The sequence below is a fragment of the Mercenaria mercenaria genome, chromosome 8, assembly GCF_021730395.1.
Source record: "Mercenaria mercenaria strain notata chromosome 8, MADL_Memer_1, whole genome shotgun sequence".
NCBI classification, from domain to species: Eukaryota; Metazoa; Mollusca; class Bivalvia; order Venerida; family Veneridae; genus Mercenaria; species Mercenaria mercenaria.
Genome location: NC_069368.1, coordinates 4,561,287 through 4,676,624, shown reverse-complemented (window position 1 = coordinate 4,676,624; position 115,338 = coordinate 4,561,287). Strand labels below are relative to the sequence as shown.

The window sequence follows — 115,338 nt, the reverse complement described above, 5'->3', positions numbered from 1 at the left end:
TAGATTCGTCAAAAAAATTTATTGTGGACGATTTCAGCTGCCGTTTTTTTATATAAGTTTTTATAGAATTTAACTTCTTCGTTTAATATCTCTTTTTTATTATTTATTTCTTGTCCTTCGATTACCAATTATGTTATATTCTTTTTTTCTGCATTTCTTTTTTCTAGATTTGCGAAGTACTTAGTATTTTTTTTCATTGCCTTCAATATTTAGTGCTTTAGATCTAATTATAATGCCATTCCTTTTTTATCGTAAAGATTGTTTAATTGTTCTTGTTTATCTTGTAAGCTTTCTTTTATTTCTTTTATATCTATGTCCTGACTTTGTAGTTTAATTTCTAAATCTTTAATTTCTTTTATAAGTTTAAGCTCTTGTTCTTTATCTATTTTCTTCTTATTAGTCGAGTATCTTATCAAAGTATTCCTTATGTATTTCCCTTTATCAATTCCCATAGAACATCAGGCTGTGCTTCCGCATTGAATTCAGCAGTTTCAGTAATACTTTTCCTTATCAAAGTTTGAAAGTCCTCTTTTAATAAAAGACTGTTGTTAAATTTATAATAACCTGGTCCTCTTTCAATGTTACTGAAATTCACATTAAATATTACTATAGAATGATCTGTCTTGAAACCAGAAGATAAGAAAAAAGTCTAGCCTACAGAATATTGGTGGATTTGTATTTGAATGCCACGTAAAATGACATCTTGTTTTATTTAGGTATCTCCAAATATCAATTAAATTTAATTGTTGTTGTATTGAGTTCAGTTTACGTCTTGATTTCACGTGGGTGTCTTGTCGGCCATTTTTCTTATCATTATTTATATCTAGTACTGTGTTAAAATGTCCTCCTATTATAAAGTTTTTGTCATTATTTTCTAGTAAAAAAGTTTCTAGTTTCGAAAAAAAATGGTTATCATCATTGTTCGGACCATAAACATTTAAAATCATAAGATCATTTCTAATGCAGATAATCGGCTTTTAACTATTTCCGTAAATTAATTACCTCATATTTCTCTTTAATATTTAATAGCACGGCGATTCCTTTTTTATTGGAATGTATGCCGCAAAAAATGCTTCACCGTTCCAGTCATTTTGCCATATTTTACTGTTTGCGTTAATTAGATGTGTTTCCTGTAATAAGCAGATTGAGAAATTTTGATGCTTTAACCATTGAAATACTTGTTTTCGTTTTCTTGTATTAATAAGACCCCTAACGTTCATTGACATACACTTTTAAAAATGGAAACGATCATAGCTAAAAGGGTAAGGGAAGTAATCTTGAAAAGCATGTTTATGAGTAGGTCATGGGTAGTGCCCCTTTTCAATGCCTAGTTCATCTCGTATAATCATTATTATAGATATTGTAATAAGTTTAACAAGAAATGTACTTTTAGGTATAGGTAGATTAGGCTATTAATGTTTTTTACTTTTTCCCGCTTTAAAAAAAAAGAAGAAGAAGTATACAGGTGTTTATAGGCAGGTTACAAATTTCAACCACGAATGTATCAAGTGTAAATGGCAGATTGGAAGTTAAATCAAAAATATTCAAATTTAACTGCATATAATGTGAAAGGTGATGATCATCCTTATTACAGAAGTAAAAAATACATATAATACCTAAATTAATTATAATTACACATACATACATGTAATGTTATCAAAAGTATTTGTATATTGTGAACATTTTACAAAGCGTCATATTTTAACCTTGATTTATATCATTGTATTAAAACATATTATACAATATTGATGTCCAAATAAATTTCTTGTGACATAGAGTAAGGCTGAAATAGTTACATGAATTTACATGTACTTATCAAAACTGTTGTGCAATTTTAACATTCAAATTAGGTTTCGTGTGGCATCAATTTAAGTTCAAACAGTAAAAGAAAAAGAAATCGTTCTTTCTAATATTAAAAGACAGTTTGATTTAATAATATCTTGTGCGTAATGCGACCGGTATATAATAATATATGTATTCTTATTAAAAGTTACAGCAAGAAAACGTGTATAAATGTTCATAATGATATGTTGCGATGTATATTAACATATATACCAAATGCATTCGTTACGACGGATATGCAAATCGTTCATATAGAAAATATTCCGTGCATTAAAAAACCAATTCTACACATTCTGAGGATCCACTTAAATGGAGCAGTCGTAGTAAATACTGTTGAACCTATACGTATGTACTACAGATTTTTAATTTTTAGAAAGTCTGTGCATGTGTATATGTAAATACGTGTATGTAGATGTGTTATTACCTATACATATGATATTTTTATGTAGCTGAATTGTAATCTATATACCAGAAACGTCAAATACTCTCTATTCTTGAGAAGAAAAAAAACGGGATGAAAAAAAAAAACCTGGTCCTTTTTCGAAACGAAAACTAATAAGGAATCTAGGTCATTTAAGGAGGTAGGTTACCTTTATATTTGTATGTGCGCATGTCCAACCGGAAGCTAACGTGACGATTTACGACGACGTTTACGACAAACTAAATGTGTTTGTATATTCATTCTTCTGAAAACAAATCATAGACCTGTCTTCGATCTGACGCTTTATGGTTTAATAATGCAGAAATAATGAATAAATTGCCGCAGAAACGCTTCAAAACAATGTTGCCTTAAAATGACGTCATTGACGTCATGACGTTACGTGTCAGTTACCGCGCAAAATGAATAGCTTTTATCTTGAAAGTACGTAATTCTGTGCATTTTCTTTATTCAAATTATTTTCAAATAACCATTATTTGCTGAAATATTTTTTTTTAGTCTTTTGCTCTGAATAATAATCAATATTTTGCTTCTTTTGTGTAGTTATATTGAATGTTATGCGGAATGTAAGAAAATGGATGATGGTAACCAATGTTATTTGGAATATAGTTGGCTGAGAGGTTACTTGTTACGGTCATTTTCAAATAAAAAATCTAGCAGGTCGATTTGTAATACCTATTTTTCAGGTTCCGTTGATAATTTGTTACTTATATACTAAAACTAAGATCTAAAATTGTTCAAATTTCAGTAGAAAATTGTTGTTTCTTGAATTGAATTGATGTTACCATGGAAACGAAGCCCGTGACCTATGTATCTAAATGTAAATTTCAAAAGCGTTGACACTAGTCTATTTAAGAAACACAGCATCGGCTTTTTATTTTCATTTCACCAATATCCATGAGAATAATAGTAGCATGTTGAACGATTTTTCCATGAAAAATGCCAGACGAGGGGTACTGCTGTAAGTATTCTAAGCTTAGAAATTTGTTTGAATAAATACAGATAACACGAAAATATAACTTACGTTAGAAATAATATGTTTTAAAGCTACATCAACTAGAAAGATAACCTAATTCAATATTATTTGATAAGAAATTACGACAAAAGGCAAGACATAAGCCATTTTAAACATCTCTGTTGCCATGGTTACTTTAAACATTAAGAAAGATAGGGTACCATGTATAGTGCTTGGTATTTTGCTAATAATATTACCCAAATATTCCATGTTGGTCATTAACAAAATGGCACTGAAGCCGTCGAAAACCCCTATTTTTATACATAATTGTTTAAAAATGAAAGAAAATGCTTTACCATGGAAACACGAGTCCCGCGACATATATATTTTAAGCTTATATTAGAAAGCTAACGTGCATACTAGTAATATTATAGATTATGCTGACTTCTACGGATATTAATGAAACTAAAATACACTGAAAAGTGTTAAATATCCGTATTTTCCTTCTTCTTTCAATATGAAATGCATTTGGAGGGTCATGTTCTTCAAACCTGGATAAAAATTGAACTTGAAGGGACAGAGACAAACGAATCTGAGATTTTAACAGTTAAAACTTCATATTACACGAAATACAAAACGATGCTGCGGTTCAACTAATTTGATTTCACCCTTATAACAAGGTAACCTACCTCCTTAACAAACAGTTGCTCAAATTTATATAATCAAGCCTACACATTGACTAAAGAGAGTCTAATTCGTGTTGCTTGTAGTTGTAATTTTTAAAGGCGACTTTCATTTTTTTTTAGCATATAATTATAATTAATCATAATTATTTGTTTTATTTCTTAAACCTTTTGGCTCTCTTTCAAAACGAAATAAAGAGAGCCATTACATCTAAGTACTAAAACACATTCACATATATAGATTACAATTCATCTTCATAAAAATATCATATATATAGGTTATAACACATCTACATACACGTATTTACATATACACATACACACATATCTATACACACATATACATACATATAACATCATATACATGTATTGACACAACTATATGTATTCGTGCACATATTTATTTATGGTGCCTGCACAACCGAGCTCGCATAGAATGTCTCAAAAAGATTTCAATCAAAAAATATATATATATATATATGATCAAATTTTATAATTCTTAAAAGGTGAATGATAAAAGTATTTCTACGCAAATATTAAATTCTGTGACGTTTCGCCTACGCATACCCATTCACTGTACATTAGTCACTGATATTTCAGTAATACATATTTTTTACTTAATCGGATTCGGTGACACAAAATTATCTCGCCAAACTGTAATAATACATCTGCAAGGTAATAATTTTCATTCTTAACCTTGTATTTAAAGTACACTAAGAAGTAATTTGCATTGGCACACAGGTTTGCGTAAGAAGCAAAAGTGTCTCAAGATATCTGTAATTTGCTAACAATTTGATCATATATACCTGAGATAACAAAACTTTTGCAACTCGCTGACAGAGACAATTCTAAGATTGTTAAAATGAGTTTTTAGACAAGCCTCCGAATGATATCCTTCTATTGGTCAATATCAATAGTGTGCTTGAAAACAACCAGAGTCATAACTCAGTTTTATACCTTTCGGATCCAGTCGTAACGCATATAAAACTGAGTTTTGAAACCAGTCTAAGATTGAATCAAATTTTGCCAGACTGTGCTTTGAAACGACCAATCAGATATAAGAGTTTTGAGGCTAGTTTTCAAAATACATAAACCTGTGGACCAACTCGCAATCTCTATTATTATTATGCATTAGTGTTATTTAAGATAGGAAACAAACTAAGATTTGGGCACTTTGAACACATGTTGTGGTTGTGAGTTCTCCGGAATATCAGTATACACTTCCATCGTCCCTGCAGCTACGTCGAAAATTCCTGGAATATAAAAGAAAATAATGAATGTATGTTGTATCATTTAAAATCATTATCGACGTACATATTTCTTTAAAACTTTAATGATTCTTCATTTACCTGACTTATTGTTCGAACAAATAACTTCGTTATAGGGTTTTACATAAATTACGGCTTTATTTTCCAAGATCCGAATATGTAACATACGTCATTCTAACTGTTTCTCTAGATGGTATAAAGATATTACTGTAAATTGGGTAATGTTCGCAATGCTTTTTTTTCGCTAGTTTTCGCGAATAATGGCATTCGCGAATTTAAAATATTCGCGAATATTAATTTTCTTCACGTCTTAAAACACCAACGGTTTCCATATTCTTAGCACCGTGAATAAGGCTGATGAGCACGAAATCACTAAAATAAATCTACACGAAAATTATCAAATATACAGTATAGAAGTACGAACTTTTGCAGTAAGTACTATTTTCATTAAATTATAAATGTTGTATCTTGTCACTGAATATAGGCGACACCTTAACACAATAAATACTAAAGGTAAAATTGTCTTAAACGTATACCCGTTGACCCAGTCGCCAGGTAATCTGGGTATTGTCCGTTTCGGTGAACTGGAAAATTTGTATCTTGACGATTTGATATTGCACTCAACAATTGCCTCTTCGTTCGTGTTTGTCCTCTGTTGACATACTGTGAAATAACTGCAGCTCGGTGTACCGAGCTCTCCTCGGGGTGGCATTCGTGGTGCAAGTGTTGAAACCTGCAACAGTAGAATCTGAACTTTATCGTACAAAAAAAAAAACAGATGATCTTTTTCTTTAAACAGAAGCATTACCTCTTTCATGAACAGATTGATGAATGTTTTGACTATTTGTATTACGCAGACAGTGTTACCATTCAATTAACGGTATTCAAGCTATAAAATGTATTAAATATTTCAAAATGAAGCAGGCCTATTTTGCGATATTTTTTTATTACAAGAAGAGTATCCATCGTGAAAAGCAGTATGATATATCGAAATCTACGTCAAGTAAAATTAAATTCATGAAAATGTATTTGTTATTTGATTAAGACGGTAGTTATATTTCAAGAGTCTATAGGTTAAGCACACAACACGCTATTAACTGACTTTCTTTCAGTTTTGGGCATGTAAAAAAGGACATACATGTTACAATGATGATAATATCCTTTAGGTTTGAAAACGGTCACGTGACTACCATCAAATGTTCCTGCTACTTCGATTACAGTATTTTCTACTCCATTACATGTTCTCTGCAGGTACTGGAAACAGTAAGCTGTCGCAATACCTGAATCAGGAAAACATTGTCTTTTAAACGTAATTGCTATGGAAAAGTACATTAACAACATGACTCGATTTTTGCATTTTCCTAAAATTTTAGAATCGCTTTATATTTCATTTTTACCCGTCAATATACTGCTTACGCGTTCTTATTAAAAAAAGAACATTCACAATTGTTTGTAACGTATTTAGAACTAACTGTAATAAAGGATCTACCTAGAGACTTCTGGATATTGTCACATGCGTGAGATTCTTCCAGAAGTGAAAGTACCTACCTGGCTGCTTTTGGAGTAGTTTTATTGCGTGGGATGCATCTCGAATTCCCATCAACGACCGGCACATAAATTTACGTGCTGAAAGTAAAGTGTGTTGTTTTCTTTATTAAATGTATTTATTTATATTTGAAGAATGTTCACAGGATTATATAAGCACGCTATTTCACCCGTAATCACAACTGGTAATTTCGTATTCTCGTCCTTAAAGCCCTGCTCCGCGGCTATTCAAATTCTATTATGTGTATGCAACCCCTGATTACAATAGATAACAGTTAACGGACACGCGCCACACTTTAGCACGCAAAACCGCAGATATTTTAATAGAATTTTATATAAAATAGACTCTATTTTGACAGGCGTCACTGCTCATAATCAGGATTTTCATGCTTTTTCAGTGACAATTTCAGGTTAAAAAGTAGGGCTGGAGCAGGTCTTTAATTGTAGCTCAGACGAGTAATTGTTTCCGTAACTAAATCGCATAACGAAGGGAAATTATTGATTATCATAATACGTACTTACGGGTCCATACTTTTACCAATTAATCGCGACACATAATACTTGTACTAAAATATACGCGCTTGACTTAAACAAATAGATAAAACATGAACAATTACGAATTCCATTTCTGTTGACTCCTTTCTGATAAATGGTGTTGGCTCCTGCCATGATGCCATGACTATTGAAGAAGAACTTGGACCCGGATAATATTCCTGCAAACGAAATTAAAAATTACAATGTGTTATCATTTATTTATCCCAACTATTTTGGGAACATGAATGGCTTTGATCACACCCGTCTCTGTATTTTACCCCTTATTTTCAGGTAACTTTGCACCAAACAGCTGCTGATTATTATTTTTCAGACTGGTATTTGACATTTATACGCGCTTTACTCCCTTAAAATGAACTATTTACCAACCAGTTTCTAAGTGATCTGCTATGTCATTAATCTCGGCTTTTTTACATTGCTTTTCCCATGGTAAAGCAGTTTTTACCATGGGAAAATGCAAGAGAATATATCATTCTGTCATGGCAAAAATTTCATAAAATCGATTTATTTCAAGTCCTGCATTATGTCTAGGTGGAATTATAACCTTTGTATCAATATTAGATTATTTTGCTTTTTGCGGTCATGGTAAACCATTTTCACATCTTTCTGAATTTGGTTTTTACAGACTATGTTATTATGGAAGTATAACGTTTTGTATAGTAATTCATTTTATTTATTTTACCATGACAGTAATTAGACTTTGCAGGGTAAAGGCAAAAATTCTGTCATGACAAAACTATGGCCAAATACTGACGAGACAAACAAAAATGCATAGACATAATTTCTTAACATTTATAATCGTCATGTTGAATTAAAACAATTTACTATTAAAATAGTTGAGCTAAATGTTCCAAATATATGTATCTGTGTCACATAAAGTCGGCCTATTTTGTACTCAATCTAGGTCAAAATATTTTTATTCTGATAATTTGAAGAAACTGATCAAGTGCTGGTGTCTCATGAGAAGGAGTAACAGTGACACTGGCTCGTTCAAACGGACCTCATGAGTAGGAGTAACAGTGACACTGGCTCGTTCAAACGGACCTCATGAGTAGGAGTAACAGTGACACTGGCTCGTTCAAACGGACCTCCAATTTAGATTAAACCTAAAATGTATATACATGTATATTCATTGGCCTAGAAAACGATTTTTTGACAAATAAACTTCCCCTCATTGACAAAACATATCACACCAAGTCCTTATCACTACATCTTAATGCTGTCTCAAAGTTGCTTTTTCCCTCTATCTACTGTTATTTCTGACAAAAATCAGTGTTTTTGGTACCAAAAGCATATGCTGCCCAGTATCACTTTCAAAATTGATAGGGGTTTGGCCCCAATGCCCCACCCCCTGCTCCTAAGCCTATGATATTTAAGTCAACTATAGAGAATGTTCTCCCAATTTATGTACACTGCGATCAAAGACTGCTTTTTGATTTCTGACCAGTACTCCGTTTATCGTAAAGAAATTTTAGAAATCATAGTCGCAGTCCCTACGCTCTCATCAGAATTCGAACTCACGACCATCGTATCAAATGCTCCACACTTTACTCTTCAATGCTGTAATATGTAAATGTATCAAACATGGAAAGGTACCTGGAACATGATAATCTGTCCAGCATTCAGTAACCTTCCCGCCGACTGTGAACTTTGCCGTCAACATTACGCCCAAATCTCTGGCAAATGGACCGATATCTTCTGTATGAGCTAGATACACCTAAAACATGGCATAAAAATGGTCAACTTTCTCAACAACTGCATCAAACTTTATAGTTTGGTTTATTTATGTTCCTTACTTGCGGTACAATGATTGATATATAGCATCCGCACAGTCTGGTCAGGATCCATGCTGTTCGCTAACGGTTTCTCTAATAACAATAGGCTTTGAAAGCGAACAGCATGGATCCTGACCAGACTGTGCGGATGCGCAGGCTGTTCTGGATCAATATGCTGGTCGCAAACGCAGTTATATTGGTTTTCTCATGGCGCGGCTCAAATGTGCTTCATACCCTGGCAACCAGAAGCTTTAAAATTCGAATTATAATCGTGGACGGCCCAAGGCAAAACACAGCTGTATATTGTTATAACATCTCAGTTATATACGTAGACACAAAATATGTTTTATAGGGAACCAAAGACTTTTACCTCCCTTGCGTCTGTTTCCATGGAGATATTTGTACAACCGTCGTATAGAGATGAATATAGCACGTCATGACTGCTACCAGGGGTTTCTTCTAATATTGCAGCAAATTCCGAGTCACAGTTCAGTAGGAACAGCTTTACAAAAAAAGTTAAAACTATGATAAAAAAACAATTGATTATATATAACGTTTTTATCATGGCTTTACGGTAACAAGTACCCGTTGAGTACAGTTGTACATCAATTCACAATGCCTACTTTTACCTGGAACAACTGATACGGGGACTGGAATGCGGCATTTATCTTATTTCATGCTGTCGTCCAATCGAAGCGTAAGCCGTAGGTTATTGTAGGGATAATACACGTTTTTTTGTGTATTAACGTCTGCAGAAGCCCGCGGGATTGTTTGTGACCGAGACCTAAGGTCGAGGTCACAAACATATCCCAAGGGCTTCTGCAGATGTTAATATACAAAACAAAGGTGCATTGTCGCTATTCTTGCATAAAAATATATTTCACGGCGATTTATGTATTGTTTTCATACGTGATGACTTGACGATTCCGGTACATTTTTTATTTACCATTCCAGTTGTTCTTGGAAACGGTAAACATGTTTTAAATGTCCGTATCCAGGGCCCGGAAATAAACAACGCTATCAAAAGCACCTCCTGAAGGTTTTTAAGCGATTTTTATCTCTCATTATTACAAACATAAAATTACCAATAATTGTTCATATCATTTCACAATTTGGTGGACTCGATCACAATTTCAAGAATAATAACTTTCCATTCGAGTTATATTGAGTACGGACACGCAGTTGGAGTACGGACAAAAATGAAAATATTGCAGTCTTGGTTTGATTGAGCTTGTTTATGGACGGTAGTGGAAATGCATGCTATCGTTCACGCTCTCTAGCGCTGGGTTGAGCAGAACTCAACAATACACATGCTAAAAGTACAAAATAAATTTAGAGACATCCGCCGACGTGTTCATGCGGCGGTGCACAAGGAACCTTCAATGATACACTTGTGTGTTATTCTATGAAAAGCGGCGTTTGGTCCCCAGTTAAAATAATGGGTTTGCCCTATACGATCGGAATTAAAACAGCAGGTATACACTATACAATAACAAAAACTATGAAAGCGGGAATATTGGAACCTACTGAGCGTTATGGCCCTTCACAACAACTTGCTGTAAAATCTACACTATACTTAGAAACATCTGAGTGTATGGTATTCTTTGACTATCCCGGCATCATTTTTTTCCAAAAACAAAGAAAATGGGGGAAATAAGGTTGAAACATTTTTCTTACATCGTTGACATCCACTCCCGCACCATCAGCCAATCCATTAAATTCTTCGAGATAGTTACCACAATACTTCTTCACCGTATCTTTGAACGTTGATAACACGTGCGCTCCTTCTGACGTCTTTATATACTGGGAAGTTTTCTCATATATGTCAGAATTTTTGAACTCTTTGAGAATTTTCTTTAAACTTTCCTCTGTTCTTTTTCCCTAAAACAGAAATTCTAGCAATGAGTTTTGCAATTACTAATTCATCTAAACTCTAAACTCCATACAACATAAAGCAAAATGGTGGCGGTGTCTCGGAAATTACAAATTAGTGTCAAAATGGTTGAACTATTCCTGAAATTACTAATTCTTGTAGGTTAGTGTATCCCTAAAAACTTTTATGCATAAATAATGGTTAAAGTTATCCCTGAAATGACTTCTTTTGTAATAATGTCCGTGCTTATTAGTCTGTAATACCGTGCTTATTACTTATTCATTTAGTAATGGCTGCAGTATCCCTGAATTTACATATTTGTGCAATATGTCTGTAATTTTGCGGCAATTATGTTTTACATTTGGTAATGGACACAGTAACCATAAGATTTCTTATTCGTGTAAAAATGGATGTGATATCATAGGAATAACAAGTTAATTTGATACTGCCTAAAGTAACTACGAAATTATTTATTTATGTTTATGGTTGTAATATCCCGAAAATCATTTATTCATTTGACAGCAGCTGCAGTATTCCTCAAATTACTTATTCTTGTAAAAATGGTCATACAATCCGTAGAATTACTAATTCGTGTAATAATGCATGCAATTTCAAAGACATTACTTATTCGTGTGGTAGCAGCTGTCGTATCACTAAAATACTAATCAATATAAGCGTGAAATAACCTTGATATAATTCGCCATATGACTTAAATAAATAAATAAATTGATCGAACCATTCGACTTCATTGCACTGTGTATAACGACAATAGTGTTAACAAACGTCTTGGATACTTTGAAATGAAAATAAAATAACTCTTAGCTCTGTGCAAATTTCGCGGTAACTTCCAGTCAGACTTAAATGCTCCATCACAATTAATATATTCTACCTTTTTCAGTGTTAAAAACACAGTTTCTTAATTTGTCAGTGCAAAAATACATTAATTTTCAGTGTAAAACTACACAAACTTTCTGTTTTAAAAGAACAATTTTGAAATTTAATTCCAGCGCAATGGTACACCGCGACATAATTTATATATATAAGCACATTCATAGATAAAATCACCAGTAAGGGGGTGATTCAATAAATTAAGTCATCGATCTTTATATGTCTTTTCAGTAGACAAATCGATGAAAATGGAAGCCCTTTACATAGCGTATGTATAACGCCTGCCAAACATAGCAGGCTGACGTTGTGCGAACGCGTAAACGTGTTTAAATAGTATTAAAATACAGGAGGTAACACGCCCCGCGGAATAATTTTTACTTTTCCGCGTTATGTATGTAACCGTTTTGCGTAGGATTGTTGTTGTTGTATCGCCAAGGGTCAAGCAAGTGCTTTTATGACCGGTAGGGCACACCGGTCAAGGCCAAATAGATATATGACCTCGCACCAGCCGATCCCGTGAGCAGAATGACTCTATCTCTCGAGTTCAACCTGTGTTCGGTATGTGGACCTTATCCTACTGGGATTTGAACTTTTCCGACCCTGGCAATAAGATTTGCTGTGATATATCAGGGAGGTTACTGTCTCCTAGGTTCGACTCTGGGTATATCCATTGACTCTAAAATCCAGCCAACAAAGAAAGAACCAAGCTGTTAAAAAGTTTATGACTTTATTCAATTAAAGGAAAAACTCCAGCTATTAACGTATAAATTTAAACTAATTTCACTAGTAGTGAGTGTTGTCCGTAAAATTTGACAGATTAACCCTAATTAACCATATAGTGACCTTAATAACTCAAGAACAGAAGGCTTATCTCTTAATACACAAAATACATAATCAAACAGAATATTCCCTTAAAGACAAGTAACAAATGTGACCCGATAATAGTAACACCTATGTAGGAAATCAGAACCTACAAAAGCAATAATAAAACACCTTTAGATAAGCGATTGCATTATATTATCAATATTATCAGCCGAATTATAGAATGAAGTGAAAGTTTCACAAATGCAATGCGCTGGACAGAATAATGCTGCCAGAACTGTGAAACACCCTTAAATGCAGTGTGAGACTTTTAATGTAGGCTCCAGAACGGAATATGGCCGTCTGGGACCGTGAATTGATACCGTATATAGGACGTCTCCCAGATTAGAGCTGAACAAGAAATATCTTTAAAAATGATGGTCGGCGAATTGTAATAAGGAAAGAAGTTTATGAATTTTTCATCTAACATTCATCTTTCATCTAACATTTTTCAAATTGCAAAACTAAACACCGCACTTTAACAATTTAAATGGTTCTCTTTTAATTTTTTAAGGTTTCGTAGGGTTGCAATTTTGTTTCGTTTATCCTTAGACGAATAATTACAGCAGTAGTTTGATGAAGATTCATGAAGCGGTTCATGAGAAGAGGTCATTAAACGTGTTTATATTTTTAGCTAAATTGGTCCCTATCCCCATTTGTAACAAAATAGCAGGAGACCTTACGATATTGTTACACATCGAGTTTGATAAAAATCCATTACATTTTAGTGGTTAATGCGAAGAAAGGCATATCTACTTTTAGCTATAGTGGTCCCTAATAAGGGCCCAAGTTCCGACATAAATAAATTTGGAAGAGGACCTGATAATGATGCTCCAGACCAAGTATGACAAAGATCCACCAAGCTGTACATGAGACGCTGTATAAAGGCATTTCTAGTTTTAGCTCTAGCAGCCCCTAAAAGGCGTTAAATGTCCCAGCTGAACAAAGGTGGCTGCGGGCCTAATAAAGATGCTACAAATCAAGTTTGATTAGAATATATGAGAAAAAATCAATTAAAGGATTTTTTTATTTATTATTTTTATTTATTTCTAAAATAGGCCAACTGATCCCGCTTTAACAAATGCATATTCGCTATTCATGAATCTTTGGACAATGACGTCACACCGATAAAAAAGTGAAGGTCAAGCAAAACATACAATTGTAGTTATTTCAATATTTCTGTTTCATAAGCAAAGTTTCACCGTAGTCATATCACATAGATAAACTGTATGCAGCATACCTTCCTTTCAGTGCAATGAGATTCAGTCATTATATGGCATATATATAATAAAACAGATTTCAACTGAGTTCAATATTTGCATACCGTACTAAAGAAAAATATTCATATATATAATAAATCAATTAAATAATTTATAACAAATATATTCAAAGCAAATAAGTACTCATTTTAATATGCAATCTGAATAAGTCACAAAAGCAACAAACCATTTCATATACAGACGACAACTGTAACATGGAAAATCTTTTAAAAAGCACTTCTCTACATAAAAGACTCTTATCACACCCTTATTCATGTGATACGCAGACCGTATTCAGCTCTTTCTTTAATTTGATATATGTTGGTATTTGAACAGAATTTTATCATATTTATTAAACTTACTTATCATTTTGAGATATATCAATATTCTTGCTAAATATACTGAGCTAAAGTTAGCTTTAAAACTGTGAACAGCGTCGTTTAGGATAAACGCTTTGTCTACATTTTACTCAGCGTAGCACAATCAGCAGAGTGAAAGAAATTGACACTCTCGTCCAATCAGGCAGAGTGTTGCATAAATCTTCCACTTTGATAAATTATCTACAATGCGTTATCAAATAGTTTGATTTGCAAACTAAAGTCACGTGGCATAGGTAACGAACACGAATTTAGACGGCGTTGCCGAAAAAGAGATTATAAATAAGCCGAGAAACGACAATCTAAATGGTTCGGCAAATGTCTACACCAAGTTGACAGTTTGTATCTAATAAAACAACTTATAAAAAGACATGAAATTTTAAAGTGTGGAACATTTCATAGTCTAATACATAAAAATAAATGCATTATACAGTTCTTGAGAAAAACAAGGGAGGTAATTCACGTAGTATAACGAGTAAACCACTTCAGTAAAAGGTATCGAGGAAGTAAACAATGGTTCATTGTTCAGTTACAATTAGCCGAATCGGGTATTAGGTAAATTGATGTACAATGTGCACCTCGATAGTATCAGATGTTTCAAATTCTAAGATTAAAATTTCATGTAACTGCGATATATGTACATAAAGAAAGCTCTAGATGTTATTATCAGTGTTTGAAAACTGCATAACTTTTCTCAATACTATCATATTTATATTCGTTTATATTATATTTGTGTGAAGTCCAAGCACACCACTGTGGAAGGCACTTGTTTTTTATTTTTTTATTTTTTTTTTTTTTTTTTTTTTTTTGTTTGTTGTTTTTTTCTTGGAACAGGTTTTCAGAGCTAAATTCTCGTTTTTTTTCCCTGGACGTCGTGTTTTCCGATGAGGTGGAAAAATTGAGAGAGCCATAAAAAAATTGTCAAATCTGGTGCATATATTATTTGTATAATATATCGACATATCCGTATAATGTGTATTACAGTAAACGGTTTGCATCGCTACAAGGCAAAAGGTATATTTTTGTTGAGTTTATTTGTAGTAAAGAGAAGACTTTACGAGTGTGTGAATTAAGTTTAACTCCATCTTATTACATTATTTCGACTCTGAAACGTATTTCACATAAAACACTTTATAAAATGTGGCGCCACTCTTTCTCAGCGCCTTTATGGCGCCAAAAATTTGTCGACGTGACTACAATATTTTCGTTTGTTAATGAAGGCGTGCATGAATAATTTATACACTTAAATAATGGCTGAAATATAACTATTTCATGTTTAACGTTAGTAATATCTGTATCCCCTAAATATCTGAGCACGAATGATCTGAACTCACTTGTAACATTTTCAGATATTCGCAAGATAGACTCCCACAAATCATCTAAGAATTTAGATCATATGTTAGAAAGGATATTGTGCGCATTTTCCAACCCCGTAAATTTAATATTGTTCGGTGATATTGATGGCATATATTATTATTATTATCTTAACGATCAGTGACAAAACACACTATATTTCCCATGTGACTACGCGACCCATGAAATATTTTATTTTCATACCATCGTATTCAAGGTCATCGAAAAAGTAAATATCCTCTTTTCTCTTGAACGTGTTTTAATAGCAAAATATTTATTCTCCAGGGTCATGCATGATATACTCGATCAATAATCCAGTACTACTAATAAACTTTGATAATGTGGCAGTTGATCTCAATACAATCGACACTGTTTATTTTCCAGTACAGGTAAATCCAATAATTGCTTTACAATAGATCTATGACGGATTATCTTTGAACACCCCTGAACTTATTGGACTCAACTGTCACATTATCAATGTTTATTATATACCTATAAAAATTCTGTACAAAATCGACTTGTATTTCACAATTAAATCTGAACAGACAGACATAAATTCCGTATTGTACCTTTTAAATTCCGTATTGTACCTTCCGTATTGTATGCTGCCGGACTATTTTCATTAATATGCATGACCCAGGACATTTCTATAAATAGCGCACATAAAAACTTCACTAAGTTTCATTTAATATCGATAATCATTGAAGATTTCGTTCAAGAACAAAACAAGAATCAAAATGGTAAAGGTATATAATAAAAGGGTCATTATAACAGTAGCTAGATCTGGGACTTTGTATTCGGCTCTCGTGGATTTTGTAAGGTCGGATCACACTCGGCGCTTGTGCGCCTCGTGAGATCCGATCTGGCAACATCCACTCGAGCCGAATACTGCATCCCAGATCAAGCTACTGTTATAATAACCCTATTTTATTAGTAGATCTACAGTGATTTGACCGTTCTCTCTCTATATATATACATATTTAAAATAACATTCCTATTCATATACATAGCACAATAATAAACCATGTACTCAAATACATTTTAACAAAAATAGTCAACAAAAACAGTCCCAGATTCTGGACAAATTCCATAGTACCTGAACGGGCAAGTTTCTCATCTATGACATTAAACGAGGTGTAAACTTAATGCACATTATAATATCCTATAATATGTTTGCCATTTAAAAGAGGCTTTTTTATAAGTTACCATTCAATATTGTTAAAAAAACGTCTTGTTACTTTGAAACAAAGAATAACTCTTAACCCTTACCAGCTCTGTGCCAGTTTGGCGGTAACTTCCAGTCAGACTTACATGCTCCATCACAGTTAACAGTTTCTTAATTTCTCAGTGTTAAAAAACAGTTTCTTAATTCTTCAGTGTTAAAAAAAAAACACAATTTCTTAATTTTTCAGTGTAAAAATACACACACACAGCATTGATATATAATATGTACATGCATAAATAAAATCAACTGTACGGGGATGATTCAGTTGGATCAGGACCATTTTCACATATAAATGATAATCCCTTTAAAGTATTTTGTACGCTTAATATCCATGGCCGAAGTGTTTGAAAGTAGTCTCCCCTTTGTATACTGTTGGGACACTGACAATGCAGAAGCCAGGGCCCTTCTAGTAGCATAGCGGTTATCTGTGAGCATTTTCTTTAGCAAGAGAAATAGGACCAAGTTATTGGGGCTTAGGTCAGGAGAATAAAATAAATAAGTCGAAAACCACAGGTCGCCCAACATGACATAAACGAAAATGTTGCAGGCTCGATGCACATGGAACCAAACGGAATAACCTTTTTTTCCCAAAGGAATATTTACAGTTTGACTTGTGGGCAGATGCATTGTCAAGAAAAGACTACATACCTTTAAAACATTAACTTGGGCGTTTATTTTAATAGACTTTCTTGACAGCTGTATGCACTTCATTTTTGTAGCACCTGTCTTTGATGGTTTTACGCTTTATGTAAGACTTATGTTCAAGCGAGGCAACTAGAAGTAGTTTATAATCTATGTTACTTTACATATTTTCAATCGAAAATAAATGTTTCATATGAATTAAATCCTTTTTAATTTTGTTTAGATGTCGGTGCCCCATTATTCAGATACTAATTGGAAACATTTAATTCTTACAAACATCTTATTTCACGAAAATGAATTGTTGTAGATCATACTTCATATCAAGGTGTCGTAATTAAGATCAAATTACCACGAACATTATTGTAAATATTTCACGGTTATGGGTGTATTCAAGGTACATTCTATAGCCAAAATATCGACATTTTAGTGCTTTTCTTTACTACCATTTTGCCAGGTTTTACTGAAGAATAACACAATTTGATGAATGAAACGCCTTTTGAAATTCACACTGGCCATAGCTTTCGCAGAAGCGGTGGTTCCAACGCAGCAGCGGTGGAGGATTCGTCGCAGAAGCGGTGGAGAAATATGGCCGACTGACTACATTGATGCTGTCATCGGTACGTTTTCTAATGACCTTTTCACGTTTGACTGAAAACAACTAGTGAGACAGGAGCCCACATGTGTACTCTTCCAACCAGAAACACTTGTTCAGTGTAATTCTTTGTCATTAATGTAAACACTTCTGTACAGTCTGACGAGGGACTGCCGTTTTTGTTGAATTCCCATTAAAAATGGTAAAATCTTGTACAAAACGACCCCTGAGCACATTTGCAGCAAATCGTAAGTACGGCCCTGTCAAGCAAAAACTATTTCTCTGTAATAGGTGAATTTTCATTACAAGCATATGAAAAAATCGACCAAAAATGATTTCAACGCAGTGTGCGGTGGGTACAATTGCAACGCATTACGGTGGATCTTGTTTCTTTAATGTTTGTTATAGACTTTTAACTTAAGTAAACAGCATTTTCCTGGGATTTTGATATGGGTAGGTCCATGAAATCACTTTAACATCAGACAGCAACAGAAACTTAATGTTTAGTAATAATATGCTATTGATTTGCACTTCCGTTCTGTTGAATGCACACACGAAAAGCTTTATTTTAAACCATAAGTATTTTACTAAATCAACTGCCAGATAATAACGCCATGTTCTTTCGTACTAAATACTCCCCAATTATGATTATTGATATTAAAGCATCAAGGTTTTCTTCATTTCCCTTATTATATATAAAATATCAACTGACAATATCGATTGTTTGATTAAATGCTTACCACATGCGACTTTTACATCATAGAACAGACCAACTTACCTAATATACAAACTGACAGGGTTTCTGCTGTCCCTTTGTTTGTTTTGACCATATAATATTGAAGTCAGGTTCGCATTGGGGTGGGGGCGGGGGAGTATTTTCTAACACACTACACATGCTGCAACCATTTGTCATTTTTTTTTAGTTTTTTTTTAATCATGTTTTAGCATATTTAAGTATATTTCCAGCTGTAGTTTCTCTTCAGTTGTTATAATAAGAATAACTGAAATGAGTGATTCCTTGTCGTCCTCTTGGCACTAGAACAAGGAGTTAAAGGTCTCTTAATATGTTTGATTGGCGCTGTGACAGTTTTCAGAGGAAAATGAAATTTTTGTCTTTCATTTTTTGTAACATTTCTTTCTGCTTGTCTGTTGTTAGTGATTTGTACTCTGTTTCTCCGTTTATCTTTCAATCATCAAGATAAACATTACTAAAGATAAGGCCATGAATGTGGCGTATGGCGTTAACAGGCTTTTCTTTTGATTTGACCTGGTGACCTAGTTTTTGACCCCACATGACAAAGTTTCGAACTTGACCTAGAGATTATTAAGATAAAAATTCCATGCACAGTGTGTCTAATCACGTGATCGCGCTACGTCATTTTGAGCTCGAAAGTGAAAGAAGAAAAGTAAACAAAAATTGAAAATCAGGGCACATCTATATAAATATATAATGTTCATCTTGTAAACTTTAGGTTGCAAGGTCTGTTTTAAATATTGGTCATCAGTGTGTGGAACCCCAGGATTGGACGCAGGGACCAGACCAAATTTAATACCGAGTGGTTGGGACACAAAATGTAAAGTCTAGGATATGCAGGACACAAAGTATGAAAACATAAATTTATTGACTGCAATAGATATGTCTGTAAGGCAAAATAAGTTTTGCTCTGATATCAAGGTACTGTAGATAACATGTTAAGTAGAGGTATAATACAGCACTTCCACTCCCTTGCCTATCAGATAGCTTTTATGGCGACGTGGTAGAGTGTCCGCTTAGAGAATTCAAGGTCCCGGGTTCAGTCGGGCCAAAGAATCCTTTGGAATTTGTTTTCTTATCATGCAAAAAGAGTACAAGTGGTCCAAATTCCATTGCTGTACGTTCAAATACAGAAAGTATGTCAATAGTTCATGGTAAAGGTCAGTGAAAACAGACTTACCTGAAGAACCTTCCTACTAAGTTTGAGAGTGCTAGACCAAAGCTATGCAGAGTTATAAAGTTTCTGGTACTAAAGGTCACGATGACCTTGACCTTTTCCCGCAGGGTCATCTACTGGTCAGGACCAACCTCTTTATTAAGTTTGAAGGTCTAAGCCCCAATCATTGCCCAGTTATCAAGCATTTTAGTGACCTTGACAATGATCTTTGCCCTCAGAGTCATCTACTGGTCAGGACCAGCATCCCTACTAAGTTTGAGGGTCCTACTCATAAGCATTGCAAAGTTATACGTTTTTCTTTTGGTACTAAAGATTAGTGTGACTTTGACTATTGGATTCAAGGTCATCTATTCTTCAGGTCCAACCTCTCTATTGTTTGGAGTGTCCTAGGCCCAAGCATTGCCGAGTTATAAGGTCTTTTTGCTCTATGTAAAACAAGTGACACCCGGATGGGGCCTCTTTTCACCACATGCATATAATTTTAACAATCTTATTAGAGAATCACTAGGCACTGCTACACACGAAATATCAAAGGCCTAGGCCTTGCGGTTTCAGACAAGAAGATCTTTAAAGATTTTTCCTATATAAGTCTATTTAAAACTTGGGACCCCCGGGCTGGGCCTCTTTTCACCCCAGGGGCATAATTTGAATAAACTTGGTAGAGGACATCTAGATAATGCTACATACCAAATATCAACGGCCTAGGCCTTGTGGTTTCAGACAGGAAGCTTTTTCAATTTTTCAGTTAAAAATCTATTATTAGGTCCTGTGTGACCTAGTTGAAAAATTAAAATTTCGCACTCTAAACGGATACTCCACCACTGAGTTATTGGGGCGGTTGTCTAGATATCAGGTTACGGGAACAGTCTACGTCCTCGCACACAACAAAATTAGTGGTCATTGACCAAATAATTCATGGCTGTAATTTAGTAGTATCTGTCCTTAATCTCGCGAGTGTGACATCCAGGCATTCGATGCGTGAATTTGTTGCGCACAATGAGAGGGTCGCAACTGGGTAAACGACGTATGTTAACCTTTGTGACAAATAAGATGTTTGGCATGTTTCAACAACGCCACTTTTCATCCTCGGGTTTAGTAATATGTAATCCGCGGAGCGCGTTCAGCCAGAGAGTCGCTTTAATTGGAAAAGAATAATTCAAATGTCAGAGGTTATTTCTTAGGTCACTGAGTTTGATTGGCCAGTTTGTAAACACAACAGTTTTCGCGATCGCTTTAACTCCGCTCTATTATATAATTTCTACTCTAGATATAATGCGGCAGCACTCTTTCTCAGCGCCTTCGTGGCGCCAAAACAAATGTCGACGTGACATTGATCTGTTCATGTGTTAATGAGGACGTGCATGAATTTTATATATTTAAATAATGGCTGAAATAACCATTTCATGTTTAACGTTAGTAATATCAGTATCCCTAGATATCTGCGTACGAATGATCTGAACTCACTTGTAATATTTCCAGATATTCGCAGTTTTATATTCAGATCCACAGGTGGCAGTAACGTACCTAGGATACAGTATGAACCATATACACTTACATATATTACAATTATAATGTTTTCTTAGAACAAAATGCCAAAAAGAGCCATTAGAAAGTTCTTTATGAGCATTTTGACATGTGCATTGCTTCCAGTTCCGTAATTTTATTTATTTATTTTTTTTTTTTTCAAAAAATTATTTCTTTATAAATGGTTGGCCGTCTTTTGGGCAAGTGAATAATCTTTCAGAAAAATCTTCAAAGCCCAGTTGCAAATCGTTAACGCACAACGAGCGAGCAACGGCGTAAAAAAAAGCTAGTTTTTTTTCTCTATACTGTATCCTGGGTACGTTACTGCCACCTGTGTTTAGATCTATAAAAATTATGTTAAAAAGGATATTATGCACATTTTCTGACTCCGTAAAATTGATATTGCTCGGTGATATTGATGGCATATATTATTATTATATTAATAATCCTTGACAAAACACACCATATTTCACCGTGACTACGCCACCCATGAAATATTTTATTTTCATACCATTGCATTCAAGATCATCGAAAAAAAATGAATATCCTCTATTTTATTGAACGTGTTTTTAATAGAAAAATATTTATTTTCGCCAGGGTCTCGCATTCACTCGATCAATAATTCAGTACTAGATCTACAATCTTTTGATCATTCATCATCTCTCTCTCTCTCTCTCTCTCTCTCTCTCTCTCTCTCTCTCTACATATTCAAATTAATATACCTGAAAACGTGTCGCATTCATATACATAGCACGATAATAATCCATGTACTCAAATACTTTTCAACAAAATAATGAACAAACGAGTTTCTGGACAAATTCCACAATACCTACACATCTGTGACATTAAACATGAGATGTAAACTTAATGTACATGCTGTCATTATAATATTATATAATATGTTTGCCATTTAAAAGGCGTTTTTATAAGAGGTAGAAGTGAAATTACCATTCGACCTCATCGTACACTGCATAACGACAATATTGTTAACAAGCGTCTTGGATACTTTGAACCAAAAATAAAACTCTAACCCTTACCAGCTCTGTGCCAATTTCGTGGTAACTTCCAGACAGACTTAAATGCTCCATCACAGTTAACAGACTTTTAATTTTTTTTCAGTGTTTAAAAAACACAGTTTCCTAATTTTTCAAAATATAGATACATCAATTTTTCAGTGTAAAAATACACAAACTTTCTGTTTTAAAAGACAGTTTTGAAATTTAACTCCCGTGAAAAGGTACATCGCGACATATGCACATGCATTGATATATATGTGTGTACATGCATAAATAAAATCTACAGTACGGAGGTGATTCAATAGATTAAGTCATTAGTCTTTGTGTGCCTAAATTATCAATGGGACCAAGACCATTTTCATGTAATCCCTTTAAAGTACTATTTGCAAGAAATTTGTACAAGCGGGGCCACTAGACCACTTTTTATATGTTTAAATTTTGACTGCTGCGATACAGTTTATAATCTATGTTATGCCTGTTTACATACTTTCAATCTAAAATAAATGTTTTGCAAAGTACTTCTTCATATGACCTAAAATTATTTTTTAATTTCGTGTAGATGTCGGTGTCTCATGAATCAGATAATAATCGGAAACATCTAATGCTTACAAACACCTTATTTTAAGGAAGTGAATTGTTATAGATCGTTCTTCGTAAAAAGGTGTCGTACTTTGTAAGATCAAATTACCACGAACATTATTGTAAATGTGTCACGGTTATGGGTGTATTTAATGTTCTAAATTAATGTCTTGTGTGACAGAAGCAAACAAAAACAAAGAATTAGTTTTCAATGCATTTCATTTACAAAGTATACAATTTACATACACATAAAACATTATTATACCTCACTTTTGTCTACAATGATAAAATCCCATTACCCATAAAAGAGATATTATCACTATCAAACACATTTTCAAACTTTTTGCCACGTGACCGAGGGAAAGTGACTGTCAGGTCATGTGACCGCGCTGATATTTTGAATGTCATATAAGGGCAAATAACTACTTCAATGTTTTCAGCCAAATCATGAAATGATTGCCTCCCTTGTACACATATAGTAGTGACGTCACTGTTTAATGTGTAAACAGACGATTCAGACAAAAGTTAAAACAGTTGAATTAAATGAATTAAAAACTTTTTTTTTACTTTTTTATGTACTTAATTTTGTTCGGTATAATAAAATAAATATCATATGGCAGCGTGTGTGACATTGATATTGTCAACCCTCGAAACAGAATGTCACCACTCGGCTTTCGCCTCGGGTGACATTCTGCCCTCGGGTTGACAATATCAATGTCACACACGTTGCCATATGATATTTATATAATGTCACTGTGCGGATATTATTAATTGAATAACCATACAAATATTGCTGTGAAAGATTTAGTATATAACAGTACCCATAAGAATATGTGAGGTAATCTTTATCGATTACCCTTTTGTCGAATACTATTCTATAGTCTTCCTGTTTGGTGACAATAGTCGTGTTGGTGATGACCCGGCTTAGTACGATTCATGCGATGTTTGTCCTTTTCTTGTCGAGTAAATATCTTCTTGCAAACTGACTCTAGTTATTTTAAGTCTTTCGATGTTGCAGCAGTTGGCTGAGTTTTGATAAAACGGCAACACAAACATCACATGTACAATACATATTGGCAGCTATATGTCTGAAAGCAGAATAAAGGGAAAAACTATTTTAGAAAAAAGGAGAAACATGTAAATCAGCTGACAAATCACCTTCAAAAAAGGAAGACTATAAAAGGGAATGATACACATGGTACATATCATTCTTCTGTTGGGTTTCAAACTGTAGAAGACACAACGGCTAAGAGAGGACAAGCTTGAGACGATTGTGGACTTTTTTCACAACCACATGATATGCAAAGACACGTTAAAAGTTGTTGGTGCCCGGGAAATAGTGAACCGCCTACGAAAAAAAAGCAGGTCTGAAGACAGGAATGACAATGTGATAAAAGAAGAAGATGTTGAGGACATGGAAGGTTACCTACATCTCTGTGTGTGTGTGTGTGTGTGTGTGTGTGTGTGTGTGTGTGTGTGTGTTCGGGTTTAACGTCTCTTTCAACATTTTTTCAGTCATATAAACGACGGTGTCTACTTGTAGCAGTGAGCACAATGCCCAACTTTATAGTGCTGCCTCACTGGAATATCATGCCGTAGACACGTGACATGATACCCACCCAGTCACATTATACTGACACCGGGCTGACCAGTCCTAGCACTACCCTCTTAATGCTGAGCGCCAAGAGAGGAAGCTTCTAGTACCATTTTTCACGTCTTTGGTATGACGAGGCCGGGGATCTAACCCACGACCTCCCGCACTCGCCTACATCTGTGGGAAGTCGTACAAAATTTGAAAGAAAGATATAACAAATTATACGGCCAATACACTGATGACGGAGAAAGCGAAGGATGTGCCTCTGAAATGGGGTTGGAACGCTAACAGCCATATAAAGAAAACTATTCATCGAACAATATATAAATATTCTTGAAAAGTACTGGCTTCCACTGATGAAGAATGCTACCCATATTTCGGTAATTGAGCAAAACAATAAATTACGACATGAAGGTGTAAGTTTGCCATCTGCAGTGAAGCGAGTAGTGAAGAAAAATAAGAAACGCTTTGAAGAACACTTTGAGGTTGAGGATTCTGACGAGGAAAGCGAAGATGAAACAGTAAGCGAGGAAGACATGGAATAAACGTTTATGGAACTAAACCCTTGCTTCATTCGCTGTTAGGACTTTTAACTGTAAAGACATCACATCTTGGAATAATATTTAAAGAAAACATACTTTAATGCTTCGCATCCTGGAAGTTTCAATAGACCACAGTTATACAAATATGGTGAAAATGAAGGAAAATATAATATTGGGATGCACAGAATACGAAAGTTCCTACAACATCAGGAATCCTACAGCTTGCATAAACCAACGAGAAGACGGCCTCAAAGGAATCATGTAGTTAGCCCTGGAAAAGACGATTTTTGATGGCGGCGCGAGGGGCGTTGTACTTTCCATTACCTCTCATGAACAGACTCAGTCAAACCGAGTCTGCTATTATTTTGCTTGGTTGCATTCTATGCTTCCAAAGGATCTTTTTACGGATTTTATAAATAGCAATCTTTAAAACATTGTCATGACGTCACACCTTTGTTCTCGCTGTATTGTATTTTTAATATTGGACTGCTTTCAATGGGACTTAGTACAGTATTTTCCACGTGGAGTCCAATATTATTTTAATATTGGACTGTGTATTTAATATTGGACTGCACGAGGAAAACGATTTATATACAGAATCAATGTCTTCGTGTAGTCCAATATTTCATGTAGCGTAATTCCATATAGAAATATTGTAAACAAATGAAAGCAGTCCAATAAATAACACAGTACTGATAATAAAAAGGAAAATTAATATCAAAACTAAATTTTATGTATAGATCTCTATGCATAATATATCTGGACAAAATCGCAAAATTTTAAAAATAGCATTATACATACATGTATTCTGCATGCGTCAACGTAGTCTTACTCCCTAAACGACGACTTCCTAGAGCAACAATTTCTTCAATATTGTTCACGCTTCCAGTTTTAAAAATTGTGCAAGAATTTATAGCTCTCTGTTTAAAAAGCAGTTTTATAAGACCAATCATGATAGTTCTTTGAGACCGTACTGTCAACGGCCTTTATGATTTTGTAAAGTTTAAATGAAATGTCATTAATACTTTTCAAGTAATGCTCCGGACAAGAAGCCTTATTTTGTATAATAAAGGGAGATAATCCAACAGCTAGGTAAGGTAGAGCTATGGTTCTTTGACACTGCTCTTTGATTGCTCTATGATTATGTGAAATTTTAATAAAATGCCGTTAATACTTTTCAAGTTATACAACGGACGGACGGGTGGACGGACGGAAAGACGGACAAAGTGTCAACCAAAGTGCTCGCCCTTCGGGAAGCATAAAAATAATAGTAATAATAATTTACGATTTACGAAAATTAAGTGAAGCATTGCATCATCGTATACATAGCTCATATTTTGTTATGTCACATTCCACATTTTTCGAATTTATCCGTTCATCTGTACATAGAAAAAACTAAACAAATGCTTACACGTTAATGTTCATGTAAACACCTGAAAATGATATGAGCCGCGCCGTGGGAAAACCAATATAGTGCGTTTGCGACCAGCATGGATCAAGACCAGCCTGCGCATCCACGTAGTCTGGTCAGGATTCATACTGTTCGATAACAGTTTGTCTAATTTCAGTAGGCTTTGAAAGCGAACAGCATGGATCCTGGCCAGACTGCGTAGGCTGGTCGCAAAACCAGTATGTTGGTTTTCTCATGGTGCAGCTCATAGATTTTTTGTGGGTATTGACAGTTACAGTTTAAGTTTATTTGAGTACTACATCCGTATTGAAAAAAAACTGTAAAAAAACAGGATGTTCCTTTCAAAAAAATAAACGTTTATAGCACCCTACGTAGAATAAATTGCCTTCATTTCTTGTGTTCGAAGCCAGTGTGAAGCATTTGCTCAAATTTGTTCAGTCTGTGAGATTGCCTATTGGAAAAGAAAAACAACTGCAATTAAGGGACACATGTACTTGCATGAACCTTAGTTTTGTCGAAATATCTTTTAAGGTTTAGGAGTATATCACCAAAACACAGAAATATTTTATATACGAATAACATCGTTACCAATATTTTACTTAACCATTACATGTTCTGCCGTACTGTCCCGTACTGAAAATATTCTGAAAAAGTTGTCCCCCTTTGAAAATGAATGCCATTTGTAAAGAAATAAAAATAAACAATTGCTGAAAACTGTGTTTCACTTAATTATGTAAAATTTTAACACTCGCATGCGATTGGAAATGAATCAAAACTAACATGTGTAACAGTTCTTTGAAAATGGTGAGTTTTTGAAGGCGTTTGACTGCCCAGAAGTGGGTCCCATTTAGGAAGTCTTTTTTCGGAATTCAATGTTTATTTTAGTATACTGACACTTGTTTTGTTGTTTTTGTAATGATAGCGTGTATATTACTTATATAACTCTACAAAACAAGTGTCAGTATACTGATATAAGCATTGAATTCCGAAAAAAGAACTGTTTAAACAGGCCCAGACAGTCAAGCGCTTTTAAAAACTCACCATTTTCAAGGAACTGTTACACATGTTTGTTTTGATGCATTTGTAATAGCGTGCGAGTGTTGAAATTTCACATAACTAGGTGGAACACAGTTTTCAGCGGTTGTTTATTTTTATTTCTTTACAAATGGCATTCATTTTCAAAGGGGGACAACTTTTTCAGAATATTTTCAGTACGGGACAGTACGGCAGAACATGTAATGGTCAGGTAAAATATTGGTAACGATGTTGTTCGTTTATAAAATATTTCTGTGTTTTGGTGATATACTCCTAAACCTTAATTTTGTACTCGTATATTCTATTTCATTGCTATTTTTATGAAATACTGAGATTTTAGTGAAAATAAATCTAATAGATTCAAAGTGAATGATATCAAATATATTTTTCAGTATTCCAGTTGGGACTACATTAAACATCCATTGTGATAATAACTTAAATAAGTGTAGCTTCGAGTGCATCAATAAAATTCATACTGAAAGCAAGTTTTCCTTAGTTTTCAGCTTCCGCCTCGCCACTATGCGTCGTTTATTAACCAGTTAAAAGGAACGAAAATAATATCACAAGTTTAGTACGATTTGGACTTACGAGTAGCTGTATCCGATAATATATTAAAAACGTCTGTTCTGTAAGTCTTCTTGCACTAAATTTGAAGATTTTCGGGCAAATTCATGTACAACCCAACAAAAACTGTCATTGAACTAATAAATCAACACAGTATATTGCCAGGCGTGTAAATAAACAACCCATTTTCTCATTTAGTGCACATGCAGCATTCATTTTCTCCAGCTACGCTTTCAGTGAAACATTATCCTAATCCGCCATACCCTTGTAAATTTTAACACAAAGAACGTTTCCTTGTACACACTTAAATAAAAAGAACATAATCACTTTACCCTTGCCATGAATTAAAATAAATCCAGTTTTTTGTTTCTAAAATGTCACAAAATTTCTTTCCTCCCGCCGCTACTCATGAGAATACTACTGCTTATTCCGTACATCAGTGTACATGAGTAAACACAATAGCATTACGAGAATCCCGGGCTAACGAAAGTCCAATATTACGAAGGCGAGAAACCCGAGAAAAACGCAGTCGTGCCTTATGAGAAAAACGTGCGTAAAATAGTCATGAGGATCTACAGAGTATTTTATAATCATATAGAAACTGTTATTAAATGCGGTAAAATGAATAAAAACCGAATTATTTTAAAAATATTTAACGTCATTGGTTTATACGTAATTGTTTTTATTGGTTATGTCATAAAAACAATGTTTTAAGTAAGATATAAGCCTCAAACGATCCAATATGTAAAATATTGGACGGTTCTCAGCGCTAACGCGCTTCGGACAGTCCAGTATTTTACATATTGGATCGTTTTCGTCTTATATGCTATACTTAAATGCCGTGTGGCGTTCGTAAAAGTCTCCCTGTACTAGGATTCAGTGTTGTTATATGTTCTGGTCCTTTGGGATCTTAGTGTCTATTCAATGTTCATGGGTAATAGAGTTCCACTTAAGCCGGTGCTACGGGATGTGAGGGGTGTTGCGCTTTCCACTACCTCTCATGAACAGACACAGTCAAACCGGGTCTGCTATTATTTTGCTTGGACGTTTGACGTACTCAAATCAATAAGTATGGGTTATTTACCAGTCATAAGTGACCTCTGTATCAAATGTAATCTTAGACCAAAGCATTCTCTAGTTATTTGGCAAAAAGGTTCTACTGTTCTGGGTCAATGTGACATTGACCTTTGACCTACTGGTCTCAAAATCAATAGGGTCATCTGCTGGTCATGATCAACCTCCCTATTAAGTATTAAGACCCAAGCGTTCTCAAATTATCGTCTGGAAACGGTAAAATGTTCCAGATCAGTGTGACCTTGACCTTTGACCAAGCGTTTTTGAGTTATCATCCGGAAATCGATTGGTCTACGGACCAACCGACCGACCGACCGACATCAGCAAAACAATATACCCCTCCTTCTTCGAAGGGGGCATAATTATACATTACAGTTGAAACTCGGTTTGGTATCTCGAGTTGCGGGGAAACGAGCGTTTTACTTCGAGATAACCGGAAGAAGACTTAAAATATTTTGCACGGGTTTTCGGTGCAGGACTTCAAAACGTCTTGAGATAAGCGAGTTCGAGATATTGAGTTTCAGCTGTAATAAACTTAATGATAGTAAAACTTTTATGTATTATACATGTCCCGAAAGAACCCACATTTAAACACAGATGTCATTTGATCAGGCCACCAACCTCGTGAATATGATATAGTTCATGCTTATGCATACGAACCATATATTTAAAATACGTTCGACATATAGACCTACATTTAACCCTTTAGCCTGCTAGCGGCAGATGATTCTGCCTTTGCGACCAGTGCAGACCAAGATCAGCCTGCACATCCGTGCAGTCTGATCATGGTCTGCACTGTTCGCTATTCAGTCAGTAAATTTTCAGTGCAAACCCCTTTGAAAAATAAATGGTACGGTCCAAATTGAAAGATGGACCAGTTCATTATAGAAATACAGCAGGGTAAGAGTTAATGGTATGTGAATGGTATGTAAATATACAATACCATGTGGGTTTTTTTTTCGTAATGACTTCGTAATATATCACCTATCTGTCACACTTACCCGTGCAGGCAGACATTGTTTTTCCTTGACAATTTTGTCATATGATCGTTTTTAATAGGGGCAGGGATAGTAAATTTGAAAACTTTAAAAAAAAATGCGTTAATACATGTGCGAGATAAATCATAAGAAGTAAAATTTTGGAAAGTGTCAGTCGAGAGCAGAGCGAATTTATTACATGTACATTGTATATTTTGCACTTCATCGTCTGCCAAAGATAAAAACTACATGTAGTGAGATAACGGTTTCAGGACTCTAAATTTCGGGAATAAATGACACAATTGATTGATAAGTGAGACGTTTTTTTAACAATTTTTCAGTCATATAAACGACCGTGTCTACTTGTATTAGTGAGCACAATGCCCAACTTTATAGTGCTGCCTCACTGGCATATCACGTCGTAGACACGTTACATGATGTCCCACCCAGTCACATTATACTGACGCTGGGCTGACCAGTCCTAGCACTATCCTCTTAATGCTGAGCGCGAAGCGAGGAAGCTACTAGTACCATTTTTCAAGTCTTTTGTATGGCCCGGCCAGGGATCGACCCAACAACCTTCCGCACTCGAAGCAGGCGCTCTACCACTAGGCTACCGAGGCGGTCTGCCCCGTACTGACCTAAAACGTATATATAGTTTATAGGAAGAGACTAGACGTAGAAAAGTGTCTAATAATTATTTATTGCCAGTATGAAAAATAATAGAATTCAAAGGCTGTGTTAGTCTAGACAATATCCCTTTCAATGAGCATAACATTTTGTTTTTAAAAGCTACTTAAATATCAATTATATATTTGTTTCAACATAAATAAAATTAACAGAATTAATTCGGTACAAAATTTGCGAAGACCAAATTATATCGTCGCACCATTACAGAATTTGTAAAGTCTCAGTTCTATAAGTTACGGTATATATATAACGTCAAAATCGGTCAAAAATTAATACATATATTAATATTTGGCAATTAGCTCTCGGAATATTTTATTTTTACATGAATCATTTTTTGGCCAGTGCTTTAGCAACTGGCTATAGCCCTTAATCATCTACCAAGTTTCAACTTCGCGTCGTTCGAGTTTTCCTTCTATTTCTATGTGACCGCATCACACAAATATTCTGGATGTGTGAAAAAATAGTCCCATATTTATTTTTATAATCTTGGTATTGTGTGAATGTGTGAGCAACTGAGGACTACTGTTTTAAACAACAAAAAACAAGCAGCAACGGATTCTAGAATAATCATGAACTTTATATTCACACTAAAAATATTAGGAATCACTCCGCTCCAGATCAGGGTATAGGGTTAGGGTTTATATGGTTGAAATTGGCCCAAACCTGGGGCAAACTTAGTTTTACATAGTGTTATATAGGGAAACCCTTTAAAATATTTTTTAACTTGAACCATAATGCACAGAGCTTAGACATTTTGCATGTAGCATTGTCTACTGGACCTCTACCAACATTGTTCAAATCAAGACCGGTCTATGAACAATGAAAGGTTAATTCTTCAGGTGTATCGGTTGAAATACCACTCAATAAGCACTGCCTATCAGTCCTTTCACGGCTTTGATTTAGCTCGCATACACATCCTTGTGGAACCAAGGAAACCGACCATTAAAATATCGCGAACGTTGTTTGAGAAGATTCTAAATATTAAAAAAAAATACTGTATTCACTGGTTAAATTATAACTGTATTGTGTAACAAAGAAAACAACACATAAGTGTACGCTATAAAACAAGTAAATTTATTTATGGTACTTAAAAACGTATACAATCATTATACAAAAATGAGATGTATACAACCAAAGAAATATAATAAATAACAGAAAAGGAACTAACATTTACATGTAGCTGTTTTTGTTGTGAAACACGTTTCACCTTGATAAAGAAAGCAGCGTCAATGAGGTCTCATTTGGTTAGCACGAGCTTCTTTGTTAGTAAGATCTTTTTTGTAACAGTGTTTCTTCAGTGAATTGTTAAAATATGGGTTTGAAAGAATTTCTGGTAATTTCACAGGGGAAAATATCAAAAATATTTTATCAATGTACGGTGCTAGAGGAAAGACATGAAATAAAAAGAAAATCTATCATTCCCTAGTGAACAACAGATCTGACATCTGTTCTTGCAATTACGCCTCATGTGACAACATTGCCTCTGGTATTCACTCGGTGAAAGATATTTTAATCTAACACTTAAAGAAAGCTATAATTTATCAGAGTGTAATGTATTCTAGTATAAACATAACTGATATCAAATATGTACGATTGAAATTCTAGATATACAAATTCTTTGAAAGAAATCAACTTTAAATGTATCGCAAATGTACAGCATGCATTTTGTACAAAAGTAACGTCTATATAGATATCTTATAAAGTTGTATGAACAATACGTTTTAGTGAATTCTAGAAACATCATACAATATTTACTACTTTTGTAACTAGCGTAAATACACCAGATATATATCAAGTACACATGTATGTATGTATTAATTAGTAACAAACAAACACTATAAACACAAAGTATTTACATATCTATTGCACATTACACATCATAAATACTACAGAAGTATAAAACGAATTTTACATGTGTTCCTACTTGAGATTTGGGAAGGGAAAACATTCATTTTTCGTCTGCATTACTTGGCGAAGACACTAAACATGCTTGTTGTTTAACGCATTTCCTAAGTAAACAGCGACTGAATGATACAGGACCGATGATAGCACAACCAACAGCAGCCGGCATTTTTGTTAAGGACCGATGAGCTACTCGTACATGAAGTATGTTTGAAACAGCTCCCGGTCAGAAAAGAGTCCTGTACCTTTAGGGTATTGTGGATTTGGTATACAATCTCTTATGTTTATTATGTATGTATGCGTCTTATTTCCCTGATGCAGACATCTGTACATAGACCTACACTGATATAAGTTTCTATAGGAAATTTGTCCTTGGTTTTAACCCATTTCTCCTAATGTTTTAGAACCATGCACTCAATATTCTGACTGATCAATTAGATATAACATGATGAGAATCGACTAATGTGCTTAGCACATACAGCTTTTCGATATTCTGTGTTACTCCCCTTTGTGTGTAATAAGCAATTCGCATAGAATGTTGTGTTGGTATCACTAACCTTTACATGTTCTTAGTAAACCCAAAAGTAAGTGCATGTATACTTTTAATTCAGATCAATCACAATATCATAAAATAATCCTTTAGAGGTATGATTTTGGACCAAACAGATAATTTGACAATAGCACAGAAATAACTAATACAGCTACAGATAATTGGAATACATGGAGATTCAGCAAAGGTTCATGTAAGGTATAATTCGGTTGTTCTTGGACATGCCTCTAAGTATTCTGTGCACTCAAGAATAAAAGAGAACAGAGTTCTAAAATGTTTGGAAACTAAGTAGGCTGTCCCAAGTAAAACATGACAGATAGAACACACGCGTGGTATATTATGGATATACATGTATTAAAAAGACATCTACTATAAATACTAACAAGGTGACTTTGACTCAGAGTAAGACAGTATTCTTCTTAAGCTTCTGAAGGCTGCTTAAAGTTTGAGAATAATATGAATTTGAATACATGACATATGTTTACGCGAGACATTATTCCACCAGGAAGATTACACGAAGTCATAATAAGTATATGCCGGTGCAAAGTTCCTGTCACCAGCAGCATATTGCTCATCTTCGTCCATTGTGTCCACTCTTCCAAGTACACATTCTCTGTACGAAGGAGGAGCTGTGAAGAAAAAAAAATATGGGAACTGTTAACAGAAAGAAACAATTCGAGGAGCTGTGGAAAGAAGAAAACGATTAAAGTTGTTGTGGGAAGGAAGAAAATAATTCGAACGTCTGTGAAAAAAGGCAATTCGAGTGGCGGTAGAGACATGAAAACAAATCTGGGGATTGTGGACTGGAGAAAACAATTCAAGCGGATGCGAAGACAAGAAAAAAGCAATTTCAGTGACTGTAGAGTGAAGGAAAAAAATACCTGTAACTGTGAAAATAAGAAAATGATGGAGGCGGGGCCAAAAAAAAGATTCGGGCGCTGTTGAGAGAAAAAGTATTGGAGAAGAGCTCTAAGAATGGAATAAAACTTCAGTTAAGACTTCAGAAACGACTGTCGTGACAATGCAAAGGTCACAGTATGCGTATACATTGCATATATTATATGTTCATATTCTTAGCGTGTATGTTGCGTTGTGAGAAAATAAGAATTGATAGAAATTAAAGCCCTGCATTAGGAAATGAAATTGTACAAATGACCTCTTATATGACGTGACGTCATAAAAAGTCAATAGATGGCCTGTAAAAAGGGTAACTAATGCCTGTCGTAAAATCCGAGAGTTATATTTAAATTTATTAAAACGCTACACCATCAGGTAAAAAATCAACTTTGAAACAAAGGTGGTTTTGGAAAATAATTTTCAAAGTCTTACGTATATCTTCACTAAATCCTGATGCACCAGACGCTTGTGGTTGTTCTGTTATGGCTCCCGGCTGTTCTTGCGGCCGAATCTGTTGTACTACTGACTGTAAAGGGATGGTTCCTATCACGACTGACAGCGGAAGATGAAGATCAAATGGAGTGTCTGCTACATCAACTACCATCTGAAATAGGTAGTTAGATGAAACTGGCAGTTAAAAACATATTACCAGAATTATATGCAAGTGCTCTGGACAAAATATATGAATTTAAATAAGCCTCTGACAAAGTATCTTGCTTTGATTTGTTTCGCTGAGGTATTTCATTTTTATCCATGAAAACCATTTCCATTTGATGTGTTGCGCTTTCATGTTATTTTTTGTGACATGCGACAGTTTTCCGTTCGTACCGGGTTACTAGGCAATCTGGTTGGTTGATTCTGATTGGCAAAGCTGCATACCAAGACCAGTTTTACAGCTTGGTCGAGCTTTTAATCAACCATATTTACCAACCTATTAACTTTTTTAACCTCGTAACTTGCAAACATATGTCTACAATATTAACCTCGTGACTTGCAAATATGACACTTTTAACCTCATTACTGGCTAACCTAACCACTTTATACATTAAAACATGCAAACGTGCCACTTTTTACCTCATTACTTGCAAACGTGACACTATTTACTGATTACTTGCAAAGGTGTCACTGCTTACCTGATTACTTGCAAATTTAGCTACCATTAACCAGGTCTTTAAAAAAAACATGGTTATTACTTTGGCAAACGTCGTTGGGTGAGTGGTGCGTGACGGCGACGTCAAACTTTGGTTTCCACTCAGTTCTTTAAGTTAGGAGTGAACGGTTGCGATGAAATTTGTTGAATAGGTAGCTTGCATAGAGACGGAGTTTGTACTTGCATATGACATTAGGATCACCGTTACTCAAAACAGAAAAACGGTTTCCACTCACTGAGTCAGGAATGCCATTTGTCGATGAAACTTGGTGTGTAGGTAGCTTGCACGGAGACAAAGAGGGAGTTTAGTATTATATATTGGGATCACTAGGGTCAAGGTCATAATATTAACCTCACTACTTGCAAATGTGGCATTATTAACCTCACTGATTACCAGCTTGTCACTATTCAACTTATTACTTACAAACCATGTCACTTTTTACCTCATTGCTTTAAAACCAATCCCCTACTTAACTTATTTCTTGCAAACCCAGTCACAATTACCTTATTACATGCAAATCTAGTCACGATTACCTTATTACATGCAAACCTAGTCACTATTACCTTATTACATGAGAACTAAGACACTAGTACCTTATTACCTGCACACCCAGCCACTATTACCTTATTACATGCAAACCCAGTTACTGTCAGCTTATACCATGCCAACCTAACCACTATTACCTTATTACATGCAAAAATAATCACTATTAACTAGTTACTACTACATGCAAACCAAGTCGGTATTACTTTATAGCATGCATGCACAGTCACTATTACCTTATTGCATGCAAACCCGGTCACTGTTACCTTATAACATGCAAACCAAGTCACTATTACCTTATTTCATGCAAACCTAGTCGCTATTACCTTATTACATGCAACTCCAGTCATTACTACCTTCCTACATACAACCCAAGTCACTATTACCTTATTACATGCAAACCCAGTCTCTATTACCTTATTATACGCAAACCCACTTATTATTACCTTATTACATGCAAACCCACTTGTTATTACGTTATTACATGCACACCCAGTCACTATTACCATATAACATGCACACCCAGTCACTATTACCATATACCATGCACACCCTGTCACTATTACCTTATAACACGCACATCAAGGCAATATTACCTTATTACATGCAAACCCAGTCACTATTACCTCATTACATGCAAACCCATGCGCTATTACCTTATTATATGCAAACAAAGTCGCTATTACATTATCACATGCCACCCAGTCACTACTACCTTGTTACATGCAAACCTAGTCACTATTAACTTTTAACATGCAACCAAAGTCACTATTACCTTATTACATGCAAACCCATTCGTTATTACCTTATTTCATGCAAACCCATTCGCTATTACCTTATTTTATGCAAACCTAGTCACTATTAACTTATTACAAACAAACCTAGTTACCATAACTTTATTACATGAAAACCTAGTCACTTTTATCTTATTACATGCAAACCCAGTCATTATTACCTTATTACATGCAACCCAGTCACTATTACCTTATTGCATGCAAACCAAGTCACTATACCATATTACATGCCAACCATGTCACTATTACCTTATTACAAGCAAAGCTAGCCCCTATTTACCCCATTACATGCAAAACTAGGTACTGTATTAGTAAGGTCTAGCCACTTCTTAAATCATTACTTCCAACCCCATAAGTTATTAACCGTATTTCATGCAAGCATAGCAACTATTTACCCCCATTATGTGTACAAGCACACCTAGCAACTATTATTACATGCAAACCTACCTACTTTTAACCTCATTTTGCAAAGCTAGCTGTTTATTATCTCATTACTTTCAAATCTATCAACTATTATAACGTCATTTCTTTTAAAACTAGCCTTCTTACATACCTCCTCAATTTTACCTAATTACTTGCAAACCTGTCCACTTCTTAACGCATGCCTTGCAAACCTAAATTTACCTCAATTATATAGTGAATCTCGATGAGGTTACAGTTCGGCAAAAATGATGGGGGTACAGGCGGGATTCGCAACCTTTCCCTCCTCCAAACGTCTGATCCCCCGGGGCTAACAGTTCCATGATGTAAGCGACCTATTTCTCTTTTGATCTCTCTCTCGGCTCCAGAATAGGCCTTGTAGACAGTCAACTGACAAGTTCAGTAATAAAAAGATAAATAAAGAGATAGACAAATATATGAAATGTCGCATTACAAAATAGGCGAGCTCGTGAAAAGGTATTTATTATGCATATTAAGCTAACGAGATGTCACCATGTCTCAGTAAATGGGAGATGTTCTGATGAAATCACTTCTGGAGTAATGACCGAAAATACTACCGGAGTTTATCAGAAATAGGATAAATGTCGTCCTCCCTGGCCTTGTTATTCTCTGCAGTGTAAAGATATTAAAGGTCCATAATGCTTAAAACTTGTAACTTAAAATCAGATGAAACAGCTTTCTAAATAGATGTTATGCATACTTACATGGTTAGAAAAGCGCTACTTTTAATATTGCACACGAACTTTTATAGTTAGAGCCATAAAGGGAGGTAATAAAAATAATAGATTCAATAATAAATTCTAGTATATTCAGTAGTATTCAAACCTTTGACAAATGTTAAAGAAAGTAATTATCATAAATAGGATTTAATAAGAAATTAACGTATTTTATGTTTATAGCGGAAACTATCCAGTATTATTACTTCTTTGATTAGTATTAATATTTTTGTTGTTGTTTTCTTTAATGACAATGTTAAAGTGATACATGATGCATGTGGAGAAAACTGATCGTTTAATGTATGAAATTAACTTGGTGGTCTGCCTCATTTTGTTCGCGGGTTAGGTACTTTGTACTCACTCCTATCTACCCGAGGTTCGATATATCATTTTGACAAGCAATAGAAAATCCCTCGTATACGATGATATTTGTTTTATAATACAGTTGTGTGATACTTTGCACAAACTTGTCCATAAAAAACTGCTTGGACATTCAATAATCCAACAATTAAACAAAACTGAATAAAAACAAATTTCAACCAATATAAAAACAAGGAGCTGCGTTCAATAAACGCTTCATGCCCCCGGTGGCATCCTTGTCGATACAAAGCAACCTAAGTCGAAAACGAGGTCAAGGTCAAACTGTGGTCAGGTGATGTTTGAAGATGAGGAATGGTCACAGGTTACATCTGTATTAGTATCAATTCATTCTTGTAAGCGGTATTGATGCTAGACGCAACGGTCCCATTTGGTTAACCAAGAGATGGTCCATATAAAGCAACCTAAGTCCAAAATGAGGTCAAGGTCAAGGTCAAACTCAGGTCAGGTGATGTTTGAAGATGAGGAATGGTCACAGGTTACATCTGCATTAGTATCAGGTCATTCTAGTAATGGGTATTGATGCTAGACGAAACGGTCCCATTTGGTTAACCTCGTACGGACGGACGGATGGACGGACGGAAAGGACAATCACTATATGCCTCCCGCATCAGTAGATGCCGGGGGCATAAAAATGCTAATAATACCATAATAAATTTGACTACAGATGAATTGATCCCACGTCCAGTTCCATCCTTGATTTCTGCATCAAAAACAATTGACTCTCCGGGGACACAGCCGATTTTATCTATCCGAAACGTGGCTGAAACAGGATCGCTTTCGCAGCACATGCAGCACACTGTCTTAGCGTCTTCGGTTTGAGCAGGTGCCTAGAAATGAGGTAAAAGTATAAAGAAATGCTTAGCTTTTTGTAGAAATGAGCATTTAAATATTGCACGGTATACAAATACTCGTATTACAGAAGACTATAAGACTCAATACATTGTGCTCACTTGATGCTATTGAAGATGAAACACACTAGTCTTTCTGCTAGAATGTAAACTATATCGAGACTTTTAAAGAGCTAATGTGTTTGAAAATATAATCCCATGTGATTTATATACACAAACATGTACAAGTTTATCTAACGTACAGATGTTTAAAGAAAAGTATCAAAATTTATCCTACAAGCCTACCAGATCAGGAAGTCGGTTTTATATTCATAAGGTTCAACTTTGGTACACATTACAGATATTTCATACACTGTCCAACAATGATATATAACATACATGTATTTATTCTGTAACATTATATTTAACAATTGTTTTTCACTTGATGTTCTTTATACAACTAAGAAACTGATGTTTATCACTTATGCCATCCATATATTATAGGAGCTAGCGTTTCTTTTTGACTAGGTGACTAGGCCCACTGGGCCAGACGCTTGCTTTCATGCCTTTGAAATTTTGTTTATCAATGATTACAAATGCATCTATGTCTCTATAATAAAATACTTACTTTACAAAAAAGTATAAGTATTTATTATAGTACATGTGAGTTTACTTTCTTATCTTCACTTCATTCATTCAACATCATATTCTTTACTTTCTTACTCCTTACAACTTACTACTTACTACTTCACAACTTACTTACTTACTTACTTACTTACTTACTTTACTTACTTACTTACTTACTTACTTACTTTACTTTACTTTACTTACTTTATCAGACTGACCGACTGACTTGCTTTGCAGGATGTGAGGTAATCAAATAAGCAATTAGGTTTGGATAGATACAAACTCCCTGCGAAGATTACCTCCCCTAGTGGAATATTAAGGGAAACAACCGCATATATGAGTTTGCACAACCAATAAGATATAAATAACTGTTACATGGGAATGCAGAGTTATCCTTCTAGACCTTTCATGGACACTCGACCAAATGTTTTAGCATCGAGCTCTCCCCTTTGGCAAAATTTGTACATGACTAACATTAATAGTCTTGCTAAAATTTGAATTCAACACAAAGGAGGAGGCGATATTTAATAGCACAAAATTATAATAACAAATTTCTCGGTCCACTTTTGTTGTTGTACAAATTATATTCTTAATAGACCTTTACAACGGACACGGACAATGTAGACGTACTATGTACTATGGTCAAAATCTGGGGGATTTCTCAAAACATAAAAACTGGAACACATAACCGCAGGGATTCGTTTTATTATTCGATTATTTCTTAAGACATCAAATTCAAATGTTTTCATCATATTATCAAGACACAGGATATCTTTATAATTCTTGGAAGCGTTATTCTCTGCAAGGAATAAATCTTGTCTACAAAGAGAACACAGACGAACACATATATCTACATCTTCAAAAATACCATGTTCAGTATAAACAAATTTTAAACAGTTGATTTTTTTTCATCCTAGCGACCGAAAATACATTCTTAAGGTAAGTCCTGATATACGTTAGCAATAACCAAGTTTGGTGACAATGTTTCTCAATCAGAACTAAATTTATTTGCCAGTAGCTCTTTCTTTGTTTAGGTACAATAATATTGACCCCTGTTCAGACAGCCTGAAATGCAATCTTATGCTAGAGTTTTTGTAGGCATGTTTTGTGAAAATATGTCATTCCAAATCCCCACCCCCCTCCCCCCAAAAAACAAAAACCTTTGTCTCTATTTTCAGTAGCAAACAAGTTGAAATTAGCTGCAGCTGCCAATATATCCAGGACTTTCCATCTTATATACTACCTATAAACAAAGTGTTATCGTAATATCTCATTCTTATTTACAGTAATGTGGTTTAAACAATGTAAGCGAATAAAGAGGGTTGTATAGCTATCACCAACGTTGGTGTCGATGTTGATAAAGTTGGCCACATTCTAAACTTCACTATCAACTGCCCCTATAATTATCAAACCTCATACTTTGTAATAATGTTGGTTAAATATTTATGTCAAGCTTCTCAATACCTGCTTAACTTCGGTCCTAGGCTCCAACTCTTTAACGCCTACACAAGCGGCACTGGCTTCATCTCGTATCTCAAAAATGTATATAGACAAGTCAAAACAATTAGTAAACTACCTAATTTATTTTGTAGTGAATTATGCTTCCCAAACATTTTCAACTTTCATTTTTGAACCGGCTCTGTTTCGCTACCCTCAAAACTTGTCAAGTCAAAAGTGCTAACTTAAGACAGTAAATCTATGCAAATCTACATATGTGTAAGTTACAGTCATTTATGACTATAACTTTGTATTGCCCGTTTAATTGAAATACGTTTATAAATTGTTACAAAAAGTAGCCTTTCTTTACAACTTAGTGCCACCTTGGAAGTATCATTAGCTCTTTCTTCCACTCACCTCATTTGCTACCAAAAGCAGATGGAGCCATTGTTTTACAGGCCGTGTTATAGCTCATTTTGTTTCTAAGTATCCATTTTCCTCCAACCCAGTGACACTTACACATTGACCACCAAAACATAAGACAACAAAATAAATAGAATTTTACTCTCCCAAACATCCAGACCTTTAATCCCAACCCCATCCCTCAAGCCCCCCCCCCCCCCCACACACACACATACAAGATACAATTCTACATCGACCTTCAGTTCCTTGTCCTATTTTTCATTGACTGTTTTCTGTAAGCTTACACAATTATTATTATTATTATTATTATTATTATTATTATTATTATTATACCAGATTTATATAGCGCCCTTTTCATGATCAATTTCACGTTCAAAGGCGCTTTACATAGTTCGCATGCAGCCACACAGGGCGCATAATTCATCCTCTACTAGTACAGACACAGAGCGATCTGACCAGAGGGACAGAGTGAGACAAACCCCCACGACAGAGAGATCAGAAATCAGATACAGGCTTGTCCGGCTAACTTAGCCTAGCTCGTTGCGAATAGACAGCCTGGTTCTTTAATGTGCCCAGTGTATAGCACTGATACACGCAAGGATTGCCTGGGTTCCTGACCAGTACACCTCTAGTTGGGTGGGAAACACTATAAAGCGTTTCTGAAAATTCCTGAGTAGCTGCCGGGGATCGAACCCCCGACCTCAGGTTTGGAAGGCCAGTGTGCAAACCACTGAGCTATCCATCCACAACATGCAACTTTACTGGGTTAAACCTTAATCTCTACATATTTTTTTTTAAATGCGCTTTAATTTATAACCAGACATATTCTCACAAGTTCCTAAAACATGTTTGAGAAAACCCCCCAAATTTGAACGAAGTACAGAGTACGTTTACTTTTACATTCCCATGTCAATGTCCATGATAAAGGTCTAATAGTCATACTTACAGCTGCGTTCAACACAGTGTTCAAATCTAGTACTGACGCTACTGTAAACACCATTTTATAGTGTTTATCAAATTTCCATGGTCTGTCAATTGTAGCCTTTAGAAAGTAACGAACAAAACAATTTTCTAAACCCTCGAACGATCCAGGTGCATTTACCGGAAGTACAATCTGAAACGGAAATGCGTGATTACCGGCATTCAGTGTGACGTGATCACCTTGCTGGGGATCTGAAACAGAAAATAGGTTATACAGTAAAACCTGTCTTAAGCAACAAGTCAAGGGAGCGACACTATGTGGCTACTTAAGGCAGGTGACTGATTAATTAGTTTAATCATATTTTATTGTATATATTATTTTTATATACACATTCTATTCGCTGACACACACGTACAACAAGCATACATAAATACATCAAAAGGTTGGGCCAGAAGTTATAACAACATTATCGGGTGTCATCCCTGAAAAAGCAGACTATATGTTATTTAAATATTATTGTCTTTATGTGATATATGTGAACAATCACTTATCATCTCAAGAAAAGAAAAAAATAGACATAAAACGAACCGTACAGAAAAAGAAATATAAAGAAAAAATACGAAAAAATAGAAACATTTGCCGTTGATCCGTTAAAGAGGTCACCTCCCCCGTCCAATGTATTTCCTGTGTTTAATTTTTAGCAATGGTCCATTCTATCTTGAGGTACATCATTAAAAATATAGAAAACTAAACAGTAAAATTTTACAAAAGTTATCAAAATCTCTTAGTTTCCTAATTAAGAGAAGTTAAACTAAGTATGAAAAGTCTTCTTAAAACAAGTGGCTGCATAATACAGGTGACCACTAACACACGTTTAATATATATCATGTAGAAAAAGTCAAAACAAGACGCGCAACAGAAAGGGTAATACGTTCCTAAAAACTTGTATTTCGTCATGTTCGGAAGGCATTTTGACCTCATTGGTTGCCTTTGACCTCAATAGTGACATTGGTCAAGACCGCCAATGTTTCTGCCAATTGGGTAAACTGTTTAAGACGTACATCTTTATATTCGAGAAAAATAAAATCATTTATTAATTTTTCTTTAATTAATGTACTTACCGTTTCCAAAAAGTTTTAAACACACATTAAGATAGTCTTCCGATGCCGTGACATGATGTTTTCCAGCTTTCCACTGTACATGACCTTTTCCTTGGCACCTCAAAAATATTCCTGAAACAGATACATTTAAACTTAAAGAAAAAGGAGCTATTGCTTCAACATACACTGTGTTAAAAGATTATCAAATGCAGTTAGGTAAAATTATGATATTTCAAATATCTCAGAAAACGCGCAACCATTTTGTTTCCATGGCATTGGTGATATTATAAATTACTTCTTTCTTTTGCTTAAAATGCAAGTGATGTCTTTCGTAAGAAAGAAACTATAAAATATTACAACAGAAATGTAAGTAGTTGTTTAAAAGTGAATCTAAAAACAATTATTAGTAATCAATGTAGTTTCTTTTTTTTAATTTTTATTTTTATTTTTTTTTTTTTTTATTATTTTTTTTTTTTTTTTTTTTTTGTATTTGATACTTTAAAAGTGAGTATATAGTATGTAAATTCCCTAATTTGTGATAATTTTATCTTAATGTATAATTCCCTTGAACCCATTTTATGAGTATGATCCATTACTGACCTAATCATAATCAAAAGCGGGCAAAAATAGCAGTTAGATCCGACAATGACAAGTATGTTACGATTTACAACAGTTCCCCTTTAAATTGTGAGACCTACTTGTTCAATACCGTGACATACCTCGCATTTCCATGGCCTCGTCTAACTCTACGATAAGATGTCCTTGTACACATTGTCCAGGAAAATATACGACCTGTCTGTTACTCAACACAATCTCAAACTTTCTTAATCTCGTCATTATGAAAAATTAATCCGCATACATTTTTTCCACATTCTGAATATTCATTATGATTAAAGGGAGAACATTCTGTCATACAGCGTCGGGAGAATTATTGGCGATAGTATACTGGGGCGTAGCTTACTTTTTATAAGTTGCATGGGCCGATAGATTGAACGCCGAAGGGGCGAGTTTGGTAGGGGGGTTGAAAAATTAGAGTGTCTGTGGTGCATTCTGAGACATTCCGGCGGATTAAAACTGATGCTAAGGGGAGGAGTTCAGGTCAATAAAACAAAATTCAGTTTGTGATTAAGTCAACATAACTAAGTTACTAACTTGATGTTGGGTCAGTCATACTTAGTTACTAAGTATGACTGACCCAACATTAATTTTATTTTCTGACAGCATTTACAAAGAGGTCATTTACCGTGTAAATGTGACACCTCTGGTCAATAAATTTTAGCTTTAATCCATTCATTTACATGTATAGTATGGTTAGCTGGTAGGGGCTCGAACTAGGTCGAAAACCCTTCAGATATGGTCAAAATAGTGAAATATTCTTAGTTTGAAGACTTCCCGGTCACCTTCTGTGACCTCTCTTCAAAATCTAGATCTACCCAGGTACCACATCTTGGTCAGAATCATTACTGCACGTTCATGTAGGGTATGTCTATATTTCCTTGTCATAATTTATGGGCTCAAACTAAGTCGAAAACCTTCCAGACTTAAATATGGTTTAAATAGTGATATTTTTATGAGCAAACGCTGCCGGTCATCTTAATCATATGACCCTGTAGGGCTACCCAATGGATACACCAGGTACATAATCTTGGCCAGGGCCTACACATCAACTATTGTATTTAGTAACTCGAAATTCCCGCTTTCAAATCACAGGTTATCCGCGCGCGTGACGATTGAAATATGTGATTTTACTGAAAAGTAAGATTTGAATTACATGTAGTTTTTATTATCTAAGTTTTCATAAATTCACTTTAGTGCATCGGCAGTATAAAAATACAGAAATAAGCAATTGAAATTTTCATCAAAATTTTGATAAAAATGCCTTGTGGTAACAGTGATAATTCTTTTTTTCGGGGAGAGGTGAGGGGGGGGGGGGGGGGGGGGAGTACATGTACACCGTGATGTAACCGCTGCGGGGAGTTTGTCACAGTATGTGTTGCGTTCATCATAGTGTTCTAAAATAAATATCGTGTTAAAATCAAAATAAGTTCAAGACATTGGATAAGGAATATATCTCATGAAGAAGAGATGCAATTAAATATTTTCTTGAGCACGTAGCGCGAGTTAAAATGTTAAAATTGTATTAGTTCCCGCTGTGATATTTCATATCTAATCAAAACAAACAAATTCTGTTTATTGTTTGCTGAATGCTAATAAAAGATACAGAAAACATATATCACTCAAAGTGTGACTGACATGGAACTGATAAAACACAGTATTTCATTAGTTAGCATAAAATAAAAGTATGTTCCTATATTCGTTCGCTCTAACTGCATGTTGATTATTGGTTTTTAGAAGATCGTTAGCTCCTACAGTCTAACCTTCCCCCCACCCCCCACCTTACCCTTCGATTTTATTTTTGCATATTTGGCATTTTTATTTTTTTCATTTTCTCAGATAATTTGCAGTCTCGGGTCTGCAGTGCCTTATAGAAGCTACGCCACTGTATCGGAATATAAAGGATATTACATGCCTGCTGATATCATAGATAGACCAGATTTTCTCAGCTCCAGGGACAGTGTTGTATTACCACGCCAGAGTCGGGTCCAGGATTTTGATTTAGTTGGGGCGCAGAGTTTCTATGAGGACCAATTACAACTCGAATGGTGCAGTCTGGTGTACATATGCATGAATATTTGACACAATGTCATCTTTGAATTTGTATTTTTAAAAGCAATTTAAAGAGAAAGCCTGATATCACTTTAAAAAAACAAGAGGGCCAAGATGGTCCGAAGTCGCTCACCTGAGTAACACACAATAACAGTGTAAACATATTTTACCTAGTGATTTCATGGAGACTAATATTCTGACCAATTTTCATTAAGATTGGACCACAAAATGTGGCCTATTGAATGTAAACAAGCTTATTCTTCAAGCTGATTTGACCTTGTGACCTAGTTTTTGACCCTACATGATCCAGATAAAAATGCATACGATAGTTCATGCACAGAAACATTCTGACCAAGTTTCATGCACATAAAATGAACAAGAGTGTTAACAAGCTTTTCCTTTGATTGGACCGGGTGACCTAGTTTTTGACCCTATATAACCAAGTTTCGAACTTAGTCTAGGAATCATCAAGATAAATATTCTGACCAAGTTTCATGAAGATAAGATTATAAATGTGGCCTCTAGGTTGTTAACAAGCTTTTCCTTTGATTTGACCCGATGACCTAGTTTTTGACTCGACATTACCCAGTTTCGATCCAGGCCTAGAAACCATCAAGATAATCATTCTGTGCAAGTTTTATCAAATCAAAGCATAAATGAAACATCTATATGGCTGAAAGGGCCAAACTAGAAAAGTTTGCCCCTTTCAGGGACAGTAACTCCAGAACCCATGGTGGAATCTAGCCGGTTTTTGAACGGGACTGAGATCTTATTGTGACTTAAGTTGCGTGTAAGTGTAGTTAAAATCAAATATAAAATGTCACTTCTATCGTGTTCACAATGTAAAATTAACAAAACTTGGCTCTTTCAGGGGTCAATCAGAGGCCGTTACTCCGGAACCTATGATTGGATCTGACAGATTCATCATGGAATCCAAGATTTATTGTTGTTGAAGATATTTTATTTTGCAAGTTTGTATCAAACCATAAAAGAAGTCTCTATATGGCTGCAAAAGCCAAAATAGCAAATTTGGGCTTTTTAAGGGGCCATAACTCTGGAACCTATGATGGGATCTGGCCAGTTTTCGGACGGAACTGAGATATTATGCCAATACAAGTCGTGTGCAAGTTTGATTAAAGTTGATTGCAAAATGTGGTCTCTATCGTGTTTACAAGCGAAAAATAGCAAATTTGGCCCATGAAGGGCCACAACTCTTGAACCAATGATGGGATCTGGCCAGTTTTCAAAATGAACAAAGAAATTTTGCCAATACAAGTTGTGTGCAAGTTTGATTAAAGTTGATTGCAAAATGTGGTCTTTATCGTGTTCATAAGCCAAAAAATAGCAAATGTTGGCCCTTTAAGGGACCATAACTCTGGAATTCATGTTGGGATCTGGCCATTTTTCGAAAGGAACCGAGATATTATGCCAATACAGGTTGTGTGCAAGTTTGATTAAAGTTGATTGCAAAATGTGGTCTCTATCGTGTTCACAAGCCAAAAATAGCAAATTTTGGCCCTTTAAGGGGCCATAACTCTGGAACCCATGATGGGATCTGGCCAGTTTTCGACAGGAACCGAGGTGTTATACCAATACAAGTTGCATGCATGTTTGGTTAAAATTGATTGCAAAATGTGGTCTCTATCGTGTTCACAAGAAAATGTGAACGGACGACTGACGACGGACAAAATGAGATCACAAAAGCTCACCCTGTCACTACGTGACAGGTGAACTGAAATACACACACATTCAATCAACAATCTATCTGTTGCTACTCAAATATAAATGTATAACAAAAACTCGCTTTACAGGGAGGGAAAACAACGCATGAGTGTACGCAATAAAACAAGTAAATGTATTCATAGTACTTAATGTATACAACCATTATACAAAATGAGATGTTTAAAACCAAAGAAAAAACATAACAAACAAGGAACTAATCATGAAACACGCGTTACCTTGATAAATTTATCGAACGAAAGAAAAAAAAATTTCAAACGAAAGAAAGCAGCTTCGCTGAGATCTCATTTGATTAGCACGAGATGCACGAGATGTTTTGTTAGTAAGATCCTATTTGTAACAGTTTTTCTTTCAGTGAGTTGTTAAAATATGGGTTAGAAATAATATCTGGTGATTTCACAGTTGAAAATATCAAAATTATTTTATCAAAGTACGGTGCTAGATGAAAAGAAAATTTATCTTTCTCTCGTGAACAACAGATCTTACACCTGTTCTTGCAATTATGCCTCATGTGACAATATTGCACCTGGTATTCACGCGGAGAAAGACACTTAAAAACTATAATTTATCAGAGTGTAATGTATTCCATAACTGAGATCAAATACGTGCAATTGAAATTCTAGATATACATAATTCTTTGAAAAAATCAAAGCTTTCAGAAACCTGATGGGCGGAGTAATTGTTTTACTATGGTAACGTTACACAGGTGAAACGATTTTTTTTAAATGTTATATTCGTGAATTTTGTGTAAACTGACTTCAACACTAGCGAATTAGCATGTCTTTTTTCATTTACAAATATTCCTAATAGTTTTTTCTAAAGACAATTTTATTGTTGGTTTAGGGTTTATTGTCGTTCCTGAAATACAGCTTTCTGAAAGACTTAAATTGCTCTGTGGATACGGAGAAACGTTTCAACGGCTTGCCAACAGCATATAGGACTGATTACACCAAACAGGACTACTTAGTGTTACATGTGAAGAAGTCCAAAATGTAGTGCCATGCTCTTGATGAAATAGAAGTTATGAATGTGACTGTGCTGATATATGCTTGAAAGTCGTGAATCAAAAGTATTTTGTACTAAATGTTTTAACGGCAAGTGCTTTTTTTTCGGCGTTTCGAATCCGAAATTATTGTGCTTTGTTAATCTCAAGACTCATAAACTGTTCTTCTGATACTAGATTTTAATAATATCATTTGAAGAATATGGTGCAATGTGCATGCAACGTACTATTTAAAAGTTTCTTTTTTATTTGCTTACGCAGTTTGAAAAGACCTAGTTCGGAGACTATATTTAAAACATGACTGGAGCAATGATATAAATGACAATGAAAAAAATGATATTGCAAATAAAAGGAAAATAAGGTAGTTAATGAAAGTCTTACATAAAGGAATCAGGAGCTGACAACTGCATAAGATTTTTACTATTTCAAAAGATAGCTTTTTAGGAAAACAGGAAAAAATAAATAAAGAATTATCCCTATACTCCGGATCAATAGCCCTTTCACGTGATCTGAAACAGGTAAACATTCTCACTATTCTGCAGAGAGAATGCCTTTAAAATGGGTTTACAACAATGTCAGATTAATAATCACACTTAATCTATTTCTAATCACTTGCTAATAAATAAATAATTAGACCCTCAACCTACACAGAATCCTAATTTAATCCCAATCTTTACAACATTCTACAGATAATTTCAGAAATGGCCTCTAGTAGTTCTTTAAGTTGGAGTAAAAAATTAAATGGAATTCTAAAATATTGCTAATTATATAAAAGAAAGAGGGAATAAAACATAAAACAGGGTCTGTGAAAAAGGATACATTTTTTTATTGAAAGTTATGTACACGATGCGTTTGTTTGTAAAACAGGCAATAAATTCCTTCTAAAAGCAAAGTGTTGTTGAAGTCGGAGGAAAAATGAATTACCACATACATTGTCTAAAAGAATCAAAAATAATTTGTAATTGAAACTTAATTAATTTATTCAAGATAATACTAGTTAATCTTTGCAGTGTGTACATGTGGTATGTATATAACGACACTGGCTGGGAAACTCTCTGTTTACCTGTTCCGGATCAGGTGATAAATTTTGTCGATATGGAGTATATGTTCATCATTGAATTTCGTGATTTTTTAACCTTATTGTATATTCAGTTCTCCGGCGATATGATGCTCAGCATCAAAATTTTACTTGTTTATTCTGCGAACGAGTGCGTCAGGCAGCATGTCTCTTCGAAATTTACTGAGAGTGGTACATGTATATAGAAAGCAATTCAGTCAGTGTTTAATTCATCCGCCATTTCAGACACAATGAAATCCCGCTAGAAAGCAATTCGCGCATTGCATTATGGTATAACTGATAAAGGTTCTATAAATAGAACAGAAGAGCGTGCTATTATCCGCTTCCAGTTGGTTTTTTCCAACCATGCATCGGGGAATTCGTCTCGAGCGGCTAAACGCATAATTTGCATTACACATGCACGGTAATGATACCTATAGTTTCAAGGGATAGTAGCATTGTAATTCGGTCACATAGAAAAGCAGAAGCACATGGTTCGTATCAAATCTCCGTAGTGGTTATTTTTAGCACACAAGTTTATTTTAGCACACAAGGCTGTATTATTGCGCTTTTTAATAAATATTGTGGATATTAAACGCATAGTTTTATATGATTCACACTTTGCTAGATATGTCTCGGCTAACGGTTAAGTATGATAGTGTAATTATGCAAAAAGATTGTTAAGTGAAGGAGGTAGAACTACTTTTACGCACTATTTCGTTAGGCTTTTTGCATTAAGGTACTTCCGCCATCTTGAATTTAGAGTGACCTTCATTTGAAGTGTGAAAATATAGTGAACAAAAGCTTTCAAATGCAGCTGTTCCAGAATACAAAAACAACTCAGTTTGCAAGACCTGAACTAAAAGTAGCTGTATAAAAAATAAAACTAAAATTTGGAAATAAACAAAGAAGATATTTTACCTGTATTTTTCCAAATTTTTGGTTAGATTTATAAATCCTTTCAAAATACTTAATTAAAAATTAAAATTCATGAATGGCAAAAGTTAGTTCAAAGTTTCAATTAGTGCATAGAAGAATTGTCTTACTGAATAGAACTAAATTTATTACAAAATCTGTTTTCAAACCTGACCACCGCATGTATTAAAACGAAAATAAATCTGTACATATTGCTATTTTCAGCATACATAAAAGTAGTGCAATGTGCGGACAATGATTTTTGTACGTATGGTGTACCAAACTGCCTAAAATTGTAAGACAAGTCTCAGACTTAATGTGAACAAGATTTGGCAACGATCCAAAATTCTTTTCAAGGATTGTGCAAGTATAACAAAGGTTTAATTTATTATAGTGGAATTTATGTACTTACGCGCTGCTTATCTCACGGAAAAGGGTGGGGGGGGGTCCCAGTTAGGTGTCTGCGCAAAATGTTTTTTGATTTTATTTATACTTTGTGGTAATATACCTACATGTATTAAGTTTCATTAACAAGTGTTACTGTTACCAGTTTTGACTTAATAGATATTCACATTTAAAGTGGGTGGGGTAATCGGACATGTGACCAGCCAGGAACACAATTTCTGTTATTTTTTTTTAAAATGATTCAAACCTTTTACCTGAAACTTTCATGATAAAATAACTATGCAATGGGCATTCACACAACATATTGCATTTCAAATTGTACTGGATACATTTTTCATCACAGAGCCACAAAGTGGTCTAATCAAATTTACTGATTTTCAATGGACGAGCTTTACCAAAAAGCTAAAACATTTTTCATTAGTTGAGATATTAAGGTGTTATTTTCAGCAGATACTATAAACTAAATAAACATTAAAATGACAGTATATCAGTATACTCTGATTAATATTGGAAGAGTGGTACACTCTCAAACTGGGAAAAAGTGGGTGGGGTAAATAAATATTCGAAGCAACACTACAAAAATTGTGCAGTTGTTAAGCAATGGCCTCAGATTGTCTATTACTATCTTTATTTTATTAAATACAGCATTGAATGATAAATTTTAACAAAAAAAATTCCCACTTTATACATGTGTGTCATGGAAAAAGCATGGACCTTGAACATGACATGTAGACAAACCAAATTAACCCTGAAAACTCAAAGTATTTAACAAAAGGTTTTGCCTGAGGCAGTATATTTTGAGGAAAGCTATTGTTCAAATTAACATTAAATTTTCTGCATTGATTTTTCCATGGCACACATGTATAAAGTCTTATTAAGGAGAAAAAAGTTTTGTTAAAATTTATCAACCAAGTCTGTATTTAATAAAACTAGAATGTGTCTGTAGGACACAGGGAGTGATTTTTTTTTACTATTTCAGGGGTCATAACTCTGGAAATAGGGGGCAGACCCAGATAAAAGATAGTAGGTGCGCAAGTTCATATCATGATAAACACTCATCAATTTATATCAAATACTTCTTGAGCTAGGCGTGTCACAAGGTGAAAATGTGCATTTTTGACTATTTCAGGGGCCATAACTCTAGAAATAGGGCGCGGACCCAGATTAAAAATAGGAGATGCGCAAATTCATATCATGATTAAGACTAAGGCAAGGTTTCGTGAATCTATATCAAGTACTTTTTGAGCTAGGCGTGTCACAAGGTGAAAATGTGCATTTTTTACTATTTTAGGGGCCATAACTCTAGAAATAGGGGGCAGAGCTAGACGAAAAATAGGAGGTGTGCAAGTTCATATCATTATAAAGACTCACGCAAGATTTCATCAATGTATATCAAATACTTTTTGGGCTAGGCGTGTCACAAGGTGAAAATGTGCATTTTTTACTATTTCAGGGGCAGTAACTCTAAAATTAGGGGGCGGAGTCAGACGGAAAATAGATGGTGCGCAAGTTCATATCATGATAAAGACTCTTGCAAGGTTTCATCAATTTATATAAAATACTTTATGAGCTAGGCGCGTCACGAACTTCGGACGGACGCACGGACGGATGGACGGACGGACGCACGGACAAGAGCAAATCTATATGCCCCCACCACTCACGGGGGGCACAATTAAGACAGTAATAGATAATCTGAGGTCATTTCGTAACAACTGCACAATTTTTGTAGTGTTGCTTCGAATATTTATTTACCCCACCCACTTTTTCCCAGTTTGAGAGTGTACCACTCTTCCAATATTAAACAGAGTACACTGATATACTGTCATTTTAATGTTTATTTAGTTTACAATATCTGCTGAAAATAACACCTTATTATCTCAACTAATAAAAAATGTTTTAGCTTTTGGGTGAAGTTCGTCCATTGAAAATCAGTAAATTTGATTAGACCACTTTGTGGCTCTGTGATGAAAAAAGTATTCAGTACAATTTAAAATGCAACATGTTGTGTGAATGTCCATTGCATAGTTATTTTATCATGAAAGTTTCAGGTAAAAAGTTAGAACCATTTTAAAAAAAATAACAGAAATTGTGTTCCTGGCTGGTCACATGTCCGATTACCCCACCCACTTTAAATGTGAATATCTATAAAAGTAAGTCAAAACTGGTAACAGTACATTTTTGTAACACTTGTTAATGAAACTTAATACATGTAGGTATATTACCACAAAGTATAAATAAAATCAAAAAACATTTTGCGCAGACACCTAACTGGGACCCCCCCCCCCTCCCCCTTTTGGTGGAAATGGAATTTTCGGCACTTCCTGCGGTAACTACCGAAATTACTTAACGTGACTTTCTCACTCATACGTGATTGTATATTTATAAATTATAAAAACAATCGAAATATTTGCTTTATCACGATATATGCAAATATTTTTAGACAATCTTGAAACATTAGGCCACAGTTCGGGACAAGTTCGATGTGTATAGTGATTCCTTATTAGATGTTTCATGCGTCGTAAACTAACCAATTTTGATCTATGGACTTTTTAAACAATAGAATAATGCAGCATGTTTTTGAAAACACAGTGAGAATAAATCGCAGAAAAAAATGTACAGCCAAATATGTTAGGAGGTAATACAATTTGTATACAGTTGTAGATAACTACGAAACATTTTACAAAATGCAATCAGTTGAACTTCTCACGCGAAAACCTGATGATTAAAATCAGCAATATCTCAAAAGTAACTTTTCTGCATCTTGGTTCTTCGTTAAACAATGATATTTTTTCACATTTTCATAGATTTAAACTGATAATAAATGTGCATTGAAATTCCGGCATAGAAATCGACATTGACTTTACATTACTGCGGTGTTGACAGCAGAAACAGCGGTCCAGTACTAAGACTGTCTACGAAACCAAGGATAACGAGTTCTTTATCTGAAAATTACGAACATTGGGATCAGTGTTCAGTATACACCTGAAAATGATAGACATGCTATTTGCCGAGTGCACACTTGTTTTCTATCGTCGTTAATATAAAGTAGACTAGTAAATATTCGTACACATGCATAATCTCATAAACACTTCTTTAATGTATGTTCTCTGAAATGAACAAATAACTGGCTCAACTGAGACACCATACTTTAAAGTAAATTCAGTTTATTCACCACGAGGTTCAAAATGCACGGGAGTCTCGTGATAATACATGCCTTTACTAATAAAATTTGAACTTTGATAATGTGGCAGTTGACCTAAATACAATCGACACTGTTTAATTTTTAATACAGGTAAATCCAATATTTGCTTTACAATAGATCTATGATGGATTATCATTGAATACCCCTGTACTTATTGGACTCAACTGCCACATTATCAAGGTTTATTAGTAATTTCACATGGTTGAAGTGTAAACAAATAGTTAAATTTGCTTCGTTTTATTTCTCACGGAAAAGATCGGACGGTTTTTTATATTGGAATAATTATAGAACATCTATGCATTTAAAGTTGAAAGTTGATTGTTTTCTGCAGGAAGTAAAACTGAAACAAGTAAGCTCTTTTACTTTTTCAGCAATGTTCCTCAGGTGAACTTTGACATTGTTTACGAAGAGAAATCAGTTTTGTGTCACCTTGAAATGCGTTGTTCGGCTGAAATGTATAGTTCCCGGAAAAGATCTAAAATTGTTTATTTTGGGGATTTTTGTTTTATTTATAAATTCAACACAATGAGTAATATTTCCAGTTTTTGAAAATGATTGAAATTCAACTTTATTTTAGAAAAAGTTTCGATATTTCAGTAATATTTTGTCAGCGGATGCTTACGAATTTTAAGTGAAACGGCTTTCTTGTCCAAGGGAGGTGTGTAAAGCGAAAAACTATCATTACACATTGCGTTTATTCTTTAAATATGAAAAATCGGTAACAGATTAAGGAGATCGGACAGCGAAAAACTATACTAAATGGATATCTCTAACCATGAATAATGAGACATACATATTTCAGTAAGGAAATCTCAGGTAAAAGAACAATCATATATTTTATTCCTTGAAATAAACATGGCGGCGAAATATTTTAGAAAAACTGTGCACGTGTTTTGCGCATTAGAATGTTTAACGGCATTTTCTTGAAAAAGTCACGCTCGTGTGCACTATTTTGACATTTCTTTGATTTGAAAATAAATGTTTTATAGCAAATAAGGTTGCATACGGTACCGAAATTTTGCACCAAAAATGTTCACTCATTTTGTCCCAAAGCACTGTGGAGATAGGGTTCAGCGTAGCTTTCATGCTCGCAAGTTTACCTACAGATATATCTTTTCAATTTTTATCATATATTTTTGTCCTTATTTCGAAAGCTGTTTCGAGGGTTCTAATTTTTCACATGGATTTCTAATTTCAATTTGCGGAAATACCTTTAGACATGACTTGATATTTGAAAGTCTGTATTAACATTGAGGCGGATACTCGGCCCCAAAAACTGCTTCACATGTATCGCAAATGTACAGTATACTTTAATTCTAGAAACACCATACAATATTAGCTACATTAATATCTATCGTAAATACACCTTACATAATATCAAGTACACATGTATGTATGTATTAATTAGTAACAAACAAACACTATAAATACAAAGCATATAAATATCTATTGCACATCCTAAATACAACAGCAGTATAAAACGAATTTTACGTTTTCCTGCAGTGAAAACATTCATTTTTCTTCTGCATTACTTGGCGAAAACATGCTTGTTGTTTAAAGCATTTCCTAAGTATACAGCGACTGAATGCTACAGGACCAATGATAGCAGAACCAACAGTAGCAAGAGCGCACAGGTATGCATTTTGGTTAAGTACCGATGAGCTACTCATACTTGAAGTTTGTTTGAAACAGCTCCCGGTCAAATATGGACAGTCAGGGAAGAATCATGTTCCTTTAGAGTATTGTGCGATATAAACTCTAAAGTGTTCAGTTCTACCTCAGAGCTTTTTTTATAATCGGGTACATACATAACTCAAAAAGGAAAATGGTCTATCTTGGACCCCACTAGTTTGAATCACGTAATGGACCTACCCGGTAACTAGTGTGTTTGCCACTAACCGTTGCCTATAAGGCGGTGCGCCACTGTGATCCTTTGTGGGGTTTTTTTTATTTGTTGTTTATTTGTTTTACCTTGTCTTATGTATGTATGTGTCTTATTGTTTCCCTGATGCAGACGTCTACACATAGGCCTACACTAATATTAGATGTTCTTTGATCTCTATAGGAATTTTGTCCTTGCTTTTAACCAATTTCTCTTAGTGTTTTAGAACCATGCAATCAATATTCTGACTGTTTAAGTTAGATATAACATGATGCGAATCGACTAGTTCGTTTTCCGCTACTTAGCACAGACATTCAGGTTTTCGCTAGTCTGAGTTATAAGTAACTAACCTTTAAACCTAAAAGTACTTTTAATTCAGATCAATCATAATATCAGTAAACATGAGGTATAAGCTGGGTCAACACAAATAATTTGACAATAGCACAGAAATAACTAATAAAGCTACAGATAACTGGACTACATGGAGAGTCAAATTCATGTAAGGTATAAATCGGTTGTGTTTGAACATGTCTATCTGCATATTCCACTGAGAATTCTGTGCACTCTTGAGTCTCACATTCTATGCAAATAAAGTAAAACAGAACAGTGTTCAGCAATGTTTGGAAAACATTCCAAATAGGCTAAAACCTGATAGATAGAACACACACGTGGTATATTTTGGATATATTACAAGACATCTAATATAAATGCTAACGAGGTGACTTTGACTAAAAGTAAGAGAGTATTCTATTTTAGTTTCTGTTGGCTACTTAAAATTTTCAGAGAACATTCAAAAATATTCAAAACTGTGATTATGAATACATGACATTATGTTTACGCGAGGAATTATTCCACCAGGAAGATTACACGAAGTCATAATAAGTGTATGCCGGTGCAAAGTTCCTGTCACCAGCAGCATATTGCTCATCTTCGTCCATTGTGTCCACTTTCCCAAGTACACATTCTCTGTATGAAGGAGGAGCTGTGAAGAAAAGAACAAGAGGGTCATAATGACCCTGAATCGCTCACCTGAGTATATTAAACCACATGTTTCAAATGGCAAACTGATGCTAAAATATTAGAAAGTAGATCAGTAGGTCACATTTATGGTCACTGAAAGGCAGTCTAAAGATTGGTGTGCAAAACTGTACATGTCATCCAAATTTCAAAGCTTGATCTTAAACTAGAGTGTCACAAGCAAAAGTTTACGCACGGACACACGGACGACGTAGACCTACTGACCTAGTTCTTGACCGCAGTTGACCCAGTTTCGAACTTGACCTAGACACATCAAGATGAATATTCAGACCAACTTTCATACAGATCCCATGAAAAATATCGCTTCCAGAGAGGTCACAAGGTTTTTCTATTATTTGACCTGCTGACCTAGTTTTTGATTGCACATGACCCAGTTTCGAACTTGAACTAGATATCATCAAAATGAACATTCTGACCAATTTTTCATGATGATCCATTGAAAAGTATGGACTCTAGAAAGATCACAAGGTTTTTCTATTTTTAGACCTACTGACCTAGTTTTAAACCGCACGTAAGGCAGTTTCGAACTTGACCTAGATATCATCAAGATGAACACTCTGATCAATTTTCATGAAGATCCATTGAAAAATATGGCCTCTAGGGAGGTCACAAAGTTTTTCTATTTTTAGACCTACTGACCTAGTTTTTGATGCAGTTGACCCAGTTTCAAAACTGACCTAGATATCATCAAGATGAATACTCAGACCAACTTCCATACAGATCCCATGATAAATATCGCCTCTAGAGAGGTCAAAAGGTATTTTCTATTATTTGACCTAATGACCTAGTTTTTGTTGGCATGTGACCCAGTTTCTAATTTGAAATAGATATCATCAAGGTGAACATTCTGACCAATTTTCATGAAGATCCATTGAAAAGTATGGCCTCTAGAGAGGTCACAAGGTTTCTCTATATTAGACCTACTGACCCAGTTTTTGACCGCACGTGACCCAGTTTCAAATTTCAACTAGACATCATCAAGATGAACATTCTGACTAATTTTCATGAATATCCACTGAAAAGTATGGCCTCTAAGGAGGTCACAATGATTTTCTTTTTTTAGACCTAGTTTTGGACCGCACGTAACCCAGTTTCAAACTTGACCTAGATATCATCAATGTAAACATTCTGAGTAATTTTCACGAAGTTCCGTTGAAAAATGTGGCCTTTAGGGAGGTCACAAGGATTTTTTATTTTTAGACCTACTGACCTAGTTTTGGACCGCACGTGACTCAGTTTCAAACTTGACCTAGATATCAACAAGGTGTACATTCTGACCAACTTCCATAAAGAGTGGTCACAAGCAAAAGTTTACGCACGCACGCACGCACGCACGCACGGACGACGGACGCTGCGCAATCACAAAAGCTCACCTTGTCACTTTGTGACAGGTGAGCTAAAATAAATCAGGGAAGCTGTGGAAAGAAGGAAACAATTCGAGGAGATGTGGAAAGAAGCAAACGATTCAAGTTGTTGTGGGAAGAAAGAAAATAATTCTATGTCTGCAGAAAAAAAAGACATTCTAGTGACTGTAGAGACAAGAAAACAAATCTGGGGATTGAGGATTGGAGAAAACAATTCAAGCGGATGTGAAAAGAAAATAAGCAACAAAGTGACTGTACAGAAAAGAAAATGTGAAAAAAGAAGAAAATAATGGAGGCGGAGCAATAAAAATGGGAAGTTCTTGAAAAAAAAATATTCGGATGGAATAAAATTTCAGTTAACACTTCAGAAACGACTGACGTGACAATGCAAAGGTCACAGTATGTGTGCGCATTATTTATAAATATCATATGTTCTTATTCTTAGCGTGTGTGCTGCGTTGTAAGAAAATAAAGAATTGATAGAAATTAAAGCCCTACATTAGGAACTAATACTGTGACCATTGACATCTTATATCCTGACGTCAAAGTCAAAAGATGGTCTGTAAAAAAAGGTTACTGAGGCCTATCGTAAAATTCCAGAGTTATCTCTAAATTTATTTAAAACGCTGCATCATCAGGTAAAAATCAACTTTGAAACAACGGTGGTTTTGAAAAATAAATATCTAAGACTTACGTATATCTTCACTATATCCTGATGCACCAGACGCTTGTGGTTGCTCTGTAATGGCTCCCGGCTGTGCTTGTGGCCGAATCTGCTGTACTACAGACTGTAATGGGATGGTTCCTATCACCACAGAAAGCGGAAGATGAAGATCAAATGGAGTTTCTGCTACATCAACTACCATCTGAAATAGATAGCTAGATTGACTGGCAGTTGACATATTACCAGAATTATATGCATGTGTTCCGGACAACGTCATAATATATGGATTTAAAAAGCCTCTGACAAAGTCTCTTGCTTTGATTTGTTTCACAGAATTATTCCATTTTACACGTAAAATGTTTCCCTTTAACGTGCTTTGTTTTCATGTTGTTTTGCGACATGCGACATTTTTCCGTTCGTACCAGGTTAAGCAATCTGATCGGTTGTTTCTGATCGGCAAACCGGCATTCTAAGACCTGTTAACAGTCTTCAAGCTTGGTCGAGCTTTTAATCAACCGTATTCACAAACATATTCCCTTTTTACTTCATAACTTACAAATATAAGTCTACCGCATTAACCTCGCGACTTGCAAGCGCGACACTGTTAATTTCACTCCTTGCTAACTAACCACTTTATACAACTTACAAACGTGCCTTTTTTACCTCATTACATGCAAACGTAACACTACTTCCCTTATGACTTGCAGAAGTGTCACTATTTACCCGATTACTTCCAAAGCTAGCGACCATTAACAAGGAAAAAACATGGTTATTACTTTGGCAAACGCCGTTGGGCAGGCGGTGCGTAACGGCCATGTCAAACTTCAATTTTCCGCTCAATACCTAAAATCAAGAGAGACGGATTTTGTACTTGCATACGGCATCATTAGGATCACTGTTACTCAAAATAGAACAACGTTTTCCACTCAGTAAATCAGGAATGAATAGATTACATGCAAACTCAGTGGCTATTATCTTATCGCATGCAGTCCAATTCACTATTACCCTTTTAACATGCAAACCCAGTCACCATTACCTCATTATTTATGCAAACCAAGTCACTATCACCTTATTTCATGCAAACCCAGTCACAATATTACCTTATTCAATGCAAACTTAGTTAAAGTTACCGCATTACATGTATTCCAGTCACTATTACCATATTAAATGCAAACCAAGTCACTATCATCTTATTACATGCAAAACTAGCCACTGTTTACCAGACTATATGCAAAGCTAGGTACTATTTAATTTACATATTATGTGGCTGTGCAAGCCAAGCATAGCATTTTTTTAAATCATTACTTTCAAACCCATCCATTATTTACCTTATTTCAGGCAAGCATAGCAACTATTTACCTCAATTACAAGCACACCTAACCACTACTATTACATGCAAACCTAACTACTTTTAGCCTTATTCTTGTACAGCTAGCCATTTATAATTTCATTACTTTCAAACCTACCCACTATTAACGTCATTACTTTTAAAACTATCCAATATGTACCTTCTTGCAAGCATACATGTATTTCCTTAATGTCTACTCATCCACTTCTTACCTCATGCCTTGCGAACCTAAATTTACCTCAATTATATAGTGAATCTCGATGAGGTTACAGTTCGGCAAAAATGATGGGGGTACAGGCGGGATTCGCAACCTTTCCCTCCTCCAAACGTCTGATCCCCCGGGGCTTACAGTTCCATGATGTAAGCGACCTATCTCTCTTTTGATTTCTCTCTCAGCTCCATAATGGGCCTTGTAGACAGTCAACTGCCAAGTTCAGTAACAAAATCCAGTAATAAAAAGATATATAAATACAGATAAATAGATAAATAAATATAGAAAGTGCCGTGTTACAAAATAGGCCAGCTTGTGCAAAGGTATTTGTTAACATGCGTATGTTACCATGTCTCAGTAAATGGGAGATGTTTTGATGAAATCACAGCTGAAGTAATGACCGAAAATACTACTGGAGTTAATCAGAAATGGGATGCATGTCTTGTTATTTTCTGCAGTGCAAAGATATTAAACTAAGTGTCATTACTGCTTCGATGAGTATTTATTTCTGTTGTTGTTTTCCGTAATGACGATATTAAAGTGATCAATGATGTATCTCTGCTGTGGAGAAAACTTCGTTTAATGTGTGAAATGAAATTAACTTGGAGGTTTGCCTCATTCTGTTAGCGGGTTAGGTACATTGTACTCATTACCGTCTACCCGAGGTTCGATAGCAATAAATTACTCCTGGTATTCGAGGATAATTGTATTATGGTACAGTTGTGCGATACTTTGCACAAACTTGTCCATAAAAAATGCTTGGACATTCAATAATCCAACATTTAAACAAAACTGAATTTTACAAAACAAATTTCAACCAATATAAAAAATGCCAATAATACCATAATAAATTTGACTACAGATGAATTGATCCCACGTCCAGTTCCGTCCCTGATTTCTGCATCAAAAACTATTGACTCTCCGGGGACATAACCGATTTTATCTATCCGAAACGTGGCTGAAACAGGATCGCTTTCGCAGCACATGCAACACACTGTCTTAGCGTCTTCGGTTTGGGCAGGTGACTAGAGATGAGGTAAAAGTACAAAGTAATGCTTAGCTTTTTGTAGAAATGAGCATTTGAATATTGAACGGTATACAAATACTCGTATTACAGAAGACTATAAGACTTGATACATTGTGCCCACTTGGTGTTATTGAAAACGAAACACACTAGTTTTTCTGCTTGAATGTAAACAGTACCGAGACTTTTAAAGAGCTAATGTGTTCGAAAATATAATCCCATGTGATTTATATATACAACAAGAGCATGTATAACAGAAATATTGTCCTACCCATGATTTTCTAAGCCTAAACAGGGCCATCATTCTTGCAAAAAGCAAGACAGAGTTATGTTTCTTAATGTACAGCGTCCGCTTATGATGATGAACAAGTGTTGCAAGTTTTAAAGCAATAGCTTTGATAGTTTAGGAGAAAAGCTGACCTAAACATAAAACTTAACCAAGAAAACTGACTTTCTAAGTCCAAAAGGGGCAATAATTCTTGCAAAAAGCAGGATCGAGTTATGTTTCTTGCTGTACAGGGTCAGCTTATGATGGTAAGCAAGTGTTGCAAGTTTCAAAGCAATAGCTTCGATAGTTTAAGAGAAAAAGTTGACCTAAACATAAAACTTAACCAAGAAATTTGATATTTTCTAAGTCCAAAATGGGCCATAAATCTTGCAAAAAGCAGGACAGAGTTATGTTTCTTGATGTACAGGGTCAACTTATGATGGTGAACAAGTGTTGCACGTTTTAAAGCAATAACTTTGATAGTTTAGGAGAAAAGCTGACCTAAACATAAAACTTAACCACGAAAACTGATTTTCTAAGTCCAAAAGGGGCAATAATTATTGCAAAAAGCAGGATGGTGTTATGTTTCTTGATGTACAGGGTCAGATTATGATGGTAAACAAGTGTTGCAAGTTTCAAAGCAATAGCTTTGATAGTTTAGGAGAAAAGTTGACCTAAACATAAAACTTAACCAAGAAATCTGATATTTTCTAAGTACAAAAGGGGCCATAAATCTTGCAAAAAGCAGGATGGAGTTATGTTTCTTGCTGTACAGGGCCAGCTTATGATGGTGAACAAGTGTTGCAAGTTTCAAATCAATGGCTTTGACAGTTTAGGAGAAAAGCTTACCTAAACATAAAACTTAACCAGGCAACGCCGACGCCGACGCCGATCAAGTGATGACAATAACTCATCATTTTTTTTTTCTTCAAAAAATCAGATGAGCTAAAAATGTACATGTTTATCTAACGTACAGATGTTAAAAGAAAAGTATCAAAATTTATACTACAAGCCTGAAGCCTACCAGATCAGGAAGACGGTTTTATATTCATAAGGTTCAACTTTGGTGCATAGTAATATTTCATATACTGTCCCGCGTTGATATATACCATACATGCATTTATTCTATAACATTACATTTAAATTGTTCTTCACATTATGTGCTTTATACAACTGAGAAAATGATGTTTTTCAAATATGCCATCAGAAGCCATAACGATAAACAAAATATATATACTTTATCAAGTATATTATGTTTCCTTTTCGACTAGGTGACTTATATGCCCAGTGGGCCGAATGTTTGCTTTCGTGCCTTTTAAGTTTTATGTTTATAAATATGTAATGCATATGCCACTATAATAAAATACTTATTTACTTTCTTACTCGCTTTACTACACTTCACTTCACTTCACTTCACTTTACATTTTACACTTTACACTTCACTTCACACTTCTTTTCACTTCACTTCACACTTCACACTTCACTTCACTTTACTTTACTTTACTTTACTTTACTTCCTTTATGTACTTACTTCTTACGTTTACAATCTCCGAGCAGAGTTGCCGTTCGTGATCCTCACTTTATAGAAATATCACCGGAAGTGCAAGAGATCGACTTACTTACTTACTTACTTACTTACTTTCCTTTACTTCACTTACTTACTTCCTTCGTTCCCTTCTTCCTTTCTTTCTTACTTACTTACTAACTTATTTTACTTTATTTTCTTTTACTTTCTTTACCTGACTGACGGACTGACTGCCTAACTGACTGACTTTGCTTTGCCGCATGTTTGGATAGATACAAACTCCCTGCAACGATTACCTCCACTAGAGGTATGTTACGGGAAACAACCGTATATGAGTTTGCACAACCAATGAGAATACTGTGTCATACTGTTACATGAGAATGCAGAGATATCATACTGGACTTTTCATGGAAGCTCGACCAAATGTTGTAGCACCGGGCTCTGGCAAAATTTGTACATGGCTTACATTAATAGTCTTGCAAAAATTTTATCTCATCACAAAGGAGAAGGCGATCTTTAATAGCTCAAAATTATAATGACAAAATTATAATGAACTGTCTTGATCCACTGTGTTGTTGTACAAATTCAATTCTTAATAGCGCAGTGTGTTATCATCAAGGCAGAGAGTCATACTTACAGCTGCGTTCATCACAGTGTTCAAATCTAGCACCGACGCTACTGTAAACACCATTTTATAGTGTTTATCAAATTTCCAAGGTCTGTCAATTGTAGCCTTTAGAAAGTAACGTACAAAACAATTTTCTAAACCCTCGAACGATCCTGGTGCATTTACCGGAAGTACAATCTGAAACGGAAATGCGTGATTACCTGCATTTAGTGTGACGTGACCACCTTGCTGGGGATCTGAAACAGAAAATAGGTTATACATTCAAACCTGTCTTAAGCATCCAGTCAAGGGAGCAACACTTTATGGCTGCTTAAGACAGCTGACTCATTAGTTAAGTTTAATAACATTTTATTTTATATATGTACATGTTCTATTTACACACATACAACAAGCATACATGAATACCAATCTGACTAAAGTACATCTCTTAGGATCTGAAAACGAGCTATTGATAGCCTCGTTCTGACGACCCTTCCGCTAGCCAATCAAAAGCTAACTTACAACATTCTGCAAGCTCAAAAAAGCCTTGGTTTTTGATATCTTATGTCGTAAGATGTCAGATAGCCGATTAGCTCAGTCGGTAAGGCATTTGCTCTGTAAACGAGTGGTTCCGGGTTCGAGCCCTGGACTGACTGCAATTTTTTCTTACTATTTGACATTCGAACAAGTCGTGTGATTGGTTCAAATAAAAACAGATTTGCGAAAATAAAAATAGCAATATTGGAAATCCAAAATATACAGAAGACGAATGTGAATGGGTCATTCTCAGATCTTCGTTTAGAAGATCAATACTTTAGTCAGACGGACATGAATACATCAATGTAAATAAACAAAAGGGTTGGGCCAGAAGTTATAACAAAATTTCCCGATTTAGACAAGTTAAACTAAGAACGAAAAGTCTTCTTGTAGCAAATGACTGCATAATACAGGTGACCACTAACACACGTTTAATATATCATGTAGAAAAAGTCAAAACTAGACGCGCAATAGAAAGGGTAATACTTTCCTAAAACCTTTATTTCGTCATGTTCGTAAGGCATTTGCCCCCAGAAGTTGCCTGTGACCTCAATAATGATATCTGTCAAGACAGTCAATGCTTCTGCCAATTGTTTAAATTGTCTAAGACACGTATGTACATCTTTGTATTCGACAAAAAAGCATTAATTAATTCCTTTTTTTAATAAATGTACTTACCGTTTCCAAAAAGTTTTAAACACACATTTAAATAGTCTTCCGATGCCACGATATTCTGTTTTCCGGCTTTCCATTGTACTTGACCTTTTCCTTGGCACCTCAAAAATATTCCTAAAACAGATACGTTTAAACTTAAAGAAAAGGGAGGTATTTGGTTTTGAAATACAATAGCAATTTAAAGACACTTCTGCGAGAAAGTATATCAACCCCGTTTTTATGGGGATGTGGTTTACAAACTTCGTAAGATTTTGGGTCATGGAAATTTTCCAACTGTATTTAGTAAAGTCATTAAAAGTTTTATTAAAAGAGGTTATGAATCAACTGTTTTGAGACGCACCGCATGTTTTATATACACTAATATGTGACTTTGGAACATGTCGGGGCGAGGGCGTGGGGTGTGGGGGGGGGGGGGGGGGTGTGGGGGAGGTAAGAGTGAGGTTAGGTTCACCATAAACCGGTTTTAGCTCCCCAGTGGTGGTTTTGCCACTGACCGTTCCAAGGCGCTGCCCCGGTGTGTGTCTTTATTTGTATGTTTTGTCCTCGTGTGTTTGCTTTGTGTGCATGTGTGAAGTGTGCGTGTTTTGATCGTTTGCGCGTTTGGGTAGGCTGCAATTTTAGAACGTGGCTTTCCCTGTTGGATATTCATCCTTTTTTTTTTCAACATACACTTTAAACATTAGAAGCCTGTCGTAAACGATTATTAAATGCAGGTAGGTAAAAGTTAAAATCAGTCAAAATATACAGAAGTTATATATGATATTTCAAATATCTGAGGAAACGCGCAATCATTTTGTTTCCACGACTTCGTTAAACTAATTGATGAATGATAATTACTTCCTTTTTTTTTTTTTTTTTTTTTTTTTTTTTTTTTTTTTTTTTTTTTTTTGCTTAAAATGCCAGTGATTTTTCCGTGAGAAAGAAACTATAGGAATGTAAGTAGTTGTTTAAAAGTGAATCTAAAAACAATTATTAGTAATCAATGCAGTTTCTTTTTTAGGTATTGTTGGTATATAATTCAGCTTGCGAGATTGCCCTAATTCGTGATAATTTTATCTTAGTGCAGAATTCCCTTGGAATCATTTTATGAGTATGCTCCATTACTGATCTAATCATAATCAAAAGCGAGCAAAAACAAATTGTGAGACATTATTCGATCCTACAATGACAAGTACGTCATCGCGTTTAACAACAGTTCCCCTTTAAATTGTGAGACCTACCTGTTCAACACCGTGACATACCTCGCATTTCCATTTCCTCGTCTAATTCTACGATAAGATGTCCTAGTACACATTGTCCAGGAAAATATACGACCTGTCTGTTACTCAACACAATCTCAAACTTTCTTAATCTCGTCATCATGAAAAATTAATCTGTACACTTTTTTTTCCACATTCCGAGTATTCATTATGACTAAAGGGAAAGCATTCTGTCATACAGCCGATAAAGAATTGTTAGCGATATAGTGACAGGGGCGTTTTTTAAATAAAATAGACATATGTACTTTACAGGCATATATATTCAACTGGTTATTTAATATGTTTATAGAACTAAGGATTCCTGCGTACGAGTGATTATTGCGTAAAATAAATATGTGCATGTATCGATTTTCCTAGCTCCATGTAGACGACCAGGCCTAAAACTTTACTTGAGGTAACGGAAGTCAGACGAATTGGAAACGGTCCTCCATCCATCCAGCTTCAGCTCAAATTTGCGGAAAAGTAAACGGTTATGAGATACTTTTCTTCCCACCATTATTTTCGTCTGGCCACATGCTTTAAAAATATGCATGTGTTTTAGGTCAGTCATTTGCAGATAATACGGTACAGGTTGCGCAAGGAGTGGATCTTGGGCCATTTTTGTCTAAAAATTTAGTGTCCTGAAACCTGCGTTTTACTCGTTTTTATCACAGAAGCAACAGAATCGGCAGACTGAAAATGTCACATAATGAAGTGCTATGTCTATGCGAGACATTCGCTCAACAATTGCCTTGAATTTGTCGAAATTGGATTTTTTTATGATTTTTTTTCGCACTGGTATCAGCGCAGAGTTGTGGAGTTTTCAAATTTACTGTCCCTTGCCCCCATAAAGTCTGTTGGATAACTATATCTTACATGCCTGCTTATATCATATATAGACCAGATTTTCTCCGGGGACAGTGTTTATTAACGACGCCAGAGGCGGGTCCAGGATTTTGGTTTAGTTGGGGCGCGGTGTTTCTAGGAAGGTCCAATTATAACTCGAATGGTGAAGTCTTGTATGATCATCTCAAAGTTAGTTCAAGTTTTAGGTGAAATTTTATCTGATATTTCGTTTGCAACTAAATAGTAGATGTAAATGGAAAAAGTTGGTCCATACTCCTAGCCAATCCCTAACAGCATGAACAGTAACAGGTTTGTCCAGAGGCAACGGATCCATAGCTAGAGTATCAGATTCTAAAGGTACAGATCCGTACGTACTCCTAGATATTCTTCTATAAGCCTAATACATACTTAAGAGTCTATAAAGCGTCTCCTACTTGTCACAGTGTTACTTGTACTGCTGTAGCACAAATATTCATGCTAAACAAACAGAGATATAAAAGGCCTTTGAAAAGCAAAGATAGTCCTTCTTTGGTCATAAATAGGAATGATAATGACATGTAATGATGAAGTATAAAAACAAGGTAGACTAACCCTATTATTTTCCTTTATACACTGCAAAACACCACACTTAAAACCACTGACTCAGTCACTGTGATAAATATCTATAGCGGTGACCATCTCTAAGGATTTAAACTGGACCCAGCATATAAACACAGTAAAAGCCAACAATGCGCTTAGATTTATCAAAAGAAACATCAAAACATCGAACAGAAAGGTTAAGAGGCTGCTTACAAAACATATGTTAGACATCAAGTTGAGTGAATTCCAGACCTTTCACCCCCAAGACTTTTCCTCCCCTAGACATTTCACCCCCAAGACATTTCCTCCCAAGACTTTTCACCCCCAATTTTACAAACCCAAGACTTTTCACCCCCAATTTTTAAAATACTGAAAATATTGTAAAATATGTTGTTATTTGATATTCAAAATATTTTTTTTGTATAGGTTATTAGGGCATTTATGAAGATAGTTCGCTACTTTACAGACCATAAAAAATGTACACTGAATTAAGGGGATTGTACATATAGTCAACTTAGTCGAGTGATCTTAATTTCAACTATTTGTGACTTCTTAATTATTAATTTTTTCTGTGTTTATTTTTATACATTTAACAAGATATAATAGACTTGGTTAACTCACTATTGAGTGGCAGCATTCAATATGTTTAATGTTAATTTAATATATGTAACACATTTTGTACTGTGATAATATTTCTGTATGTTGATGAGACTGAAATTTTTTTGTAACTAATATTTCTATTTCAGTCATTAATTTCATTGTAGGTCAATATTTTAAACTCTTAGAGGTGTGGTAATTTAATCAACACCTTTTGATTGACATAAATAGTCAATATTTTAAACACTTCATAGGTGTAGTGATTTAATCAACACCTTTGGATAGTCAAGAATATAAGTGTTAAATTAAAAAAGGATTAACTTATCGCATAGTGCGGCAGTTTTCCTTTGATCTTTGCAGTATGCTAAACATGGTAACACACATTAATACTACAAAATCTGTGCTGATATTTTACAAAACTGTTACGGTATATATCAACACAAAAATCTGTATAGAGTTTCAGTAGAAGAAAACTGTTGTGATATATATCAGCACAGTAAAACTGTTCCGATATATATTGCAACACTTTTTCTCTATCGAGGGAGTATAATTTTTTCCTTTCAAAGAAAAGATGATTTTAGCTTCAATTTACAGTTCACAGGGAAAGAATTATCACAAACACCTACATTTATAAAGTAAAAGAATAAATAAACTAGAATGTTTCAAAAACTCGATAGTTATCGCCAAATTCAGAAATACATGAAATATATGAAATTCTGAGATTTCTCAAATGTTTCTTTTTCTTTGATTTTTTTACGAACAAAACAACAAGTTTTACAATATGTTTGGCCAATGAAATGCAAAGATTTAAAACCAGTGCAGAAATCTGTTGGATACTTTTATCTGGGGAACACATTTTCTAAAACAGAAGTTTTAGTGTTTCAGTCAGCGATGCGCAGAAAGGGAATCAAAAGAGTAAAAATAATAATAAAAAAATTTAAATGAAAATAATATATAAATTTTAATGATAAAACTATGCGATAAAACAGTTATAATATGTAATGCTCGTGTGTTACGAGGATATATCAGAGCTAGGGGTACATCTACACCTACCGGCCTCGACGATATGTGCAGAGAAAAATACCGAGATGTACCCCTAGCTCTGATATATCCTCGTAACACACTCTCACACATACTATAACTATTACTTACTAACCTGTAGTATATCATATTTTAATTAATTCAAACCTTGACTGATCTTATGGAAATCAAAAACAAACAAAATTATACTTTATATCACTTTTTACTTCAAAGACTTTTCTTTTATTTATTTACAGATACACACTTATGACTTAAAATTCACCACATGTAACCACTTTTTTTATTTATTTACATTCAGTTATTAAAATTACCTCTAAGCAAGTATTATATCCATATAAATTCAACATAATCATATGAACTGATACAAACTTCTGACTTAAGAATCACCACATGTAATCACTAAATAACACCGCACTTCCGACTTAAGAATCACCACATGTAATCACTAAATAACACAGTTCACAACCTGGTGACAATGTTCTCTTTTTCAAGAATGGCATTGCTGGCACCTTCACATTGCGGACCATAGATTTTTGCACACTCCTTTAAGTTCAAGTCCATAGCACAGAATTCTTCAGATGTTTCTTTATGCTGTACTTGAAGCCATCACTACTGACCAATAGGGGTTTACCTCGCTTACTGCCCTCTTCAAAAAGTTCATAACGTACTGGTTCTTCAGGAATGACAGTCGTTGATAGTAACTCTTCAGCCATAGACGTTTCATGTGTTTCCTCCTGATCTGTAATTTCCCTATTTGATATGTTGAATGAAGCATTCAGTGGGTCTGTAGATGGCGTTGAACCAGTGCTGTCATCCATGGACTCTGGAGGGTCATCTGTACCGTCATTTGAGAGGAGGGAAGTCTGTAAATGAAATGTCACTTCCATATGCACAGATCCTGTTGTATTTGTTGTAGAAGCAGCACTTATGTCACTCTCGTCAATTGGTTCAGGTCTTGGAGGTATACGTGCTACACATGGCTGACAGATGAACGACAAACCACTATCATTCTGTACCGCTTCCCTATATCTTTCTATAGAGAATCCTAAAAATTTATCATAAAATAAATATAATAATGATAATGACTAAGGTCTCTGTTAATAATATTGTCCTGTTTTGAAAATCATCATTTCAACAGTAATTTACAACAACAACAACATTTATTCAGCAATTAAGCATCTATAATTGTTTCTATCCTAGTTGACATAGGGTGAGACATATTTAATATTTAGCATAACATACTGGTACTGATGATAAACCCGGACAGAAAATGAGGAATTGTTAATGTTAGCATACCAAGTTTGATATTAACTGTCTTATATATTCTCTTTATATATCAGACAATCCTAGGCTTTCTAGCAGCATTTTTTAAACGTCAAGTTTGAACTATTATTTGTAATGTTCGCATTGTTAATCAGCATTTGATAAAAGTTTTTTTGTATCGAGTTTTCATTCGAATGATGTTAGCATACTAAGTTTGATAATAATTGTCTTAATTTCTCTTTAGATAAAGAATTACTCTTATTATCTTTCAAAAGTACTTTTATTATTTCAATAACTGAACATAAAACAAACGGATTAAACTATTTTTAACTTTTTCAGTTATTATGAAAAGTACCTTTAGTCATCAAAATCACATTTTCAATTAATGAACAAATAGATTAAAAGATCAGTTTGTAAATAACTTATTTTTTTAAAGTTTTTGGTAATCTCTACTTATAAACAACATAGAATAAAATAGCTTTTTATATGTATTAAATCATGAAGTATATATGACATTATTCATAATTATACATCCCCCCTCCCACCTCCCCCCACAAAAAAAACCCTTTATAATCATATTTAGTTATAACAAGAGCGCCGCCAAGCGGGGCAATATACACCCGAAGGCTTACATCATAGGATGGGAGCAAAATTTTAAGAACTTGACTGTTGTAGCCCCAAAGGACTGGAACAACAAAAGGAAAACTTCAAAAAACAAATCTAAGTCCACAAAAAAATATTCAAAGTCTACAAAAAAATCCTTATCAGGTACAGGTATGTAAAAAAAAAACACCTTAAAATTGGAGGTACCATCCATGTTGTACCACAGGAAATTGGTCTCGGTTTTTCCCTACGACCAATACTAAAAAAGTTTCAAATTAAGCTATTTATAGTAACATAAAAGGGAAGTAATTAAAAAAAAATTATTGTAAGTACAAAAAAAGAGATCTGCCAAATAAAAACAAGAGCACTGCAATGCAGAGCAATATACACAAAGCAAAGTCATATATGACCTTTGACCCTTAAGTGTGACCTTGACCTTGAAGCGAGTCATCCGGAACATGCGCTCTGCACATCGATGCAATGTGGTGAACATTTCTGCCAAGTTTCTTTGAAATCCTTCCAGCAGTTCAAGAGTTACAGGGCGGACACAAAACAAACTGATATGACTTTTGACCCCTAATTGTGACCTTGACCTTGAAGCAAGTCATCCGGAACATGCGCTCTGCACGTCGTCTTGGTGTGGTGAACATTTGTGTCAAGTTTCTTTGAAATCTTTCAAGGGGTTCAAGAGTCCTTCGGGCGTATAAAAACAAATTGGGGGTGAAAAGTCTTCATATGCTATAAACACCAGACTTTTCACTCCCAGTTTGGGGGTGAAAAGTCTTGGGAGGAACAGTCTTGGGGGTGAAACGTCTGACACCCAAGTTGAGTACTGCTCAGTTGTTTGGCACCCCTGGCAGAAACATATATCTTGCCTGTAAGATCGAAAGTGTGCAGAGAGCTGCATATGTTTGTAATAATTATGATTTTACCAGCAGTGTAAGTGACAAACAACGGTCAAAAGCTATGCATAGCTAATGTTGATTTGTTGTGCCGTACCGGCAATAAATAAAATGTGTATTGTAACATCTACTGGAAAACATTGGGGGTCAATACTCCCTCATTATTCCTGTATAATATTCAACAGCAGCTTGTTTATGTTGACCATGGTCATCTCATACCCACTATAGAAATTTGAACTTCCTCATACCCTAGTCTCGAACTCGGTATCACCTGAACTTCTTCTTCCCTGGAACTATACGTTACTGAATACAGACTAACTTGGAGCCGTATACATTTGGAAATCCGTGGAATATACCGAGGCAACTTCCAACATGGCGACTTATCGTCAGGATAGAGCGCCTCCAGGAGGTTACAAGGACATTGACTGGACCAGAGTTACAAGAAAAAGAGTTAGTGGTATGGAAAATAGAGATGTTTTTACCCTCTTTCGTTAAGGAAATAGCCTGTATATTTTAATTTACTACGTACGAAGAAATTCTGTTGAAAACCTTGACCTTCGACTGCAAGTAATACAAAATTTGTGGGTGGGGTATGATTATATTTTTATTATGGTCCACCTTTTCTCAAAAACTGTAAGAGCTACAGCTTTGAAACTTTGCGCACATTTTTATCAAGGTGTGAATAACTATGACTGATTAGGAGAAAACATTTTAGCTCGGATAAACAGATTGGTTTTTGCTGTATTCACTTGTGTTCAAAGGGGTCAGGCACATGACAGGATTAAGTTTAATGACTTATTTTTGAGTCCTAGAGCCATAATCATGAAAAAAAATCATACTAATATAACTACTCCCTAGACAAGGGTCTGCCCTACTGGAAGGCACCTAATTTTCTCTACTGCAGTATAACATAATGAACTGATACTGTCAATGATGTATAAACAATATTGTACTATATATACAATAATATGTTATAACAACACACTTGGATTAAAATGTGCATATATAAAAACCCACAGTTGTTTTCATATTGAATTTTTTTTTGGCTGATTATAAAAATGTTACCATATAAGTTATTTATAGTAACAACAAAGGGAAATTAAAAAAAAAATCTATATAAGTCCACAAGAAACTCTTAACCAGGTAGAGATAGGTCAAAATACACCTAAAAATTGGATGTAAAATGCATGTTGTACCACAGAAAAGTGGTCTCAATTTTTCTCTACCACCAGTAATAAAAAAGTTACAATAAAATCTATTTATAGTAAAACAAAGGGACGTAATTCTAAAAACAAGGGTGCCTCATGGTGGTGAACATTTGGTCCAAGTTACATCAAAAACCCTCCATGCATGAAGAAGAAATGCTCCGTACAAAGTCATCCTTGAATTTGATCTTTGACCTCTAAATATGACCTTAGACCTAGGGACCTGTTTCTTGCGCATGACAACCCGTCTTATGTTGGTGAACATTTGTGCCAAGTTACATCACAATCCCTCCATGCATGAAGAAGAAATGCTCCAGACAAAGTCATTCTTGTGTCTGACCTTTGGTCTCTATGTGTGACCTTGACATTAGACCTTGGGCCTGGGTTTTGCGCATAACATGTTGTCTCATCAAGGAGAATATTTGTGCCAACTGATATCTAAATCCTGTTTTGCATGACAAAGTTATATATATATGGACAGGAAAAAATTCCTCTTGACCTTTGATCTCAAAGTGTGACCTTGACCTTTTAGCCAGGGTACTGGGTGTCGCGCATGACATGTCATATTATCATGGGGAACATTTATGCCAAGTAATATTGTAATCCCTTGATGGATGACAGAGTTCTGGATCGGACAGGAAAAAAACCTTATTGACCTTTGACCTTCAATTGTGACCTTGACCTTTGAGCTAAGGGTCTGGGCTTTGCGCACGACATGTTGTCTCATCATGGGGAACATTTGTGCCAAGTAATATTAAAATCCCTTCATGGATGGCAGAGTTTTGGACGGGACAGGAAAAAAACTCTGTTGACCTTTGACCCCCAATTGTGACCTTGACCTTTGAGCTAGGGGTCCAGGATTTGCGCATGACACATCATCTCATCATGGGGAACATTTGTGCCAAGTGATATTAAAATCCCTTAATGAATTTCAGAGTTATGGACCGGACACGAAACAGACCCTGTTCATGCTATGTTAACTTTTGACTGCTAAGTGTGACCTTGACCTTTTATCTAGGGGTCTGAAATCTTGCAAGACACATCGTCTTATTATGAGGTACATTTGTGCCAAGTAATATTAAAATCCCTTCATGGATGGGAGAGTTATGGACCGGACAGGAAAAAAGCCTTGTTGACCTTTGACCTCCAATTGTGACCTTGACCTTTAAGCTAGGGGTCCATGTTTTGCGCATGACACGTCGTCTCATCATGGGGAACATTTGTGCCAAGTATTGAAGTAATATTAAAATCCCTTCATGGATGGGAGAGTTATGGACCGGACAGGAAAAAAGCCATGTTGTCCTTTGACCTCCAATTGTGACCTTGACCTTTGAGCTAGGGGTCCGGGATTTGCGCTTGACACGTCGTCTCATCATGGGGAACATTTGTGCCAAGTAATATTAAAATCCCTTCATGGATGACAGAGTTATGGACCGGACACGAAATTGCGGACGGACGGAATGACGGAAAAGCGCATTCCTATAGTCCCTGAAACTGGTTTTCAACCAGTTGGGGACTAATAAAAACAGTAATCTAACCGGCAAAGTTCAATTCCTGTAAAGCCAAGGTTGTCTCCAACACTTCATTATTTTTATTCGATCAAAGTAGCTGTTAAGTTACAAATCACGCGACTCTGGAAAAACCCATAGTACAATTAAGTCGCCGATTGGTCAGGTAAAAATAGTGAGCCAATCAGAGCGCGTATGTGCAAACATATGACGTACGAAGCAAAATGGTAGCGGTTAGATATTTTAGAAAGAAAAAAGTTTGAAACAAGGATTATGGCCGATGTTGGTGCTATGTAAGTACAACTTTGGCGGTTAGTTTGTAGTTTTTAATTGTGACGTCGTCTTTGAAAACCGGTCCAGATGCGGCATGACGTAATATCGAGAAACGACGTTTAAAGTTGCGCCAAGTTTACGCGCGCAGCTTTCTTATACATGTTTTAATTAGCGAAAGTTTGACCGTTAAAGTACGACTGCTTGTTACATGATTGATAACAGCCTGCTAGAGAAAGAATATTTAGACATCAGACCTGTAAAAAATAGTGGTATTATGCCTGAGGCAAAATATTTCGGTTTCCCCTTCAATATGTTTCCGGTTTCGGATTTTATCAGGGAAGCGTGTAAAGTTTACTTTTGTTTATCTGCCTTTTGTTCAACAATGAAGGGATCTGAGACTTGTAATACTGTTTAGTGATTTGGTAAGTACCTTTTATATACAGTTGTTAATGTAGATTCTCTACTATATTTGAAACTTTCACTGAAGTAAGTCTGTCTTTTACCCGGAAGTTCATGTGGGGAAGTTGGCAGTTACTTGCGGAGAACAGGTTTGTACTGGTACAGAATCCAGGAACACTGGTTAGGTTAACTGCCCTCCGTTACATGACTGAAATACTGTTGAAAACGGCGTTAAACCCAAAACAAACAAACAAAACAAAATTTACCCGGAAGTGAATCCAAAACATAAGGCATAAGAGGGAAATTTATGAAATTTATCTTGTGGCCACTAAACACAGATGATTTCACTATGTCTGTGTATTTGATATAAAATGGCCAGTTGGGTTATCACAAAGATTATTGAAGGCAGGCAGCTTCTTACTCAAGGTGACCAAGATTCATCAAATTATTTCATTGTCCATAGACTAATAAGCATTATTTATGTTAAAAAAAAAAACAATAATAAAAAGTCAATATACATGTAGCTATGATAATTAATAAATTTGATGCAGACTTATAGATGCCTGCCTATGTCACATGACTTCTCGAAAAGTCCCCTCTCACAGTAGTAGCCGAGGTATTTTAAAAGGAAATATGTAGATGTCCGGTAACCGGACGACTACCCTGCATTCTAGCTGTCCGGCAAGAAGACGACTAGCCTCTCCGCTAATGTTTTTTTCTAGCTGTTCAGCGATCTTTTTACATATGAATACTGTAATGAATTAATTTATTGTATCATATTTTTTGGCATAAGTTTGAATATTCACCTGTAAGGCTTATACAACATTTTAAAATTGATTACCGGATGCCTAGAAAACCCCTATAGGATAGGATATGCTAGGCGTCCTGTTACCGGTCGGCTAGAACACTGGCTAGGTTTCTGGTTACCGGATGTCTAGACACTTCCGTTTATAAAATGGTAACTGTTTTTTGCTGTGGGTCTCATAAGTCATGTTATTTCTGTCTGGTGACTACTCTCTTTCCATTATTGTTGATTCAGAATGTTTTGTAACAGGATGATTGCATATGGATAGTGGGAATTTATGCCATATAATGAAAATCTTCTTATTTTTGAAATTTTTGAGCCTTGCTTTGTGTAAAACAATTTAATATGATCCTTTAAAAAATAGATTCATAGTATAATAACTTTTAAAGTATTTTGTGGTAAGTTAATGAAACCTTTCAAAATCACATTATTAATTTAGTAGTCAGTTTTTGATTTTTAGTGATGTTTACGGTACATGTAATGTATCTTCTTTCAGATAATATTCGTGTTCCTTTGATGGTTCATTCCACTACAGCTGGTTCATATACCCTACAACAGCCAGGAAATTGGTCTGTTTATTTTAAGATCTCAAGAAAATGGAACATATTTTGGATGTGGAATCAGGTAAGTAACATGCAGCTAAAGGCTCTTATTATAATTTTAATGCAATATATTATTTATTTATACCTCTGTCTAGATTTTGTTGGAGCCAATACAAAATAAATCTACTTCTACACTAATGATTTGTACAATGTATGTACATGTACTATGACTATTGAATGGCTTAAACTGACAAAACTGTCATTATTGAAATTTAATTTCAACAATCTGGTTTTGAGGAGGATCAGTTGGTGTAAAGTCTTCATTACATTGGCTATTAGCCTGGGAAAAGTTTGTGGCACTAGTACATGGATAATTTGACTGCTTAACACTACATGTACATGTGTATAAGTTGATATCTCATCAGAATAGTTCTAAATAATAGGAATTTTAATTAATTATTTGAAGTAAATCAATTAATTGTAATTTAGTTTAATTGTAATATGATTATTTTCAGATTTAATTAACCCATTCTTGACATAGACATTGTTATGTGATTGAAATTTTTTACCAGTTTTATTGCACCAAGAATATGGATTAGAATGAAGACTGTAAAGGTTCCTGAGATACATGAAGATAACAGATACTTTTACCAAAGACTTTTAAATCTTTTTGCAGGAAGGCAAGTGTTTTCTCTTGTTTATGAAAGCAACTCAGTTGGTTAAGGGGCAGACAGCTTGTGAGAATGGTACATCACTACCTGTATTGGTATTCCATTTTGACAATGCTGCTAGCTAGAATAGAAATAACATCTTGCTGTGGTATGGTCTGTGGAGAGTTTTACTAGGTAACAACCATTTTTGATAGCTGTTAAAACAGTGTATACTTTTAACCCTTAGGCTGCATGAGGCAGCTATGTCTGCCTTTGCAACCAGTGCAGATCAAGATCAACCTGCACATCAGTGCAGTCTGATCATGATCTGCAGTGTTTGATACTTAGCAAATTTTTTATTAGAACCCCCTATAAGCTATAAATGGTACTGTCTCTATTTAAAGATGGAGTAGTCCATCTTAAAAATTTAGCAGGTTAAGGGTTAACACAATAAATGCAAAAAAATTGTTTTAGAACATCCTATTTGCAGTAAACAAAATCTACAAACAAAGTACATTATATATACTGACAGCACGCTGTTGTCAGTCTGTTTGTCAATATTTTCAGAGCACTGGTTGTAAGAATCATCTATTATCAAACAGTGATAACTCTGCTTTTATTAAATAAAGCGACTCCCAGGTTAATTATTTAAAATAAAATGTTTTACTTATTTGTTACAGGATATCACAGATCGATTGAATATTCAACAATGATCACAGACCATGCAAAGTTTGAATCTGACTTGCACTTTTGAATTTAGAAGAATCTGTGGAGGAGGGTGAATGCTGAGACCTTTAATAATACATGATATTGCTGACACAGTGTGTCAGTCATCAAAGAAAGGTCATAACACTGCACAGTTGGTCAACAATGATTTAAATCCTGTCACATTCTACCAGCGGGGAAATATCTTATCACAATATTTTAAACTTTTGAAGAAGATAACCAAGTATTACCACTTTATCATGTCTGCAGAAACACCTGGATTGTTAGTCTTAAAAGTGACAGTCCAGTTAACTTACTAAAATCTACTCCCCCTTGCCAAACAAATATTATTGACATGGAATGACACAAGCCTGACAATGGTACCTGTATGAACTCATAAGAGAATAGCATTTGTCTGAAAAGTCAAAGGATTCTGTTTGTCCCAAACCACTTGAACTGAAATTGGATTGACGAGGATTTTTCTGAGAACAAAAAAAAAGGAAGTGAATATAAAAGATAGAAATTGTTGTTGAATTCAAACGTTTTAATATACAACACTTAAGCCTGTTTTGCTGTTCATATAGATGTGTCTATCTGTTAAGGTTAAACATCAAGTAAAGGTTGTAGTTTCAGTTACCTACATTAAAGTATTAGCTGGAAATAAATATTTACTTTTCACCAGAGCTTGTAGCAGTGTAACCTTCATCAAAAGTTAAGCTGTTGTGTTAATTATTAAAGTATTTTTAGAAAAAGGAATTTAGTTTGTATGTTGCCATGGTAACATAATTAAAATTATATTTCATTGAAATTATGGATTTGTATTTCAATAAGGGATCTACAGTATATAATGTAATGGTAAAAGAATGTTCACTTTCTTCAGTATTGTCAGTTATAACTAGCCAGTGAAAAAAGATTATGAGGAAAGGGATGACTGAAATGTTTATTTTTATGATAACTACTTTTGTTACAGAACATGACTGTTTTAAAGTTTTTATGTGAAATTTTCAGATTTCTTTCCTGAATACTTGTACTTTCAAATATTTAACTTAATATAAATACTTTTTAGCTCACCAGAGCACAAAGTGCTCAGGGTGAGCTATTGTGATCACTCACCGTCCGACGTCCGTCCATCCACACTTTCCTTTAAACAACATCTCCTCCTAAACCAACAGGCCAATTTTGATGAAACTTCACAGGGATGTTCCTTGGATGGTCTTCTCTAAAAATTGTTCAAAGAATTGAATTCCATGTAGAACTCTGGTTGCCATGGCAACCAAAAGGAAAAACTTAAAAAATCTTCTTCTCAAAAACCAGAAGCCCTAGAGCTTAGATATTTGGTGTGAAGCATTGCGTAGTGGACCTTTACCTATTTTGTTCAAAATATGACCCCGGGGTCAAAATTGACCCCGCCCCAGGGGTCACTTGATTTTACATAGAAAAATCTTAAAAAATCTTCCTCTCGAAAACCAGAAGCCCTAGACCTTAGATATTTGACATGTAGCATTGCCTAATGGACCTCTACTAAAATTGTTCAAATCATGACCCCGGGGTCAAAATTGACCCCGCCCCAGGGGTCACTTGATTTTACATAGGAAAATCTTCAAAAAAATTTTAAAAATAAAGCAGAAGGCCTAGGTCTTAGATATTTCACGTGTAGCATTGCCTAGTGGACCTCTACAAATTTTGTTCAAATCAGACCCCCGGGGTCAAAATTGACCCCACCCCAGGGGTCACTTGATTTTACATAGGAAAACCTTAAAAAATCTTCTTCTCAAAAAGCAGAAGCCCTAGAGTTTAGATATTTGACATGTAGCATTGCCTAGTAGACCTCTACTAAAGTTGTTCAAATCATGACCCCCGGGGTCAAAATTGACCCCGCCCTAGGGGTCGCTTGATTTTACATATGAAAATCTTCAAAAATTTTCTTAAAATAAACCAGAAGGCCTAGAGCTTAGATATTTCACATGTAGCATTGCCTAGTGGACCTCTACAACTTTTATTCAAATCATAACCCCAGGGTCAAAATTGACCCCGCCCCAGGGGTCACTTGATTTTACATAGGAAAATCTTCAAAAAATTTCTAAAAATAAACCAGAAGGCCTAGGTCTTAGATATTTGACATGTAGCATTGCCTAGTAGACCTCTACAAAATTTCTACAAAATTTCTTCAAATCATGACCCCCGGGGTCAAATTGGCCCCGCCCCATGGGGTACTTGATTGTACATAGAAAAATCTTCAATATTTTCTAAAAATAAACCAGAAGGCCTAGAGCTTAGATGTTCGACATGTAGCATTGCCTAGTGGACCTCTACAAAATTTGTTCAAATCTTGACCCCCCAGGGTCGAATTGACCCAGCCCCAGGGGTTACTTTATTGTACATAGGGAAATCTTCATAAATTTGCTTAAAATAAACCAGAAGGCTTAGATCTTAGATATTCGATATGTAACATTGCCTAGTCGACTTCTACAAACTTTGTTCAAGCCATGACCCCAGGGGTAAAATTGGCCCCGCCCCAGGGGCTACTTGATTGTACATCAGAAAATTTTCCAAAAAATTTCTAAAAATCATCAGTTTGACATTTGAAACATATTACTCTGGTGAGCGATCCAGTACTTTCTAGTATTCTAGATAAGCATAAACAATAAAAAATCAATAGTAATATATGTTTCATTTATTTCAAAATAGTAATTTATTACCAGCAGGTAAAAGGCAAGTTATGAAGAAACAATGACAGAAATGTCTTATTCTTATAGTTGTTACTCATGTTACAAACACTGTCATGAAACAAAACATTTTAATTTTTTTAACATGGAATTTTGAGATAATATTTTTGAATACATACCATTTTATAATATTCAAGTTATCTGAAACACTTTTCCTAATTTAGCTCATTTTTAAAGTGTTATTGTAGAAAACAGAATCAAATGCATATGTTGCCATGGTAACATAATTTAATAATGTTTTTATAGAAAATGTGAAGGACTTTAGCCAGCTAGATGTTTGCACTTTAAGTGAATATCTAAATATTCTTTGTAAAAGAAGATTCATTTATTTCAAAATAGCCAGTGATTACCAGTAAGTGAAAACACAAACTGGAGAAACAACGACTGAAATAGTTTATTCTTAAGGTTATTTCCCGTGTTACGAAATCTGTCATAAAACCAAACATTTTATATCTTTTCACATAAAATTTTCAAATTTTACTTTTGAATACATAAACCTCTAAATATTCAACTTATAAGAAACATTATTTTAAATTAAGCCTTTATTTTTAAGTACTGTTGTAGAAAAAGCAATTTATTGCATATGTTGCCATGGTAACGCAATTTGAATAATGTTTTCATAGAAAATATGAAAGATTTAAATTAGCTATATTTTTCTGTTTTATTTCCCATTCAAACATTGCATTCAGTTATTCAAATGAATCAACTTTTAAAATTACCTCAACATATTTTCATATATTTATCTGTTTTTCGACAATTCGACATCGTACCGAACAATACTAACAGCGAATCCGAAGTCTAACAACCGCGTAACAACGAATAAAGATATAAGCAGTCAGTAAAATAACTTGAATATTCAACTTATAAGAAACATTATTTTAAATTAAGCTTTTATTTTTAAGTACTGTTGTAGAAAAAGCAATTTATTGCATATGTTGCCATGGTAACGCAATTTGAATAATGTTTTCATAGAAAATATGAAAGATTTAAATTAGCTGTATTTTTCTGTTTTAAGTAAGCATCACAAAAATAAAATTTCATAGTAATTGAAGGTTCCTTTTTTCCAAGGTAGTCATTTATTACCAGCATGTAAAAGACAAGTTATGAAGAAACAATTACAAATCTATCTTATTCTTGTGGTTATTACCCATGTTACAAAAACTGTCATAAAACCAAACATTATCAATATTTTCATCGGAAATTTTCAGTTTATTTTTGTAAATACATATGCCTTAAAATATTTTGCTTTTTAAAATCCTTATTTCAAGCGAACATGTTTTTTTTAAAGTTTTATCATAGAAAAGGGATTTTAATATATTTGTTGCCATGGTAACACAATTTTAGAAATATTTTTATAGAAATTGTTGTAGATTTTAATTGATTATCATTTTGTGTATTAAGAAGGGATCTTACTTATATCATATAATTGTAACAAAAGATAAATTTATTTCAGAATTGTTAGCCATTACCAGTATGTGAGAAATAAACTAGAAAGAAAGGATAACTGAAATGTACTGTTTTCATTTTTAATATCTTGGTTACAAAATCTGCCATAAAATTGACAGTTTTGAAGATTTTCATCTGAAATTTTCAGGATTTATTTCTGAATGAATATACTTTCTAAATATGCAAAAACCTGAAAATGTCAAAATTCCTCATCTGGACCCATTTTCTCAGTCATGGTCACAATTAAAACTCATATTGCAATGGTTGTTTTGTTTGCGAATGGTACAGAACGTTGATTTTACTGACTGCTTATATCTTTATTCGTTGTTACGCGGTTGTTAGACTTCGGATTCGCTGTTAGTATTGTTCGGTACGATGTCGAATTGTGGAAAAACATAAATATATGAAAATATGTTGAGGTAATTTTAAAAGTTGATTCATTTGAATAACTGAATGCAATGTTTGAATGGGAAAATATCTGATAATATTTTTTTCATAGCCATGTAAAGAAAGTAGTTGAAAACATGGCTTCTGCGGGGTAAAAACCCTTGTCTAGGGAGTAGTAATATTAGTATGATTTTTTTCATAATTATGGCTCTAGGACTCAAAAATAAGTCATTAAACTTAATCCTCTCATGTGCCGGACCCCTTTGCTTGTGTTCATCATCAAATATGCTGTGTTCTCGTAATTCCGTGGCTCTTAATTGCTAAAATTGTGCATGCGCATTTGATGTTGGGTATTCACATGATGTTTTTTAACCAAAAGTAGCTGCAACCTTTCAGTATAACCCCTGCTAAGTCAAACAATCAACAAGGTATTCTATGACAGAAAATGAAAAATCTCATCTCATGCACGTTGACCTACATTGGTCCGGATCAGCTGGCAGCTTCTCGTTGAATCCGTGGCTCTGATTGGCTAATTGATGGTCGCTATGGTGAAGGGTACATTGACAAATTACACTGCTCAGTGTTTAGTTATGGGACTGCTTAATGTGTTGCTACAATTTTGTCACAATCGGTTTGCATGTTTGTATTTTAATAAAAGTTTTTGTGTGCCACCCTCTTTTTCCTTAGCACTGAAAAGTTGTTGTTTTTTTTTCACATTTCCATATTTTTAAGTAAATAAGCTATACTAACCTGTTTATTGCGCATTTTTGGATGCTCACAAGTCTTTGTTTAACTTTCTGAGAAACTTGAACGAACATCGGACATGTGCGGCAGTGGCACTTGTTTGTGTAAGCGTAATTTTGAGAGCCACGGAATGAACGAAAAACCACAGAATATCGAGAATTAGGTATATAATTTTAATATTTTATAATATTGTATAAATCATCTAATTTCAATCTTAATATGAATTTAAAGTGATTCACGGTGTCTTTCTGTGCAGGGCTCTCATTTAGCAAAATTTGGGGCCGAATATCGAATATCGGCCCCATTCCCCCCTCAAAATGGTATGTTTTTTTCCCCCATTTCAAAACAATTCCCCCCTCAAGTCCAAGAACATCAGTGCTAAGCGCTTTGCAGTTGATTTGTTGGCCTTAAAATTTTATTGTTTCCGAAAATTCAGTGGCTCAGAGAAAAAAATACGAAGTGTGATGTCTGAATAAGGTTGTTTATATTTGGCAGAATTCATACAACAGAGTTTATAATTAACAGAATTCAGGTTTGGGTCAGTAAAGTTGAAAAGAATGTTTATATTTGTTTGCATTTCTTTTCGCGTTTGAATTCCCCCTCAAAAGATTTTTTTTGAAAAATCGTGCGAAATTCCCCCCCTTCATACCTGTCAAGTTTCCAAAATATGAAAGAGTGAGATTTGTGCTAGTTTGCGACGAGTGGGGGTGGGTGCGGGAGAGGGTGTCCCCCAGGGGAGTTGGGGGATCCCCACAAGAATTTTTTTTTTAAATATACATGAAAATATGCATTCTGGTGCTTTCTGAGACCATTAATATGAATTTCAGGTCCACCCTTTTTTGCCTTGCTATAACACATTCTATATGGAAAACACATGAATTTTTTGGTTAATTTTATTTCATGATAGATCTACAAGAAAATTTAGTTTTCTAAAAAACAAATAAAAAGATAATGTGATTTCTTCAGTGAAACTGTTAAAATTGAGTTTTTATTACAGCTGTGATATAAAATGTATCTATGAACCTAAATGTTTAATACAAAAACGTCTCACTGATCTACATATTCTAATTTCGATTTGAAATGTACTTTCGGTTTGAAACCTGCACCAGAAAAACGGTTGTGCATAACATACTTCACTTTTTTTTGACAATAGACTTTCAGAAGCAAAACTGGTCCATTGTTGCTATTTCTAAAGCCATGAAATCTATAGTTCCCTCGTGTTGTATATTGTGATCGAATAATATCTTTTTTTTCTGGCATCTTCATGTTTTTTTTTTAGTACGGTCCAAGTCAGTGCGCGAATGGTTCTAATACTTTTCCGACAATGCAGTGTCCACGAATAGCATAAATAGTAACCAGTCACTCAATATCGATGTTTTACGTAATTGGCTCGTAGTCATACGGAAATTAACGCATCAATTTGATTGGTACAATCTCTCTCTGGAAGCTTCGGTTAAAGCAAAAACTGGCCAGAACCAGTTTCAGCAGGTCCGTTACGTAATCAGTGCATTGAAAATGACACTTGACATGTGTTTTCTGTTTATTGTTGTCTCATCCTGTCTTAACATAATGATGCCAGATGGCAAATTAGAGAAAATAAGTGGTTCACAAATTTTTTGGTCTGATTTTTTTAGAAAGTGTGAGAAAATGCTCCAAATTCGTTAAGTCGTGATCAAACCTTGAATTCGTGAGAATCACGATTCAAGCATCAGACTTGACAGGTATGCCCCTTCCATGGACCCTGGCCCCAGTCCCAAAAAGCAAACGAGAGCCCTGCTGTGATACATAAGCTACATAATGCATTACCGAAAGACGCATTTATGATCAATAAAATCATATTTGCACAATCAATTTCGTCATCAAATATAATTTTAATATTTCATAACACCATAATCTGTGTATAAAACATCTAATCTCAATCTTTTAACATGTATTTAAAGCTATTCACAGTGTCTTTCGGTATCGAGCTAGATCTACATAAAGCGTTACCGAAAGACACTTTTATGATCATTTAAATTTTATTTGCACAATCTATTTTGTCATCAAATGTAATTTAAATATAATATAACACCATAACCTATGTCTAATACATATTATTTAAGTCTTTTTGTATGTTTTTATTAGCTCACCTGTCACATAGTGACAAGGTGAGCTTTTGTGATCACCCTTCGTCCGTCATCAGCCCGTCCGTCCGTACGTAAAAAATTTCTTGTCTGCACGATAAGTGGTTTCATTTATGATTTGATTTTTACCAAACTGGCACACAACTTGTATCACCGTAAGATCTTGGTTCCTTTCTTGAACTGGCCAGATTCAATTATGGGTTCCAGAGTTATGGCCACTGAAAGGGCCAAAATTAGCTATTTTTACCTTGTCTGCACAATAGCAGCTTCATTTATGATTTGATTTTAACCAAACTTGCACACAACTTGTATCACCACAAGATCTTGGTTCCTTTCTTGAACTGGCCAGATTCCTTCATGGGTTCCAGAGTTATGGCCCCTTAAAGGTCCAAAATTGGCTATTTTGGCTTTTGCAGCCATATAGAGACTTCATTTATGGTTTTATTTGATACAAACTTCCAAAATATCTTCAACAACAATAAATCTTGGATTCCATGACAAATCAGATCCAATCGTAGGTTCCAGAGTTATTTTATATCTGATTACCTCCCCTGATTGTAATCAAAATGGATTTATATCAGTAAGTACTTATAGGACTTATTTGAAATTTCATTATTGTCATTAGTTGGACTGAGCCAATCAGGGTAGATAACTATGGACTGATTTTATGTCAAATTACCTCCCTTTATTTCAAGTTAAAATGGGTATATCTCCGTAACTAATGAAGGTACTGATCTGAAATTTCATTAATGTCAACAGATTTATTTGGCAGATCCTTCTTTTATTCACTTACAATAATTTTTTTTTTACTTCCCTTTTACGTTACTATAAATAGCTTATTTTTAGTAACTTTTTTATTATTGGCCGTAGGGAAAAACCGAGACCACTTTTCTGTGGTACAATATGGATGGTACCTCCAATTTTTAGGTGTATTTTGACATATCTGTACCTTGTAAGAATTTTTTTTTCTTTTCGGTTAAATTTCTTCCCTTTGTTGTTACTGTCCTTTGGACTTAGATATTTTTTCTGAGGACCTTCTTGCCCTCAAGTGCAATGATAACAGGTGAGCGATATAGGGCCATCATGGCTCTCTTGTTTAAAGTTTGCAGTTTTTGGTTCCATTTTTAGCTCATCTGATTTTTTGAGAAAAAAAATGAGTTATTCACAACTTATTGTCATCACTTGATCGGCATCGGCTTTGCCTGGTTAAGTTTTATGTTTAGGTCAGCTTTTCTCCTAAACTATCAAAGCTATTGCTTTGAAACTTGCAATACTTGTTCACAATCATAAGCTGGCCCTGTACAGCAAGAAACATAACTCCATCCTGCTTTTTGCAAGATTTATGGCCCCTTTTGTACTTAGAAAATATCAGATTTCTTGGTTAAGTTTTATGTTTAGGTCAACTTTTCTCCTAAACTATCAAAGCTATTGCTTTGAAACTTGCAACACTTGTTCACCATCATAAGCTGACCCTGTACATCAAGAAACATAACTCCATCCTGCTTTTTGCAATAATTATTGCCCCTTTTGGACTTAGAAAATCAGTTTTCTTGGTTAAGTTTTATGTTTAGGTCAGCTTTTCTCCTAAACTATCAAAGCTATTGCTTTAAAACTTGCAACACTTGTTCACCATCATAAGCTAACCCTGTACAGCAAGAAATATAACTCCATCCTGCTTTTTGCAAGATTTATGGCCCCTTTTGGACTTAGAAAATATCAGATTTCTTGATTAAGTTTTATGTTTAGGTCAACTTTTTCTCTTAAACTATCAAAGCTATTGCTTTGAAACTTAAAACACTTGTTCACCATCAGAAGCTGACCCTGTACGTCAAGAAACATAACTCCATCCTGCTTTTTGCAATAATTATTGCCCCTTTTGGACTTAGAAAATCAGTTTTCTTGGTTGAGTATTATGTTTAAGTCAGCTTTTCTCATAAACTATCAAAGCTATTGCTTTAAAACTTGCAACAGTTTTTCACCATCATAAGCGGACACTGTACATCAAGAAACATAACTCTATCCTGCTTTTTGCAAGAATGATGGCCCTTTTTAGACTTAGAAAATCATGGGTAGGACAATATTTCTATTATACAAAAAAATCAGATGAGCGTCAGCACCCGCAAGGCGGTGCTCTTGTTATATATATGTAAGCTGGTTTCTCAGTACCCCTAATGGGAATAGATTGAAATTTCACACACTTGTCCAGTGTCATGAGCTGATATGCAATGTGCAGGTTCCCTAACTCTGTTTTGCAATTTTACAAAATTATACCCCATTTTATATGCCTGAAGGGACGTACTATGTTAAGTTTTGATGCCCGTGTCTGTCAGTCAGTTTTACTTAGAAACATTACAACTTCATCAGAACAGTGTGCACTCAACTCCAACAGTTTCCATCCAGAAAAAATGAAATCATCAACATAAAGTGGACATCAACATATTGTCTTGACTTTTGTGTCTGATTATTTAATAAGTCACTGAATTTTGCCTAAAGAATAAGGCTTCCAGCAAAGACAAACTTTCCGAAAAGGTTTAAGTTTGTTACTTTTTCTATTTTCTAAAGCTGGAAATAGTTGTCAAAATTTTAGCACTTCAGCATACTGTGGTTGTGGCATGACGAAATGTAAATTTAAGTTTATAATCTCAACTTGTCTATAGATTATCTTTAAATTCACATTCTGTTTTCAGGTGTTAAAATACTTGGAGGCATACTTGCAATGAAAGCAGTAGGCTTCACTTGGTTGTACTTTGTACAAAAAAAACAGAGGTTAGTGTTATTACTTCGTTTGTTGCTCAATCATTCTATTAAATATTCATTTTTAGATAATTATTCCAAGACAAAGTTTGGTGGTGGCTATATATAGGGATCTTGTTTGTCCCTGTCTTTTCCCATTTGAGGAACTGATACATGATTGTATCATTTGGAAACTTTACAATATGTTTGAAGGGACATAAGACAAGTTGACATGCCAGATTTGTTTTGACAGAATTATCTCTCTCTTTTTGATTGGAAAATTCCCTGAAATTGACATTATTTTCTGTACTTCTGAAACTTATTTGTGCATTTTAGTGAAATTTCACACACACATTTGAAATCATGAAAGTTTAAACTTCATGTTCCATTAGTCTTTTTTTTTTTTTTTTTTTTTTTACACATATATATTCCCCTTTTTAGCTTAAAATATGTTAACAAACTAGATGCATTAAGTCAGTGACAATATTGAGTTGGAACTTTTAAATATTTTGTAAGAATCTGTCATAAGTCAAGTCCATTTAGCAGGCATCTTAACTCTGACTTCTGTTACAACGAAATTCTTCTTCTTTTTATATGCCCATCTCTGAAAGAGCAGGGTGTATTATGTCAACACCTGTGGCGGGCAGGCTGTCAGCCCCAAAAGCATGTCCGCTCTTTAAGTCGAACAGTTTTCATCCGATCTTCACCAAACTTGGTGACAATGTTTGCGGGCATAATATCTCAGCTAAGTTCAAAAATGCAAAATCTCCTCAGGCACTCTTGGACTATGGCCCTTGAATTACTCGAAATCTGTTAATTTAGCCTCATCCGATCTCTAAGTCGAACAGTTTTCATCCGATCTTCACCAAACTTGGTGACAATGTTTGAGGGCATTATAATATCTCGGCCAAGTTCAATAAACAGTCAAATTGCCCCAGGCACTGTTGGATTATTGCCCTTGAATCACACGAAAAACTGCCAATTTAGCCTTGTCGGCTCTAAGTTGCAGTTTTCATCTGATATTCCCCATACTTGTCTACAGATAATGTTTGTGACTCGAAATCTGCGAATTTAGCCTTGTCTGCTCTAAGTCTTAACAGTTTTCATCCGATCTTCACCAAACTTGCTGACAAAGTTTGTGGGCATAATATCTCAGCCAAGTTCGATAACCAGCCAAATCACCCCAGGCACACTTGGATTATGGCCCTTGAATTAGGCCAAGTTTGATGGCGGGCGTATTTTATGACAGTCTGGCACTCTTGTTTTGTTTGAAAATGTCTAAAAATTGATATTTCTTGTCATTTCCTGAAACCTCTTTATGCACTTGATTGAAACTTCACTGAAACCTTCTAAAAGATCATAATTTTATTTTCCATATCAAGTTCCATAACTCTGCCTTTTATTTTGAAAAAAAAATCCCTTTTCGTAGCAAAATTGTTGATTTATTCAAAAATTGCTGAAACTAATAAAGGTAGTGCATTGAACTTTAATACAGGTTGTATGGATCAGAAGACATGCTCAGATATACAATGTTCCTTAATATGCTGAAGGGTATTCATTTATCCTTTTAATAGCCTGCTGGCGGCAAGTGGTTCTGCCTTTGCGGCCAGTGCAGACCAAGATCAGCCTGCACATCCATGCCTGATCATGGTCTGCATTGTTTGCTATTCAGTTAGTAAATTTTCAGTGAACACCCCTTAGAATAATAAATGGTATTGTCCAAATTCACATTATTGAATGATGGACCAGTCCATTTTAGAAGTTTAGCAGGGTAAGGGTTAATTAAACATGTTATGATACATATCTTTAAGAGGAGATAAAACACACAACTACCAGAATGTTACCCTTAATAAAATCTTGGACGAGTTCGATATTGGGTCATCTGGGGTCAAAAACTAGGTCACCAGGTCAAATCAAAGGAAAAGCTTGTTAACACTCGAGAGGTCACAATTTTGGCCCAATCTTAATGAAACTTGTTCAGAATGTTACTCTCAAAAAAATCTTGGATGAGTTCGATATTGGGTCATCTGGGTTCAAAAACTAGGTCACCAGGTCAAATAAAAGGAAAAGCTTGTTAACACTCTAGAGGTCACAATTTTGGCCCAATCTTAATGGAACTTGTTCAGAATGTTACTCTCAATAAAATCTTGGACAAATTCGATATTGGATCATCTGGTTTCAAAAACTAGGTCACCAGGTCAAATCAAAGGAAAAGCTTGTTAACACTCTAGAGGTCACAATTTTGGTCCAATCTTAATGAAACATGGTCTGAATGTTACCCTAAATAAAATCTTGGACAAGGTTCGATATTGGATCATCTGGGGTCAAAAACTAGGTCACCAGGTCAAATCAAAGGAAAAGCTTGTTAACACTGTAGAGGCCACATTTTTGTCTGTATCTTCATGAATCTTGGTCAGAATGTTAGTCTTGATGGTCTTAAGGTCCAGTTTGAATCTGGGTCATGTAGGGTCAAAAACTAGGTCATCAGGTCAAATCAAAGGAAAAGCTAGTTAACACTGTAGAGGCCACATTTATGATCTTATCTTAATGAAACTTTGTCAGAATGTTGATCTTGATGATCTATAGGTCAAGTTCAAATATGGATCAGGTGGGGTCAAAAACTAGGTCACTGGGTCAAATGAAAGGAAAAGCTAGTTAACACTTTAGAGACCACATTTATGACCATATCTTAATGAAACTTGATCAGAATGTTAATCTTGATAATCTTTAGGTCAGTAGGTCAGGTGAGCGATACAGGGCCTTCATGGCCCTCTTGTTTAAAGTTTTTAACATGTTAGGAATAACTGTTGATCTCACTGAACAGAATTAATGCGACTTTACACAGTGAAAGATATGTGAATAACATAAGATAACAATGAAGTCCCATAACAGGTCCCATAACTCTGCTGAATTTTTAGCAAAATAGTCTCCCTTAGTTATCACACTAAAATTTTCACATTTTAAAGAGAATGGCATTATTTTTACTGCATGATTTGGTTCAAAGGTATTTGTGTTGCCTTTGTATTACTTTAGTTAGCAGTTTACTGATTTTAATGAAGGGTTTTAAAATTGTTACCTCCCTTCCGTCTAAATTAGTAGTGGAACCCAGATCTTAATGAATTTATAAAAATGTGTGTGAAAACATCAGATTATATGTATAACTTACCTACTGTTTTACAGGTTAGAATGGGTTGAAGAATACGACAGTAGAGTAGCACTTGTACCCTTCATCACTGCAGAATCGGATAGATTGTACGTGTATTTAACTGAGATAAGTAGAGGATGTTTGTATTGTATGTCTTTATTTCAGCGAGTGAACAGGTGAAATAATTATATGAGTCGGCAGGGGTATTCCCAGATTTCAATACCACTGAATGTTTGTAAGACGCACATGCTTTTTTTCTGAGAAGTTAAAGTAATGACAGATCTTGTAAATGAGGGGAAATCACTGCTACTTTTTTCCCCAAAATTAAAAAAACTAAGCTGATAAAACGCAACAAACTCACTGTTTCTGCATCACAAGTAATAATTCATAGCGTCAGCTGGCTTACAGAAGGTAGATGGTTCTACGCAAGTGCCCACCTGTGATGGAATAATGCTTGGAGGGGCATCTGGAGTCTTCCTTCACCATAAATACCTTAAGGTCACCATAATTATGACCTATAATTGAGTCAGTGTGACGTTAAATCCAACAACAAAAAATCACTCAGGATATTGAATTTTTGTGAGGAATCCATCCAGCTGACTTATGGAAGGTCGGTGGTTGCCCAGCATGAAATAATGCTTCTTCTGCAGTCAAAGTTGCAAAGTCCTATAAGACTTATAGTTGTTTGGGTTTGGTGTTCTTCAGTTTCTTCCCATCTGGACTCCAAATAATGATTTTATCCAGCAACAAAATTTTTGTTTTTGATCTATACTGCAATTTAAACAAAAGAAAAAAGTGATGACAAATAGGTATTTACATGTTATATTTAATTGAATTTCAGAAATTTGAAGCAGTTTATGAACATGAGAGCTGAGGAGAAAGATATCATGAAGGACATACCAAACTGGGATTTGGGCAAATGGAAGGGAGAGAAAGTAGGTTTCACTTCCGACATACTGTAAAATCATTTAATTTCGTGGGCATGAAATTTCGTGGTTTTGGTCAAAACGGCAATTTCGTGGGGATATGAATTCGTGGATTTCAACTTTTGACCATAAAATGAATGGGAATTTTACCTGTTCGTTGGGATTAAATTTCATGGATTGACAACACCACGAAATCCACGAAAATTAGTCCCCCACGAATATTAATGATTTCACAGTATTGAATTTTAAAGAACTGCTGTCCCCAAAAGTGTATCAGAAAATGAATGTCTTAATTTGTTTGAAAAGATGTTAATACAGGGTTCGCGTAGTCTCTTACTCTTAGTCCTTGAAAGTCATTATGTCTCTCACCACACAGTGGTGTGGGAGACATATTGATTTACTCCTGTCTGTGTGTGTCTGTCACAAATCTTGTCCACACTCTAAGTCGAACATTTCTCATCCGAACTTCGCCAAACTTGAACAAAATGTGTTTGCCAATAAGTCCTAGGCCAAGTTCGATAACTAGCCAAATCGGCCCAGGCACTTCGGAATAATGGTCCTTGAAACTTGTTTTTGATAATCAAAGCACTGAAAGTCTGATAAGACAGTTGAGGTCTTGGGGCATGGTTGACCCATATACTGCTATTCAGATGATTAGGCAGTTGTGGGAGACATGCGCTTTTCTCAAAAGCAGCTCTAGTTTAATTTGATGCTTGTCCTTGAAAATTATTTAAATTTTGAAAAAAGAATCTGACCAAGTACTTAAATTTAAAAATAATTGCTTGAACTTCAGCCAAAACTCCTTGAAAAATTTTCCTTCTGCCTCTTACTTTGTAGAAAGAATAAATTTATCAATGAAATTGCTAAAGTGAAGATAATTACAAAGAAAATATGGTACTTAGTCACTTGCATTCACTGGTATGCACCAGTAGCAGTCAAAACAAGCAGTCTATGACCACATTTTATTGTTATTATACCCATAGGTACAAAGTATATGGGGGCTATATTGGATTCACTCATGTCCCTCTGTCCTTCAACTTCTCGTGTCAGCTTCCTATCTTCTTAACCGCTCTGAGGATTTTCATGAAACTTACATCAGTTATTAACCTCATATAGATGACATGCAGAGTGTACAACGAAGGTCACTTGGTCCAAGGTCAAGATATCAATTGTAGGCCAAAGGTCAAATACCTTAACTTAGTGTCTGCTCCGTATCTTCTATAACACATTGAGATTTTCATAAAACTAGCATAAAATTAATATTTCCCTCATCAAAATAATGTTCAGAGCGAAGTGCTGAGTTCACTCAGTCTAAGGTCAAGGTCACACTTGGAGCTCAAAGTCAGATAGCTCAACTTTGTGTCCACTCCGTATCTGATAAACCGCTTCAAAGATTTCCATAAAAACTAGCATCAGGCCCCGTGTTCACAAAACATTTTTCGATCTCAGCTGAGTTTGAGTTTGATATTTTAATATCAATTTTGCTAAAACTGCAAGGATAAATTCCATCTGAGATAGACCATCAATACTGAATAGCCACTTGAAAATAATTTTGAGTATAAAATTAAGTTTTAAACATACTATTTTGGTATAAATGACAAATAAAGTTTCATTATCAAACTCAGCTGAGACTGAAAACGTTTTGTGAACACGGGGCCAGGTCTTATCCTCATTAAGATGATGTTCTGAGTGTACAATAAAGATCAGCTTTAGAGGTCAAGGATCAAATAGCTCAGATTTATGTTTACTCTGTATCTTCTTAAGGTAGTTCTGCATGTTTGGATTGAAATATTTTCTACAATATAGAATTTGATTAAACTCTGATTTTTCAAAACTTCAGAATATACCTAGAAAATTCAGCAAAGAAAAAAGATAGGGTCATGTGCTTGATTTTTTGCTAGTCTGATCTGAAAAATATGGACCTCATGCAATATTTCATAATGGGAGCCTATGAGAAAATCATAATATTTTCGCGAATAGAAATTTTTCTACAATGTAGATTTTGATGCAACTTCTCACAGTTGTGAATAAAGACATGACCTATAATTTTATGAAATAAAAAGTATAGGTCCTTTTGCTTTTTTAGCTCACCTGTCACATAGTGACAAGGTGAGATTTTGTGATCACGCAGCGTCCGTGCGTCCGTCCGTAAACTTTTGCTTCTGACCACTCTAGAGGTCACATTTTTTGTGGGATCTTTATGAAAGTTGGTCAGAATGTTCATCTTGATGATATCTAGGTCAAGTTCGAAACTGGGTCACGTGCCATCAAAAACTAGGTCAGTAGGTCTAAAAATAGAAAAACCTTGTGACCTCTCTAGAGGCCATATATTACACAAGATCTTCATGAAAATTGGTCAGAATGTTCACCTTGATGATATCTAGGTCAAGTTCGAAACTGGGTCAGGTGCCTTCAAAAACTAGGTCAGTAGGTCTTAAAATAGAAAAACCTTGTGACCTCTCTAGAGGCCATATATTTCAAAGATCTTCATGAAAATTGGTCAGAACGTTCACCTTGATGATATCTAGGTCAAGTTCGAAACTGGGTCATGTGCCTTCAAAAACTAGGTCAGTAGGTCAAATAATAGAAAAACCTTGTGACCTCTCTAAAGGCCATATTTTTCATGGGATCTGTATGAAATTTGGTCTGAATGTTCATCTTGATGATATCTAGGTCAAGTTCGAAACTGGGTCACGTGCGGTCAAAAACTAGGTCAGTAGGTCTAAAAATAGTAAAACCTTGTGACCTCTCTAGAGGCCATATATTTCGTGAGATCTTCATGAAAATTGGTCAGAATGTTCATCTTGATGATATCTAGGTCAAGTTCGAAAGTGAGTCAGGTGCCTTCAAAAACTAGGTCAGTAGGTCAAATAATAGAAAAACCTTGTGACCTCTCTAGAGGCCATATTTTTCATGGGATCTGTATGAAAGTTGGTCTGAATGTTCATCTCGATGATATCTAGGTCAAATTCAAAAGTGGGTCACATGCCATCAAAAACTAGGTCAGTAGTTCAAATAATAGAAAAACCTTGTGACCTCTCTAAAGGCCATATTTCTCATGGGATCTGTATGAAAGTTGGTCTGAATGTTCATCTTGATGATATCTAGGTCAAGTTCGAAACAGGGTCATGTGCGGTCAAAAACTAGGTCAGTAGGTCAAATAATAGAAAAACCTTGTGACCTCTCTAGAGGCCATACTTGTGAATGCATCTCCATAAAAATTGGTCAGAATGTTCATCTTGATGATATCTAGGTCAAGTTCAAAAGTGGGTCACATGCCATCAAAAAGTAGGTCAGTAGGTCAAATAATGAAAAAACGTTGTGACCTCTATAGAGGCCATATTTTTCAATTGATCTGAATGTTCACCTTGATCATATCTAGGTCAGTTTCGAAACTGGGTAATGTGCGGTCAAAAACTAGGCCAGTAGGTATAAAAATAGAAAAACCTTGTGACCTCTCTAGAGGCCATATTTTTCATGAGATCTTCATGAAAATTAGTGAGAATGTTCACCTTGATGATATCTAGGTAAAGTTCAAAACAGGGTCACGTACCTTCGAAAACTAGGTCAATAGGTCAAATAATAGAAAAACCTTGTGACCTCTAGAGACCATATTTTTCAGTGGATCTTCATGAAAATTGGTCAGAATTTTTATCTTGATAATATCTAGGTCAAGTTCAAAACTGGGTCACATGAGCTCAAAAACTAGGTCACTATGTCAAATAATAGAAATAACAACGTCATACTCAAAACTGGGTCATGTGGGAAGAGGTGAGCGATTCAGGACCATCATGGTCCTCTTGTTTAAGATATTTGACCATGATTAAAGTGAACCGGACATTGCACACTAATTTTAAGACATTATTTTGTATTATTTAACGTGTCATATGTTTTAATACTATATTTTGACTTTTGAAATAAAGCAACAGTGCCATTGTAATAAATTTACATGCAGGTTGCAATTAATTCATAAAATAATTTTCATTTCCTTGTGCCGAATCCAGACTTTATTCTACATTTTCCGGATAAATGACGTTACGCCATCACTTCCTGTTTAACAAATGTGCAAAAGTTAAGCTAAATTGTGTTCATTTTATATCAGAATTTTAATTTGTGCTAATACCTAGGCCATGCCAAATTGATATGTATTTTGTTGGAACAACTTCATCGAAGATTTCATTTTCAAGAGAAAAAAATAAAATGCTCCCACTCACATGTAAAGCAATTTAATTATAGACTTAAAAAATCAGGACACTGTGATTTAAACTTGTTTTTCTGTTCCTGAATATATTATTCTATAGAACCAGTAGTTTGATATTATCAATATTTTACAGAAATGATCTTTATTGATAAACTTGTCACTTAAAAAAAAAAGAGTTATAAATTGTATACAGTATAGTCTGTGTCGAATTGTCCGAAAATAACGGTTTGTGATTTTTTTTGTTATATTTTACGATATGTATGGAAAATGACTACAATAGGCAGTGTCAATTCTTTCTATGGCCAAGTGATTAGAAAAAGTTGACTTTGAATCATTCTCCTATTCACTTGAGGATTTGGAAAAAAAATCTTATTGCCTTTAGCCTGTTGGTGGCAAATGATTCTGCCTTTGCGACCAGTGCAGACCAAGATCAGCCTGCACATCTGTGCAGACTAATCATGGTCTGCACTGTTTGCTATTCAGTCTAAAATATTTAGAGAACACCCCTTCAAACAATAAAGGGTACTGCCTAAACTGAACGATAGACCAGTCCATATTAGAAATTTAGCAGGGTAAAGGTTAATATTTTCAGTCTGGAGACATAACTGCAAGTCTTTTTAGACTTTTATTCTTGAAAAATATATACCGCAAAGTAACAACAGAACTTAATGAAAATATTTGATTAGGAAAGAGTAAGAGCACCTGAATATTCAGCTTAACATACTACTTGAAGTTATAGACAACGGCTTTGTTGAAATGTCTCGTTGGAACTTTTTTCCCTTATGGAATCGAAACTCAACGAGTTCCAATGGACATTTTTTAAGAAAAAATGTTAGAAAAACCGTGTTTTTTAACGTTATTAATACAGGGAAGAGGTTTATGAGTGGAGTATTTTCACAAGGGTTAGCCGGGTTAATTATTTTGGCCATGTGACCAATTTTGAGTGTTAATTTTAGGAAAAAACCCCAAATTTTGTATCATTGTTTCGATTCTTATGTGTCCTTAAATCTAAAACGTAGTAAAAATGGCCTTTTTCTTGGTCTATCGAAAATTTTGACTTTTTAAAAATACCATTGGCGCTTTTTTGTGTGACTTGATATTGTAAACCCGGGGCAGAATGTCCCCCGGGCGAAGCCGAGGGTGACTTTCTGTTCCGAGGGTTGACAATATAAGTAAACAAGCTGCCTATGGTATTTATTTTATTTTACCGAACAAAACTAAACCAAAAGAAAAGTTTTTAAAATTTTTTGATTTTTTAAAATTCATACTTTCATTTTTAGCGGGTAATCATTGTGTAACATTGAATGCGACGTCTTAAAAATATGTTTTGTTCAAGGGGGCAATATTCATGTGGTAAAAAGAAGCATTATTTCCCCTTATTGACATTCAAAATTTCAGCGCGGCCATGACCTAAGTCCTTTCGTTTGGTCACGTGTAAAAAAGGTTGAAAGGTTTTGAAGTCAAATATCCCTTTTGGGAAATGGGGTTTACCATTGTAGAAAAAGTGAGGTTAATAACATGCATTTTTAACGTGACGATTTTGGTAAAACAGTTTTAACGAAAAAGCAAAAAATTTGTAAGAATTTTTTTGGTCACTGAATGATGTTTTCGTTTCAGGTATACCATAACGAACAGAATATGTTTGATGCAATGATGCAAAATGAGAGGTCTTTACACGAGGACAAAGTTAGTTTTAGAGAAAGAATTCGGACATGGAGGGGTTTAAACCCAATTTAACCTGAATTTTAAATGTCCCTATAAGAAAAGTTCGTTTTTTTTTGTACATTTTATTGATAAAGGAAAATTGCTGTCAGGGCTAAAATCGGAGAGAATTTTTATTTTTTTTTTTCATGGCTGTTGTTAAAAAGGGTTCGCTTACATTTAAAGTGATTTGTAAAGGTAGGGAAAAGTAATCGTTTTTGATGATTTGAATAAAAAAAAAAGCCCGGCATTGTTTTATTTTTTAGCCATTGTCAAAATTCGGTGAGGTTCAGGCTGTGGAGACTGTGAACCTTTCTTTTTTACAATGTACACTGTAACCTTTTTAAACGGTATGTTGTAATGCGATAACTTGGATAATATTTTATTACACAATGAAAATTTTTCCCTCACCTTTGTTCCCATTGCTATTTATTTGAGGGTACTTTTTCCCTTTTAAAAAGGGTTAAATCTACATGCTGGTAACTTTTTTGATTTATTTTCGCATAAACTTTTCAAAAAATATGAAAAAACAAATGATGATTTTAATGTCTTGGTGTATTTAAATGACAGTGTAAGTTCTTTTTTGGTTCCCTTTCAGTTTCTTTAGTTTTTCATTATCCTTCCAACTTGCGGTGAGAGTGACAAAGTCACCAAAATAGCTGTTCTGAGTATGTGCATTAGAGAATCCATCAATTTAATTTCGAGGTTAGTAACTTTGACATGTATGGAGCAGACTTGTTTAAAATTTTGCTTGAATATGTATTTCAGCTATAAGCTCCCTGTCTCAAAGGTTAAGGTCTACATCTCTGAAACTGTGTGGTGGAAGTCGATGAAACCTGGCCTAGATGTTCCTTGGGTGGTCTTCTTAAAAATAGTTCAAGGTTTCGCTTGTTTGCACATAGGGAAAGCTTAAACTAGAAAAATCTTCAAACAACATCAACACCTCACTGCTAGTCAGATTTTGAAATAATTTCAAAGTGGTCCCTCTTTGACCCTCTATTAGTTTTGTTCAAGTTATTCCGATTTGTTAGAAAACATGGCTACCATGGTGGCGTGGTCACTTTTCCCACTAAATAATACTATTTACAGTTGTACATTCAGTGTCAAGTAATCATGGTCAAGTGAGCGACTTAGGGCCACTGTGACCTTTTTCTTTCACTTTTCTTGAGTACATCCAGCAGATAACTCTGAAAATAGCAAAATATCTTTGTATTGATTATATATGAGGTGTGCCATGGGAAAACCAACATAGTGGCTTTGCGACCAGCATGGATTTAGACTAGCCTGCGCATCCGCGCAGTCTGGTCAGGATCAATGCTGTTCGCTAACGGTTTCTGTAATTGCAATAAGCTTTGAAAGCATTTAGCATGGATCCTGATCAGACTGCGCGCAGGCTGGTCTGGATCCATGCTGGTCGCAAAGCCACAGTGTTGGTTTTCTCATGGCGCGGCTCATATGATTTACCTTTTTATGGAAAACATACTTACCAGCATGATAAAATGATAGCAGAATGATAAGAGCCATTCTGAAAATAATGACAATCATGCTGGAATATGGTACATAGTTTGCGTATAGACTTAAACTTCAAAGTATTCACCTTTGACTTTCACACACTTCTGCAGTCAAGAAATCCAAGAGGTGAATGCTGCAAAGTAGTCTAGCTTTGTTGTCCTTTTAATTTGAAATTTACCCCATTTCAACGAAATATATGTAAACTGTTGGGAATGATTTTCATATTTATAACAGAATTAACTACATAATTAAACAAGCAAATTAATAATTATTTTTCTAAGAAAGTTCTACCTGCCTTCCCTTGAAATCTAGGATCAGGAGACAGCAAAGATTTTTAAGCGGGCCTTATCATCGGGTGAACTAGCTGCCATGCATAATAAACAACGTTTTGTATTTTTGTACCCTATTCATACGGTGAAGTACTAGACTGTTGTGTTTGAAATTCAGTCAGAAATTAAACAGTTTTTTTTCTGTGTTCATGTGAAATGAATGACAGAATAGGATTGGCAAATTGAACATGAATCGCACTATGCCAATCCTATTTTGTTGTTCATTTCACATGAACACCTAAAAAAGTTTCATTTCTTCAGTTATTACTAAACGGATTTGATTCAAACTTAAAAGAGTTGTTCAACATCATCACTAACATCATATGACACAAGGGTGATAACTCCTGCACCAATATTTCATGAATTATCCCCCCTTTTTACTTAGAATTTCAGGTTAAAGCTTTGATACACTTTTAGTTATTACTAAATGGATTTTTCCATCGTTTATATGACTGAAAAATTGTTGAAAAAGACGTTAAACCCGAACACACACACACACACACTAAATGGATTTGATTCAAACTTGAAATATTTGTTCCACCTTCTCACCCACATCATATGACGCAAGGTGCCAAATTCATATGGCGCAAGGTGCCTAATTCTGGCACCAGGTTTCATGAATTATGCCCCCTTTTACTTATAATTTAAGGTCAATTTTGATGCATTTTCACTATACCTCAGTTATTACAAAATGGATTTGATTCAAACTTGAAATAGTTGTTCCACATCATCACCCACATCATATGACACAAGGTGCATAAGTTTTCCACCATTATCATATGAATTTTGCCTCCTTTTTGCATAGAATTATACTTATATAGTGTTTTCATACACTTTACCTTTCTTATTACTTGATATTTTTGACACAGGTTCAAGTTATTGTGCAATATATTCATCCACCATTGGAGTCATTAAACACCCCAGTAACAGCTCCAGTTTCCTCAGATGTGCCCAGTTTCACTATCCAGCATCGAAATAGTCGAGTGCACTGTCTCCTGTGACAGCTCTTGTTTTCTTTTAGTGGCCATACATACTGGACAGATCTAAACACACAACTGTTGACTTACAACTATGAAAAGCAAGCTAGATATCAGGCTGCACACAAACAATTCAGATTTTCTGAAATATGTAATATAAGTAACATTTTATTGACTATGCAGTTATATATTGGCTCACTGTAAAAGATAGCAAAGCTGTGATACTCCATATTTTCTGAAAAATGGCCATGCAGCTAACAATTTAACATATCAATTATCAAATAATAAATGTAACAATAATTTGACACATATACTAAAGTATACTATGTATATACTAATAAATGGGATTACCTGAAATGAGTCGCAAAAACAGTAATGTGACCATTTATAGAAAAGAAATTTGAACAGAGAGAAATAGGGGTTTTTTTTATTTATCTTAGATCATCAGATTTTGTTTTTAAATAATGTATTATTTCAAAACGTTTTTTTCTGCTGATAATGACTGATAATTATAAGTTGAATAATGCATAGTCATGCAAATATTTGAAGATATATTCAAACCATGTAGTGTGAGTAATCAAATATGAATTATGTGATTTATTTTATTCACAATAAAATCTTTTGATGACGCAAAATATTTAGAGCAGAAATGGATTTAAAGATATATTAGGCGCACCTTTCAAATTTAGAAAAAAATCCCAAACAAATGTATTCAAGCTAGATATGAAAACTAATCGTGTATATAAAGCAGTTATCACAGTTAAATGATATTTTACATATTACGATATTTTATATACGTAGTTACCTTAACATCAGCATGTCAAAGATGGTTAATCAGATTTTTGATCAAGTAATGGATGTTTCAAAAGTATAATAAATGATCTTTTACAATTATCTGTGTTCGCTGATAGATTTTCACTGGAGGTATTTCAAAACTTGATTCTCTTGTCAGGGTTGCCCAACGTAAATCAGTTTTGCATGATTTATTTATAATTTGAAAAATAAGATTTGCCTAATGAATGAGCTATTGTACCATACTTTTCAAAGATTTACAATGCCCAATATAAATATATCCGAAATTCATTAGATATGCAAGTTTTTCTTTAAAATTGCAATAGTGCACGTGTCTGTTTAGAACATTATAGTAAAAATAACATAAAAGAAACGCTATTTTGTGTGCAGTGAAATGTCATCGGGGGTTAATTTAAGATCCATATATTTAAAACAAAAGTTAAACAATATGCGGAAATGATATTTACCCATGTAATCATAATTAGATTAGCTTACGACAGTCTTGATATACTTTCCATAATAATGTAATGCCGGACTGGACGCAATGGCATTACTTCTGGGTCAATCCTCGTATAATGACCAGCGGACCTCTACCTAGGCCAGAGGTCCAGTTACCGGACCCCTAGCCACTTCCTTAGTCACCTAAATTATACTGGCCAGGCTGCGGCTTCACGTTTGACAGTAACTTTGAATTACGTCCACAATTGAGCCGCACCATGAGAAACAGTGTATTTCCATCCAGCATGGATCCAGGCCAGCCTGCGCATCCGTGTTTGACATTGTGTCTGGTCAGGATCCATGCTGTTCGCTAACGGTTTCCCTAATTGCAATAGCTAGGCTTTGAAAGCGAACAGCATGGATCCTGACAAGACTACGCGCATACCGAAGAATATTCCTCCGGCCAATAATCGATAGCGGTCAGATTTTCTATATAGAAATAAGAAGGGCATGTACACATTTTACTTAATAACAAAATTACTAAAAATAAGAAACCTTAGGTGCAAACATATTACCAAAGTTCAACATTTGATTCATCACAAGGTTTTTTTTAATTAAATTTTATCTTAATTTTTGATTCGTTCTTCGCATGAAGTTTGATGCCATCATTTCGTCATTTTTTCCCTTCTTTGTTTCCATATAAAATGTGCAAAAATCTCATACATGCGTTTCTTCAAAGCATTTTTTGTATAAAACCATTGATATGAAAGCTTAGGTGCAAGAACTTTCCTACTCTCATTGAATTTATCTTTTGAATGATATCTATTTCATTTTTGTGAAATAAAAATTTGATTCGTTCTCAGACGGTTTATCCACTAATTTCGAAGAAAAATTAACTTCAGCGCGAAGTTGTTGTTGTAGCGTCATAAGCAGACGATATTATAGTATGCCGCGTGAACATGCGGTATTGTGATCAAAAGGTTAAAGTAATGATTTAATCATTTAATGTAATTTTACTTCGCGAGTAATTCATTTTGTGTTAATATCACAAAAAACAATATAAGATAAATATTGCATTTTAATATTTCGGTTCTAAAAAGAAATTTTCATTTCATTTCATTCTAAAAAGAAAGAGATGCGCATTTCTTCTTATGATGTTGTTCTCACCTTATTTCATATACATTTAAATATCAAGTGTCAATTATACCAATTATGTCAATTAAACATTAAAAGAGATAGCTTTCCTATCGACCCTTGGATCACAAATGCAAACTGTCGTAAAAATGTAAAATACAGAATTTTTTGTATATATTTACTTAATAAATTTGAGTAAATAAATTTCAAGGTCCGCCTTGATCAAATTAAAGCTGGGAAAATGTCCGGAGCATTTTTTTGTGAACAAGAATGTTTTTGCAATGTAAATAATATCTGCATTTAAAACAGAATTGAATTTTACTTCAGTAACTTAATGATATATTTTTGTTTTCGTGAACATTTTACCTGGTTTCATGATCTTTTCAGTTATCATAAATGTCGTGATTAACTTACTTTCATAATTTATTGTACATGTTCAATTCAAGATAATTTTACATGAAACAAATTGCTATATAGAAGTAATAAAATGTTGTATGCATCACGCATAAATCCTTTTTATTGGACCTGTAATAAAGCTTGCCAATTACCTCTAAATAAGGAACGTTAAAACAACACAGACGTTTATAATACTGATAAGGCTATAATTCCGTTTTGAATTTAATACGGGTATTTGTTTTTACAAGGTAAAATTATCATGCGATTTTAATCTTTTGCATATTTTTTATTTTGCAAACAGTTTTCATATATTGGTGGAATATGTGTAGTTATATTAAAATGAATAATGTCTGTCTGAATACGGCAAAATACCTGTACCACGCTGATTGCCATTATCTTTTTTTTTTTTTTTTTTTAAATTTTACAAACATACCATAATTTTCGATTCATTAAACTTCCTATTTTGTCTATGTGTTAAGAATTACTGAACTGATATACGTGTGATGTTCAACCATTTCATATTAAAATAATTCAAAACCTACACCTGTGTAATTATAAATTGTAAACAGCTGTTTAAAAAAAAAACAACAACAAAATAACTTACGTATGTATTTTTGTGACATAAGAATGGACGTGGTAGTGGCAGCAGGTATAATGCATATCAATCAGACAATTTTAAAATATATTCGTCAAGTTTATTAGTATTTTGTGACTTCCCTGTTTGATATTTGTCTTTGTTCTCCTTTTTTTGGACAAGAATGTGTTATGGCCGTAAAAGTTATAAAATCGGATAAAACATGGTTCGATCTTCCTTTTTTTTGTTGGCGGAGGGGGGGGGGGGGGGGGGGGGGGGGGGGGGTACCTAGGTCTTTTACACATATTATACTTAAAGACAGCGTTATTTAAAACAATGTTAAATCAGATCATATTTCTTAAATATATATGTCAGATTTTATTTTTCAACGACAGCATATTTTATAGGTGGGAGACGCCGTAAAAATATCAATGCTAGTGCTATATAAATATAAAAGGATGTGTCTATGGGTACGAACCTCCTTTTTTCTAGAGATTAAGGGTCATTTACATTTCAGATTTGGTTGAAAATGAAAAAAATAAATAAATAAAAGACTTCATCGATATTTGCCTTTAACTTGAATCTAAATGGTTTACAGGTAGCAATGTTCAGCCGATTTGTTACATTGTTTTTCGAAAACATGTTAAAATATACATTCTTCTTATATAAGAATATGTATGAAAATAATTTTATATGAAAATATGGTTTTTATTGCTGACAGATATGGTCTATTGATATAAAAATTAATTTAATTATTATAAAATAACATATTAAAAATGCTATGGTTTAGAAAATTACATATCAAACATTCATTTGATAAAAATGACTTCTTTTATTTCTAATGAAAAATCCCTTTTCCATAATTTGTAACTCCAGTGATAATTCAAGCTTGTTTAATTATCTTATGAAAAACCTTCTCTTTTATTACACTTGATATTGAAATAAACATCCAGGTGACAATACCCGGAGGCAGTAGATATCGACATCGCAATACCGGTCACCTGTTACCAATATATGTTACCAATACCAAATAGCTGTTGTCTCCCCTGATATCGATTTTCTGCAATATCGGTCATGAGGTCAATTCTTCCTCATGGAATGCGCAGGCTGGTCTGGATCCATGCTGGTCGCAAGTGCACTATGTTGGTTTTCTCATGGTGTGGCTCAATTACTTAAGTGTTAAAATCAACTTAACCTTTAATCATTAAGGCGTAAAAAAATTGTTTGTTTCCGGTATCCCGACCTACCCTAAATTTTTGGCCCTACCCTAAATGTTTTTATGGCCTTGTAGAATAATTTTTTCAACATTTTGACAAAAAGTTGCAAAACTGCACTTTTTATGCTTTAAACATGGTCAGTGATGTTAGAAATCCACTTCCTGATGCTCTAAAGGCATAACCCCCTTATTTGTATTCATTTTTTGACACAAAAATAATTTCTGAAAAGTCTCCCTTAATAAATGTACCCCTATCAGCCGTTTTTAATATATAGTTCGTTAGTCGATCGTATAGTGGATTTTATTTAGTACAAAAAAACATGAGGTACAAAGTTCTTTAAATATGATTTATTCATTCCAAATCCCGTAATCATCCTGAATTAATTAATACATAATAACTCTCTCTCTAGATGCACATTTAAAATAAATAATTCTATCTTTCTTAAATTAATTTGTCCATAGTTCCAAAATAGTCCTTTGAAATTAAATAAGTTTAATAAAAATAATTATAATTTAGAATCTTATATGCCAAAACTGAGAGACACCCATCATCTTACAGCTCTGTTCGAAAGCTGAGGCGCTCTGCAGTCTATCGAGGAGACCAGAGTTATATAGCAAAACCGTAAAAGATGATGTGTCAACTGCTGACCATTTCTCATGCCACCTTAGTGGAATTAGTATATAATATATTCTAACAAGGTATATTTAAGGAAAGCAATCCAGTAACATCTTATAATAAGGATAGATATCTGCACGCCGAATAGATACCACGGTGGAACTTTTCATGCTTTATCTAAACTTGCTGACCCTTAAATTAGTCTCGCCTTTACTATAGTCGAGCTATCTTAAAGAAAATGAATATGATTTCAATTTTAGAAAACAGTGAAAACAATAAAAACTCTCCTTAATAATTACCATAACGATACAGTCATAGTATTATATTTCCTCCCTTTCTTGGAAAAATAAAAGTGAGAATCACTTTTCTTTTTAAAATCAGTGCAAAAGTAGATAAACATGTGCATCCTTACAAGACATACAATTCACACTCACACAGTCCTATCATAATAATAATGATTATATACAATTCATTTCAAGCATTTCAAATAAGGTTTCATCGTTGTGGAGGCGATAGTGGTTCGCTAGTGGGACATCATGGAGACATCAGTGAACATCTGTGAGGCGTTAGTGGTTTGATTGTAGGACATCAAGGAGACATCAGTGAACATCTGTGAGGCGACAGTGGTTAGTGGGCCATCACGTAGACATCGTTGAACATCAGTGAGAGTGTTGACTTATATTTGCGTAGTCAACACGCTGGTGTACTGCGGCTACTGTTGTACCAGGACATTGTTGACCATAACATCAAGATGTTGAAGCGTTACCATTGCTGTGACCATTGTACCATAACACCATCGAACCATAAACAGGCGTACCATAACACCGTTGTAAAAGGGACACCATTGACCATAAGACAATTGTACCATAACACCAATGTACCACAGCATCGTTGTACCATAACACCAATGTACCACAGCATCGTTGTACCATAACACCAATGTACCACAGCATCGTTGTACCGTAACACTATTAGACCATATGATTGTTGGACCATAGCATCGTTGAAACATAACATCGTTGTACCATAACATCATTGTACCATAACATCGTTGAACCATAACATCGTTGTACCATAACATCGTTGTACCATAACATCGTTGAACCATAACATCGTTGTACCATAACATTATTGTACCATAACATTATTGTACCATAACATCGTTGTACCATAACATCGTTGTATAAGTGCGAAAATCTTCATGCTGTAAATCTCAGATAGTGGAGTGTTTGGCATTTCGATTAAACAGATAGTAGAGAAGGGTTCGTTCATAGTACAACGCAGAATCCAATTTATTATTAAAAGTTTGGTAAAGATAATAATTGATCGCGGAGAGAGAGAGAGTTAACAGTCACTAAGAACATTCGTGCATGTGATGATATGGTAATTATCTGTCCTCCTTGTAAGTTCGACATATACATAATTTCAAATGTAACGTTTGTTAACATATCCTTCACCATAGAATGAAATTTCATTTATGCACTTTTAATCTTCACCATGTGTATGGCCCGAAATATTCATATTCGGATACAGTGCAATATACTCTTCAACAGGTAGTGCTGACTTGAATTCACAATAGGATTCTTGTCTTCTTCAGCATCCATTACCTGTTACCTTACCCTTCCTGCTAGTACCTCTTGCAAGCCAATGTCTTATAAAGAATTACTTAAGTCTATAACAATTTAAGCAGCAACAAACTAAAGTTACTATACCACGCACAAAGACAGGAAACCCCAACAACAACTGCAATATACCGGAATAATACACCTGTCCATTTATCTTCATATCACGTGATGCCTTTTTTTTTGTCAAAGCAGACAAAGGCCACTCCAAATGAGTTTAATTACATGTAATAAGCTCCCCAAACTTAAACATTATTTTAAGTCATTTTTCTGTTAAAATGACATACGTTGAATGCTGCTAATGTGTTGCTAGACAATTCCTTGCAAATGATACTGAGCAATTATCAGGAACCTGCAGGGTAAGAAACCATGTTTCTACTATGGTTTTCTAATAGACAGAAACGAAATGAAATGCATCTCATGCAAATTTCATAAACACCTTTATTTCTTTCAGGCACTATATAACATTTATCATTTGTTATATAAATAAAGTCTGTCTTCAGTATGCTAGGAAATATTCATCAATAAAACAAAAACAAAATATTCATAGACAACAAAAATAAAACATTATTAAATTTGCCCTCACCCTAACTATTGCAATTAAATTTTCGTATTTATATATGTACAACATTTTATCAAAGTCTTTCACTCTCGCAATGACGTATAATAAACAATTCACTAGTTTCAGGGAACCTTTTTTTTTCTTTTAATCAAAACAAAAAATCTTGATCAGTGTTTTTTTTTCATTTACACTTAAAACGGATAAGCTTCATGTAGAAGTAACCTTTTGATTTACTTAGTTTCTTGATTTTCACAAGTAGCCTTATCTACAACTGACCTGTCTTTAATAGATCACAATGAGTTCGGAATATGAAATGTGTCTATTGTCTTAAATCTGTAATACTTTCCGCAAAGATAGCCGTATTTTCTTGATAACACGGAATAACACATGTTGATATTCAGATGGGCATTTGACCTCTTCTAAAGGAATAAGATTGTGGGAATCGTTATCATCCTTTGAGAAACTGATTTCATCCTTACTCGACCCAAATATAATTGAAATTTTTCTGTTTGTCCTATTTTAACCAAACTATCTAATAAAGACAGTTCATGTGTCATGTAAGATTCGGTAATGTGTGAAATTTCGAAAATATAGGGTCGAAAATGTGAACTTGTCCATATTTTTACTACACATATTTGTGAAGTTTGCGGTTCATTAGCCAGCATTTTCTACGTTCTATTATCGTTCTGTTATCAAAAATATGTTCAAATCTATTTAGACGTATATAATTTCTCGCTAATCTTAGCCTTTGTAAATCGTAGTAAATATGAACCCCAAAATTATACAAGAAACCTTTTTTTCTAAAATAACATTTCTCGTCATAACAGAGACAATAAAAACAAATGGTTTTATCTCTACCCATTTTGAAACATATTCTACATGGTCCAATTGCAAATTTACAGGTTTTTCTTTGATAACTTTGGTTGAATTGATAAAATGCCATAAACTTATTATAAATCAACATCTTATAGTTATGTTTACCAATTTTTACTAAACAAGAATTAGGATTATCTGCCTTATTAAGATGATAAACTTTTTTAACTGGATATATAAATCTTTTAATGGTTTCATTTTGAGAGAAGAGTCCTAAACATTTAAACATTTCGGATGTTCATAAGATACAACTTCACACTGTAAATAATCCCTTTTAAAACGACAAGTCCTATATTTTCTATTTTCTTAATCATGTTTATGAAACATTTTGCATTCCGGTCTAATGCTGATATTGTGTGATTTATGCTATACGTGCGTAACTGAAAGCCTACTTGAATTTCTGTTGCTAAAGAATGGACGGCTTGCACCATACTAGAAGGAAGGGAAAAATAAACAGGACTTACAATTGTTCTGATGTATAACTTCTTATATTGTCCTTCCGTCATTCCTCTCAAAAACTGTAACTAAAACTGTCCGCCAACGAAACTGCTCAAAATTCCTAAAAGTCTAAACATTGTTGAAAAAATTGCTGGTCACGAGCACCAAGAAGAGCTGAGTACCCCTATCAGCCGTTTTTAATATATAGTTCGTTAGTCGATCGTATAGTGGATTTTATTTAGTACAAAAAAACATGAGGTACAAAGTTCTTTAAATATGATTTATTCATTCCAAATCCCGTAATCATCCTGAATTAATTAATACATAATAACTCTCTCTCTAGATGCACATTTAAAATAAATAATTCTATCTTTCTTAAATTAATTTGTCCATAGTTCCAAAATAGTCCTTTGAAATTAAATAAGTTTAATAAAAATAATTATAATTTAGAATCTTATATGCCAAAACTGAGAGACACCCATCATCTTACAGCTCTGTTCGAAAGCTGAGGCGCTCTGCAGTCTATCGAGGAGACCAGAGTTATATAGCAAAACCGTAAAAGATGATGTGTCAACTGCTGACCATTTCTCATGCCACCTTAGTGGAATTAGTATATAATATATTCTAACAAGGTATATTTAAGGAAAGCAATCCAGTAACATCTTATAATAAGGATAGATATCTGCACGCCGAATAGATACCACGGTGGAACTTTTCATGCTTTATCTAAACTTGCTGACCCTTAAATTAGTCTCGCCTTTACTATAGTCGAGCTATCTTAAAGAAAATGAATATGATTTCAATTTTAGAAAACAGTGAAAACAATAAAAACTCTCCTTAATAATTACCATAACGATACAGTCATAGTATTATATTTAAAAAAATTCCAAAAAAAAAATAATTTCCGACCTACCTACCCTAATTTTTTTGAGCATGTTACCGGAAACAAAGAATTTTTTTAGGCCTAATTAAACCTGTCCGTTTATAGATAAAACGACTTAAACTGATATTCGATATTTATTTCCGACGATGACCACCGAATATTTTACACGGTTTGAATTTTCGTTTCCATACACTTGATGTTGTTTACAGCAATGATTATTTGACAAACCCTGACACATTCGCAATGTATGGGTAGACGCATTTATCAAAAACCTGTCAAAATGCGGATGTAGAAGTCATGCATGAAATTTAAACATTACGATGATTTCAAAAACGACAACAACAAAACTAGAATATCCTTACACAATCCAATCGAGACTGTCTCTCACATACCCCATACTCGCAGTATCGCTGTTTGGCTCATAATTATGCTGCTCGTCTTTCTGGCGTACAGTTCAAAATCATCCAGGTACGCCCCTGCACTGGGCGATAGTTGCCCATCTCAGTTTTATCATTTTTCTTAAGAAGGGGAACAACTCTGTTGATCTTAAAGTCATCGAGGACAACTCTAGATAAATTAGAGGACATGTACGACCTGTACGGTATGGCGACGTAAGATACGGTGCATGAAGGGTAATAGACCGGCTCGTTTTAAAAACATTTGTACAAACGCATTTGTTGCAAAGGGTTTTGCCACCCTTAACTTAAACTTTATCTTTTCGATAAATTATGAAATCAAAATTCAGTAACAGGGCAAAAAGTTAAAGTGACAATTTTTGACAAATGAAAACCAAATTTTATGATTTATCTGACATAATGTCTTTATGTGTTGTAGTACACTTTTTCAGTCATTTTCTTTTATTTTGGAGACAAATAGTTCAGGAGGGTGGTAGGCTTTTCAACCAATTCAGATATATACAAAATTATGGAAACACACCTGCATAATTAGATTAAAAGTGACCTTTCCGGCTAAGACTGTGCATCTTGAAACGCTATCTTGAGAAATGGCCCTAGTGCTATTTTACACATATTACTTGTATACAAAAGATACGAAAATTTTCTCGAAAGAGCTCCTACATTTTCTCACAATTTTCCGTTTTAGTGCAAAGAGGTTCATTTTATATCATATACATATGAGAATGTTCTTTGAAAGGATATAAAGGGACGTTAAAAAGCTTGAATAATGAAAACGAAACTTTACTCGTCACTGGATATGACTATAATCCGTATAGAATAATATGAATTTCATTGTCGTGTTGCTCGGCTATGTCCTGTGAAAACAGCATTATGATTTGGTTATTATATCTTGTGCAGGTCTCCCTCTCTCTCTCTCTCTCTCTCTCTCTCTCTCTCTGGTGTGGTTGTTATGTCATGTAAACTTTTGTTATGTAAACATGCTTTACCCTCTGTCTAAGTTGGCAAGGGCTTTCCTCCTGCCGTCTCCCCCCGCCACTGCTCTCACGCCTATATGTCCGTAAGTTTAGCTTTATGTAGGACTTTCGGGTAGACATTTTGGATCAGTAACGTAAAAAACATGGCACACAAATTTTAAAAATTGAAGTACTTAATCTGCATTGCTATGGAATCCCGGTGCGACATGCTTTTTGCTCTTTGCGTTATGCTTATTGCGTTTTGCTTTTTGCGATTTGCTCTTTGCGCTTTGCGTTATGCTTATTGCGTTTTGCTTTTTGCGATTTGCTCTTTGCGCTTTGCTTCTTGCTTTATGCTTTTTGCGATTTGCACATCCATTTGCATCTTTTAACAGCGTCAACAAATAAAAAGTGACTATAATATGCAGTGATGGATGCCTTGTAGATGTTCAACTGCATAATACAACAAATGTATTACACTTCTTGGACAATACACCCTAGGACTTTACTCCTCTCAAAAGAAAGGTGTAAAGTCCAAGGTTATATATATATATTTACAACTTTTATTCATATCTTATAATTATTTTATTCAAAATCTTGTTGATTGTTGCATTAATCAAACTTTATAACGGTAATAATAAATAAATGTTAATGATTCTTGTCACACTTTTCTGAGTTCAAGATTCAAGAAACTTAGTTCTGGCTACTGTATGTACCATAACTTAACTGACGCTGTTTTTATTTTCTGATGGTCGCGTCCGTAACAGCATATAAACATCTCTGGGCTGACATTTTTTAGCTACAAAAACTTTGATATGATAAATGATTGATCATAACGAAAGAAACATTAACATCTGCTTAAAAGTATTTTTATTTTTTTAATGACAGTTGATTGATAATGTTTAAAGAAGCATATTCTTAAACACACCAGAATTTTGAGATAGTGTTGTATTATTTCTGTATGGGGGGAGTATGGGTCCTCCCCCGTAAAATTTTGCAATTTGTGATTGCTTAATTCTGAATTCTAAGAGGATTTCAACAAATTATCAGAATAACATATTGAAGTAACAATTTACATACTCTACACAGAATTAATCTGGCACTCTTCTTCAGCAGTGTCCAATATATAAATGATGAAAGAAATGCTGCTCAGAAAAAAAGTGTTATGTTATGATATACAAAAACCTTATTATATAAATAAATTATAAAATATTAAACCTAAATGCAGTTTCTGAACCAAGGATATGTCATTCAGAGTGATATAAATATATATATATATTTTAAATCTGACTTGGAGCCTGATTTTTTTCATTGGTATTGGAGTCAGAATTTTAATTAATTCTAACACCAAAGACAGGAATTTTCTAGAATCTGTTTAACTGCATATTATAGTAATATAACTTTGCTTATTAGTGTATTGTATACATGTGTTTATAATTAAATATGTGTGTTAAAGAACCAGATATGATCAGATATAATCTTGAATAGAATGATTACAAGTAATTTGCACCTATGTAAATGCGTTATGAGATACGATTCTACGAGTTCCCCCTTGGCACTTGTGTATACTGCTAACTTATTAGCTTCATATTTTATATTCTGTTGACTGCTACCGGAACAAACACTACATTGTTTAAAAAAAACATATTGCATATCCTCATGTTGTATATTATATACCTTGGGTGAATAAAGTATCTGTCTGTCTGTCTGCAAATGCTTGTCAATAACCTCGATATCATATTGAAAAAGATATTGTGTAATACTTATTCGAAAATTTACTTTGATATGATTTTAAAACTGTATGATAATCAGTACTAGTTTGTTTATTTCATTTAATAACAATCAATTAACAATGTGCTAATCTAATCACATCTACATTAATGGGATTATCGACAGGTGCTAAAATGATTGCTTGAATAAACTGTTGATTGTTCAATTTCAATTTAATTCATTTCTCTCAAGTCATAATACATGACAACATGAGGTATAACATATATATTACTTCAATAAGTAAGGCTACAAAAAACACTATTATAAAACTTTTCTGACAGTTATCTCACAAGTATAATTTTTGAATATTTTTGAACCATACTTAAGATTATGGAGTAGAATCCATATCTTCAAATAATAACAACATGTATATGCTTCATTTTTCATGATAAGATGGGGAGTTCCAGGGTAAATTTTTAAACTTTGACATTTTTTCTGATGACACACTGTATATATCCAAAATCTGGCAACAATGAGTTGGATGGCATCCAATGACACCCCTGACTTGATTAGATAATACTTAATACTTTGAACTTTTGTGTCATTGTATTAAGGGGGACCAGAAACCATGGATATAAATTAACTTTATGGAAGATAAAAATGATTAATTACAAAACTATGAAATCCATGAAAATTAGTC

At 34.6% G+C, this 115,338-nt stretch overlaps 4 protein-coding genes and 1 long non-coding RNA gene across 7 annotated transcripts; 2 read left to right on the top strand and 3 right to left on the bottom strand.

Annotated features, from left to right (window-relative positions):
* Positions 1-3,935: 3,935 nt before the first annotated feature.
* LOC128558931 (uncharacterized) lies at positions 3,936-22,832 on the bottom strand. Of its 2 annotated transcripts, none has more exons than XM_053549264.1 (9): positions 22,622-22,832; positions 10,737-10,940; positions 9,430-9,561; positions 8,881-9,001; positions 7,350-7,445; positions 6,736-6,813; positions 6,326-6,467; positions 5,724-5,920; positions 3,936-5,172 (listed from the first exon to the last, which is right to left on the bottom strand). In XM_053549264.1, the coding sequence occupies exons 1-9, from the start codon at positions 22,670-22,672 to the stop codon at positions 5,078-5,080; spliced, it is 1,116 nt and encodes a 371-aa protein (XP_053405239.1). In that variant the 5' UTR covers positions 22,673-22,832; the 3' UTR covers positions 3,936-5,077. The 2 variants fall into 2 exon arrangements, with proteins under 2 accessions (XP_053405239.1, XP_053405238.1); XM_053549263.1 differs by lacking the exon at positions 22,622-22,832 and adding an exon at positions 16,940-17,286.
* Positions 22,833-32,119: 9,287 nt separating this feature from the next.
* On the bottom strand, positions 32,120-44,757 carry LOC128558930 (arrestin domain-containing protein 3-like). Of its 2 annotated transcripts, XM_053549261.1 has the most exons (8): positions 44,497-44,757; positions 43,799-43,909; positions 42,702-42,928; positions 41,360-41,428; positions 39,086-39,268; positions 37,528-37,713; positions 34,848-35,019; positions 32,120-34,147 (listed from the first exon to the last, which is right to left on the bottom strand). In XM_053549261.1, exons 1-8 carry the CDS (start codon positions 44,612-44,614, stop codon positions 34,029-34,031), a joined length of 1,185 nt encoding a protein of 394 aa, XP_053405236.1. In that variant the 5' UTR covers positions 44,615-44,757; the 3' UTR covers positions 32,120-34,028. The 2 variants fall into 2 exon arrangements, with proteins under 2 accessions (XP_053405236.1, XP_053405237.1); XM_053549262.1 differs by lacking the exon at positions 41,360-41,428 and having other exon boundaries at positions 44,497-44,736.
* Positions 44,758-56,058: 11,301 nt separating this feature from the next.
* On the bottom strand, positions 56,059-67,493 carry LOC128558929 (arrestin domain-containing protein 3-like). Its single transcript, XM_053549260.1, has 7 exons — positions 67,151-67,493; positions 65,913-66,023; positions 64,728-64,954; positions 62,116-62,298; positions 61,301-61,486; positions 59,745-59,916; positions 56,059-57,630 (listed from the first exon to the last, which is right to left on the bottom strand). The coding sequence occupies exons 1-7, from the start codon at positions 67,269-67,271 to the stop codon at positions 57,512-57,514; spliced, it is 1,119 nt and encodes a 372-aa protein (XP_053405235.1). The 5' UTR covers positions 67,272-67,493; the 3' UTR covers positions 56,059-57,511.
* Positions 67,494-73,284: 5,791 nt separating this feature from the next.
* Positions 73,285-99,233, top strand: LOC128559139 (NADH dehydrogenase [ubiquinone] 1 alpha subcomplex subunit 13-like). The gene is made up of 5 exons (XM_053550315.1): positions 73,285-73,435; positions 89,179-89,257; positions 92,405-92,476; positions 93,211-93,304; positions 99,114-99,233. The coding sequence occupies exons 1-5, from the start codon at positions 73,351-73,353 to the stop codon at positions 99,231-99,233; spliced, it is 450 nt and encodes a 149-aa protein (XP_053406290.1). The 5' UTR covers positions 73,285-73,350.
* Positions 76,797-83,590, top strand: LOC128558928 (uncharacterized). The gene is made up of 3 exons (XR_008371966.1): positions 76,797-77,792; positions 78,387-78,555; positions 79,041-83,590. It is a non-coding gene; the product is annotated as an uncharacterized LOC128558928 (long non-coding RNA).
* Positions 99,234-115,338: the final 16,105 nt, after the last annotated feature.

What these genes read in the sequence shown, in the direction of transcription:
- LOC128558931 (XM_053549264.1), bottom strand. Translation starts at nt 22,672, where the DNA reads ATGGAGCATTTAAGTCTGTCTGGAAGTTACCACGAAATTGGCACAGAG. An exon ending in ACGAAATTGGCACAGAGCTG is followed by an intron (nt 10,941 to 22,621) that starts GTAAGGGTTAGA and finishes TTTCTGTTTTAG; the next exon opens with GGAAAAAGAACAGAGGAAAG. An exon ending in CCTGGCGACTGGGTCAACGG is followed by an intron (nt 5,173 to 5,723) that starts GTATACGTTTAA and finishes TTTATATTCCAG; the next exon opens with GAATTTTCGACGTAGCTGCA.
- LOC128558930 (XM_053549261.1), bottom strand. Translation starts at nt 44,614, where the DNA reads ATGACGAGATTAAGAAAGTTTGAGATTGTGTTGAGTAACAGACAGGTC. An exon ending in ACACTGTGTTGAACGCAGCT is followed by an intron (nt 41,429 to 42,701) that starts GTAAGTATGACT and finishes TACATTTTTGAG; the next exon opens with ATACGAGATGAAGCCAGTGC. An exon ending in CTGTAGTCAAATTTATTATG is followed by an intron (nt 37,714 to 39,085) that starts GTATTATTAGCA and finishes TGAACTTGTCAG; the next exon opens with TTGACTGTCTACAAGGCCTA.
- LOC128558929 (XM_053549260.1), bottom strand. Translation starts at nt 67,271, where the DNA reads ATGATGACGAGATTAAGAAAGTTTGAGATTGTGTTGAGTAACAGACAG. An exon ending in CTGTAGTCAAATTTATTATG is followed by an intron (nt 61,487 to 62,115) that starts GTATTATTGGCA and finishes TGAACTTGGCAG; the next exon opens with TTGACTGTCTACAAGGCCCA. An exon ending in AGGATATAGTGAAGATATAC is followed by an intron (nt 57,631 to 59,744) that starts GTAAGTCTTAGA and finishes TTTTCTTCACAG; the next exon opens with CTCCTCCTTCATACAGAGAA.
- LOC128559139 (XM_053550315.1), top strand. Translation starts at nt 73,351, where the DNA reads ATGGCGACTTATCGTCAGGATAGAGCGCCTCCAGGAGGTTACAAGGAC. An exon ending in TTTGTACAAAAAAAACAGAG is followed by an intron (nt 89,258 to 92,404) that starts GTTAGTGTTATT and finishes ACTGTTTTACAG; the next exon opens with GTTAGAATGGGTTGAAGAAT. An exon ending in ACTGCAGAATCGGATAGATT is followed by an intron (nt 92,477 to 93,210) that starts GTACGTGTATTT and finishes ATTGAATTTCAG; the next exon opens with AAATTTGAAGCAGTTTATGA.